The 144,179-nt window shown below is 36.5% G+C and overlaps 1 protein-coding gene across 2 annotated transcripts; it reads right to left on the bottom strand.

Moving 5' to 3' along the window:
- Positions 1 to 38,597: 38,597 nt before the first annotated feature.
- Positions 38,598 to 110,782, bottom strand: ken (zinc finger and BTB domain-containing ken and barbie protein). 2 transcript variants are annotated; one of them, XM_081755898.1, is made up of 3 exons: positions 109,802 to 110,782; positions 52,423 to 53,094; positions 38,598 to 40,296 (listed from the first exon to the last, which is right to left on the bottom strand). In XM_081755898.1, exons 2-3 carry the CDS (start codon positions 53,071 to 53,073, stop codon positions 39,373 to 39,375), a joined length of 1,575 nt encoding a protein of 524 aa, XP_081612024.1. In that variant the 5' UTR covers positions 53,074 to 53,094; positions 109,802 to 110,782; the 3' UTR covers positions 38,598 to 39,372. The 2 variants fall into 2 exon arrangements, with proteins under 2 accessions (XP_081612024.1, XP_081612023.1); XM_081755897.1 differs by lacking the exon at positions 109,802 to 110,782 and adding an exon at positions 105,937 to 105,958.
- Between the last annotated feature and the right edge of the window lie 33,397 nt (positions 110,783 to 144,179).

Below are 144,179 nucleotides of genomic sequence, written 5' to 3'. Positions count from 1 at the left end.
TGGAAGAGCATCGAATAGTGGAAGAAAATATGGCTGTTCCGGAAGCGGACTGGGTAGTATAGTGGTTAACGCATGGGCATGGTACGAAGATCCCAGGTTCGAGTCGAGTCGAGTCATACAACATTCCAACTTACGCTCTAGTTTTCTGCAAATAAATTGAAACTAAAAGCAGATAAAACAAAGCGTTTCTACTACCATTTATCTCACAGAACATCACACCAATTACCTGAAATAACCATGAATCATGTAGTATGTATATTTACTAATACCGTAAAAATTTTAGGTATTTATCTAGATGATAAATTTTCAAGGCAAGAACACGTAGACGACCTAAACAAAAAATTAGCCTAGGTTGTGTACATAATACGAATTCTAGTCCCAATACTGAATCTACAGTCAATTATATCCCTGTATATGCCATATTCTATTCTCATTATTAAATACGGAATTACCTTCTGGGGGTCTTAGCCACAACTTCAGAATATATTCAAAACAACAAAAATGTGTCATAAGAATCATTACAAAATCACTGAAATGCATCAGCTGTAGGAAACTTCGACTCATTGAGTACGATGGCGGTTCCTCCTTTGTACATATTTGAACTACTCAATTCCTTGGGGTCATTTGGATAATATTAAAAGAGATGGTAATACTCACAACTATCTTACAAGTGGAAAATATAACTTATCTATTGTGTATCATAGAACATCTGCATACGGAAAATCACATCTCTATATGGGTGTAAAAGTGTACACACACACACACACACACACACACACACATATATATATATATATATATATATATATATATATATATATATATAAAAGTCCTTTGTGAACTCAGTGCTCAAACTGCTATTAAATAAGACATTTCATACAGTAGATGAATATCTAAGCAAATCATTGTGCAACGTGGAAAAATAATTAAATTTATATTTTATATATCAGCTGGTAAACACAATATACAGTAATTGAAATAGTAATTAAGTCCACATATATCATTATTCTATAGATTGTAGAAATGGTTTATGCATTTTTCATAAGTTCTCGAAACAGGGCATTGTTTTTGTTCTAAATATTGTATCTGTTTTAAGTATTAACGCGTTTTATACCATTCTGTATAAACATACATGTAATATCGTTTACAGAACGATTAATAATCTAATCTAATTTAATCCAATTCGAATATGTTGTGAACTTATACAGCTTATAGCTAATACACACTCCCAAATTAATATGAAACAGAAATATTTCGTGTCATCAATAGATCTACAATGGTATCTGCATCCTTCCCAGGATCCAAAGTTCCTACAAAAGAAAAAAAATTTAACCGAACTACATAAAGCAATTCAAATATACATTATTTTAGTTTTATAAATAATAATTATACGATAAACAAATATAATTTAACTTGTTGTTTATGAAACTTTAAGTAAATACATCCAACAAATGCAAACACTATGAACGGAAAACCAAGCTTTAGCAACTGACAAAATATATATACCGTACCATTGATTCCATTTGTCAATTACAATGAACAAAGGTTTTCAACAGATAAGTATGGCACACTATAATACTATTTAAAGTAAACTTTTACAGGATTCTGATATTGGATTATTTAACAACGTGAAACAATCAAAATGATACAATAATTTGTACAAAGAACACAAGAAATAAGGGAAATTCGATTCACTTTTCCTGCGTTCTTTCCTGATAGCCATTCTGTTTCATTTCAAGACTCTTGTAGTTCACTATAGTGTTGCCAGCTGTAAAGTTATCCCGTTAGCAGTAACATTTGGTGTTTATCTAACGTACCTGATGTTTGCAACTAAAATGTTTCATTGTAAGTACGAGAAATAACGGGTTAAAATAACATGTCCATTGGAATGGACAAAAAAACTAAAAGGGTTAAAGTAATTTTTCAATATGACGTTCTTGTGAACAAAGGATGGAAGAAAAAAATGTCACTGCAGCTGGACTAAAAAGAAAAATTGCAACTAAAGACAGAATGGAATTGCTATTGTTTTTCATTTTCAAAATTATCAACGACATTGTTTTTCAGTGTATTATATCGTATACATTGTTCATACTGTTTTCGATCTGTCTATAATTATGAATAAATAACAAGATCTGACAAATACATTACCTATACTCTAACAATGAATTGTGTTACAACTTCGATAATTTATCATTGCCTTCATCAGATACGGTGAATATTGAGGGTGATAATAAGGCCAGGACACTAACTATTCATCGTAACTATAAAATAAGTTTGGATTGCCATTCGTCCCGGAAAATTAGGGACGGTCACGGAATCGAGATCTTCGTCCTAGCGATCGAAAATATTTCCCGGGATGCTTAATTATCCCTGACTTCAGCGAAGAAGAAAAGAAGGGAATATTATAGTTTGCTCTTTTCAGAGAATTAGGTATATAATTATTCTCTTCAAGTTCTGAGTATGGCAATTCAAAAGTTAAAAAAAAAATATATACTTGAATACATAAAACATGGATTTAAGTAAGTTCACGATTTAACTACTTTGACATGAACGAAGCATTCGTTTCATTGGGTCAGGGACAAAATGTGTTACTGCTCAATCTTATTGTTATCTTTAATACTCTGTTTCAATCTATATCTTGCTTCTGAAATATGTGAATCGTTAATCCCTGACCGATATTTTTGGTTATTTTCCGCTGTCCATTCAAGAAGAAAACTATATTGTTTTAATTAATAAAACTAAACAGAAAATTGGAAAATAATTGGAAAACAATTATACAAATGGAAAATTTTAGACTAAAACACAGCAACACACTGAGCAAGGCTATGTGATAATATGTAAAAAAAAAAAAAAAAAAAAAAACGCAATCACGTAACAGTTTCAACATAAAAACTGTGTCTTCATCAGACTTAATTTCTCATTAAGAACTAGTGGAAATCTGATGAACACACAGTTATTGTGTTGAAACTGTTATGTGATTGCCTTTTTTTTACATATTATCACATAGCCTTGCTCAGTGTGTGGTTGTGTTTTAGTACAAAATGGAAACAAGACCTGATAGAATAGTTAAAATTATAGAGTATTTTTTAACTCATAGAAGCTTATGAGGTGGGGGAAAAGGTATTTTTTGAATTATTTATAGCAGATTTCTTTTTCCTTGTTTTTGCGCAACAATGGTTACGCGTTTCCGTTGACCCTTCTAAGCCACCACTTGAACGAGCCTTGAATAAGCTAAAACAGACTCTGAAAGCCACGAAACATATCAGATCCTAGGAAATTAAAAAAAAAAAAAAAAAAATGCTTACCAGGGGAAGGAGTAAATCATCTGCTAACGTTTCCTTAATTAGGGAGGAAAAGATCTACTAAAATGACTAAAAATGTGATTACGTAGTACTTGAACAACTCTATCTAATGGAAGAAAGTAAATTTGTATATAACATTCTTTTCATTTGAAGCATTTTAAAGATTCTCGTAATTTAGCAGCATCCCGGTTTTTCATTTTTGAAATATGGCAACCCTAAAATAAGTGCTTCTGCACCAATTACTTGACCTATAGGCGTCAATTACGTGGATGCTCCGGGACCCAAGCACTCATTGAATTTTTGAGTTGGAGTTAACTTCGAAATTACACTTTCATGTTGTGAATAATATTAAAAAAGAGACTATAGTGCATGTGATCCTAGTTAGTTTTAGATAGGGGATGCCTATGTGTTGAATAATCGTTTATCAATACCTTCAGGTTTACAGCATATCGAGGATCGAATGATATAATATTACAACGATAATAATCCGTAGGTGTAATTTTGTATAATTATTTCTTTAAAAGAATTTGGTGTTTAATGTCGTTAATTTAGGTTTTTAAAAATGTCAAATACTTTACGTAAATTACAAGCCAGTTGAATCATTTTCTATTTTCAGTCAAATTATCCTATCTCTCTCCTCTAATGTTTGATTGTAATCAATATTATTTTAATAATTTTCTATCTCCTTATTTTGAACAATATTGCTAAACACATTTCAAATTCACAAACAAAATCTTAATTTTGAGAATTTTGTTTAACATAAAGTTTAGGATTTATTTTTTCCTCTGCAAGTTAAAAATAATTTCACGGTTCACTTTACAGTATTTCAGCAGATCTCGATAGTCTTTCTTGTCTCTCAGGAAGAATTTGGGAACCCTATTCTATTGCATCTACTTAAAAAAAAAATAATGGAAAGAATATTTGACATTAGTGCTAACCTGAGCAATCACTGAGAAACTTAAAAGTCGGTGCCTATGCCTTGAATAGAATTATGTGATTGGCTTTTGTTAGCCGAAATCTTTATAAAATGCATATGTGTATGTAGATATTCAAGTATTGTGTCAATAAAAATCCACATTATTTTCAAAAATATTGTATGAGTGTATGTATGAAACTGCTCTCAGAAAACACACAAGTGGCAGAAGTAATATGTTTAGACTTTTGAAGGACATGTCTGCTAGATACAGTACGAAATACAGGACATTATCCTTAACACTTTCTCTATAGAATGAAAATACTCTCGCTAGAGCACAATTCCTCCGAAATATAATTTCGTATAACAACAACGAATGAAACATTGCAGGATATACAGTTCTGAAATTAGAGGTTGATAATATCTGGTTGAATTTACGAAATAAAAATATTTTGTGCAGTTTCTTTTTAAGTTCTCTTACATGCTTATTACATTGCATATTTTATATCCCTAAAAATTTAGCTTCCTTACAGTCTTGAGAAGTAACGTAACGCAAGTAACGCGTTACATCTTTTCCAAAGTAACTGTAACGGTAATGCGTTACAAATTTGTAAGTAACGTACCTAGTATGCGTTACTTTTTTCGCGTTACATTTCGGATGAGTAACTACAATAAATAAATAAATATATATATATATATATATATATATTCGGAAACAAATGTTTCTTTCCTGTATGTGAATTTCTCAGAATGAAACAATCGAGCATGAACTACGTATGTCAGTGGCCGACAGTCACCGATACACAGAGGAACAGATAAGTTCATAGTGTCACTTGCTGTTTTTGGAAGATGAGGACAGCCTTAGGGAAATCAGGTGTACTGATTGCAAGCACCTAGAAGATTTTGTCGTAGATTTTGACAGCTCCAAATCAATACATTCAGTGAGTGAACTAGGAGTGCAATGATACCGGTAGTCTATTTTACTTTGATAAGCCATAAGAAATGTAAGCTAAGCAGTAATATGGTATACTTTTAGTGCTGCTCACGAGAGGGGACACTGCTCGCATCTCGTCTCGTCTCGATAGCGAGACCACAAGAGATTTTTTATAACAAGCTCAGCTCCGCTCGGCTCAACTGAGATGGCTCGAGCCGGCTCGCTTGGGGTGAAACATCGACTCGAGCTGGCTTGGTTGGGATGAGCCATCTACTCGGCTCGGCTCAACTGAGCCGAGAGCTCTAGCCGAGTCGGTTGGGTGAGTTGTCGGCTCGGATCACTTCTTGGTTCGGGTCGATAGTGAATGAGCTGTGAGCCGAGCTGCTCGAGTCGTTGACAATTCTAAACCCGGGCCGAGCAGTTTTGAAGATATTTGGCCAGTGCCCTATAACTTTTAACAGTGTTTGGCTCGAGCTCGAATACTCAACCTAGACCCTCAACCCAAATTCAGAATCTCGTGAACAATGTCCTTGACTCCTAAATTTCACGACTATCGAGGTTGGCAATCAACTAGTTTTTTAGTATTCAAATACAAACCACCTATCTTTTATGTTTATATACAGTGTTGTTAAAATTATTATTATTAATAATAATAATAATCATCATCATAATCATAATAAAAAGTTGTAGTAGTAGTACTGTCATTGATAATAATTATATTGTCTGTGTAATATACTTGACGAGAGTACTCGAAACTACATACCGGATTTGGCTCGACTCGACTCGAATCTCGACCCCAATTCGAGTCGAGCTGGAGGAAATTTTTCTGGCCAAATTCTCAGGTCAAGCTCAAAGATGTATGTTTCTAGTCGAACCGAGTTTCAAAGAAAACTCGCTCGAACTCGCTCGTGCCCATCTCTACGAGTAACGCAGTATGGCATTTTATCAATGTTACATTATATAAAAATGTTCATATAACAAGTAAAAATTTGTCCTTGCATTTACAAAAAGTGATTCAGAAGTGCAATAATAATAATAATAATAATAATAATAATAATAATAATAATAATAATAATAATAATAATAATAATAATAATAATAATAATAGCGGTAGTAATAGTAGTACGGAAAATTGAAGTAATTTTTTCACATTTAAAGTTTCGGACTAACGCGTTACTTTCGAAGTAAAGTAACAGTTACTTTTTGGGGGCAAGTAACGCGTTACTAACGCGTTACATTTCAAGAGAAAGTAAAGTAACTTGTAACGCGTTACATTCTTACAAATAACTTACCCAACACTGCTTCCTTATTAAAATTGTATTCGTTTACCATAATGTGTAAAGAATTATGAGTATCGTAACTCATTATTAGTTTACAGACTAAAATTTATTACATGTTTTAGTTTCATTTATACGTAGCTAATTATTTGCTGTTCACCTACATATTTATTGAACAACTTGTGCGCTAGTTGACATTTTGTATTCTTGCTTTGGGGAATTTAAAAGCGCATTTGAATCGTGGGCATACAATATGTGGAACTCATCACATTGGGGAAGTCATTAATGTATAAAAACGAAAAGATTCGTCCCTAATATTAAGTTCTCTGCAGATAGCAGGGTGTAAGATCGAATTTATTGAGGTTACTTCTACAATTTGCACACTATGTTTTAAGTATGACTGGAACTAGTCAAATGCTAGTTCCCTTAAACAGTAATGACTTAAATTATCCAATAATATACTATGGTTTACAAGGTAAAAAGCTCAAGTCAAATCAGGGGGACAAGACAAAAGATATTTCTTTATTTTCTTTTGCAGTGTAAATATCCAATAAAAATTTAATATAGAATCATTAGTAGACTTTTCTTTCAGAAATCCATATTGGCTTTCTAAGAGTACATTATACTCTCCATACAACGTCCCTTTCTCGTTGTAGCAGTGGAAGTTGCCAGAGGTCTTCCACATGTAGTGATGTGAGGTGGAAAATTTTCCGACAGTGATCAAGTAACAATTCCTCTAATCATTAAATTGATTGAATTAATGTATAGAAATGTTAAAAAGTGAAAGATCGTTTTAAGAATCTGAAAATTTTCATGGCTCAGACAATTTTCAGTACTATGTAGGAACAAAGGAAACAATTTTTCATGAATGGAAATATTTTTTTGTTTTCTATGGAAAAATTGAAGAACTATTTATGAGTCGGAAAATTTTCATCATTTTGAAGCAAAAAGTAAAACAACATCTAAGTTTTATTGCGCTGTAGAAACAAGTGAAAGGAATATTCATAGACCGGAAAATTTTCATTACGATGTAGAAACAAGTGAAAAAACTTTTCATAAGCTAGACAATTTTGGGTATTATATATAGTGATGTTAGGTGGAAAATTTTCCACTATATTTAATTGAACATTGAGCTAGGAAATGAATTTCTGTAGAGGAAAGTTAGTCAGCAAGAAATTATAATTTTCCAATTACCTTTCGGGAACCGGAAAATTTTCTAATATTTCAAGTTGGGAAGTAAAAATTTACATAGTGTTTCTCTCCCCCACCCCCCTGCGAGCTCCTTCGTTGCTAAGCGGTTAGCATATGCGCCTTTGGCATGGGAGATCTGCTTCGATTCCCGGTGGGAGCTCATGTGGTTCGGATTCCACGTTAATCAGTTGGTCCCGTTTCATATAGCCTCGCTGCTGAAGGGGACGTTAAACTCAAAATCAACTCAATTCAACTCTCTCTCTCTCTCTGTATATATATATATATATAGATAAAAGCACCCCGGACAAAAATTAGTCACCCCCCTAAGTACTTACGTTAATTCCGTGTAGCGCCACCCCTGGCCTGGATAACCGCCTGGATGCGGTCGGGAAGGAAGTCCACAAGAGTCTGCAAGGCCGTCACATCCAGTTGAACCTACTCACGGAGGATAAGATCACGCAATTCCACCAAACATCGAGGATGCTGATGTCGACGTTTCATCTGCTGTTCCAACTGGTCCCACAGATGCTCAATTGGGTTGAGATCCGGCGATTTTGCGGGCCATTCGAGGTGTGGTAGGGTACCTGAGTGTTCCTCAAACCAGTTACATATGGGTCCAGCTCTGTGAACCCTGCTGTTTTCGTCTTGAAAAATGGGGGTGTCTATAGCAAAGTCATCGCGAAGAAAGTGACTGAAATGCAACACCTCTCGTCCAGGATGTTTAAATAAACGTGCTGGTTCATGTTCGTGGACACCTCAATGAGTGGGCCCATCCCTTAGTACGAAAAACACCCCCAGAACATGATAGACCCACACCCGGCCTGCACCTGACCTTCCACACACTGCGGGTGAAATGCTTCACGTGGCCGTCGGTGGACGTCATTCGAATACAGGCAAAATCGTGATTTGTCAGACCATATGACACGGCGCCAGTCTGCTACTGTCCATGTTTGATGATTATTGGCCCACAGCAGACGAGCGACTTTATGTACATGTGTGAGCAGTAGAATTTTGCAAGGTACCCGACTCCATATGTTCATTGCATACAGTTCCCGCCGCAATGTTCTCTCGCTGACAGGTTGGACTGGACCTGCATTTACGGACTGCAGTAATACCTGGCGGGTTTGGAAGCTATTTCGATTCACAAGCCTGGCAACCCGTCTTCGGGTCCGATCTGTGAGGATTTTTTTTTCCGACCACAGTTCTGGCGTCGTGTTTCATGCCCACGTATGTTACACCACTGCTTGTAAACACGTTGAACAGTCCGCCGCGAAACACCAACAAATCGGGCAACTTCCATCACTGTGTGGCCATGGGGACGGCCAAACACGATTACCCCTTTTTGCCACTCCGTCACGTCCACGCTCTTCTCCATCTTGCCGTACACACACCGCTTCGATCGGTTCTGTGTCACTCCACAGTAATGCCCTCTGATCTCCTCAAGGCAGTCTAGGAAAGTTTGACCATGTGATTCGACCAATACGCCGTCTGTACCTGTTTGCAAACGCAGCCTTGCTCTCGCGTGGGGGTGATTTTTTTTTTGTCCGGGGTGCTTATATATGTAAAGTGCCGAGAACATACATCGAGTTCGTAAAGTACAAATATCCCATTCTATTATTTAAAATTTAAATTTATTAAAAGTGATGAATATTTTCCGATTCATAAAAACATACATCACTTATTCGTACATCGTTGGTTAGCCGTAAAATTTATTGGTAATAAATATTGTCTTAAAAGTTTCATGAAGTGAAAATCTAACGATTCTTCATTTCTTCAAAAATGTTTCAAAAACTTCAATGCGTTCTTCCCTCAGAATCCACCTTTGATCTCACAAAATTATATTTCGTCAGTTTAATACGCGTAAGACGAAGTTTTCTCATAGCTTTACTACTTTTCTAGATTTACATACTGCAACATTTACAAATAAGTAGAGATAATATAAAGTGCCTATTGTGAATTTTTGACTATCCAAAATTTGAGTTTAAGTAGCTCATGAAAACAAATACTGACCATTTTCTGGAAATAAACATTTATTTATTCATATATTCATTCAGAAAAGAAAATGAAATATAACTAATAAGGAAGCTGATTTGTGTAGTTGTTCTTCCAATAAAATAATAAAAGAAACGTAAAAAGCTGCACTATTAGCGCTGCGTTCTAAAAGCAACAAGTAATTTCATTTTAATTTACAAAATAAAAAGCATATTTCTTTTTATTTATATATATGCATGTACTTGTTTTATCGAATCGTCATTATTTCCAATACATTTTTATACATAATAATGGTAGTTTTACAATACAAATATCTGCTCTAAGATGTTGATTATACAAAATTCCAATATTGAAATTATGATTTACGAGTGTTAAATACAATAAAATCAAAGCATTTCTTCTTATTTTCTGTTACAAAAATAATCTTCATAAGGAACTTTTATATAGTTATTTCATTACATAGGTAGGCCTATATATGAAGAAATAGTGGAATTTTCTGTTTTTCAAATAATTGATAAATTCACAAAGGTTTGTTTTCGATTTCTTGTTCAATTTTAAATATTAGAATGGGATATTTGTTCTCTACAAACTCGATGTATGTTCCCTGCACTTCACACACACACACATACACACACGCACACACACAAAGGGAGAGAGAGAGAGAAACACTGTCTAAATTTTTACTTCCTAACTTGAAATATTAGAAAATTTTCTGGTTCCGAAAGCTAATTGGAAAATTATAATTTGTTGCTGTCTAATTTTCCCCTATAGGAATTGAATTTTATATCTCAATGTGCAGTTAAATATAGTGGAAAATTTTCCACCTAACATCACTATATATAATATCCAAAACTGTCCGGCTTATGAAAGTTTTTCCACTTGTTTCTACATCGTAATGAAAATTTTCCGATCCATGAAAATTCCTTTCACTTGTTTCTACAGAGCAACAAAACTTTCCGATTCACAAAAAGTTGTTTCACTTTTTGCTTCAAAATGATGAACGTTTTTAGTCATAAAAAGTTTTTCAATTTTTCCATAGAAGACAGAAAATATTTCTATTCATGAAAAATTGTTTCCCTTGTTCCTACATAGTACTGAAAATTGTCTGAGCCATGAAAATTTTCAGATTCTTTAAACGATCTTTCACTTTTTAACAATTTGTTTATAACGGAAAATTTTCTGGAAAAATATAGAATAAATTTTTCCACCTCACATCACGGCTAAAGAACGATATAGGAATAAGTGGAGTATGTTTTTATGAATCGGAAAATTTTCATCACTGCCCACATGTGCACACGAAGCAAGATGTTAGATAGCATGACGTTAGCATGGCTGTAGCGCCGAATAAGTCTTCTTCCTCAACACGAAGTAGTTGAATTAAAGAGACGAGACAGTTTATATACAGTCAAAGAGCTGTTAAAGTGCATTGTGGTAGTGTTACAACAACACGGCCCAGAGACAACATTTGGGTGACTTCACCCGGATAAGAATCATAGGGAAACTGGGAGATGGACAAAGAATGATGAGTAAGGCCCAGGAGTTTGGTATCGTTCACAGCATTGTTTTACGTGAATGAGTAATGTTTTGAAATATAGGCGACCCTATGTGAAGGAGAAGTGATGGGTGACCGGGAGATCAAACAGCAGGTACGATTGCAAACACATCTAAGAGGACTGCAAGTCACCCAATCTCTCCCAGTTGCACGTTGACTGCACTGAGTTGGTCTCTTTGCCTAAAGTCATTAAGCTGAATACCACTAACACCCGTAAATCAGCGGTATCATTTGCAGTGCTGCCAAGAACATCAGTACTGGACAAAGAAGAAGTGGAGTCGCGTTCTCTTCTCCGATGAGAGCAGATTTAATCCGAGCAGTGATTCTGGACGTTGTCGAACACGATAGTTTTGGTAGTCCGGTGTTCTACTGTGAAGAAGCATAATGTTGCATGAACATACTAACCTTCCAGTTTTTGAACGCGTGTCGGTCTCACCAGTCAACGTTAGTGTAATACTGTACTTCTTCTCCACATGTGTCTTTTCAGAGATGCAATCGGCCCCGACTTGTTCTTTATGGATAATAATGCGCGACTATATCGAACTGTGTAAATGGTGGAGATTTTGGAACGAGAAAATATTCGGCGAATGGACTGGCCTGCCTGTTCCCCCGAATTGAATCCCATCGAGCATGTTTGGAATGGTATGAGAAGACATGTTGTGGCATGTCGAGATGAACGAAAGACTATCCAGCAGTTGTCAACAGCGCTGGTGGAGAAATGGAATTCCATACCACAATAACTCATTACCAACTTTCTGAGCAGCATGAGAGCACGTTGCAGAGCATGTCACTGTCCGTGGTGGTTACACATCCTTTCAAAGATCATTTCAAGGAGGAGAGAGGGCCATAACTTACATTGAAAGGCATCAGGAGTCGCAGTGCTTTCAATGTAGACCCCCCCCCTAAGTTATTGCCTCTGTTAAGTTTACAGTGCCACTTTTATTCTGTCGGATGCTTCTTTCTGTTGTTTACTGTACAACACTGTAGCACTGCTTTCTATGTGTGATTCAAGTTTCATCAATCTATGTCACTTGGGAAGTGACACAGCATGCGAAACTTTCCTCCTTACGTTCTGTATACCATTGTATCTAGTCGTATTTAGTGATGGACAGTGGGAATATTCCCGGTGGGAAGGAAAATAAAAAAAATGGGAATACTCCTTTCTTTTCCTTGGCATATAAATTCCCGGGAAGGAATTTATTTCTATTTCTTTACTTTATTTTCCAAATTAGAAGAACTACATGACTAATTACTTTATTTTCATTTATTATCATTTATTTCTAGGTTTTAAATGATTTGGAGATTAAAATATAAAATTCGTTGACCGTACTTTATATAACTAATTAATAACATGATTTTTTAAGTCCCATTTCCATTTGCAGTAGAAGGTAGCAAAGTACTAATTTACAAACGATGAAAAGGAACCAGCTTGTAAATTAATGTAGAAATAGAGATGAAATACTATTAATACACCCCGAATCACCGTTAGTAATAGACGTTGGTCTGTCTGCTGTCTGTGACTCGAATTTCTGAATAAGTACTCAGATTTCTCTTACATGTGAATTAACGCATGAAATTTTGAGAAATGGGTAGGAAGAAAGGTCGTGTGTGGCAGTTACGTGCAAAATTCTAAAGATAAGTCAGTCTCATGCAAATATTGTCGACATAAATATGTATGTGCAAATGTTGATAAAATGATGAGACATGTGTTTTCTGGCAGTTACCCAACCTAATTTGTTTATAATATTCAAAAGTTTAATGTGTTTATAATATAAGTAGTAGGATCAAGTTTAGAAAATCCACTTACATATAAATTTAAACTGTTTAGCGGTATAAAAGTATGTGGACTTCCTCTACCAAATGTTTTTTAACATATTTACTCGCATAAAACATATTGTAAGTAAATAAAGGCTACATTTATGCGTACTCTCTAAATATAATAAAATTACACAATACCGTTCAGAATATACATTTTAAAGAATCCTCTGGAGACAACAGTAATAAATATACTGTGATTAAAAAACGAATTTACCTTAAAATCATAATATAGTAATAGAATGTAATTTTCTTTGTGTTTGTATATTAATTCCCGGATTATTCCCATTTTTGAGAATCTTCCCAGGGAATATTCCCAAAAAATATCTTCCCGGGAATTTGCCCATCACTAGTTGTATTTAGTTAGTTTAACTTGTCAGTGATTTCTGTCGAGTTGCCGGGATTGGTTTGTAATGTGTTACAACTGTCTCTAATTAATTCAATTTTTTCACTTGTGTAGAGTTCTCAAGATTTTCTTGCACTGAATTTTATTTATCTCTTGTTCATTTAATTTCTCACTTGTTTACGTTGAGTTCCAAGGATTGTTATGAATTGTATATAGCTAATTTAACCTAACTTCTCAGTTATTTATGTCGAGTTTCCACGATTGTTTCGCGCTGTATTGGGTTTACTTCTTATTAATTTAATTTGTCAGTTGTTTGTGTCGAGTTCCCAGGATTATTTTGCACTGTATTATAATTATCTCTTGTTGATCTAAGTTTCCACCTATATGTGTCAAATTGCCAGGATTGTTTTGCACTGTAAAAACATTTCAATGTCGACATTCGTCCTATAAGCATTTCTATTTTAACAGGAAGTCCAGTTCCACGACATTAATAAGTGGTTTCAATAAAATGAATAATAAATAATTAAAATTAGGAACAAAATTCTCTACTAAAGTAATGTTACCGTAACTGGAATATGAATCTTAATAGGAAATCTAGAATTTCGTGTATGTGTTTCATTTTATTGGATTGAATTGGATTTAAGTTTGGTCCCGTTCAGCAGTGAGGCTACATGAGACGCAGACCTACAGCTTAACGTGGGATTCGAACCACATGAGCTCTCGGTGGGAATGAACCCGGGTCTCCCACCCCAAAGGCACATACGCTATCCACACAGCCACGAAAAAGCTCAGTTCATTTAATTGGCCAAGATTGAAACAACGAAGAATCTGCTACTTGGAACGTTAGAGAAAGGTAAACACTTGATATTTTTTGAGTTGGATACACTAGGAAAGTATAGAACTTCAGAACGTGCAAGAAAACGTGATGATAAAAGAAAGTGGAAGCAAAGCAAAAACGACAATGAATTGATTCCAAAGAATAGAACGAATGACATAAAGAAGAAAGAAAAGCAGTATTGCCAACCAATATTACGAAAAGTATCATGTAATGTATAGAAATATTAGTCATGTTCGAATTACTTACGAAGAATTATGTTACTTTTCTTTTCTGTGTTCCACAGTTTTGTACATCGGGTTGCTTTTAAGTTCGATTCTTCGACCATCTTTTCCCATGTTATTATTATATAATCGTTTTATTTGTAGTGTTAGAAACAAACGATCAGTCAGATTAATAAAGAATACCGATAAGAAAATGTTCACTTTTCGTTCTTGTAGTTTCGTACCAGTCGTAACAGATTTTTTTTTAAACTATATTGCTTATACTATTCTATTGCAAGTGTTCGAAGATACATTTATAATTTACTTCATGTTATTTTTTTCTTTTTTTCCTTTTCCGTAGTTTCTTAATAACCTATCTAGATATAGAACAGATCATTGTTGACCTTCTCTGTCTTGTTCTGAATCTAGAAACCGTTATTAAAATGTTTTGAAACTAGATGTATGCTGGACAATTTGCTGCTTTCGATATATATATATAATATATATATATATATATATATATATATATAATATATATATATAATATATATATATATATATATATATATATATATATATATATATATATATATATATATATATATCAAAAAATTTTCGGTTACACGAGTCCATTTTTCAGTATGTCAACATTTAAAATTATTGCTCACGGTTCGTTTGTAAAAGCAGTAAAAGCATAGAGTTTTAAAACATGACAAGTATTTAATGTTAATTTTAATGCGGATGCCCAAGTATTTAATGATGGTGATGATTATAATTATAATAATAATTAGCATTCTAATCTTGTTTATAGAAGTAGGAAGAGGAGTAATGCCAGGATGCTGTACCTCCAGTGGCGGCTTTTGTGGCAAGTAACGCTGGTGATACATAAGGTTATATCGCTTTAAACTAAGAGAGAAAAACTTATCTAATGTATCATATATATATATATATATATATATATATATATATATATATATATATATATATATATATATATATATATATATATATATATATATATATATATATATATATATATATATATATATATATATATATACAGTGGCGGATCCAGGATATGATTAATGGAGGGGTTAAACCATAGTTTGCCGTTTGCCGTTTTATCCAGTGTAAAGCAGGATTGAAACCCATTTTATCCAGTGTATACCTGAGCGTCAAGGGGGGCTATAGACCCTATAGCCCCGCTTGGATCCGCCACTATATATATATATATATATATATATATATATATATATATATATATATATATATATATAATCACAAGGTAAATTTCCCCTTAGTTTGAAATGATAAAAGTGTAAATTTTACCGGTATGATTTTCTTCAGGAGACGCCACTGTGCACCTCCTTAATCCTGACTATTGTAATGCTTTATTATTTTGGCGCACTAATTATTCCTAATTATAAGTGACAGGTATGAGTTATTTACAGTATACATACCAAAGACTTAAGACAGTTTTAAGGTCAAAATGGTTAATGTGTAATTAAGGGCATTTCATCTAGTTGCAGTATCTATTGTTCTGCTCACAATAGAACTTTGCTCTGATGACTTGTATATAAAGTAAAATACCTTTCCTTCAGATGATTTTTTTAAAACAAAGTCATGGAAACGTTAAGCTTAAAATCAGACATAAGCAAAATTTTACACTACCCTAATAAATATTTCGTCAAAGCTATGTACCAGTGCAGAGAAGGAACCATTCATGCTACTGGAGTTAACATTTAATTAAGCCGCCCTTGGGAACATTCAACCCTACGTAGCATGGCATCCAGTAAATTGTCGATTAGCCTACACTCTTTCGCTGATTGATCGCTGAGTACATATACTTATTCTCTGCTGTCAGGGGTGCAACCATTCGTCACAAATTGCCCAAAGTGACCTATTCGTTTGCGGGTCTGTGAAACCGTTTATGCAATTTTAATTGTAGGAAAGATACCATATACGAGGGCTGCTGAAAAGTTCTGTAGCCCAACTCAGAAAGAGTTCATGTGGAATAATGAAATTTATAGTTATTCTACATACATCCCCGAAGTTAAATACATTTCCTTGCACGGTGTTCCAATTTTTGGAAATCAGCTGAAAAAATCTGAAGACCGTTCCTCGCTCCACTGTTCCGTAGCACTAATCAAATCAGATCCGTATCAGATCCAAAATAGCATCCTTTCAAGTGTTGTTTGAGTTCAGGGAATAAATAATAGTCTGACGGAGCTAGATCTGGGGAATTAAGAGGCAGGGATGAATTCAGGGAATAGCCCGGGCGGAATCTCCCCCCGAAGAAAATGCATTCCCTCCCGGAGAAACTCCCAAAATTTCAGTCACAAAATGTAGAAATTACTTCACCCAATTATTTGCTTTTCTTTTCGTGCACGTGCAGACGAAATCCGATCTCTCAATATACATATAAATGACGCAGGCCCATTCTATATAAATATTAAACATGTAACATCTAAGATAGAATACCAAATAGTCCTTAAAACCTGTATTTCTCAACGCTATGACCGAGTTTGGCAGAACATGAAATTGTCAACTATTGAAGAAAGGTTTGCATTTTAGTAGGTACTATACTCTTGCCCTATATTATATATTAGTAGGTAGCACTAGCACAGATTGAGATAGAAAAGGAAAGATAGGGAAGATCTTTCGATCATTCCATATGATTTCTGATGTCAGCAGACTTCAGTTCTTGAAAATGTACAGTTCTTGCATTATTTGAAATAGAGCGCCTAAATCCCATTTATCGCATCGGAAGTAACAGACGTAAATGTGTTTTACGATTATTAAAGTAAACACGCCTTTCTTTAACTAAAAATAAATCAGTTAAAGGGTGAGATTCAGAGGGCGTCATTTAGAGGGATCAGGGAGGAACAGTTATCCCTCCTGGGTTAGAGATTTATATAGAATTTATCAATATAATAGTAGTATATAAGTGAAAGATCGCTATTGAAGGTTACGAAGATCCTGCTCAGCGCCGTGCCATGGGGGAGGAGCAAGCGGGGCGACGGCTCCGACGCCGAAGTAAGGGGCGCAAAATTCGGGAGGGAAAAAGAAAGGAAGGAAAGAAAAAAGAGAGAAATGAAACACATGTACACATGTGGGCATGTGCACATATATAAAATGAAAGGAAAAAAGTAATAAAAAGTGCTCAAAATCAAGGAAAAGCAGGATTTACTTTTTAAAATTTTCTCACCTTTCGTGGCTGGTCTGTTTACCTCAGTCATATGTACGGGGGTGCCGTCGCATATTCTCGCCCCAAGCGCTGATGGGCAAGGACGCCGATTTCCCTGTAAATTTGAATGGGGGGGTATTCAGATGCAGAAGGCATATATGGTTTTAGGCAGGGGCGGATCCAGGTCCGACTTCTGGAGTGGGTGGTGGGTTGACATATTGCTGCTTTTAAGGGCTCCAAAGTTTGGGATGGGTTTTATTTATATATATATAAAATAAGAAACTTTCCTCTTCTGGGGGGGTGATCGCCCCGATTGCCCCCCTGGATCCGCCCCTGGTTTTACGTATGTATCCCAAAAGGGTAATCGTACTTCAATTTTCAAGATGTCAGTAATCAATACTGTTTGGAAGAATTTGCGAAAATTCTTGACTTTTCACGAACATTTACAATTATATCTGCTACTCGCAAAAGAAAATTTTGATTAAAACGTAGCATATTGATGCGGATATCCGCATCCACGCAAATTTTTCTATCCATACAACTAGCTGCACAGTTTGATTATTATCGCAGTGTTGGCCACACTCGTTGAAGAAAATAGAAAAAAAGAAAAAAACATAGGGAAAAGAGCGCATAGAAAAGTGGGAAATGTTAAAAGAGGGAAATCAAAGGAAATCTCCCTTCCCCTACAAAAATGAAGAAGCGGGGAACTTTTTTTTGGGAGGTGAGGAAGTAGGAAGCAATCGAACCCGCTTTTACTTTTCTTTTCATCCAGTTGAAACTCCCCTTCCATCCGCCCTTGTGGAAAACAATGAATAGAAGCAGGTTAACAGAAGCAGGGGTGGCACTCCACTGGCAGATGAGAACACAAAAAGGAATAAAGATGGTTGAGAAAGAGAATAAGAAAAAAGAAGGGAATTTTGTTACGGTGTCTTGGATTTCATTTTGTCTGGAAAAAGAACTTCGTTCAACAAGCTGTATTTGTGTAGCAGAAGTAACCACATGCTCAAAGAATCATTTCTGATCTAATCGCAAATTTAGGCTGGATGTTAATCGGCAAATTACCTGTACGTAGATAGCGGAACATGGCATTAAGTGTATAGCTAGATTTTATCCTTGAGTAATGGAATGGTATTAATATAATAATAATAATAATAATAATAATAATAATAATAATAATAATAATAATAATAATAATAATAATAATAATAATAATAATAATAATAATAATAATAATAATAATAATAAAAAGAAGAAGAAGAAGAAGAAGAAGAAGAAGAAGAAGAATGGGATTAGTGGTGTACGCAAGCAGAGATGCCCACTGAGCAAAATATACTTTTTATAATGTAAAAATAAACATTTATCACATTAAGATATGTATATTAACAAGGCCGGATTTAGGGGGTGCTTCGATGCATGTGCACCCCCATTCGCTGTAAATATACACTATCTAAAATGAGAAGCTAGCAGCGAAAATAGTAACACTTTCCGAAACTTTCTGCCCTCATGTTTTCCTTTGGGGTTTAAAAGAAACCAGAATTTTACCTAGTTTAAGTCGATTTTCTGAAGGTTGAAGGAAAAGGATTCATCAAGCAAACAATACTTCTTATTCACATCACAGATGCCTAAAGGTAATTAAAATATACGTATTTAATTCAAATGTAGTGGTAGGAATGGGTGCACTCCCTCAGAAAATCCTGAATCCGGCCCTGTATACTAACACCTGACCATGTGTTCTACCGATGCTAGGTTTCATATCTTCTCTTTGATCTCTCTGTGGGGTTTACGATAATACCAGCAGCAAACTGTGACGTCACAGAGCATCCAGTTGGAGATAACTATCTTACACCCTACCTCGCAAGAAAGAGAGGGAAGCCAAGAACAGAAAACAAAGATTGTACAGTAGGAAGCCGAATATCCGAACTAATTGGAACCACAGATAGTTTGGATTTTCGAAAATGGCCAAGAAAATGCCATTTAGGCTTAAATATACTGTACGGTATGCTCTTTCATCGATACAGTGGTTATACAGTACACACAGTAATTACAATACCGGTACCGTACGTAAGGCTACTTACATTTAATGTTTCTGAAGAATCTGCTGGTACACTAAATTACACTGTTCTTGTAACTTTGAGTTTTATGTCCCATGGTTATGTCGTACAGGCTAGAGAAGACTTATGCTTAATGAAAATGAATGATTGTGAGAAAATTGGTGGCATAAGAATGTGGGAGGAAACGGGAGAACACCAAGAAAACTCCTCCAACTCAAACACATATGGCCTTTCATACCAGAAATGAATGCTATAACATTCGGTCACTTAACCCCGTTTAGGTAAGGAGTTCACGCGTTTACGAATAATTAGTGTGCACCTTTGGCGGCCGTAGTCCTTGCTTGGACGTCCGATAGTGAAATAAAATATTTATTGTTGATTGAGTAAAGCGAGGAAATTTACGGAGCTACTACATATTAAGAAGTAGAAACTTTGATCTAGAAAAATATTCGACGCACTGACGACATTACTTAAGTACCCGCCGTCTGCCTGGTTATACACACCTTCACGTTCTGTAGCTCCAGGAAGTTTCGAACAATCTTAGACATATCTTAACTAACTTAGTCATTGCTTTCCTCGACTGTACCACAGCAATTCGATGCAAGACTCTTGTGCGTGGAAGTACAATGAGTTTGAAAGAACTTGAGAGTAGCAAAAAAGAAATCAAGAAAGAAAAGAGCTAAGAAGAGGGGTGAAAAGAATAGTGAGCCAAGTGAGTGATGAGGGGAGCCTGAGAAACTAGAGAAAAGGAAAGAAGACCAAAGAATGGAGACAAAAGAAAGAAAGAAAGAAATGGAATGGGAGAAGAAGAGGGAAGAAAGACAAGAATAGAGACAAGGGGAGAGAGAAAAAGAGAGATCGAGACTGCTTTCTTCATGAAAAGAAATGGAATGTTTTGTTGGGGGAAGTTAAAAGAAAGAAATGGAAAAAAGGAGAGAAGGGTAAGCCTTTGTGAACATCGTCGTCTGAAGATCAACCAGACGCTACAGCATTTTCCATAGCCTTTCACAGCACACAACGTCTCTCGTTCACGTGTTTTTACAATTCACAAAACATGTACATAATCATAATTCCTCCATAAGGAAATATCAATATATAAATTAAGTTTCTCCCTCACTGAAACCGACTCATATTGCTTCTATGAGAAAGGCATTCATATAAAATATCATTAAATCTTGCTCAACTAACCAAACTTGCAACTCTTCTATAAGATATTACAGAAATACGAAGTATTATTAACCTTCCCTTATTCAGTTAATTTCCGCTCAACCAGTCAAATTTGCAACTCTTCCATAAGATATTACAGAAATACGAAGTATTATAAACCTTCCCTTATTCGGCTAATTTCCGCTCAACCAGCCAAAGTTGCAACTCTTCCATAAGATATTACAGAAATACGAAGTATTATTAACCTTCCCTTATTCGGCTAATTTCCGCTCAACCAGCCAAAGTTGCAACTCCTCCATAAGATATTACAGAAATACGAAGTATTATTAACCTTCCCTTATTCAGTTAATTTCCGCTTTACCAGCCAAACTCACAACTCTTCTATAAAAGATATTACAAAAATACAAAATATTATTAACATTCCCTTATTCAGTTAATTTTTCGTTCAACTAGTCAAATTCACAGTTCTTTCATCAGGTACTACAGAAACACGAAACGCTATCTATTACGACTCTGGAACGTATTCCATAAATGATTAATACTTTCTGACTAGAGCTTAATACACTTATTTATTAAAACTGAAATAGAGTGTTACAACTTAACATTGGTGTGAGGCTATTTGCTCCCTTCACGAACGCAATTCTTCTATAAGAATTACAGAAATACAAAATATTATGAACTATAACTTAATCAGTCAATTTTCGTTCAACCAGCCCAACTTTTAAATGTTCTATAATGTATTACAGAAATACGAAATATCATTAACTTTACTTTATTTAATTTTCGCTCAAGTAGCCAATTCTTCTATAAGAATTTGAAGAAATACGAAACCATTAATCCTTTCTTATTCATTTAATCTCCCAGTTCATCTACAAGGAAAGTTGTGAATATAAAATATTGCTTTTACTCAATCAATTTACAATATATATATATATATATATATATATATATATATATATATATATATATATATATATATATATATATATATATATATATATATATATATATATATATATATATATATGTATCTATATAAATAAAACTGAAAGTGACTGTTTGTGACTTAATAACTCTTGAACCACCCGACTAATCTCGATCAAATTTTCAACATAGATGATATTGGGGCCTGGGATGGATTTTATCATTTCACTTTGACGGTGTAACTTAGGAGAGGAGGAGGGAGAAGATATTTTAAAATGATCGAAAATGACCGATATCAGTGTCGAATCCATAGTCTTCGGGGTCGCTGAGATGAACAATGACACTTTTGATGCTATTTAAATCCAAATTCAGCTCCACAACTTAGGGGAGGGGGAAATATATAAAAATAATCGAAAATGACCGATATTAGTGTCGAATTCATAGTTTTCGGGATCACTGAGACGAACAGCGACACTTCCGATGCCCTTTAAATCCAAATTCAGCCCCCCACTAATACTCCTAAGAGGGATGGTGACATGTAAAAATAATTGAAAATAACCCATATTAGTGTCGAATTCATAGCTTTTTGGGGGGTCCCTAAATTGATTGGTGACAGTTTTGGTGCCCTTTATGTCCAAAATGAAACGTATTCTCCCCATGCGAAGAACGGGCATTCTGCTATAGTTTATCTATAAGATGGTATTAATATGAAATATTATTCAACGCGACTCATAATTCCTTACCAATAAGATATCAATATGAAATATCATTTAATTTGTCTTACTGAATCAATCTGACAATTCCTTTATCTGGAAGGCAATTAAAATATGAAGTACGTTTGCTGCGGCAGTGTAAAACTGAGTTTGGATCTCGATTCGTGTAGCACGTGGATGCTAGTAATGTTCAAAATTTGTACCAACAAAAAAAACACAAACGAACAGAGGTAATAGAATGAATACAACGGCACAGCACAGAAATGAAATATCGTAACGCAGCAAACGTGCTAACTTCCCTTGATTACACAAATTATTACAAAGTAACCGGTAATCTCGGAATTACGTATTGATATCCAATAATAGATATTTTGACAGATGTAGACTTAACGTCTTAATATTTTATTCCTTTGCAGAAAATGTTACCGTTAACATCGCGAATCTACTTTTTTTTTTTTAAGTAAACAGAATTATGTTATCTAAAATAACTACCTAGGTAGATACGTATTTTTCATTAACCAAGGGAAGGACGTGGTTGTAAATAGTATCTTTACATGAGGCTAAAATTAGTTAATTTCTATGACTAATCTTTCCTCAGCATGATATGCAGTCTTAAAAACTGTAAATTCTATTTTTATAGTAGCATGATATCCTTACTCAACTATGGAATTTAACTATTAACGTTTAATTGTTCCTTGCGTATCAAAGGCGGGCATAACAGCATATCATCTAGCACACAGAAATTTTAAAATGCTACTTTTCCTTTTATTGTTACTAATAAGAGTGCCTGTATAAACTAAAGTATATTTTGTGCATTATATGTGTTTGTTTATTGTATTTCACATATAGAGCATGTAATATGTCTTTGAGGCCAGAAGATAATGTTATGTGTGTTCACTTGCTTAATGAAGAGAGCAGAGAGAGAGAGAAATTTTACATGAAATGAAATGGTATAAAATACCTGGGGGCCGCAGTGGCTCCATGGTACAGCGTTCACCTCTGTGCGTGGGGTCCCAGGTTCGATCCCAGCTCGCGCCAAGTGAACTTTGTGGTGGACAAACACCGTGTGCGTGGGGTTTCTCGGGATTCTTTCGCTTCCTCCCACTTTCTTCATTCTGCCATTTCATTCATTTCTCATCATCACCGTCTCAGTTTAGCCGGCATTAGAGTGAACAAAATGAAATATTTCATTTCCAAAATATTACTTAGTCTACCTAAATAATCGTTTGAAATCATCACTGACAGCTATCTGAGACAGAGGATTGGCGCTTTTATTTTTCAGGATTGTTTCACTAATAATGCCTTCAGGTGTTGTTATGCGAAATGATTCTGCTTAGCTTTCTTGTTATATTATTGAAGAATGTACCCTCCTATATAAGCTTGCTAGCCACTCTGTAATGGAATATACGTAGGTCAGTCAGAAAGTTAGTTGCACTCCTTCGTAAATATTTTTGGTCAAAGACTATTTTGATGAAACTGTGTGACAACACTGCAGACCTGTAGCTGTATCGTGTGACGTAGCGGTTTTCACGAGGCAAGTAGAGGTTTTCTGATAATCAGTTGTAAACATGTCTCAACAGCCGCAAGTGGCGTCCAAATTGGAAATGCGTGCAGTGATTTGTTTTTTGTGGGCGAAAAGGTGTAACTGCGCTGAAATTTATCGCCAGTTACATAAGTGTATGGTGAAATGCAATGTCACGTCAAACTATCGCGAAGTGGTGCAACATGTTTGAGAACGGACGTACAGATATTGATGATGCTGAGTGCGAAGGAAAAGCATCACCCTACTTATAGCCCAGACCTTTCACTGTGTGACTTCCATCTGTTTGGTCTCATGAAAGACAAACTTGCAAAGCGACGATACCACTCGGATGACGAAGTAAAAGCTGAAGCCGAAGAAAAAGTTATCGGACATTGAATGGGATTTCTTTGCAGAAGTCATAGAAAACCTTGTACCATGCGTCGACAAATGCTTAAATAACGGAGGTAATTACGTTGAAAAGTAGACTGTGAATGGAACTTTACGATACAAATAAAGTTATTATACAATTTCTAACCTATTTTCTTAAGCAGTGCAGCAATGCAATTCATTTTTTGACTGCCCCCGTATATATATATAATCAGTGACGTAGTAAAAATGACTTAGGGGCTTTAACTCCCTTGAGCAAGATACGCAAAAATAGATATTTACCGCACTAAGATATGTATACAAATACCTGACATTATATGAACTTGAACATCCCCCTTGATAAACTTCCGCATACGCCACTGTGTATCTTTCCAACCTCCTTTAGGGTTGAAGCTTTCAATTCTTCTTAGTAAGCACACACAGCCTTGCCAATTTGCAACTTTAATAGGTCAAGCACTCCAGAACACCCAGGGTTTTAACTACGGTATTAACTCAGTTTAATATTTATTATATTTTTACAAAATAAAGGAAATTGCCATGCATTGTAATACAATTTTCAAATTTTAGAAATGTTTCTACCTATAGTGATGCTATTATTACTATATTTTCACCTCGTAATACATTAAATAGGTACAAGATTTCTATTCATCTGTATAGAATTTCAAATATTTTAATACTTTATTCTGTTGTTATTAATATCAACGATATTTTTTTTTTTTTTTTACTGTTACTCAACGATTTTTGCCATCCAGATGATTTATTATTACTATTATTAAACTTCCAAACTATGCCATACGTAAGTGTCGGAAATCTTATAGGATGGTACAAAAATCATGAGAGATATGGAGAAGGAGTTTATTCAATCGATTATGCATCCTAAGAATATTCCATTTCCTTCATTTTAACCGTCTATTCAAACTGGAATTGGTTCGAATTAACCATTTCCAGCTTCAATGTTTATCGCCATAGAATAACAGATCCCGACAAGTTGTTTTCCGCAATCTATTCAGTACCTTAAGAAAACATATCAATACTGATTTCTACTGATTTCTATAGCAAACTAAATATGAAATCTTTCAGTTTAAGAGTCCATATCACTGCGAAATTAAAATACCGCTAATTTTACAATAATTATGTGATATCTTCAAATAGACAAATAATAATCGAAAAGTGGATCAAGACCTCCCTAGACGATGTTATTTTGCATGAGGTACCGTTATCACGAGTCACCTAGTAGCTTTCCGGTTGCAGTTATTTAGAAACGCGAAAATAAATGCCGATTTTCTAAAAGGCTGGAAATCGAAAGCATATAAATGAGTCGTAATAACGGTATCTCACGCAAAATAATATTGTCTAGGGAGGTCTTGTTCCACTTTTCGATTATCTTTTATCTATTTGAAGATATTACATAATTACTGTAAAATTAAAGGTATTTTAATTTCGCAGTGATGAGGCCTCTTAACGTCTTACAATTATGGCATTTAGGCTAAGGGAGACGGATTATTAAAGGTAAGTGAACGATGATGGAGGAATTGGTGGAATGTGAATGTGGGTGGAAACGGGAGTACTTCGAGAAAAGCCACGAACACGATGTGGTCCACCACAAATTTACTTGGCCGGGGGACTGGTTTCCATAGAACAAAAACAGTAAAAGATATCGAGAAGTGCTTTTTTTTTTTTTTTATTTTCAGTCGATTCATCGTTTCAAGAATAGGTTCTATCTTCCTCCGTTAATTCTCTATTCAAACCGGAAATGGTAGAATTTATCAATTCCCGGTTTCAACATTGATCGCTATAGAACACAAACAGTAATATATAGCGATAAGTGAGTTTTCTTGCGATCGATTCAAGGTCATTCCATGTCAAATTACATTAAATTCCATGTCCATTTTTCATACATTAATACCAATGAAATTAGGCTAAATTAATTTTTTCCCGATTTTTTGGATCAGAAATGAGCCGTGGAAAAATTTTTAAAAAATGTAAATTTTGCTTCAATTTCACTTTTTAGCACTCAGCATCATGGAACTAAAATTACCATAACTTCCTTATTTTTGAAGTTATTGGGCTCATCCAGGTGTCAAATGAAAGCTTAATTTTTGTTTCTTTCAGTAGATCTTAAGTAACCTTGCAAAATGTTACACTGTCAAACATTAATGAGCATACAAAGCAAATCTTAGGTTTTTTTTACAAATTGTGCCATTGCTCAAAAGTTACAACTATGAAACTTTTGAAACTTGTTTGTACATTCATCTTAACACGTACATGGTATGGTTAAAAAATAAAGAGGGTGTTTTTTGTATTTTTGTAATAATTATTTTTTTTATGTACGGAAATATACAGTTTTAAGTGTTGTTACAAATTGTGTCATTGCACATAAGTTACAACTATGACCATTTTGAAGCTTCTTTTTATAGAATCATTTTATCACATACATGATATGGTTAAAAAATAAAAAGGGGTCCTTTTGGTATTTTTGCATTATTATTATTATTATTATTATTATTATTATTATTATTATTATTATTATTATTATTATTATTGTTGTTTTAAATGTACAGAAATATACAGATTTACTGTTGTTAACAGATTATGCCTTTCCTCTGAAGTAGTGATGGCCAATTCCGGAATTTTTACTTTCCGGATTCCGGAAAGTAAAATCGGAAAAATTCCCATTTCGGAAAAATTGCGGAAAGTGAAATTTCCGATTTCGGAAAATTTTGACCACTCTTACTCTGAAATGACAACTATTACACTTTAAAACTTTTTCAAACTGTGTATGTCTGTACATTTAAAATATTCGGACCCAAGAGGAACGGGAATGGAGAATGGCGAAAACTTCACAACGAGGAACTACGTTATTTATACGGTTTACCCAGCATTGTTAGGGTCGTCAAGTCTAGAAGGCTTAGGTGGGCAGGTCATGTAGCTAGAATGGAAGAAAGTAGAAACGCTTTCAAAGTCTTGACTGGAAGACCAATCGGAAAACGACCATTAGGAAGACCTAGGCGCAGATGAGAGGACAATATTAAGATGGATCTCGCAGAGATAGGAATACTAAGTAGAAACAGAATCCAATTGGCTAAGGATAGAAGTCAGTGGAGAGCTTTTGTGAACGCGGCATTGAACCTCCGCGTTCCATAGGCCATAGAGTGAGTGAGTTAGTTATATTTCTGTACATGTAAAATACCCCCCCCCCCAAAAAATAATAATAATAATAATAATAAAAATACCAAAAACACCCTTTTTATTTTTAACCATGCTATGTATGTGCTAAGATGATTCTATTTAAAAAGTTTCGAAAGTTTCATAGTTGTAACTTACGAGTAATTATAAAATTTGTAACAAAACTTAAAAGTGTAGCTATATTTCCGTACATGTAAAATACAGTGGCGGCCGGTGGATTAGGTTTCGGGTGTTGCAGTACGAGCGATAAGAGACAGAAGATATAAAGTTGACTCATTGACTACTCAGCATAACTTTAGATGCAAATGCTATGTGACATGTTAAATTAAATAAAATTCTGTTTTTAAAAAATAAAAAATGCAGAACATTTTATCCGATTAATCACCTTAATTAATTAGTAAGTTCATTCTCCTCTCTTTGATTGGAGCAAATCTGTCTAATACATGCTGGTTGAACTCTAGTATTCTTATTGTCAGGTCTTTATCGATGGAAAGCATAGCCAATGGTGATAACCTTTCTTGGGACATTCAATTCCTTTGAAAGTGTCAATTCTTTCTCATGTGGAAAAAAACTGTTCGTCTTTTGCTGACGCCATAGGTACTGTTAATATTAATTTCAAAGCTTTGTAGATTTACTAAATATTTTTTCTAGATTATTGCGAACGATTCATTCTAGCAAACTCAGTCCTTGACAGTGATCCGAATTCCTCTTCAGCGTTGACTAAAGAGAGTTCGTAGCAGAGATTAGTGTTATAAAAAAATGTACATTGAACACACTTTATTCACAGTTTATCCAGAAAAAATTAAAATAAATTGAGGAAATGTATCTGGTGCAAACAACACTACTGCATAAGATATCCTGTAAATTTAAACTGGATTTTTTTTCGAACACTCTCCTGAATTGCCCTTTGCTTGTTTTGTCTAAGCCTTAATTGCAAATTTTTCCTCAGTTGAAAGCTGGTCAATGTTTTTTGTAAGTTATTTACAGAAGTCATGGTATACAATTCATTCAGAATTTGTAGGTTATTTACAGAATTAAAGCACACACAATAAAATTAAACCTAATAATTAAAAATCAAAACAGCCGATACAAAAGAGGTACTGGTATATGAATTCCGAATGTCACATATTCATACATCAACACACACACATGTGCGTAAAAGAAAATCTACATTCCAAATCATCCGTCTTGCTTGTTACGTAATGCACGATGAACACAATATACTTCCACATGAGGCGAAACAATGCCTACCAATGTGATATGTTCTGGAAAGGAAACCTCGAAACCCGCCAGATGAAGGATCAGCATGTAACAGAAGCCAAAAAATCAAAATACATCAAAACAAACAGCACTTCCAGTTCTACACGCAGAAATGTTAACTGGGAGGGGTCCAAAGTATTTGAGGGAGGTCCAATACGTCTACATAATATGGAACCTGTCTTATACTGCACCCGAAAAGACGATAAGTAATTCTTACTTACTGTCACCTATATTTTTAGAAAAAATGATAGAACGATTATTTTTATAAGAAAAGAAGAGTACATGATGAGGCGTAAAATAAAATATTTAGCCTACATCAATCATTTCTGTGTTAGAAAAGTATAGTTTATTAAGAAAGTCTACAAATGTTAGTCAAGATTCGAAATTTTTGGGAGGTCCAGACCCGGTGGACCCCCTCGTGGCTACGCCCCTGAGCATTGCTAATTAGTCCCAAATTCAATGTGGCGTTCTCCATCATACAGTTTTATGTGGAAATTACCAATAGTAGTCTATAAAATATACTTATTTTATAAAAGAAATATGTTTATACTAAAATACTATCCACAGAGGAGGGGGGGGGAGCGATTTTACATACTGACTTATTAATATTTGATTCACAAATTACTGTAGAAGAAGCCTTCATTATCAATATAAGCTAAGAATTAACTTGTAAATGTGGGTCTACTTTCATTTGTTTTCTCCTCTACTAGATATTTTCTTTTTTATTTTGTAATTTTACAATCACTTTTTTTAATTGTCATTATATTGATTTGCTTCAGTATCGTCCCGTAATTTAAAAATATGAATGCATAAAAACAAATTCCATTTGTAAATTGCTAGTGAAAGAAAATTCAGAAATCTTATTTAGCGTGAAAAACCTTCTCGTTCACTGGAAATCGTGCTGTGTTGCAGAAGCACTGCAACGACCAGTCCCTTTAACTTCTGAGATAGGGGAAAGGAGACTTAACATTTGCTCCAATTCCCGCTCTGAAGGAATCTGGTCGTTGCATGCTCGCTGCAACACAATGTAAATTAGAGACTCTGTGACGGATTATTTTTCGCTTTTTAAAATGGATTAACGGAACGGACAGTTACAGAAGTAAAAAAATATGTTATTTAAAGTGTATATATGCAAGTATTAAAAAGTATTTTTTTCTGTTCTTTACTACTATTGATACTATTGATAATTTTTTCTTGAAATACTTTGGTCGTTGCGCAACGCTGCAACACTAACATTAGCCGCCACTGGTAAAATATTTAAAATAATAATAATAATAATTACAAAAATACAGAAAACACCCTCTTTACTTTTAACCATCCATGTACGAGTTACGATGAATGTACTAAAAAAAAAAAAGTTCCAAAATTTCATAGTTGTAACTTTTGAGCAATTTCACAATTTGTAAAAACCCTAAAATTTGCTTTGTATGTCCATTAATGTTTTACAGTGTAACCTTTTCAACGTTACTGAATATCTACTGAAAGAGCAAACATTAAGCTTTCATTTGACACCTGGATGATCCCAATAACTTCAAAAATAAGGAAGTTATGATAATTTAGTTCCATGATGCTGAGTGCCAAAAAGTGAAATTGAAGCAAAATTCACATTTTTCTAAAAAAATTTTCCCCGGCCCATTTCTCATCCAAAAAATCGGAAAAAAATTAATTTAGCGTAATTTCATTAGTATTTATATATGAAAAAATTTTGAAGAGAATCTGAGACATTGAAGCACAGTGCTCTAGGTGATTTGACATGGAATGACCCTTCAGTATCTGAAGAGAACATAATAATCACCACGCGCAACACTCTACCAAAACCGGAAGTGGCTGAAATTTACTAGTACATCCGGTTTCAATACTTATTTCCATAGAACAAAAAACGGAAAGCTGTGTTTGGACTTAGGTTCAGCGTCTCAAGAATGAGTTTTATCTCAAATTTCATCTATCTGTTCAAAACGAGGAGGGTAAACATTTTCGACTTTTCGGTTACAACACTGATCGCATGATGAATAAAAGTAGAAATAGATACCAACAAATAGTTTCTTATGTGGATTCAGTCTGGGAGAGTATCTTTCACCTCTGATTTTCATCCTCTATTGCACCCGAAAGTAATTTACATTAATTAGCACTTGCGGGTTCAATATTAATCTCTATGGAGCAAAAACAACAAGAAATAATGAATAATGGCTTTCTGATGTGGATTCAACGTCCGAGTAACAAGTTTTATCTTTGATCTTATTACTCTATTGAAACCAGTAGTTATACATGTAGCACTTCAAGTTTGAGTATTGAACTCATCACGAGCGTCTCTGGCGGGGGGACGCGTCTCCCCAAATATTTTGAGTACGAGACAAATGAATCAATGCTGAAAGTATTTAGATCTATATGGAAGAAGTAAAAACATAGGCAGAACAAATGAAAGTTATGTCTGTTGTTAAACAGTAGGTTGATGTGATTAAAATGTCCGCCTGATGTGTGTCACTTTCAAAGATTTATTATTATTATTATTATTTAAGTTACACTTCTTGGTTAGTCAAAGTAGTCTCGGCTGCAGGCACACAATTTTTTCATTGCTTAACCAGCAAGAATTGATATCTATGACGAAGGAAGATTAAAGAAGGGAAGGAAAAGAAAGGATGCATCTGCGAATTAAGAAGAGAAATCTGCAAAGACAGGGAAATATACAATAGAAACGAATGTGACAAGAGGACTTAAAAAGATAAGAGAAATTTGAATATTACATATGAGGTTAAATTTTATACAAATACTGTAGAAGGGTAACATGAGAGAACTACTATGACAATATAGAAACTAAAGATAGAAATGAGTATTTAATGAGCGAATTGAGCTTCAAAAAGATGGAAAGAATACATTGAGGAGCTGGATGACAGCAAGAATAAACCGTACATTTTAGACCAGGGTGCGAAATCCCGGGGGTGACGGGAGGGATTTCCCCCCACCAAAATTTTTACACTTGCTTTTCCCCCTCACCAAAATCTGTAAGGGGGGATACCTTAATAGGAAAATATAAGTAGGTCTATAAAGAAAATTTTCAGACAAACAATAATTTTAAATGCATGCTGTTTTAAAAAACGTAGTTTATTTGTAAAAGGATCAGGTGTTTTAACTTTTTCGGTTGTTCGGTTGTTGACGAGATGAAGACCTTTATTCTCTAGCGTACCAGTTGCATGCAAAATTGGTAAAATTTCTCAAACAAACAGATTGTTTTTCAATTTCAGTGAACGAACCTACAAACAGGTTTGCGGATAAGCACTTGCTGTTATATGAACATATGTGGACGAAGAAAATAAACCTTGTTGTCGTTTTTATAAATTAGTCCCTGTAGAAAATGCCGATGCAAAATCCCTTAAAGAGAAAATTATTCAAGCATTTTCCGAAGATGGCATAGATATTTTTAATCTTAAAGAAAAATTGGTTGGATTTAGTTCGGACGGGGATGCAGTGTTTACTGGGAGAAACGAAGGTGTTGCTGCTCAAATTAGAAGAAATGTCAACCCGTGCCTAATTAGCGTATACTGCATGGCATATCGAATTGATTTTGTTTCTGAAAGAGTTTTTGGTGTTGTGAATGCTGTTCATAACTTTGCATGTTTGTTAGGCGAACTTTACCAGGTGTTCAGTAAGTCATCTAAAGCTGCAACACTTAAAAGTATCGCGACAGTCACAGATGCCGCAGGACAAAAATTAGAACGATTACAGTGGTTCGGATTTCACCTTAAACTGTAAGTCTACATTTCATAGCCTCGCTGCTGAAAAGGGTCATTAAACTTAAATCAGCAAATCAATCGTATTATAGTGTTTGTGCTTTTATTTTCTAAAGTTTAACGTCCTATGAATATTCACCACGGCTAAAGAAGACGGTCATGATGAGATGAATTATAATGGTTGATTAGGATAGTGGAAGGAAGCGAGAGGACCCCGAGAAAACCCCCACACAATTGTTTGTATACTACAAGCAGAATTTGGCGCGAGCTAGGATCCAGCCGATGATTCCACGCACCTGAGGTGAGCGCTCTACCATTGAGGCAACACGGCTTTTTGTTGTCTATCAAGTATTTGTATTGAAATCATTATTTATAATAATATATTCTTGCTAATAATATAATATAGATACATAGTATTATTTAGACTTACAAAGGTGACCGTATTTCTGAACGACCAAACAAACACTACGTACGTAGCGAAGAAACGAGAATTTCATAAATAATAATAAAAACTATACTCTGACTCTACAGCTCATGAGGATCTATGGCTTGCCAGGTGGAGAGCTTCAAGTTAGTAGTTCTAATGCTTGGTTAGGACATCGGTTCTCAGGGACTATTATTTCTGACTTATATATCTCTACTGCTATTTTCGCGAATGTAATCTTCAATATAATGGTAAACACAAGGGTACTGTGCTCCCACTAGAGTCTAACCCTGGACCATACGCACCGAAGTGTATATTAACCCTTTCACTGTGGAAGGCGACGGAAAAAAATTTCCCTAACCTGCGAATGTCGATTATAGTCGACATGTTAAAATTTGTCTGTATCTTGGGTTTGTCGATTGTAGTCGCCAAAGGTTTTCTGTGTGATTTCTATTGTTTATCGAAAACAATAGAACACAAACAAAAATGAACGGTACAACTTCGGCGACTACTCTCGACAAAGCCAAGATATGGACAAACAAAGTTTAACACGTCGACTATCGTCGACATTCGCATGTTAAGGAAATTTGGTTCTGTCGACAAAAGTCGACTTCCTCTGTGAAAGGGTTAAATGCAGTAGATAAGTTACCAATTTTGGTTAAATGAATAAATAACATTAAAGTATTTTTAAATAACAATTACGACTAGTTTGAACATTTATTATTATTATTATTATTATTATTATTATTAATAATAATAATCCATTAATATTTCAATTTTTTGGAGGCTCCACGAAACATTAGTGTGGATCGCTGAACTTCTTCCCCCCCACCATTTTCAAATGATTTCGCACCCTGTTTTAGACACTAAAACGGAAAACGAAATGAGTGAGGATGGTTCATTGGACAAGTTCAAAAACATACTGCGAAATGAAGAATAAAAGGGACGATAATATATCTTTTGAGTTTATTAAGAATACAGAAGAAGAAGGAAAATAAAAAAATCGAAATTCACAATCAAATCAAGTGTCTTCTTTCAGAGTTTAGATTTTGTTAGCTAAAAATTCGAAATGTATAAGCACTACAAAACTACACTGGTGCTAATGCGTTTAAGAACACTGAGTAGGGATTCACCGGTAGGAATGTCAAGGTGAAGAAATTATCTAAGAATATATTATATGTATTTTTTTTTTCAACAAGTAGTCTACCGTGATAGAAGAAAATTATGATGAATTGTGTTGGTAAAGGTAGAAAAAAGGGATCCCGTTTGTAAAGTAGATTCCAGTTTACTTATAATTTTGACGTAACTTTAGTTGGGGTCTATTAACATTCTAGTCGTCCTCCCCTTAATTTTAACGTACCAGAGATGTCCATGGAATTCACCATGGTTTCAAATTGTGAAACAAAACTCTATTATTATTATTATTATTATTATTATTATTATTATTATTATTATTATTATTATTATTATTATTATTATTATTATTATTATTATTATTATTATTATTATTATTATTATTATTAATAGCATAGCCATGGATTCAGCTGTAGAAGGGAAGCTTCGAGCACATATACTTAGCACACATGATCAGTTGTCATAGACAAGTAATAATCGAACTTTATTAGTATTATTACCAACGGTGCTTTTCTCTGATGGTACGCAGTACCGACATCTTGTTTTATTTCATTTTGTAAATACAAAAATAAATATTGGCTAGAGAAATTGCAATCAATTAAAAAATGAAACTGAAAGAGGAGCTGTTGGTTACTTCTACTTGAAAATGATGCTGATGATATGACGATCGATATACGGTTCGATCAGATAGACTCTTAGGTAGAACTAAAAAAATGAACTTTAAAGGTCCATAGCTCCAATACTATGGAACTTATCGTAGTCGGGTCAAGACTTCACTTAGGAACTAGTATGTGCCCTATCCAAAAATACATGTTTCAGAATCCTATGGTACTTCCGCAACGATTTTTATAGAGGGATTTTGGCTACGGACATAGAATCTGAAGCACTCACCAACTACCTCTACAAAGATTGTTGCAGCAGTACCACAGGATTCTGAAACATGGATATTTGAATAGGGCACATACTAGTTCTTATGTGAAATCTTGACCCGACTACGGTAGGTTCCATAGTTTTGGAGCTATGGACCTTTACAGTTCATTTTTTCATGTTTTCGGCACCTCATAACTCCGAAAGGAAGCGTTTGTACACCCACGTTGGTCTATACTTTTTGTCTTATCTTGGTATCAGGAATCACCTCACAAACATTGTTGGTGTTGTTTTGAAACACTCTGTATATAATATACACAGAGCACAGCAGGGGGTGCCGATTTAACCACAACTATATATATATATATATCACTACTTTCACTGAATAACCAAACCAAATCTCCAAAAAGAAAATATTATACCGTATTGTTATACATTTTGAGTACTTGCCAAAACGTCTGGAGCTTCACTGACGTAAATTATTAATCCCTGCTATTTTAACACTAAACTTCTGGAAAATTCAAGACCTCAGTTTGCATATTTGCTCCTCATTCCTTTTTCAAACCTCTAAATTCATCATGTTTATCTCAAATGCAAGAAAGGAAACAGTAATCTTAATCATGAAGATATACAGCAGACTCTCGAGTATCCGGCCTAATTTGACAGAAGGGCAGGCTGGATAACAACAACAACAACAACAACAAAAAAAGTCAGATAGGCCTGAGTTCTATACTTACTCATTTCTTACCCCACCCATAAACACAAAAGCTTTATACCAAAACCCGCTCTTATTCATATTTGCTGACTTTGTTAGTAGTACGCTCTAATACTTTATATATGTTTGTTATCTATTGTATTGAACGTTTTAGAGAATTACTAGTGTCAATTATCCGCTTCGATGGGTTAAAATAAGAAAAATTAGCAGTATGTTCCGTTAGTCATGCATATTAAGACTATCATATTAAAATAAAGTATGTTTTAAGCTTTGGTCAGTGTCTCCCTCCCCAAGTTGCGGGGCTGGATTTGGATTTAAACGGCATCGGAAGTGTCACATTTTATCTCAACGACCCCAAAAACTATGGATTCAACAGTAAAATCGGTCACACTTCCTCGCCCTTCCTTAAGTTGCATCGTCAAAGTGAAATGATAAAAAGCATCTCAGGCCCAAACCTCATCTATGTTGAAAATTTAATGGAGATTGGTCGGTTGGTTTAAAAGTTAATATCACAAACATAGTCACTCTCATTTAATTTATATAGATTAGAGAAAAAAGGAGGCCACAAATAAAAATACTGTCCATATTTTAAGATAAATTTTATAATGTCCCACTTAATTCCAGGACACATAAATGATGTACGCTGTACAGTATGAGTACGTACAGTTTTAAAATAAACAAAACAATATTGTAAACAGAAGCCTTTTAAAAAAAGATGTAATGATAAATGATTACAATTAGCAAATATGTGGAAAGGTAATCCTACGATAAAATTAGTTTTTGAAGCCATCCTTGATAGATGACAGTTTCTCCTTAGCAGACTCGCATTTTTATGAAGGCGTTAAAAATAGAGTAGATCGTTAAAAAAATCCTTAATTTTATTACGAAAATTTTTCTATTAACCAGACCGGACAGTCGAAAGTCTACTGTATATAGCTGGAACAAAAGTCTCCTGGAAGTAGAAAATTACTTGTCGGAAAATGGTAAAAGCCAGGCATGTATCATGTACTCCCTCCATTTATCATTCCTTCGCTCAGATGCACTCCTACTGATCACCCATCCAATTAGTTTTATCTTCCTCCACTAAACTCGATCTACTTACAACTGGTAATACCATCATATGACCACGTTACTCTGATTTCCAAAATGGCACCCACTTGAACGAACATGTCTCAGCTGTTTCTGTCCTTCAATCTTTTCTATCCTCCCGATCTGATGAAGCTGTTTTAGCGAAAGTGTTCATAATGTACTTTAGTGCTGATTATGTAATTATTACTTTCTGGTAAGTATTGTGTTTAAATTAGACTAATCTGATTCTTTACAAAAGCAGTCTTATACGAAAACACAGAATATAGAAAACAGAGATTTTCATCTTACGGTGTTTTTATTTACAAGACCTACCTACAATTTTAATCTTATGCTACTTTTTAACATATTTCTCCTAGGTTACTTTTCTGTTTGTTCGTTGAAGTCAACTCTGGCAACTTAAACCGTATATACTTCTATAATAGAGCTCTGAGATTTTGTATAAACACATACACCCAATGACAACAAAATAGTTTCATGTAATTTTGCTCTAGATTAGCGTTTTACTGTAAAATTAATAAAATTATTAATTTAGAAATAACTACCCAGCATGTTGCTTAAACAGGCCTAATAGTTAAAGAAGTTTGACTAGTTTTAGACTACTTGGCGTTCTGTCTACTTCATATCAGTAAGTTCGAGCACTCTTCTTTTCCTTCCCAGTACAATTAAAAATATTGAAGGTAGACTAAAAATTAAAAGCCACAGGAAAAACAAAAATATATATCAGACTAAAAGCATTGGATTCGAGGGAACCATTTGCCTAATATCCACAAAAAATTTAGGTTTTAACCTTAGGAAGAGCGTTTAATGCTCTTAATCTTAGTCCCATTTAATGTTTAATCCATAAAAATTTTAGCTTTTAACCTTAGGAAGAGCACCCAATGCTTTTAGTCTTAGTCCCATTTAATGTTTAATGTATAAAAAATTTAGCTTTTAACCTTAGGAAAAGCGCCCAATGCTTTTAGTCCTAGTCGCATTTAATGTTTAATCCATAAAAATTTTAGCTTTTAACCTTAGGAAGAGCATCCAATGCTTTTAGTCTTAATCCCATTTAATGTTTAATGTATAAAAAATTTAGCTTTCAACCTTAGGAAGAGCGTTTAATGCTTTTAGTCTTAGTCCCATTTAATGTTTAATGTATAAAAAATTTAGCTTTTAAACTTAGGAAGAGCGTTCAATGCTTTTAGTCTTAGTTCCATTTGATGTTTAATGTATAAAAAATTTAGCTTTTAACCTTAGGAAGAGCGTTCAATGCTTTTAGTCTTAGTCCCATTTAATGTTTAATGTATAAAAAATTTAGTTTTTAACCTTAGGAAGAGCGTTCAATGCTTTTAGTCTTAATCCCATTTAATGTTTAATGTATAAAAAATTTAGCTTTCAACCTTAGGAAGAGCGTTTAATGCTTTTAGTCTTAGTCCCATTTAATGTTTAATGTATAAAAAATTTAGCTTTTAAACTTAGGAAGAGCGTTCAATGCTTTTAGTCTTAGTTCCATTTGATGTTTAATGTATAAAAAAATTTAGCTTTTAACCTTAGGAAGAGCGCCCAATGCTTTTAGTCTTAGTCCCATCTAATATTTAATCCATAAAAATTTTAGCTTTTAACCTTAGAAAGAGCTCGCAATGCTTTAAGTCTTACACTTAGTTCAATTTCTTCATTTTTAACTGCCTCTCTCAAGGAAAAAATTTCCTTCTACATATTTTTCTAAAATTTTGTTAATAAGGCAATAATACTAAATTACCCCATCAAATATTTTTTTCAGTACATTTTATAGCAGCACTGTTTATATATATATATATATGAGAGACCACACAAGAGAAACAATGCCACATATGAATAGAACATCGTTCAGTCATTTGGGTACTAAATAAGCAAAGAAAACTACAAAATTTCTTTCCTAATAAAAGTGTATACTTATCTCTGAAAAAAAAAAGTCATACAAAGTGTTAACAAAATTTTTTTCCAAGTTTGTACTCAGTTTCACTGGTAAAAATTACAGCATTCTATATTCAATTTTTTAATTTTTTTTTTGGCAAATATTCACAACAGATCTTATTGTTTCTTGAAAGAGAAAACAAAGCATCAAAAAAATTGTTTTATCAGTTAAATTTCTTATAAATGGAAAAAATGTATTATCCAAATATCAGGACATTCTTTATAAATGGACGGAATATGTTGAGAAAAAGATAATTTAATACTAGCAATTATCCTGAACGGGTTCCAAGTACCACGTCCTGGCATGTTGAGATCTCTAGCAAAACAACGAATTTTCGGTTAAACGAGTGAAACATATTAATTTATTACAATATTATATTAATTGCTAATTACTTCAAACGAAGAAAGAAAAAGAAAATTACAAGATGACTATGTGACTCTGAAAAAAATTCAGAGTAATCAAAATTAAAACATGCTTTTCATACAAAAACATTTTACGTTCTTTTTATATACGTTCATTAACGAACAAATTAATAATCTTACTGCATAAGTCTAGATTAAAAATAAAATAACTTAATAATAAAACTTATAAACTAAAAGATCAAACATGTCTTTTTTGTTTACAAAGTATGTCTTTAAATTAAGACCTGACTTACACTTCTAACGAAGAAAAGAAAGAAAGGAAAAAAAGCAAAGCTCTACAACTTATTTACATGACATTCAAGTAATCTACTCAGAATTCAAATTTTTGCTTAAAAGCAAATTATTATGAGGTCCGGAAAGATGACGAATCAATTCTTGTAATGATTCAAAAGACAATTGACAAAAACAACAATTAAATTTCTTTTGTCCTTCTTCCGAGATGATGTTACGATGCACTGAACACAAATGTTTGAGAAGATGCGCTTTCTGTTTAAACATGGCAACACACAGTCGACATGCAAACGGTTTCTCCCCAGTGTGAACTCGAAGATGTGTCTTTAGATTCCAACTCATCCCGAATTGTTTCCCACAATATTCACATCGGTATTCTCTCACGGGTTGCTTTGAGGTATTGCCCCCGTTATCTCCACCTGCACCCGAACTAGGAGATGTTTCTACTTGTGGAGTTGGATACACAGACCACGGCCACGGTACGTCACCCATAACTTGATACTGATTCGGTGGCGGTGGCAAGCTAGTTCCATCTGCACTGGGAGGACGATATTTAACTAGAACTTCATCGGATGACGGTGTACTGTCGTGTAAAATGGAAGACATTTGACTTGCAACACTTGGAGGCTCTAATGGCGGTCTGGAAGCACCGACGTCGTTTCGAGGCCCGCCACCATCTTCGACAATGTATGATGGACAAGGGACGAAGGGAGGGTTCTGTGCTGGTGGGTTGTGGAAGCCCGGTCGTCGTCTAGGGGTGTAAGGTTCCTGTGGAGGTGAAACAACGCTCCCTCCTTGTAAATCGTCACTACTAACACTCATAGGTGATTTTCGAGGAATAGGAGACTCAGAAGCATATTCAAACTTTCTTTTACTTCGGTGGGCGTCTATTCTGTTTTCGTGAGCTTGTGAACTCCCATACTCCTTCATGTTATGTTGCGCATCTGTACCATCCATATGGTCCGATAGATCTGCAGGAACATGTGTATCCGATGTTAACTGCAAAACAAAATAGAGAGGAAAATATGTCCTTATTAGTTCGAAGTAACTGGACAAACTATAATTATATTCATAGTGTACAGTGCTATACAAAAAGTGTTTCAAACACCGTTCATAGTTCCTATTGAAAGTTCTTTGCTACCATCTGTAAGTACAATGATTTCATAATTAGAATTGAAAGAACGAGATTAATAAAGCATAGCACCAAATATTGTTTAAAACATTCAAAATGGTTACAATGGTTTTAAGTATTTCTAATAAACGAATGTCCAGGATAAGCCATTTTGTTTACTTACTTTAATCTCATTGAAATAAAAGTCATTCATACATTAACTGGGAAGATAAATATGTTGGACTGAGTTGGATCTATTTGTTTAAGGCGTAAAAGGAAGGAAAGTAAAAGAAAAAAAGAGGAATCCATATCTTAAGAACGAGAATACGGATAAATTTGAGAGATCCTGTTCGAAACTGGCCCATAAAAGACATTGTTTCGGCAACAAACAGCCCATCATTGGCACATCATCTTTTATATGAAAGCTGAATGTTTATTTCTTTGTCCTTTATACAAACTCATACTACTGAATCGCCCTACTGAGTGTTTGGCATATTCTTGTAGAATGTCCAGAATACTCAGACCTCAGTTAAGTTTTTGATGGATAACCCTGTTTCCAGCGACCGTATTCTCTGTTTTATTCATACGATTGAAACAGTTAACGCTCTCTGATGGTCATCTTTTAAGCTTTTACTTGTTTCATTTCATTATTATGACTACTCTTTCAGTTAGTTCGCTTCTTAAATGTTATTTATTTCATTTTTCCTTTAGTTCTTTCATGACCTCTGTTTTATTTTTCTATTATATTACTGATCTTACATTTGAAAACACTTCTCTAAAAGTCTTATTCTGACCATTGTTTTTATGAGAATCATTTGGACGTTCGTCTTTTCGTGAAGAGGACAAATAGCCTCGGCGTTAACGTTTCAACTAAATATCTTGATCAATCAATTATCGAGATAGTTTTCGAGTTCTCGACGCCACGAGAATAGAAAAAACGAATGCAAAAGCGGTTTTCCTCTAATTCGGTAAAAATTGCCGACTAATAAAATACATATATACAGTAATACAAAAAGGAATTTTCTTCTGAATGCATTAATTTAAAATACAATTAATTATTGTTTAGAACATAACATTATTGCTTTTAACATTTATATATTAAGATTCAACGTTACGTATTCTGCTGTCATCTGCTGGTGGTAAATCTTGTGAAACATCCTTCTGATAAGGGTAAACAAACATGACCTAAAAACCCAAATACAACTGATTTATTAAGAATGGTCAATATCCAACATTGTTTATTATTCATTCCTAAAGAGATTCTGAATTAAAGTTTTATTTTTATTTATTTATTTTTTAACGTGCCAAAACTCACGAAATTCCTAATTTTTTCTCCCCTGATGTTCGGGTAGTATAGTATTGTTTGAATCTTAAGAGGTTAACCAAAAACGCAATTCTACTTTATAAACACTAAAATTATTCAATATCAGAATACAAACGGAACATGCCAAATGAAATGTGATTTTTACGGTTGTGTAGCATGGTGAATAATTTCTCCCAATAATTTCACCAGCCCGAATGCTGTTTAACTTGTTTTAGTTTTCCTTGTTTCCATGTGTATTTAATTTCCTCTTGTTTCTCTTTTTCTCTCTCTCTCTCTCTCTCTTTTAATTATTTATTATTTCTACGTCAAATTCTATCTATCTTTTTCGTATCGATTTCTTGTACTTCTACCCTTGAAAATGGAAACTAATTAATTGCTGGAATTAGCGAAGGAATTATTTTCCGTAAGATGGGACAGTAAGGATTCACTACAATTAACTTAAAGGTTTGATTAATACGATAAACTGAAATCTTTTGTAGCTATAAAAGATCATGAGCAACCAAGTTCAGCTGGACGTTGCGCGGTAAGCAAACTAATTCTCAAGTTTGAATGGTTAACGCTTCTATCTTTTGACATATGTGGTCCTGAATTCTGCTTCCCGGTAGGAAACACTATCTTGGTATTGATGTGCTTACCAGAAGCACTAGACAGCTACGAAGTCTGACAGTAAAGTAAACAATTTTTACATTTGTATATTGTGTATATGTGAAATTGTAAATCCGAAGCACCGCATCAATTAAAGGGTAATTGCTTTGTACTGGATTTTCGGTTAATTCTGATGTCCTTAGATTATTCTTCGATGATCTGGGAGCGTATACGATTCAGTACAGTGTGCCGTTTTCATATATTGTAAACTGCAACGGAATCTATATTAGATTGTATCCTTACATACATTGTACACTAAACTTTGTTAGCCTGATCACCATAAAGAGATTAATCTACATAGTACTATTTATTATCTTACGCATTGAACTGCATCAAGAAAATGTTCAAATATCTTCATAGCCCTAATCTTCGTTAGGTTCCTGATCCACAAAGGATTATGTCAGACACACACACAGACCACAAAGACCATTACATCTATTTCACTCAAAAACATCTGAATATCTACTCACTTCTATCACGAACAAGATGTGACTTTCTGAGCACCACTTTTAACTTACACCGAAATAATCATATATCTCCAACAGTATTTTAGTAAGTATCACCTGATGATGGTTTCACCGGCTTACACCTCAACTCTGTTATTTCCCGACTGCTTACACGTGAACTTCGTCAGATATATATTATTCTCTGTGTAATATTATTCTCTTCGTAAAATTATAACTCATATGAGTTTCTACAAGTTCATTGCACAATTAATTGTAAAATGATTTTAAAACTCACAGAATTTAGCATTTTTTCTTTTCTTTACATGTTAATAGGTGCACCTACATACTACTCAAATTGAAATCTCTCTTTACTAACGTTGTTCTTTCTAGTTTTACAGCGACCTATCTCAATGTTCTCTCTTTAAATTAAATTTATGCAATAGCTTATTGTATTCTCAAAATGAAACCTGTGTGTAGTCTTTATTATATATTCTGTTATTACTGACTTATCTAGGAGGTCAAAAGTAAAGGACTTCTGCAATTTCTCGCACTAGGACTTGGTAACACTGCTAGTATCCAGCGCTGAATTAGTGTCGTCTGCGACACTTTTGTGCAACGTGTCACTCTTAGTTCCCGCGTTAATCGCTCGAGTGTAGCAGACTGTTAAACATGGCAGCTCCATTGTCGATCTGCACCAAGGAGGAAATGAGGGCAGTAATTAGCTTTTTGTTTGCGGAAGGCATTAAACCTGCGGAAATTATTCTTCGAATGCAAGCGCAGTATGGTGACAGCTGTTTATCGCGAAGCATAACGCACAAAAGTTGGACACTTCTCGTAAACATTTGGCCCGTTATCGTCGCGAGGGAGATGGATTTTTACAGCAACTCGTTACTGTAGATGAAACTTGGGTACATCGTCACAAACCGGAAAGTAAAGCTGCGAGCATGGTTTGGAAGCATTCATCATCACCAGAAGTTAAGAAAAAATTTAAACGTCAACCATCAGCTAGTCATTGGTGCGGTGCAAAATTGGTTACAGGTGCAACCAAAAAACTTCTTTTTTTCTCTCTCTCTCCGACGGAATCAAAAAAATTGTGAAATGTTGGGAAAAGTGCGTTGAAGTGCAGGGAGATTATGTAGAAAAATAATGTATGTTTCAGTTTTCTATCATTAGAATAAATGTACCTTTTGTCAAGTCCCTTTACTTTTTGACTCCTCCTCGTATATAATTGTACTTTAGTATTCTAAATATGTTTCTTTAACTTCTGCTTTACAGTTACATATGTAACTACATTTACAATCAACTTTATACATTCCTAGATATTTTCATTACGATTTATCTTTTTGGTTCTTATTCACTTATTTATTGAACAATTTGCTTTATATAAAGTAAAAAGATCTACAAAAATAGATTATTTGTAATGATCTCGTTGTGAAAGCTTAAATACAAGAGTAAGAAGTATGCTTTACCATCTCGCAGGGCAGCAATTGCAATAGTATTATTTTAATTACACTTCTAATGGCGCTAACAAAATTTCCATTTGTGTTATACACAAGGATTACATATATATATATATACATGATACTTATGCAACTACTACCTTACTTTAAAATGATTTAGTTCGAAATAAATTGGAATATACGTCTACAATATGAGCCTTATTATACTAGTCATATAGTAATCAAATACAAATTGTACAAAAAAGAAGTTACAAGATTATCATCAATCAGAATATAAAGACAAGACACCTTATTGATTTCTTTTTTTTTAAATTTACAATTTCTTAATAAACAGACAAAGAAGATTTCCTTATAAAATAAATAAGGGAAACCTAGAGAATGGTATATACTTAATTATCTAGGATTAGTACATGTAATCTAGTAATATGTAAAATACCAAAACTATTGGGTACAATAATTCATATAATACAGAACAAAAATATATACAAAGAACATCTGAAATTCGAAATCTTGCGATAACTTTACATTAAAAATTCACATCTTCCAATGTAGACTGATATCTAGTATGATTTTGAATTGCTTATGGATCTCGAATTTCCTTTTCGGTTTTGAAATTTTACGTATTTGTATTATTATTTATTATTATTATTATTATTATTATTATTATTATTATTATTATTATTATTATTATTATTATTATTATTATTATCTTCAATTTCTTCTTTGTATTCGTATGTAATCCGAAGTACGGAGAAACCATCCATCCCACATGTTCTTCTGCCAATAGTTTCGAAAATACCTGATCGATTTTAGTACGGATTTGAGTTATATATACAGTAATTAATGAAGGAAAATCATACTCAAATTAACTAATTCATTTCAAAGCTACTGAAAACTTGTGCAGCTGACTGTACATAGATTAAATATATGGATGTAAAAAAAACTACTAAACGTCGTTGAATTGGTTGGTTTGCATTCCCTTTAAGAATTGACGCTATATGAAACGTGGATCTAGAATTTGAAATGGAACTCGAACCCAGGTCTTCCAGACCAAAAGCGCGTACGCTAATTATATAGGCATGAGGGAGCTCTATTATCTGGAGATGAATAAAATAATTATCCTGTATTTCATACCTATGGAGACATTAGTTCTGACAAGAATTTTATGCATGTGGACACATCAATTATGACAATAATTATTTTTTTAAAAACACACACACACACACTCTTTAAATAAAATTTACTGTAACTCTGATTTATGAAAGTAAAATAATCCTTTAAGGAATAGAGTGAATTGAAGAACACCTACACTGTTCAGCACTTCACCTAACAATAACTTCTTTCTGCAAAATAAGATCCCCCCCGGATTTTCAAATTTGTCTACTGAGGTTACAAATATCATATAGTTTTACTGCTTTTAGATATATTTGTACACTTTCACCATAGAAATTACGTCCTCATTATTGAAATTACGTTTACAAGTAAGTACAGTACATCATCACAAATTAAAAGTATAAAATGAAAACTATTCGTTAAAAATATCTCTCAATACATACGTATCGAATTTATGCCAAGTAAAGACACGTTGAATGAAATTTCTAGTATAGCTGCTAAAACTAAAATATTTTATACTAACATTCAAAAAATTTAATATTTATTCAAATAACGGATAATTATTCAAATAAACGAATGAACATTTACATAACGAACAATTGAAGGGTATAGTGAGAGAGGGAGCTATGCCACAAATTTTGAAAATTTTAGTTTTTGCCATTTCTAGTCTTCTACTGCCATATGTCATGCATCATGCGACATAACTCCTGCGTTTTCTGCACCAGATATTCTGAGTTCATGAATATGTCCTCAGCAACATTTTGAGTGAGAGAGCTATGCCACTTACCAATGGTGTCTGGCATGGCAGTAGAGGAGATATCAATAGTTGAACAGTAAAACAGTACAGAGTGGTGTTGCAATATCCTATGTTAGCTTTCATATCTCGAAAATAACTGCTGTGAAATTTAATACAACACTACCAGGTACACTCTTCTTCAAATACACCTATTTTGACACGGAAGTCTTCAAGAAAATGCATTTCGTCGCTCCAAACCCAAAAGAGATCTCGTGGTTTATTATCCTTATGTGAGTACACTTCCTGAAGAAATACTACCGGTACTACTCTACTTATATGAACGACCCGTATCAGCTCTGAACTCAAAAAGATCTCATAGCAATAATTTCATATATTCGTCCAGTTTTTCGTGGTGTTTACCAAAAACTAATACACAAACATTTATATCATGCATTTCACAATAAATGCTATTTACATTGAAATTCATACCTTTCCTTTTGCATAATTTACATAACAAAGAAATTAAGAAGTAAAAAATTAACCCTTTTTTATACAAACTATGACGAAAAACGATGCTTTAGGAAACTTAATTTATTTCCATTTCTTGTCGAAGTGGCATAGCTCCCTCTCTCTCTCTCTCTCTCTCTAGATCCCTTAATTGTTCGAATAATAATTCACGTAACGAATAATTTAAAAACCGTTCAAACACTGAACAATACTTGAGTTAATAATCGAATAATAAAAAAATAACTAATACAAGCACGGACAATTGTTTTTTAAAAATTTTTACAGTACCAATTTTTAATGTACGACATATCCTCAATAATAACATTAGAACAATAAATTACTAATTTTTACCAAGTAATGTGAGATATCTCAGATTAATTAATTGATCGGCAATTACAGCCATCATTTTCTGCAACACACTTATTTCATGATATTAAAAAAAAAATAAAAAAAAAATGAGTTTTTGATCTTGTTTGAAAATATGCCTGTATTTTCAGCGGCAGCAACAAAATATTTTGTAAATTCAATGCAAACAGACAAGCAAGTTCATTACTGTAATTCATAAAATTCATAATCTAATACGTCTTTGGTTTACTTAGCTATACCGCACTAAACCGCACTAAGTTTCTATAGTCACTTAGTTTTCACTTAGTATAGTCAGTTATAGTTTGTTTGCTCAAATAGCAGCTACAAAAAATGCTCATTCTTCGAAATATTGTTTATCTAAACAAACTTCTAAAACCCTCCTTTTTATTAATTACTAGAGTGCATACATTTTAGCTGTAATTATCAGATTTGTTCCAGAAAAACTGATAAATACAGGATTTTCAAGGTCTTAAGAATTTTCCATTCTTATTACGCTCTGAAAAGATATCTGAATATTTTTTAAATAACTTACTCCAAGAATAACTTTGACAGAATATTCAACGAAACTTAGGAACTGCAGTTTAATCAATGTTACTATAGCAATGTTAACAATGATAAGTGGAAACAATTAATTCCGTTGATTACGTCTCTAAGATTTTTACTGAATAGTTTCGGCCATTTAAGCTGCAACCTTGTTTGTAAGAAAAGTTACTCACAGTCCCCGATGGCAGAACTTTCTTTGTCTTTCTGCAATGAGCTTTTTTTAAGTCAAAAGTTTTCTGCAGGAATTCTGCAAAAATTTTCTGCTGAAGAAACACTTGTGTCTTAAAAATACGCTTTACGCGACATAAAAACAGTTCAAACTATATTTATGCGAGTAGTCCGTCCATTTAAGACATCTACACATAGCAGGCATGTTTTTATATTTTTCTGTTGGCTATTTTTTTTTTTTCTCTGGCAATTTTTCTGCACAGGCGCGGCAAATTTTCTGCGATCACATCGCAGATCGAGGTGTTCTGCTATGGGGCTCACAGTAAAATCGAATCACTTTATATGAACATTGCACGGTGTTTTGCACTTTTAGTGCGAGGGTTCATGTTTGGAAAGAGACCTCTGGTTAAACTAATTGTTTATTTACAAAAAAAAAAAAAATCTGTACAACGGCAATTTCTTTGTGTAACGCTAATACTACGAGAAACCTGTAGGTCACTAACAAAATATGAGCATCTCTCTCTTAGGCTATGCTTCTTCTTTCCTTCATGTGATTATTTCATTTCATATTACGCTTGTCAACTCGACAAACATTTACAAGTAGAAACAAGAAGTATAAGAATACTGAGATTTGTTTCAATTTTTTCTTCTCTTTTCCTTGGGAGGTGACACCAAGCTAAGACAACAAATATAGACCAACCTGGGTGCACAAATGCTTCCTTTCGGATTTATAGGCAGCCGAAAATATGACAAAAATGAGGTTTGAAGGTCCATAGCTCCAATACTATGGGACCTACCGTAGTCGGGTCAAGACTTCACTTAGGAACTAATATGTGCTCTATTCGAAAATTCATGTTTCAGAATCCTAAGGTTATCACGCAACAATTTTTATTGAAGGAGTTTGCCTATGGGCATATAATTTGAAGTACTCACCAACTACCTCTATAAAAATTGTTGCGGAAGTACCACAGGATTGTGAAACTTGGATATATGGATAGGGTACATATTAAGTGAAGTCTCGACCCGACTATGGTACGTCCCATAGTTTTGGAGCTATAGACCTTTAAAGTTCATTTTTTTATGCTTTCGGCAGCTTGTAATTCCGAAAGGAAGCATTTGTGCACCCAAGTTAGTCTATACTTTTTGTTTTCTCTTGATATCAGAAATCACTTCCCAAACGTTGTCGGTGTTGTTTTGAAACACCCTGTATATTTGCATTAAGTTTAGATGCTCCTGTCGAATATAGAGTTACTTTGACGGATGCTATCTTTCAAATATACACTGTTTCTTTCTTAGATCTCTGAGAGGTTATACTCCTGCTTTAAATTAACAATACTATAACATCGTGTTCTGAAACTGATTACCTGCAGGTCTCAAACCATTTTGTCATACTAATGGCTATACTGTTTATTATAATTAAACTATTTCAAAAACTGCCTATCTTGGAGCCCAAATCATCTTATCAACCATTATTGGCTATACTGTTTATTATAATTAAACTATTTCAAAAGCTGCCTATCTTGGAGCCCAAATCATCTTATCAACCATTATTGGCTATACTGTTTATTGTAATTAAACTATTTCAAAAGCTGCCTATCTTAGAGCCCAAATCATCTTATCAACCATTATTGGCTATACTGTTTATTATAATTAAACTATTTCAAAAGCTGCCTATCTTAAAGCCCAAATCATCTTATCAACCATTATTGGCTATACTGTTTATTATAATTAAACTATTTCAAAAGCTGCCTATCTTAAAGCCCAAATCATCTTATCAACCATTATTGGCTATACTGTTTATTATAATTAAACTATTTCAAAAGCTGCCTATCTTAAAGCCCAAATCATCTTATCAACCATTATTGGCTATACTGTTTATTATAATTAAACTATTTCAAAAGCTGCCTATCTTAAAGCCCAAATCATCTTATCAACCATTATTGGCTATACTGTTTATTATAATTAAACTATTTCAAAAGCTGCCTATCTTAAAGCCCAAATCATCTTATCAACCATTATTGGCTATACTGTTTATTATAATTAAACTATTTCAAAAACTGCTTATCTTAAAGCCCAAATCATCTTATCAACCATTATTGGCTATACTGTTTATTATAATTAAACTATTTCAAAAGCTGCCTATCTTAAAGCCCAAATCATCTTATCAACCATTATTGGCTATACTGTTTATTATAATTAAACTATTTCAAAAGCTGCCTATCTTAAAGCCCAAATCATCTTATCAACCATTATTGGCTATACTGTTTATTATAATTAAACTATTTCAAAAGCTGCCTATCTTAAAGCCCAAATCATCTTATCAACCATTATTGGCTATACTGTTTATTATAATTAAACTATTTCAAAAGCTGCCTATCTTAAAGCCCAAATCATCTTATCAACCATTATTGGCTATACTGTTTATTATAATTAAACTATTTCAAAAGCTGCCTATCTTGGAGCCCAAATCATCTTATCAACCATTATTGGCTATACTGTTTATTATAATTAAACTATTTCAAAAGCTGCCTATCTTAAAGCCCAAATCATCTTATCAACCATTATTGGCTATACTGTTTATTATAATTAAACTATTTCAAAAGCTGCCTATCTTAAAGCCCAAATCATCTTATCAACCATTATTGGCTATACTGTTTATTATAATTAAACTATTTCAAAAGCTGCCTATCTTAAAGCCCAAATCATCTTATCAACCATTATTGGCTATACTGTTTATTATAATTAAACTATTTCAAAAACTGCTTATCTTGGAGCCCAAATAATCTTATCAGCCATTAGTGGATATACTGTTTAATATAAAGAAAATATGGGCATGGGCGGCGATTAGGGGGGCAAGAGGGGGCAGTTGCCCCCTCCCCGTTTTTTTTTAAGTGACTACTTAACTCTTTTAAATTATATCATCTATTTTTCGGTGATAGGCTAGAATCTTCATTATTCGATTTTAAAATGTACCAAAAAAGCTTTTTACTTCTGTTTTTTCTCAAGCCTGCAGGCATTGTAGAACACGTTTCATATGCTTTCACGCCTTTCTGCGTCAAGACGTAGAGTGTGATGACGTCATAACTAAAAATATTTTTTGTTATGACTTTTTTATTACTTTTTGCAGGACTTACTTTTGCACCAAGAAGATTGAAATTTTGCACACACATTCACCGCACCCCTTAATATTTTCCAGATTCTTTTCAGATTTCTGCGATAAAACAGGAGAGTCCAGAGGGGCAACAAGGTATTAGGGGAAACGATATCTTTCAAACAAATATCCCTTTTTTGCGATTTTCCCTCCTCAGTTACATGATGGAGACATGTAAATGGTACCGTTTGAAAGGCTGTTCTGTTCTAAAAAGAATGATGTACGAACCATGATCCTAGTATAAATAGGGATGTCTCCGGGAATTTTTATCTGAGATTCTTTTTTATAGGAGAATCTGGAGTATTGTAGAGATATTATTTTTGGCGGGCTTACTTTTGCACCTAGAAGCTTGAAATTTTTTATACACATTTAGTACACCCCTTCGTATTTTTCAGTTGATTTTGAGATCTGTGTGTTAACACAGGGGGTCCAGAGGAGATCAAAGTTTGAAAAGATCAGAAAAAATTCAGATTTCCCTCAAAATTTCCCGCCTTAGGAACATGATAGGAAAACGTAAATGGAACCGTTTGAAAGGTGGTTCTATTCTGAAGAGAATGAGGTACTAACCATGATTCTAGGATAAATAGGGATGTTGCTGTAGTTGATTGACTGAAATTCAATAATTTACCTTTAAAAAGCCATAATTTAAAATGGTTAATGTGTATAGTTTCATTTGGAAATCTAAAGTTTTTGCATATATTACTGGTTCATAGAAAAAAATGATACCACATATTTGTCGTTGCGTAAGTATGTATTGGTTATTTGTATTCCCGTGGAGTTAAGACAGCTACAGGAATTGCGTTTTAATTGCATTTCAAAGGAATTAATATTACAATTGCGTCGTAGCATATGCTTGTAGTATTTACTGTCTTTCATTTTCTAAGAGTAATAACATACATTTAATGGCAAGTGTGGAATTAAAAATGTACGTTGTTCATTAATCCCCAGTTTCAATATAAATTCTACAAAACAAGCCTCTATTCGTTAGTATGATTAATAATATCCTTTCTATTTATTTGTTTTGCAAATATGTTACTAAATAATCTGATCACACAATTTTCCAGACAGAATTTTAAGATGTTTATGAGCAAGGAATCAAGGATCCTATTAGTTATACAACCTTTCGTCAAACAAAATGTTAGAAACAACCAGGAAAACTAACATTGATATACATTGGATACGAAAATATTTAGATCATATCTTGTCCCCCCCACTTTTAACGTCCAATCGCCGCCACTGAATATGGGTATCAATACTGACTCTTTCGAGTCCCAAATCATCTTGTCAAACACATTAACTAGCTATGTTTATAACGGAAGATATATCAAAACCGACTTCCTCCACATCCTAATTATGTTTTCAATACATTAGTGGCTACACTGTTTAATGTCATGAAATTATATGTAATTTTGGTGCCGGTTCTATACTTACAAACACGAGAGGAATCAAACCAACCTAATATTTCAGCTTTTGATCTTTCTATAGTTCCGAAACTGTCATTAGATTCTTTCCCTGATCTTAAATTCAAACTATAACCTCGCTAAGAAATACAAACCTTCATTGCAGTGTCTTTATCCAAACTATTTTCACACGATGAATGCACTTCACTTGCCGCCACTTCAGATCTTTCATCTGTATCAGCGTGAGAACGCCTATCAGAAGACAAACACAAATTCACTGGGTTTAACGAATTCCTCCGAGAATCGGACAGTTTACCACAATGTTTTGGTTCGTCTGACATAGGACTACCATTGGTTTCCACTTTAATTGACATAAAATCCTCCTTTGACTTATGACTTGGACCATTATTTACACGTTCACTATCTGCAATTAAACCAGGCCACTTGTCCCAAAAATCAGACTTAATTTGAAGAAGATTTATAAGATCGCGTAATGTGTCCACTTCATGGGTATGCAGATACGCCTCTCCCATGTAGAGGAAGTGTAATAAATATTTTAAGTCTGATAACTTGACTCCGGGGAAATGAACCGTCACTGGATTTTCCACCATTGGTGTAGTTTCCAACAGGTCTCGAATGAGTGGACTAGCTGATGCTAGGACGAGTCGGTGGGCTTTTAACGTTCCTCCATCACACACCAGTAACATATCGGCAAAGCACTCGAGTTGAAACCAGGACTGAATTTCGTTGACTAGGGACGTATGATGCTTCCCGTAATGCAAGGTCAAGTGGCCACTGTCACACATGGCTGGTTGGAAGTCATATACCTGAAAACACAAACACAAAATTGCGTTAGAAATTGTCCAAGATACACAAAGAATTTAATGAAGCTTAAAATTACTTCTTTATGAGAGAAAGGATCAGACATAGGCTATCCAAGTGATTCCCAATCTTATATGATTGACGACACATTTTACAACAATACCCACGACACCGTGGCACACTTGTTTGATTTTATTATAATATAAATTCTAATAGTGCAAAAGTAGTGACTTTTAGTGCTCCCCACGAGACGAGAAAACTCTTTGACAAACTTTTCTAGATGAGAATGCACTTTGACAACAATTTTTCTAGATGAGAATGCACTTTGATAACTACTTTTCTAGATGAGAATGCACTTTGACAACAATTCTTCTAGATGAGAATGCACTTTGACAGCAATTTTTCTAGATGAGAATGCACTTTGACAACAATTTTTTTAGATGAGAATGCAATTTGACAACAATTTTTCGAGACGAGAACGCACTTCAACAACGCCTTTTCGAGACGAGAAAAATACTTTGAGAACAACTTTTCAAGACGAGAAAACATTTTTGACAACACCCTTTTTGAGACGAGACTGACTCATATCAACGTCTCATAGGCAGCACTAATCACTATGTAGCCCTGAGCATTGTTGCTTCAGATGGTGTTGGCTAGTTAACAGTCTGTCTTAAAATAGTTTCAACTAATTACTAAATGCTTTTATATGAGTTTTAAATTCCAATATTCAGCGACACACCGGTTGGGAACCACTGGTTTATTCTATTGCCTAAGTCCAAACAGAACTAACACATAAATGTACACAGAAGTTACATATGAACATAAAAAATGCTTTAATACTCATAGCACTAGTACAAATATTTGGCACCCCTGCAAAAAAGAAAAAAAGAAAACGTTATTTAAGTTAAATTTCTCTCCAGGTCTCTCGTTATGAAACAAAAATGCTTCAAACAATTTTCTATAGAAAAGTGCATGCTCTAAACATTGTAAGAATGAACAAAACAGTTTCTCTTTTAAAAAATAAAAACCGGAAAAGGCTGTTTTCTCCAACAATTGGTTCAGTTTGAGAGAGTAAGTAACGTATTCTACTTTTGGCATAAATTTTAATCAAGTGATCTAATAAAACTCAGCTGCAGGTACGTAATTAACCATGTTTCAAGTCATTTTAAAAAGGTTGGCCGTTTTCCCATGATCCCCCTAAATAATGGACTTGACACTAATCTCGATCATTTCGACATGGTTCACTCCTTTTCACTCCCACGCAATTGGGGTTGAATTTGGATTTAAAGAGCATCTGGAGTGTCACTATTCACCTCAGGCACACCGAAAACTATAGATTCGACATTACGGTCGTCGTTTTCGATTTTTACACGCCACCCTTTTACCCCCTCATTCCCAGCGGTGCTAGGGATGTCTCATTTTTGATGTGGTTGAAATTGTTCTACACGTTCCAGAGTTATGCTAGAACATACATTTATATCAGCATTTTTTGAAACGTAGTATCATATCATTATATATATATATATATATATATATATATATATATATATATATATATATATATATATATATATATATACAGTGGCGTATTTACGATTTTGTTTCGGGGGGGGCTTTGCTAACTTTCGGGGGGGGGCTTTGCCTGAAAATGTGAAAATTATGCAAAATATTTTATATACTTTACTATAGTAAGTAAGATTTCGGGGGGGGGCTTAAGCCCGGAAGCCCCCCCTAAATACGCCACTGTATATATATATATATATATATATATATATATATATATATATATATATATATATATATATATATATATATCAGAAATGCTATGCAAGCGAAATATTACAACGCAAAATGCGATACTTACCCTATATGATCATAATTTATTATCAAAGTGAGCTACTTTTGGAAGAAAGAAAAAGAAAACCGTTTATTGCTCTCCTTCCTTCAAGACAGAATGATTAATTTTCATGTAACATATACTGGAAAACATCCAGTGATAAATATCCTCTCGCTCGAATAGGCTACCCTACCTTTCTACTTTTGATTCTCAATAATGCAAACCAATCTACGAGGGATAACCGAAAAATATTTACATTAGTAACACTTTTGTCTTGTTGCAGGTTTGAGGACTTTGGATTCTGAGAAGTGGGTATTTTAAATGGTAACTCGTCTAGAAAATTGGTCAAGAGCAGAAGCAAGATCAGTGGTACAGTTCCTGTGAGCAGGGACGTACGGAAGGGGGGGGACACGGGGGTCCGGACCCCCCCCCCGAAATTTCGACTTTTTAAAAATTTAGCCTAATTTTAGGGGCAATTTTAGCAATTTTAATATAAAATAGCTTCATATTTAGTTTGAACCCCCCCCCCGAAATAAATTCCTGGGTACGCTACTGCCTCTGGGTATGCTGACATTCAAAGGCAGATTGTGGTGGTGTATAGGGAAGGCTCAATTTCAAGGCAACATATCGTGAAGTGATGTCATGCCTTCAAAGAACGGGCTAATATTGTTAATGACAATCCTGGACACAGAGGTAGACTCAGTGCTTCAACCATTGATGTGGACTGTGTTCGTGTGGACAGAAGAACGTTACGCTTAATATCAGTTGAGCTGGGACTACCATATGATGTTGTGCAGAACATTGTGGTTAATGCCCTTAAGAGGCCTCATCCCGGCGAAATTAAAATACCGCTAATTTTACAGTAAGTATGTGATATCTTCAAATAGATAAAAGATAATCGAAATGTGGAACAAGAGCGTCCTAGACAATATCATTTTACATGAGATATCGTTATCACGACTCACTTATCTGCTTTCGATTTCGAGCCATTTTGAAAATCGTCATTTATTTTCGCGTTTCTAAACGGCTGAAAACGGAAAGCCACTAGGTGACTTGTGATAGCGGAACCTCACGCAATATAATATTGTCTAGGGCGCTCTGGTTCCACATTTCAATTATCTCTTATCTATTTGAAGATATCACATAATTACTGTAAAATTAGCGGTATTTTGATTTTGCCGGAATGAGGACTCTTAAGTACAGGAAAGTCACGAAATGGGTGCAACGGGCAATATCTGAGAATCAGAAGACAACCACGGTGGCGATGTCGCTGAATAGCTTTCAGCGTTACGCAGCGGAGGGAAACGATTTTCTTCACCGAGTAGTGGCTAATGATGAAACAACATAGCACCTTTTCACTCCATCACGGAAATAGTCTTCCCTGGAAAGGAAGCACGCATCTTCTCCACGGAAGAAGAAATTCAAGGTGGTCGTTTCGTCCAGGAAAGGTTTCTGTACTCTATTCTGGGACTATCAGGTATGCTACTGATCGGTAAACAGGAAGAAGTCATGAAAAATGCTGAAAGGTACTGCAGGGTATTTCTGAAGTTCCGGGATGCCATCAGATGAAAACATCCTGCTCTCCACCGCTGTGCTATAATGATAATGCGAGACATCACTTAGCACAAAACGCATTCTGAGCGTGAAGGATTTGAAATACCTTGAAGAAGTGTTCCTCAACATGTCAAATGAAGCTAGTGATTTCCCTACAATGTTTCAACAGAACGACGACTCTCCCCATTACTTGCTAATTGTCCGTAATTAGTTGGATGTCCTACTTCCTGGCGTATGGATCGGTCGCCGTGGCCCCGTTGATTGGCCACCACGCTCTATAGATCTAATACCAACGTATTTTCTGCTTGGGACGGTGATCTACTGAGTTAAGATTCAGAATGTCCAGCATTTAAGTAATTGTACTGTACAATGCATGAAGATGGTTGCACCAGACATTCTGTTAAATGTTCTGGAGAGCGTTCCGCACACATATACGCTCATGTTGAATGTGTACACATTGACCATATACTGTATTTGTTTAGTCATTCTTCTAAGAAGGTTGTAATGCTAGGGAATGGGGTTTAATTTATTGTTACTGTAAGAGTTTTTAAAAATACACACTTAATTTGATGCACACTACACATCAATTATTACCAACTTGTTGACGTATGACGTAGGATGGGACCTTTTATTCAAAGCCAAGAGAGATAGAGAACACGATGAGCAAAGAAGGGGAGGGTACTACAATGGAATGGAATAAAATAAGCGTTGGAAATGTTCGATTAATCATGAATTCATGAGTACTGCATCTGGAAAACCAAGACTAAGAAATGTTTGCCTGTTACCGATGTCTTCTATCGGTGCTAGGTTTGTTTCCTTCTCCTTGCTCCCTCTGTGTGGTTTACCGAGAATCCGAGCAACAAACTGTGACGTCACAGATCATCCATAGGAAATGACTGTCACGGATCGTAATATAATAAAAGATACGCAGGATTTCTGGTTGATCCAAGTTTGTGGTGAACAATATAGTGCCCATGAGTTTTCTTACTCCCATCAGTTGTTTGCTGAAGTTTACTTCCCTTTACAGCACTAAGGCTATATGAGACAGGACCAGAAAAAATGACATCTTTGAGTTTTACGTCCCACGGTTATGCCGATTAGGCTAAAGGAGACGGTGATGATGAGAAATGAGTGAAATGGTGGAATGAAGAAAGTGGGAGGAAACGGGAGAACCCCGAGAAAACCCACGCACACGGTGTTTGTCCACCACAAAGTTCACTTGGCGGGGGCTGGGATCGAACCCGGGACGAGACAGGACCAGAAAGCTCCTGATGCGCCTGTTACAAGATAGAGGGATGCAACGCACTGACCACGCGTTCGCCGCTAGGTTGAATTAATTCAGCCGCTCGCTAACAGATGGCGTTGGAGAGGTTTAGTTCCACAAAGGTCTGTCACGCCAGTGGTTATTTTTTAAAGTTTAAGAGCTATATGAGAAGTGGACCTATCGTTTAGGATGGAATCCGAACCACCAAAGCGTTTAGGGCTCTTCCACCGAGAATCGAACCTGGAGCTACGTCTACTTGAGGTGTGCACTGGTGACGAGACTAGGGATGGCCACATTTTCCGGAAAAACGAAAAATTTTCCGGAAAAGAGGAAGAAGGAATTTTTTCCGGAAAATCGGGAAACGGAAACTTTTTCGGAAAAACGGAAAAAATGACTTCCGGAAACCGGAAAACTTTTTCCGGAAACGGCCATCACTAGACGAGACTAGCTGGTAGGGCTGTTTCATGAATTCTCTGAAGGTCATTCACTTGCATTTATCATCTGTCTCCTCTGTTTCATTTCATTCTTCAGGATTTCTGACATGCACATAAAAAGTAAACAATTTCGATGACTTGAGTGTATGCTCTGAACACCATTCACTTACAAATTGTTATACAGTTTATATTTTTCAGATTCTAAGAAAATCATGAGCAGGGTATATGGCAGGAATACCCTTTCACTTAAATCTTTCTCTGCAACTCATATGTTGCAAAAATTCGTCCCTAAAATTACTACGTATTACGAAGATAGTAGTAGATTTGCCAGATTTTTGAAGATCCACACCGAAACATTATTACTGCCAATATTTTATCAAAAATTCTCGCGATAAATTTCCAACATAAAAAGGCAGTGAAAATTTATAATGTACGTTTTCCAAAATTGTAATATAATATTTGTTCTTATAGGTCTCTCAGAATTTAAAAAACTTACACTACATAAACACTAGTATGCACAAGGATAATAATAATAATAATAATAATAATAATAATAATAATAATAATAATAATAATAATAATAATAATATAAAGGTAACCAAGAAAGTTTTGTCGCTTTTTTCACCCACCACATTCGAACATCGATGAAACGTAAGACGTACCTGGAAGATCAAAAATAGTCCCCATCAGCATCGACGACCTTCTGCCAACGTTCTGGAAGGCCATTGATTCCATCGCGATAGAACTTCGTGGGCTGTATAGCGAAGATATTAAGTGCATTTTGCCTGTACTAGGGATTTGAACTGGTGTTCTTTAAGGTGATTGTCCAAGGAATGGAGCAGGTGATAATCGGACAATGCAATGTCCGGGGAGTATGGCGGATGCAATAGTGTTTTCCATACAAGGCGCAGAATGGTGTTCCGGGTCATTCTAGCCTCGCGAGGCTTAGCGTTGTCCTGTAGCAGCAGGACCCCTTTACGATTCTGAAGTGTTGGCTCCAGAGTTTTGAGTTTTTCTTGAACACAGCTGAGCTGCTTACAGTACACAGTTTTATTGATGCTCTCACATGCTAGTAGCAGTTCCCGATGCACCATGCCGCGAGCAATTCACCAAACACACAGGAGAACCTTCTTCAGGTGCAGTGGTGGTTTCGGCTGTTTTGGAACCGGTTCATGGAATACTAACCAATGATGACGGCACAATGGAGCTTCGTACAGGACTCACTTCTCATCAGATGTCAACTCTCTCCAGAAATGGCTCCTTCCTCAGACGAGACAGCAAAGAAACACTGATGTCTGTTCCCGTTGCCTTCTGGCCCAGAGTCAAATCATGTGGAGCCCATCGACCCAACTTGTAGTGCTTCCCAAATTGATGGAGGTGCTGCCGAATGGTCTCTTTACTTACACTGAATTGTAGTCCCAGTTTCTCACATATTTGGTCTCTGTTCGTCTCAATTGCTGCCTGAAGATCTCATTTTGTACATGTGTTGGTCTTCCGGCACGTGGTGCGTCTTCGAGGGTTTCGTCACCATCCTTAAACTTGCTAAACCACCGCTGCACTATCCGCGTAGTCATGATACTCTCACCAAAGGACTGACATATCTTCCGCCCCGCTGCAGCAGCGTTTGACCCCAGTTTGAACTCTTACAGCATCCACGCGCTTATGACGCTCTGTGGAGGCCTGATGTTCACTCTGTCCTTACGCAAGTTCACGGTGTAACTGAACTGCCACAACCAGGTAAACCCACACCTGCAACTGACCTTCGCCTTATCTCCATTTGCCTGCAACTCACAGTGTGAGGGCCAATGGAACACAGACCTCAAGATAAAGCGATACAACTTTCTTTGTTACCTTTATAATAATAATAATAATAATAATAATAATAATAATAATAATAATAATAATAATAATAATAATAATAATGCAGAAATCAGTCTAAGGTATTTTAGTCCCAAAATTTGCTGTTCGGTAGGTCAAGCTTGGTGTTCTAATTTCTCAAGCAGTTTAATTTCTCTCAAGATTGGTTTTGGAGCTGCAACATATAGATGTAAGAAAAAAATAGTAACACAAAATTTAAGAACTCACTACTTTAACATGTTTATTAGGTTTTAAAATGTCTTTTATGACTGAATGTCCACCATGAGCAATAGAAAATTCTGATCCGCACTTGAAACATTTCACTCTATCGGCTCCTTCAGTAAAACTTTCTTCAAAAATGGAAATTTGTTCTTCAGCTCATCGTTAAACGTAGACCCAAATGAAACACACGTCAACTATTAGTAATACTCTGTTACATACACTACAACACAATGACTGGATGTACAATCACACATACCAACTCGTAAAACTTAAAAGGTTGTCAAGATCGTAGATCTAAAATGTCACTGGACCACAATGGAAAAAGTGCTAGGAGTTGTTAAATAACTTGGCGACTAGAACTAAATTTCGCCGTTTGACAGGGACTAAACACGAAATCGACCGGGACGCCGGGATGACTTCTCGGAACCAGGTCTCTGTTCCGGTCAAATCGACAAGCCTACGTCTGCCAAGCCTAATAGTACTGTATGCCCAAGGAAAGGTGGCTTCTGACAGTTGAGTAGAGCACGTGAAGTACTGGAGGCGCTGTTGCCAGAGGCTCCGCAACAGAGACAGCAGCTCTGGCGACAAACTTAAGACATTTAACAAGTCGTCTCAACTACCGACAACAGCGCGATCAGTGACCTTCGTTGCCTAGCAACAGCGTGAAAGAATATTGCTGTGTGATTGGCGAACAATCGTCTCTCTCGTTTTGTTTAAAACATGTGCAGCTATCTGTCAGAGGCCATCTTTCAGTAACTCGATAATAGTATTATCCATTGCAGTCAGATGATCATGATAAATAACCAGCTATTTTATTCATTTCAAAGTTTCTCCAGGTGTTTTATAAGTAGTATATCTGTCACCGTTGTTATTATTATCTACACATACTGTAAATAAATAGAGGAACAACTTGTTCCAGCAGGAGAATAAAAAAAATCAACTATTACTGGAAACAAACGAATTCATTTCAGCGCCTAACAACTTTTTTTCCTCGATTTTCTCGAAAACTACGTTTGGGAATTTATTTTCAAGCATTTTACATTGTTCGTTTAAGTAACCTATTAACGGATATAATTTATCTCTGGCCAATAATAAAGGTAAACTAAAATTATAAGTTTGAAAATAAATAATATATTTGGAAATGAAATGAAATCTTTCAGTTTTACGTCCCACGTTATGCCGGCTAGGCTAAAGGAGACGGTGATGATGAGAAATGAATGAAATGGTGGGAGGAAACGGGAGAACCCTAGCAAACCCACGCACACGGTGTTTGTTCACCACAAAGTTCACTTGGTGGGGGCTGGCTATAAATCACTAATCATAGCTGTATTGCTGTGTTGCTAATGAATGTCATGATCAAAATTTTGATTAGTCTAGACTTCAGTGTTGTATGTTAATAGATGGCGTGATTCTCATCTATAGCATTAATTTTTAGGTTTACAAAAAAAAAAAAAAAAAAAAAATAGTTTCTCGACAACTATGCATCTGGACAAGCAAATCACTTTGTTCATCTCAGTAACATCTACAGATTGGTATATTCTTACCTTTGGACACTTTTTTTTTTTTTTCATTAAACTAATATTATATAATTTTTCTGTGATGTCTATCTTTCTGGATAGTACAATACTCCAACGACACATTTCATTAATCTCTCTTAATGATTCCTTATTTAAAAGATTTATAAAATAAAGCTTTTCTTCTTCCCAAAGGCTTCTTTTTACATTTCTAACCTTATTTCACGTTCACATTTTTAGGATTTTACGAATAATATCGGTCTCTCTCGCGTGGATACGGATATGGTTAGTATACGCGTCTTTAGGGTGGGAGACCCGGGTTCGATTCCTGATGAGAGATCATCTTCGGATTCCCATATTAAGGCGTAGATCCACGTCTCAAATATAGCCTCGCTGCTCAAAAGAGATGTTAGACTCAAATCAAACCAGAAACTGAACATTATCCAGTATAGAAAACTAAAGCTGTTCCACTACAAGTTTAAGTCAACCTTTTCAACATTATGTTAATTTTCAACTTACATTCTGTAAGTGAAACTAACCAATTCTATAAGTGAAACTAATTCTGCAAGTGGAACTAATTATATTTCTATAGGTGAAATTAACAAATTCTATTTCTATAGCTGAAATTAATCACTTCTATAAGTGAATCTAACAAATTCTAGGTGAAAATAACCAATTTTGTAAGTGAAACCAGGGGCGGATCCAGGACCGACTTCTGGGGGGGCGGTGAGTTGTCATACTGCTACTTTTAAGAGCTCCAAACTTTGGGATGGGTTTTATTTATATAGCTAGGTAAAATAAGAAAGTTTCCTCTTCTGGGGGGAGCGATCGCCCCGATCACCCCCCCTGGATCCTCCCCTGAGTGAAACTAGCCAATTCTGTAAGTGAAATTAACCAATTCTATTTCTATAAGTGAAACTAACCACTTCTAATCACAATTAAAAGTGAACGTCTCTCTGTGAGTCAAGCTGATTCCTAATAGTAATAGTCTCGCTAATACTGTCGCTACCTGCGCTATTGCTTATTACTCAATTGTTTAAACGCACACAATTTTGGTAGGACGATATCTTTGACTAATTGGATAAATATGGTGTGCCCCTACACAGTTGAGGATGGTTGATGACCGAACTCAAAGTAATAATAATAATAATAATAATAATAATAATAATAATAATAATAATAATAATAATAATAATAATAATAATAATAATAATAATAATAATAATAATAAAGTACGATTGTAACCTATAGCGTACGACCCACCCAAGGCCTAGGGTAACTACTTCTCCTAGTTAGTACTAAAAAGGGATACAAAAATCACCAAATATAATTGATGAATAACGCAATTAAAACATTAAAGCTTACATTACAAGCACTACATATTTTCATGCAAGCGTAACAATCCGTCCCCCTTCCCCTCACCTGAATTGTGTTGTGTGTCATCTTTGACCTTCCTCACATATTGAGATTCTAACATAAATCTGGCAAACGTGCAGAACTGAAAGCCATTTCTCATGCAAGTGACCTTGAACTGAAAGTAAAAATGACATTGTACAGTGATGCCAAACATCTCTGTGGTTTTTCGTGTCGTCTGCTTCTTCGCCATCGCAATCATAACCTACATTGTTACCAACAACAAACTTGTTGGGTCTGCAAACATAATGATTTTTTCTTTCTTTTTTTGTTAACTCCGATCATGAAGTCCGCGATGAAGTGCCAAAAAGGTTCGCCACAATTTTCTAATTACATATTCGGGCTGGAGTCCTTCATTTTGTTTTGCTTCTTTTTATGGAGCCGTGGTGCTATCAACTTGTTATATATAAAATTTTACAATATACAGGGTGTTTCAAAACAACACCGACATTTGGGAGATGATTCCTGACACCAAAATAAGACAAAAAAATATATATATAAACCAACCTGGGTGCAAAGATGCTTCCTTTCGGAGTTATAGGCTGCCGAAAACCTGAAAAAATGAACTTTAAAGGTCCATAGCTCCAATACTATGGGACCTACCGTAGTCGGGTCAAGACTATTTAGGAACTACTATGTGCCCTATCCAAATATCCATGTTTCAGAATCCTGTGGTACTTCCGCAACAATTTTATGGAGGTAGTTGGTGAGTACTTCAAATTATATGCCCGTAGTCAAACTAGCCTACCACTAAAAATTGTTGCGTGAGTACATTAGAATTCCACAACATATATTTTTGGATAGTGCACATATTAGTTCCTAAGTGAAGTCTTGACCTGACTATGGTAGGTCCTATAGTTTTGGAGCTATGGACTTTTAAAGTTCATTATTTCATGTTTTCGGCAGCCTATAACTCCGAAAGGAAGCATTTGTGCACTCAGGTTGGTTTATACTTTTCGTCTTATCTTGGTGTCAGGAATCACCTCCCAAACGTTGTCGGTTTTGTTTTGAAACACCCTGTATATAGTCCCACTATGAATGTTATTTTTATTACGTCTACGCTAGTGTAGTAAGATAACAAATTGTAAAATTAACAACCGGTAATCTCTTGATCACTGGTTACGATATGCGGTACTCGATTTTCTGTCTCTTGTGGGCACTCGAATCCTGTCGAAGGCATAGAAGTTAGGTATTGTTCTTTCATTTAAGAGTCTTCATCCCGGCGAAATTAAAATACCGCTAATTTTACAGTAATTATGTGATATCTTCAAATAGATGAAAGATAATCGAAATGTGGAACAAGAGCGCCCTAGACAATATTATTTTACATGAGAAACCGTTATCACGACTCACTTACCTGCTTTCGATTTCGAGCCATTTTGAAAATTGGCATTTATTTTCGCGTTTCTAAACACCTGAAAACGGAAAGCCACTAGGTGACTTGTGATAACGGTACCTCACGCAAAATAATATTGTCTATGGCGCTCTTGTTCCATACTCTTAATTCATACGGTCTGGTCTCCTTTAGCCTAGGGACACAATCGTGGGGCATTGAAACTCAAAAACATCTGATGATTATAAATACAGTACTGTGTTTATTAATGATTATACGATGGCTCATTGCGGCTTTCTCCAGAAAATAGAGGGCATGGTGGCTCAGTAGTAGAGCGCTTAAATTTGGTGCGTGAAATCCCTGGTTCGATATCCGACTAAGTAAGTTTGTGGTTAACACCCTGTCCGTGGGTATTCTTGGGGTACTTTTGTTTTTTCCCATTTCCTCATTCCACCGACTCTTCCATCATCATTCACTTGCCTTAAAGAGTCTTCATCCCGGCGAAATTAAAATACCGCGAATTTTACAGTAATTATGTAATATCTTCAAATAGATAAAAGATAATTGAAATGTGGAACAAGAGCGCCCTAGACAATATTATTTTGCGTGAGGTACCGTTATCACAAGTCACCTAGTGGCTTTCAGTTTTCAGCTGTTTAGAAACGCGAAAATAAATGCCGATTTTCAAAATGGCTCGAAATCCAAAGCAGATAAGTGAGTCGTGATAACGGTTTCTCATGTAAAATAATATTGTCTAGGGCGCTCTTGTTTCACATTTCGATTATTTTTTTTTATCTATTTGAAGATATCACATAAGTACTGTAAAATTAGCGGTATTTTAATTTCGTCGGGATGAAGACTTAATCATCCGTCTCACTTAGCCTAACCGGCATAATTGTGGGACGTTAAACTGAAAGATTTCATTTTAATTTTCTCCAGAAAATGGCGTGTTCTTGCTATTTTTTTTTTTTACATTTTTTTAAATAAAATAGTTGCGCTAATCTGAAATATACACACTTTAATTCTTATTCTTTAATATTTTATATCTTAGTGAAACTAGTTGCATTCCCCAGCCTTAGGCTCGCTGTACACTATAGGTTAACATTCATTTTTTTTCTTCCTTTACAGCTTAACCACTAAACTTGCGGTTATGCAAATAATAATGCTCAAAATCCAAATAAGCTTACGATTCTGGTGTTAACAATAAACAACAAAGTGCGTTGATATTTTTATAGATTGAAATGCAACGAACTGTTTGATAACTAAGTAAATAAATGGGAAAAGACTGAAGTTGTTAATTATATAGTCAAGCAAAAGCTTGATTATTTGTTACTACATTCGTTTACAGTCCAAAGTGTACCGGTACCTACAAAATACGGAGATTTTTTTTTATATATTTTTTTTGCCCTCCGGATAAAGAATTTTTGCCCTCCGGATAAAAATATCCGTTACGGAACTGAACCCACACTTTTACAACACAGATAGTCTTCTTCGTTTCCTCAATGTTTTTATGAACTTTTTCATAAAGGAGAGAAATTATTCCTAATTCTTAGGCATCTATACAGGAACCAGCAAGAGGTCTCTGACAGCTCGCAGCGAGGTTACCACTACTCATATCTGAAGGCTTAATCGGCGCATCTATAATGGGCGTTTTCTTAATGGTGTAAAACAGAATCACTGTAGTTGATAACACTACCACTAAAGTAAGGACTACGTTTTCACTCCGCGCGTGGTAAGAAACTTTAAGGTTGGTGTAAAGGGATAAGTTTTGCCAATAGATGTCACTACAGTCTTCGTATCTCTCTCATGCATTTTTTTTTTTATTTATTTTTTTTTTTTTTACGTTTCACGAAAATTTACAATTTCTCTTACAAATTTCAACCTAGAGACTTCAAAATTTTTGGGAGAAGGAAGTTCATAAAATACCTAAGGCAATAATCCCTGCCGATTTCTTATTTAGAATTTTCTTCATTGTTGAAGTTAAATTGTTAAAGGTTTGGATATCCCTTTCAACAATAAAGAAAATTCTAAATAAAAAATCGGCACGGATTGTTGTCTTCGATAGGTTATCAGGTTCCTTCTCTAAGAATTTGAAATCTCTAGGTTGAAATTTGTAAGAGAAATCCTGAATTTGCGTGAAAGATAAAATATACACGAGAGAGATACGAAGACTGAGTGACATCTATCGGCAAAACTTGTCCCTTTAAACCTTAAGGGCCATTTCATGATGGCTCCTCTTTAGCACCGGCAATGTTTTTTTTTTTTTCAATTTGGAAATAAATCTGCGATACATTACAAAAAACTGAAACTGAAAATCTTTGGTAGAGCACTCATTTCTGCTGTATAGAGTCCCTGGTTCAATCCCAGTTCGCGTCAAGTGGATTTTCTAATGGATAAATTATGTCAGAGAGTTTTCTCGGGGTTCTCTCATTTCCTCCCACTTTTCTTCATTCATCAACATAATCATCACCTTATCTCTTAGTCTCGGTGCATAATAGTGAGACGTTAAACTTTTTTAAAAAATCCAGGTTAGAAAATGAAATCTTTCAGTTTAACGTCCCGCGATTGTGCCCTTTAGGCTATGGGAAACGATGATTATTAACGCAAATGAATGATGATGAAAGAATTGGTGGAATGAGAAAGTGGGAAAAACGGGAGTACCACACGTGGTCGGGGATCGAACCAGGGACCCCACGCACCAAAGGTAAGCGCTCTACCACTGAGCCACCGTGCCCACAAAATCCATGTTCGAATCTCTTAGTTGATCACCTTACTGAGATAAGTGCATCTTTTTTTTTTTTTTTTTTTTTTTTTTTTTTTTTTTTTTAATCCTATCAGTTGAATAGTACGTTTTTAATATATACACGTACTGACGTTCTTCCAAAATTCGTTCCAAAGAGACATTCAGTCTAGTCATTTTATTTTTAAAATAACCATAAAACAAAATTAAAGACAAACAAAAGCTTGTAGGGAAAGCAGCTTAGAACACACAGAATGCACTGTGAAATAGTTAAAAAAAAAAAAAAAGTTTGTGCATCTTATTTTTAACAGGAAAATAAGGAGTCAATCAGTGGTTATCCGCCCTTCTTTCATAATCGGGAGGTCTTGGATTCGAATCTGGTGACCAATACGTTAATTTCACGACACGAGACGAGACAGAATTTTCGTGCGAGACACTTTCACTTCACCTTTCGAGACGAGACAGCGTCTCGCAGGCAATCCTTGGTTTCTCACAGAGCAAATGTTGCAACACATCTTTCAATAATCTTAACTTCCGTCCACATCCTTGTCCATAGTAGTTCTGAATTATTAACTAGGAAGTGGCGGATCTAGGCCGGGGCCGGGGGGCTAGGCCCCCGTATTTTGGGTGACAAAATAATTTAAGCTATTATGTATATATTTTTGAAAGTTTATAGTAAACTCATTATATACCTATCATAGTCTAGAGAGTCTGACTGCCCCCCTTAGTTTTTATCTTCTAGACCCGCCTCTGTAACTAGGTACGCAATAACTGCAAATTTCGAGGGAAGCAATCGACCTTTATTAATTATTATCAGAATTTTTGTAGTGCATTAATTGTCTTCGTGAACGAACACGACATGCAAAAAGTTGAATTTGGCAGACCAGCGAAAAGCGTACTGGCTTTCAAAAAATTATGTTCGCAGAACAAAACGAAGAGACTTCGCCCTATTCCTAATGGTGAAAATTATATTTTTCGTTGTTTAAAATGAGAATTCGCGGGCAAAATGCTTTTCCAAGGTTAAGTCTATAGGCACCGTTTTTCGGTGATTATTTCTCAACAGTACGTCCGATCGGGACATGTGACCCGTTACGTCATTCAGCGCGCGCTTTCGAATTACGATGTTAAATTTGGTTAAGAACGGTTCTGAGCCATGTCTTTTTTTTTTTTTTTTTTACAATAAATGAAGGATGATTTTTTAAAGCGAAAAAGAGAGTGGTAACATGTAAATATAAACGAAAGCGACCGATACGAATGTCCAATCTATACATTTCGGGACTGCTGAGATGAATAGTGATACACCAGATGCTGTTTAAATCCCAACTCATTTCTCATCCGCACGGAGTAAGACGTGGGAATGGAAAAGGGTGACACAAAAATAATCTAAAATTACCGATATTAGTATTTAATCTACAGTTTTCGGGGGTCGCTGAAATGAATAGTGACATACTTGATACCGTTCAAATCCAAATTCAGTCCCAACGGCATAGGTGTGAGGGGTGGGGCTCGGGAGTACAATGTAAAAATAGTGGGAAACAATTTTGATTAGTGTTCCTAATCCATAGTTTTCAGGGTTGCTAAACTGATTCATGAGACAAGAAGGAGCAAGTCAGATATGCCTGCCATATTTTTTTTTTCATGAGAATATGGGACATCTTTAATCTCTCCCCCTCCCTCCAACTTTCCAGCACGGAAACATTTTTACTGCATTATTTGAAATGAATACAAAGAAGTAGCGAATAATTCGTTTTCAGGAAACTTATGTTTCTCGAGAACTCCTATGAATGGTTTGCATTTACACATGAGATTTTTTTCATCTGAATATGCTATATTACATGTAGCAGACGAATGAAAATCATGCACTTAAATAAACACAATAATATGGCATATAATGTGCTATATCTATAAGCATTATTTTAAAGTTGTAGATGTAAAATAAACAATATATTTTCACATCTTCGTAAACAGGATGTAACCGATCCTTGAATTCAGGGACCATTTCAGATCGCTTCGGATACTTTTGTTCATATTTTGGAGTCAAAATAGTTCTGGCACAGTTGAACGTAACATCATATTATTTTTATGACCTTTGATGTGTAACCCAATGAACTGTAGCTCTGGTTATAATCACTTATCTTCCCTGTGCTTGTTGATGTAGAAGCACTTAAAATCATCTTATGTTTGCTTGTTTCCTGAAGTTGAAGAATGTCCGAGTTTCTACCACGTGCAGCGAAAAAAGTAAGCATTGCTAATTTTACAGTCAACTTCATAGTTCAACTTCGTTACTTACAGAAAAGAGTATTTCTCCTTCAAATTGAAAAAGAAAAAAAAAGTGCACGTCCATTTAGGCTTTTTTGTTGACACAAGACTGGAACATTTCACTTGTACTATTAACTAGTTGAATATACCCATGCTTCGCACGGGGGCTGTATTTGGAAGTCAACGCCTGTGGGAGTATCACCATTGATCTCAGTAACCGCGAAAACTATGGATTTGATACTAATATCGGTCATTTTGGGCTATTTTTTTTACATGTCTCGGATACCCCCCCCCCCCCTCCACGGTCACTCCAGGCCCGAATACAATTGTAACTAAATTTGCAAGTCATCGCTAATGGAAGTGTCACCAATGATTTTAGCGACCGCGAAAACTATGAATTCGGCACTAATATTGGTCATTTTTTACTACTTTTACGTGTCCCGGTAAACGCCCCACTGAAACCCCTCTGGTTCGAATTTTGACAAAAACGTTTAACTCTGGTCTGGAGCCTGGACCAAGGTATTCGTGACTAAAATTTGGTATCTCTCGGTCAATTTGTCTGGTTCCCAAGCCAGTTCCGGTAAACGCCCCAGTCAGATGACCCAGGAATTGACAGTGGCAAAACTGAAGGCAATGATTATCGTTATTTTTTTCACTTATTCCCTCACTTGCAAATATTTTGCATAATTTTTTTTTTTTCATGTGAAAACCGAGCATTTAAAAATAGTACCGAATACATCCTTTGTATGAAAGGTCTTGGAAACTACTAAATACATAATTCTTTCCTTGTAAGAGTTACGTCACTTAAAAATCCTATGTAGAATGCTAATGCTGCAAGCTTACAAGGAAACTGCTGCCACCTATTGATGAATGCTCAAACGTCGTTTACTATGTCTAACTCACGACAAAAATGATTGTAGTGACTCCTTTTTTTAAGTACCTCAAATCATTATAGTTAACAGTAAGTATTCTAATGCAACTAGCATACAAATTTCTAGTGACTTCATTTTCCCATAACAATACCGTACTTACTATATCTTTAACCTTTTCAAGACTAACGGCTCACGGGCTGAGCTCGCAGTTTAAACCTCCGTAGTTCGACTCCTAATTAACGTAGAGAGATGACTTAGGTGTTTGCCTCTTCAGGAAGGATGAAACTTGCCAACAGTATGCATTTCGTCTACATCGGGGGTACGGCACCGGAAGGATGGGGGACAATTTGGATGTTTTTAGTTTTCCCTAATTTCAGCATTTGGGGAGGGGAATTTGTCCCTAATTACCACAGAGATACAAGCCATACGTCGTTGGAAAGCTTATGGGACACAGATTCCAACGAGGTAACTTTTGTGCCCCCGTGCCCAAAACCTAAAAGAAGAAGTAGTCCAAAAAGTCGGGAAAACACACTTTTTCGAAGTTTGTGGAGCTATGACAACACTGTTATTTGTCGTACGCAAGGGGACACAGAAGTTATCGTGTTGAAATTGTGTTCCTTGAGCTTTCCAATGAGGTCTGGCTTATATCTCTGTGACAATTAGGGACGTCGCAAGGGCTGCCAACGTCACGGTAAATGACAATCCATCGAAAAATATATAGGATGGTTCACAAATTTTTGCGTACCATGTTCCGAATTTTTTCTCCGTTGTTATACGCCCTTTATTTTTTATTTTTATTTTTATTTTTATTTATTTTATTTTATTTTATTATTATTATTATTATTGTTATTATTATTATTATTATTATTATTATTATTATTATTATTATTATTATTATTATTATTATTATTATTATTATTGTACAGTGGTCACCAATGTCTGGCATATGTGTGAGAACTATTTTCCTTGCGTACGATAAATATCGGTGTTGCTATAGGCCCACAAACTTCGAAAAAATGTATTTTTTTTTTAATTTTTAATTTTCTTCTTCTTTTACAGATTGGGCACGGGGGGAGCATAAACGTTACCTCGTTGGAATCTCTGCCCCATAAGATTTCCAACGAGGTATGGCTTATATCTCTGTGACAACTAGGGGCGTTGCTAGTGCTGCCAACATCAGGGCAGACAAAATATATTTCGAAAAATATGTATAGGGTGATCCTTGTAGGAAACATGTTCGGAATTTGGTATTGAACTTTCATCCTTCATTTTTATTTTATTTTATTTATTTTATTATTTTTTTTTTTTTTACATAATTACACCCAATGTCTGACGTACACGTGAAAATATTTTTTTCCTGCGTACGACACGCAACAGTGTTGCCAGCCTCTCAAAAGAAATCTGTTTTAAAAAAGCTTCTTTTTCTTCTTCTACGAGTTGAGCACGGGGGTACAAAAGCTAGCTCGTTAGAATCTGTGTTCCATAAGCTTTACAACGAGGTAAAGTTCTTGTCCCTGTGACAATTAAAAGAGGTACTCTGACCGCGAACGTACAGATCTACCTTTTTGGGAGGGGCAGGGCTGCTGGTACATTTGTGTGCCGAAAAGGATAGTTTTAGGGGGAAGGCTGTCGTGGAGCAGGCGTAGAGTCCAGAGGCGCTGACCCCTTGCAAACTCTTTGGTTTTGCCATTGGTGTAGTGATCATGGAAGGTGTAAAGTGCTGCTTACCCTAAACAGTACAATGCTTTAACATAAATACTGCATTAATGTTTTAAGAGTAACGCAGGCTCCTATACAGTATAGCTACGTCAGGAATATAGCTTCCATGTAGTTTTGTCCATGAAATGAGAAACAAACATTCTAATCTCGTTTTAGAGACGAGAAATTTGAAGCCTTACGAGCAACATTAGTTCATCCAAAGTCTTGGATCTCTAACACTGTTTTAACTAGGGATGGGCAAAACAGGTTTTTATAAAAAACGAAAACCGGTTCATAGAAAAACCGAAATTCGAAAAAAGGCATTTCGGTTTTCTCCAAAACCGGTTTCGTTTTTTTCAAAACCGGTTCGGTTTTCACTTGTGGAAAACCCATAGAACTATTTCTACGGAAACGGATTCGGTTTTCGGAGAACAACAAAACACTATTCTAGTCAGAAATACCTGGTATAGTACTGCGGATTAGCTAACTTATTGTGCACTTTGTGATAAAAGCACCAAATTTGGCACAGAGGTAGACAGATATAATATGAACAAATTTAGATGTGGAGCCATAGGCCAACTGACCCCTGGAGGCCGTGGTGGCCATTTTCCAAAATGGCCGCCAGTGGACACCCGAAAGACAACAGAAATTGCCGAATGTTTTAGTGAATGTTTATTGAATGTTTTGAATAAAAACATACCGTCTTGTAAGATATATATATATATATATATATATATATATATATATATATATATATATATATATATATATATATATATATATATATATATATATATAAAAGCGCAACATCTACAACAGTAATACCTAACCGTTTCATTCCCATTGCATAACTATAGATACAACCACAATTTTGAAAAAAAATATATAAAAAAAAACTTTCCCGGAGTTTCACTTGAGATACGATATTACTGGAGTGTAAATTTTGGTGCTTTTATCAGAAAGTGCCTAATATGTTGAAATATCCAGCTAAAGTGCCGGACTATTATAAACAATCAGTAATTCGAGCTAGCTTTGAAATTTCGAAAGATGCTGCTTTTTAATACTAATTTACATATTTACTCATTCTTCCTTCTCTGTTTCAAGAACAATGTCGAAGGTCTTCAAACTCGTGAAGCCTCGTGCTGAAGAAGCAGAAACAGTACAGTCTACCTCCGGCCGAACAGCAAGAACAGAGACAGACTGGTCATTATGCTTCATATGTCAAGAAGTGGCATGTCGGTAACATGTCCATCCAGGAATACACATAAAGACAAGGGGAGCAGCTACAGCATTCTCGCAGGATATCTGAAAAGGTTCAATGACCTTGAGCTACTCCCCAAATCATTTTTTTAGCCGACTAGATGAAGGAATTGGCGTTGAAACAGCATTGTTTACAAACAATGCACGAAACCATAAAACCTGCATGCTGAGGTATAACAAAACGAAGTTAGAGAGAGCAGAAAAATGCAGCTGAAAATAGGCGAAGATGACGAAGTACAGAAAGCTGTTGACCACAAGTGAAAATGTAGTCTGTCACGACAATCACGTACTGAGCCTAAACAACGAGAAGCGAAATGTTTCTTTTCCAGAGAAACTGCTGGTCGTGCCCCACTTCATGAAGCTGCGACATTCCAACTGGGCTCGCGTGTCAAGTCGTGTGCAACGATTCTGGGCGATATGGACCTACAGTCGAAATTCAACGCTGGGGACATGATTGCACAGGATGAGAAGTACCACCGGAATTGTCTCGTGAATTTGTACAACCGCGTTCGAAGGATTAAGGAAATGTCTCGTAAAATTCAAATGACGAACAAGCAATAGAAGGGCTTGCCTTTGCACAACTGGTCGTGTTTATTGAAGAAGTTTTAGCGGAAGGCGAGACGGCTCTGGTTTTCAAACTTGCAGACCTAGCCCAGTTATATGTTTTGCGGATGGAACAAATGTTGGGAATCAAGTATGAAGGCAGAGTGCACACGACCCGTCTTAAACAGAGTCTGCTTGCTTACTTTCCTAACATGTGTGTACAGCATCAGGGGCGCGATATCCTGCTTGCATTTAATGAAGACCTCGGCGATGCCTTGGGAAAGGCTTGTGAACTTGATACAGATACTGATGCTGTCCATCTGGCGCGCGCTGCCCAAATTGTGCGACGCCCCATCTTCGGAGATGACAATGTGTTCAACGAACTTCCTCCAGAATGTCAACAGGATTCCGTACCATCCGTGTTGCTTGCCCTAGTCACTATGATCTTGGAAGGATCAAGTATCAAAGACCTTAGAGAAAGCACTACACAAGCGACACTGTCTATCAGCCAACTTCTCAAATTCAATTGTGTGAAGCACCGTAGAGTCGACAAAGGCAGTACATCTCGACCAGTGGGCACGCCACCACGCAGGAGACGCCACTTCCCATTTATATCGGACTCATGCTATATGTACACACTCGCAAAAGGAAGCTAGTCGCATGCTGTCACACATGGGAATTTCTATTTCCTACGACCGAGTCCTGTCCCTCTCCGCACAGTTGAGGAACAGGGCCTGCCGCCACTACATCAGAAGCAAGTAGTCTGCCCTCCCAAGATGAGAGGCAAAGTCTTCACCACAGCCACAGTAGACAACATCGACCATAATCCAAGTTCTACGACCTATAAAAAGTCAACAGTCATGCTCTTTCGCTGGTACAACATCCTGCCTTCCATGGAGCCGGTGTTGACCGCTGCATCAGTATCCTCGGAGGGTCGAACGAAAGAGGCCTCAAATCAGTTGACCGTTTGCCACAATACTATACAGACGTTCCATCCGTCAACAGCAGCATCAAGAACATGCAGGTACCGGTTACCAACGTGACATCCCTCATAGGCAGCAGCGGCCTCAAGCAACATATTGAAACAGAGTATATTTGGCAACAACACAGCCAATTAGCCGTAAAAGGAAGTTTTCCATTAGAAAACACTTCATGGGCTGCATACCACGCAAGTCTACAGTCCAGAAACACAAGTCGGGCTATCTGCCCCACCTCACTACTCCCACTCTTCCTGGAGAGTGCCCATACTGTTATGATCAAGCACTCCATGGATGTTGTCAGGAACGCAGTAGAACATCTTAACCCTGGCCAGATTCCAGTGCTCACATTCGACCAACCGCTTTTTGCACTGGTAAAAAAATCCAATGGAAGTGACCACAGGTGTACGGTGAAGAGAAGTTCGTCATCCTCTTCGGAGGTCTTCATATCGAGATGGCAGTGCGGAAGACCGTTGGTGAGTTGTTGCGAGGGAGCGGATGGGTGCAAGCACTGGTTGAGGCAGAGATCACCAGTGCCGGGACTGCAGATTCCTTCTTGCGGGCATCACATGTCACTCGAACCAGGAGAGCGCATCAAGTAACAGCAGCAGCCCTCCTCACCCTCCACAGAACGCATACAACCACTACGTTGACCAGTTGCGTGACACCAGCACCAAGCTGCTTGATTTCGCAGAGTGGTGCCAACAAAAGGCGGAGACTTGCCCCCAGTTCCACTACTGGGCAACTGTACTGAAATTGGTACGTGAGCTCTCTGCGCCAAGCATAGTTTGCTATGTACGTCGATGTCCTCAAAGAACTAGCAGTGTGGTTCCATGCCTTGGATCACACCAACTACGCGCTCTGGATTCCTGTGCATCTGCGAGGCATGGTGGAACTGCCGACTAAACACTCTGAAATGATTTCTTCGCAGGGAATTTCACAGTCTACTAAACGATTAAGCCGTTTTCCGCCATCCCTATCGATCAGGCCCACGAACAGAACATTGCAGCAATAAAAGGAGACGGAGGTGCAATAGGTCTGACTGACAATCCCAGCGCAATGCGACGGTGGATGGTGGCAAGACCAAAGGTTGCCAGGCTCATCGAAGAGTTCCAGGACTCTAACCAAGAACGATCAAAAGACACAAAGCATTGACACCAAGGAGATCGCGCCATGTCGAACTGTAGACGACCTCCATCGTGCATATAAAGTGGGACAGGTGCAGTTTGAAAAATTTGTCAGAGAACGCATGGTGGAGAGAACGAAACACATACATGATCCTATCAAAAGAAACAATATCAAAATATTTGGTCAGCCTACAACAAAACCTCAAGCAAAGAGCAAGCAGCAAATGAAATCCCTCAGAAACGACGTGAACCTCTTCTCTAGTCTGTATATCGGATGCCAGAACCGGGATGGAAATCTAGGCGAATTCTTCAAACATGAAAACCAAGCTTTCCCTCCTGCACTATCTTACGGCGGTGGCATCCGGTTTGGTGTAAAGTGGGATCTTCTCAGTTGTCTAGAAGATTTCAATCAGCCTACGTCTGAGGTTCCTCCAACGAGCTGCATTGTCCTAGATGGAGCAGTCATCATCCAGTTGTTGAAGCCTGCTACGGCAAAAGAATATGCCCAACAAGTTTTTGTGCCTCACATACTCTCAAAATTTCATCAAGCCACGTGACTGGACCTGGTGTGGGACCGCTACATAAGAAACTCGTTGAAAGGTGCAGCAAGAGCCAAGCGGGCAAAAGGGGTGAGAAAACAAGTGGTGGGTAATTCAATTATACCCGGGAACTGGGCCAGCTTCCTCAGAGTCGACGAAAACAAGACAGAGCTGTTCATCTTCCTCACTGACATCCTCTACGACTCATTCCAGCTTGAAGATAAGGAGTTGCTCATCACTAAAGGAGATGATGTCTTGAGAAAGCCAGCGCTTTTGGATATTTCAGCCCTGGCACCTTGTAACCACGAGGAGGCCGATACTCGTATTATGTTGCATGCCGCCCACGCTGCTCACAATGGTCACAAGAAGATCCTCATCTGCACAGTAGACACTGATATTATTGTCCTGGCGGTGGCTCTGGCACGCACCTTGAATGAGGAAACTGAAGTGTGGGTATCCTTCGGCTTGGAGAAGACGTTCCGCTGTTTGGCAGTCCATGAAATTGCTCAGGCTCTGGGTCCTGATAAAGCTCAGGCACTACAGATGTTTCATGCTTTGACGGGCTACGACATGGTCTCCTGCTTCGCTGGACGTGGAAAGAGGATAGCATGGGCAGTGTGGACAGTGCTACCTGAGCTCACGCAGACGCTCACTCTTCTCTCCACTGCAGCAGATCGTATTAATGAAGACGCCATGCATATAATTGAAAGGTTCATCATACTGCTTTATGACAGAACAAGCACAGAAACGGACATTGACAAGGCACGTCGCAAACTCTTTGCAAAGAAAAACAACGTCCAGCTGATCCCACCGACAAGAGCAGCCCTGGAGCAGCACGTCCGAAGAGCAGTATATCAGGACGGACATGTCTGGGGTCAGGCCATGGTTCCTACACCAACACTGCCATCACCAACCGACTGGGGTTGGATCAAGCCAGCGGAGTGCCCCGAAGCATCCAAGATCTGCTGGGGAGCTCGTCTATTGTAAATGCAAAGACTGCATGAAAAAGTGCAAGTGCAAGAAGGCCAGTCTGGAATGCACACCACTGTGTGCTTGCGACGGTTAATACTCTGAAATGTAAGATTATGAACTAAATATACACCGTATAACTTACAAATTATCTGGCCTACTTTTCTTCAAAGCATCTATTAAAACCTTCAGCAACAAACTTTATCTAACTTCTGTTGTTTTTCGGATGTCCAATGGCGGCCATTTTGGAAAATGGACACCACAGCCGCCAGGGGTCAGTTGGCCGATGGCTCCACATCCAAATTTGTTCATCTTACATCTGTATAGCTCTGTGGCAAATTTGGTGCTTTTATCAAAAAGTGCACAATATGTTGAAATATCCTACCTAAACCGCCGCACTAGTATAACCAATTTTAGACAAACACCGGAACCGATTTTGAAGACAACCGAAACCGGATCCGGTGAAAAACCAAACCAGTTTTGGACAAAAACCGATAACCGTTTTCGGTGAAAACTGAACCGGTTTTGAAGAAAACCGAAACCAGTTTCAGTGAAAACCGATATCGGTGAAAAACAGTTTTTTTTTAAATTTTCAAAAACCGTTTTCGGTTTTCCTAAAAACCGAAAATCGAAAAACCAGTTTTTGTACCCACCACTAGTTTTAACATTACATTATTTACAGAACATAAAACTATAAATTGATAAAGTGATTGTACGAACATAATGGAGAGCATTTATCAACGTTCAAAGATACGCATATCATCATAAAATATACTCCAATAATAAATATGGTTTAAATGTTGTTATAACATTCATTCGTCAATCTCTTGTTTTGCAAAATTCTGAAAACTTCCAAGATAAAATGAAGAAAAAGAGGCATAAATTTTGAACAAAAATTTGCAAAATGAAAAAAAAAAAACACGGTTATGCCAGCTAGGCTAAGGGAGATGGTGGTGATAAATGAATGAGAATAGTGGAATGGAAAAAGTGGGAGGAAACAGAAAAAAACCGAGAAAAGCAACGCACACTGTGTTTATCCACCACACCGTGGTGAGAGAGAGAACCAGGTTTATTCCAAATGCTAAAGGCAAAGGTCTCTTCTTTCAGAATATCAAAGCACTTGTAACTCATCATACAAATACACAAATATACACACATTATTATATTTTCAGTTTGCTACCTTATCGAAAAATAGATTTTGGCTAGAATTTCCAGATTTTCAGATTAACAGAACGGAATACTCTATGGGAATTTACGGTATAATGATATATATTTATGCATTTGCTTCTTGCTTGAAATATTACAATTAACTGCATAATACAGGTAAGACGACATTCACCGCAAGTAAATGACAGAGGGTATATTATTTCTATTACTCATTATCGATGACTAATACAAGCGATAATTTTTAAATATCATATGAATGACACTAACTTGCATTTTGCAGAAACACCGAAACATCTTGGAGTTTTGAGGGTGGGGACAGTGTAAACCCGCGAGTGCCCGGCTAAGCCGGGGCGCCTGGAAGTTCTATCTAGTCTTGATAGCGTTGAAATTACAATTACAGGTTGTAGGAAATATCAATTAACTATTCATAGCAGTTCCGGGTTCGATTCCCGGTGAAAAACTCGGTCGAAAAGGTGTCATTGTTTTTTCAGGGCTAACCATCCTGAGTAAGGCTTTTCCTGGGTTTTCCTCATTCACACCAGGCAAATGCCGGGATGGCACATATCAGGCCACTTCCTTCTTTCTCCAGACCTGTCTCCCTACTAGGGATGGCCACAAAGATCCGGTTCCAGCGGAACCGGTTCTCGGAGATCCGGTTTTCAGAACCGGCTCCGGAACTGGATCCGAAAAACCTGTTCCGGAACCGGATCCGTTCAGACCCGAAAACCGGTTCCATCAGGAACCGGTTCTGGCCATCCCTACTCCCTACCCTTTCCTTAGACAATGCGATCGCTGAGTGACGTCATTCTTCGTATGTGGGATAGGCTGACGGCAATGGATGTCGAAAGTTAAGAAATCTAAATCCTAATAAACTACACATACGGAAAAGCTATTTATAGGAAGTCCATTTGTTTGACAGACTTTATATGAGTATAAACGGCATTTAAAAAAGGGGCAAGGAAAAAATATCAAACTCTCATACTTCTATGCAATACTGTAAGAATAAATTCCAGACTGTTTAATATGTACAGCAAATGACAGTAACGAAATGTATAGTTAATTTGTTCTTGTATTATTTTAACGCAATGGTTCCCAACTGGTATGTCGCGCAGTCTCAAAGGGTGTGTCGCGAATTTTTCGAATTTGAAAATTATGAAGCATTAATAATAATTAGTTAATATTAATTTTGGGACAGCCTGTATCAGTCAACGACCCAAGTGGCAGCAACAAGAGTCATTACTTTATAGAAAATTACAGGCGTACAGGCGTAAAATTACAGACGTATTATAATTTAAATTAATAAAAGAACTCAAAGAAATATGATGCGGTGTGTGGGTATTCAGCAAAGTGTGTTGCCAATATAAAATGTTTGGAATCAGCGTATTGACATGTTACCGCGATTACAATTTATATATACAGGGTGTTTCAAAACAACACCGACAATGTTTGGGAGGTGATTCCTCACACCAAGATAAAACAAAAGGTATAGTCCAACCTGGGTGCACAAATGCGTCACGTCGGAGTTATAGGCTGCCGAAAAGATTTTAAAAAGAAAAGAACTTTAAAAGTCCATAGCTCCAATAATATTCAACCTACCATAGTCGGGACAAGACTTAGGAACTAGCACGTGCCCTATCTAAATATCTGAATTTCAGAATCCTGTGGTACTTCCGCAACAATTTTTGTGGAGGTACTTGTTAAATACTTCAATTTATATGCCCGTAGCCCAACTCCCTCTATAAAAATTGTTGCGTGAGTAACTTAGGATTTTGAAACGTGTATTTTTGGATAGCGCACGTATTAGTTCATAAGTGAAGTCTTGATCTGACCCCGGTAGGTCCCATAGTTTTGGAGCTATGGACATTTAAAGTTCATTTTTTTTTTGTTATGTTTTCGGCAGCCTATAACTCCGAAAGGAAGCATTTGTGCACCTAGGTTGGTCTATACTTTTTATCTTATCTTGGTGTCAGGAATCACCTCCCAAACGTTGTCGGTGTTGTTTTGAAACAGCCTGTACATATCTATTTAATATTTTATTTCATATACTTCTACAAATACTATTTATTTGCTGTCACTATTAAACAAGTTTAATAAACACATAGGGTGTCTCAAAGAATTTCGACTTTTGAAATGCCCGCGATTTCTGTTCTAGTAAGTTGGCAGCACTGAACGCTACACGTTTTTCATTTCTTGTCTTTGTGGTTAGTAGTCACGGAGCACAGAACAGCGCATGATTGTGATCTGTTTTACGTACGGGTATGAATGGAGTGCTTCACGTGTCTTAACCCTCTATTCAAACCGGAAATTGCGGAAATCAAGCACTTCCGGTTTATACGTTGATCGATACAGATTAGAAACGATAAAAATAGCGAGAAGCTGCTTTCTGCAATCATTTAACTGTACCAAGAATATACTCCATCCCCACTCTTAATTTCACTTCTAAAACCGGAAGTTTTGGTTTCAATATTGAGAAAATACCACGCCATACAAACCACTCCTTTACTGGTATGCACGTGAAACTGCAAATTGTTAATCGATATAGATAAAAGTTTAACTACCACCACGTGACAAAATAACTCACAATCGCGAACTCGTGTAACTAATACAGCTATGTTCGGATGCACGATGCCGCGAGCAGTCCACCACACACACACACACACACAATGATCCGGTGCAGTCCTGGTTTCGGCTGTTTTGAAACCGGTTCATGGGATACTAACCAATGATGACGGCGCCGTGGAGCTTCGTACATGACATACTTCTCATCAGATGTCAACACCCTGTCCAGAAATGGCTCCTTCCTCAAACGAGACAGCAAAGAAACACGTGTCTGCTCGCGTTGATTTCCGACCCGGAGTCAAATCATGTGAAATCAATCAACCCAATTTTTTAGTGCTTCCCAAGTTGATGAAGGTGCTGCCAAATGGTTTCTTCACTCACACTGAACTGTAGTCTCAATTCCTCACATGTCTGGCCACAGTTCGTCTTAACTGCTGCCTGAAAATCTTCATTTTGTACATGTGTTGGGTCTTCGGGCACAATGTATGTCTTCGAGTGTTCACCATCCTTGAACTTGTTAAACCATCGGTGCACTGTCCGCATAGTGACGACATTCTCACCAAAGGCCTGGCATAACTTCTACTTCGCTTCAGCGGCGTTTGACCCATTTCAACTCGTACAGTATACACGCTCTTATGACGCTCTGTGGAGGTCCCATGTTTACTCCGTCCTTACGCAAGTTTACGGTGTAACTGAGCTGTCACAACCAGGTAGTATGTTGGCTATATCCACACCAACTGACCTTTGCCTTATATCCATTCGCATTCAACTCACGGTGTGAGAGACCATTGAACACATACTAGAGACCTGCACGGGCCGAGCCTGGCCCAAGGCCCAAAGCCCGGCCCGCGGGCCGGGCTTGGGCGGCCCGACTCTACTATTTCTTTGGGCCGGGCCGGGCTTGGGCGGGCCAACACTGTTATTTCTTTGGGCCGGGCCGGGCTTGGGCGGGCCAACACTGTTATTTCTTTGGGCCGGGCCGGGCTTGGGCTGGCCGACACTGATTTCTCTTCAGGTCGGGCCGGGCTGGGGCCGATCAATTGCAATTCTTTAATAATTATTGACTTTCGTTAAACGATAATTGGAATAAAGCCAAACGTTGAAGAAGTGTGTCCGTGAAAAATGTTACAAAGGATGGAATAACTATTTACAGTTTGTGTTGCTTAGCGGCTCCACTTTCACTATAGACGATTGCAGCCATTATGCGGTAAATTGAGCTCTGACCTTGACCTTCACTGAACTCAAAATATAATAAGAAGGGGTGGGAATGTTTTGCCTGTCGCTAAACAATATTGTCATCTTCACTTTATGCTAAAAATCAATTAAGTTAGATTTTTGTTACAGGGAATGGAGTTTTTGTTCTCTCGATGACAGGCAAAGTTCTAGGAGGCAATGGTACCATTCGGGGGGCAAGCGTTAGGTTGTGAACCAGAGTTTAGAAAATGTTTCTGAGGGTTAGGTCAAATTTAGTACTAAATTTTGAGAAAGATTGGGGTTCGAGCTATTTTTTTAAAAAAATTATCGGGCCGGGGTAGGGCCAAAAACTTTTAAAATTTATCGGGCCCGGGCCGGGCTTGGGCCAAGAATTTTAAAAAACTTATCGGGCCGGGCTGGGCTTGGGCCGAAAAATCTCCAAAACTTTTCGGGCCCGGGCTGGGCCGGGCCTAGGTACGTTCGGGCCGGATTGGGCTCAGGCCAAAACATTCTCTAACACATACTTCCAGAAAAAGCGACAAAACTTTCTTAGTTACCTTTATAGAAGAGCTGCTCTAAGACAAATGTGAACTCAAATGGCAATATGAATGATTGTTACAATGATCCTCAAACAGTGAGTCCGACGAGTTTCACGCCTCGTCAAAAGAAAATAGATTACAAATTCGACAGGAATATCAGTATTCGGTAAACATAGGAATCCATCCCAACTAGGATTCCACTTTCCGGATTTCGGAAAAATTTCAGAATTCGAAATTTTCTAAATTCCGGATTTTTTCCGAATTCCGGAATATTTCTAAATTCCGGATTTTTTCGAATTTCAGGTTTTCCTAAATCCGGAATTGGTCATCCCTAATCCCAAACTATCTCCTAATACTGAAAAGGACCTTTACTCAATGAACATTTTGCGGGGAGTACTACGAAAAAGGTATTTTAACAGCTACTCAAGATACCACACATCTTCAATGGTCTCAAGTACTACTGTTGTCGACGATATGAGACGAGAAATAACGTCGTTTCGTCTCGTGAACTCTGTAGAAATCTCTCCTAGTCTTGATTCTCGAAGAATTCTTTCTTGTCTCTCGTTTTCTAAATTTATGTATAAAATTTTTACCCTATTTGTTTCTTAATTAATACCATTTGCGTTACGAGAAGTTGTGAATGTTTAAGAGTTTTCATCCCGGCGAAATTAAAATGCCGCTAATTTTACAGTAATTATGTGATATCTTCAAATAGATAAAAGATCATTGAAACGTGGAACATGAGCGCCCTAAACAATATTATTTTGCGTGAGGTACCGTTATCACAAGTCACCTAGTGGCTTTCCGTTTTCAGCTGTTTAGAAACGCGAAAATAAATGCCGATTTTCAAAATGGCTCGAAATCGAAAAAAGCAGATAAGTGAGTTGTGATAACGGTTTATCATGTAAAATAATATTGTCTAGGGCGCTCTTGTTCCACATTTCGATTATCTTTTGTCTATTTGAAGATATCACATAATTACTATAAAATAAGCGGTATTTTAATTTCGTCGGGATGAAGATTCTTAAGCGTTGATATACGCTTTTTACTATGTTCGTACAATCTCTTTTTCAATTTACAGTTTTTATACTATAAGTCACATTTTCAGTGAATGTTTAATGAAAGAAGCATTAATGGGAATTGGAGATTTCAAGATCGGAGGGCAGATCATGAACACGATTAGGTATCAGAGGAAACGGTTATGATAGCTAAAACTATACCAGGTGATTGACAAAAGAGTTGACACTGGAAAACTATATGGAATGGAAATCAACATCGAAAAGTGGAAAGTCACGAGAATATCACGTGGAAATGCGCAATTACGGATCAGAGTAGAACAAAGAGAACTACAACAGGTCGATAATCTATTTATTTATTTTTATTTATTTATTTAACAATCACCAGATACAGCTCAGAGGCCATTTTACACTGGATATCCAACAACAACAATAACAATGGAAAGGATTTCGGAAGCTATCGGCCAGGGCCTGTTTAGTAGATACCATCCCGGCATTTGCCTGGTAGGACTGAGGGAAACCCTGGAAAACCTCAGTCAGGATGGTCGGCAGCGGGATTCGAACCCACGACCTCCCGAATACGAAGCCAACGCTCTACCACTTGAGCTACTTCGCTCGGTAAAGTATTTAGGAAGTATTTTGACGACAGACCCTCACTACGCCAAACAGATCAGGCCAAGAATTGCCATAGCTAAAGAAGCATTCAACAAGAAAAGATTACTCTTAACTAGCAGCCTTAATATTGGACTAAGGAAGAAATTAGTCAAGTGCTATATATGGAGTATTGTATCTTATGGTTCAGAGACAGACATTACCGAAGATAGAGAAGAAATAGAGAGCTTCGAAATGTGGTGTTGGAGGAAGATGGAGAAGATAAAATGGACAGAAAAAGTAACAAACGAAGATGTTTTCAAACAAATAGTAAAGAAGAGGACACTTCTGGAAGTTCAATTGGATTGGGCATATCTTGCGAAGAAATTGTCTTTTTCACACACCGCCATAGAAGGAAAAATGGAATGGAAGCAAGAAACAAAAAGAAGAATACAGCTGATCGATGATTTGAGAAATGAAAGAAAATATATTGGTAGTTAAAAGAGGAAGCTAAAGATCGAGAAACGTCGAAGAAACATTTCCAGGACCAAATCTAAAATTGAAAAAAAAAATCCTCATTAGTCCCAGGACTTGCTGGGAGGCAGAATACTTAATAATAATAATAATAATAATAATAATAATAATAATAATAATAATAATAATAATAATAATAATAATAATACTATGAATCATGTAGCACTAAAACAGTGAGTGAGTGAACTAGTTCAGTCCACAAGAATTGATAAATTTCTCGTCTCGTCTTGATAACGAGACTAGAATTGTCGTCTTGTCTCGAATTTGGAAGTATACGAGAATTTTTGTCTCGTCTCGTGGCGAACATTATGAAGAATATAGACATGGGGCTATCGCGGACTTCAAACTAGGGATGGCCAGAACCGGCTCCTGGTGGAACCGGTTTTCGGATCTGAAAGGATCCGGTTCTAGAAGATCCGGTTCCGGAACCGGTTTTTCGGATCCAGGTCTGGAACCGGTTCTTCGGATCCAAGTCTAGAACCGGTTCTTCGGGTCCAGGTCTGGAAACAGAACCGGTTCCTCGCGGAACCGGTTCCGCTGGATCCGAAACTTTGTGACCATCCCTACGCTAAACCCGAGCTGCTGGCAAGCTGTGAACAGTATGCTAGATGAAATGGTGGAAGCGACAGGCAGGCGCCCACGCGGCGGCAGCTTGTCTCATTTGGCTAAATAAACTGGGTAACTGGCAAACTCATTGGTTAAACAGGCAAACTGGCCAACTCATTTGGCTAAATACCCACTGGTGGACCAATTTTTTTTTTTCTGGGGGCACAAGCGGGTCTGGGCGGGGAAGGCACAAGCGCATGGTCCTCTTTGCATTATTTTTGAAGGTGAACTTTATGCCTCCTTTACGAGTCTTTGGGGCTTTCGGATCAAGGTCTGGAACCGGTTCCTAAGATCTGGTTCTGGAACCGGGTTTTCGTATCCAGGTCCGGAACCGGTTCCATAACCTGTTCTGAAAACCGGATCTCCGAGAACCGGTTCCTCGCGGAACCGGAACTTTGTGGCCATCCCTACTTCAAACGTGGTCGACAGGTCGTCTCTTCGTTTGTGTCTCAATGATCCATGGTGTAAAGCAGGGTGGAAAAAAATCATGATTTTCTTCAAAAAAATCATTTTTGTTGATTTTTTTGATTTAAATCGATTTTTTTGATTTAAATCAAACCCTTTTCTTCGTATAATACAAGTCGTGAACTGAAGAAAAAACATTAGGAATTAGTATTAAATGTTAATTATGCCATTTAAGTGAAAGTATGGCGTTTTAATTTTGAAGTAATTCCCAATCGTTAACCTATTTCAATCCCAAACAATGTTTCTTAAGCATTAAGGAAAAAGTACAGCAATGTATATCAAATGACACTTTTCTTTTCACGAAAGTTACTGATATTTGGCAGGGGCATATTTTTAAGCAATTGGAACTAGCTAGCGGCACGAAATACATATAAAGTATATAATTTTCGCCTAAAATTAATTAACTCACTCTATGACCTATGGGAGGTTCAATGCCATGTTCACAAAAGCTCTCCTGACTTTTATCCTTAGTCAACTGAATCCAGTTTCTACTTTGTATTCTTATCTCTGCGAGATCCATCTTAATATTGTCCTCCCATTTGCGCCTAGGTCTTCCTAATGGTCGTTTTCCGATTGGACTTCCAGTTAAACCTGAAAGCGTTCCTACTTTCTTCCATTCTCGCTACATGCCCTGGCCACCTGAGCCTCCAAGATTTGATGACCCTAACAATGTTTTGGTTAACGGTATAAATTATGCAGTTCCTCATCATGAAGTTTTCGCCATTCCTCATTACCGTTCCTTTTGGTTCCGAATATTCGTTTCAGGATTTTATTCTCAAATACTTTCAGTCTGCGTTCTTCCCTCAGCGTAAGCGACCATGTTTCACAACCATACAGCATAACAGGCATAATTATCATTTTATATATTTTAAAGCTTGAAATTCCTCGACAGAATTCGCGACGATAAGAGATTTTGAACTGAATAATAACACGAATTTCCTGCTTTTAGTCGATATTTAATTTCTTCGTGAATATAGTTTTCTGATCCTATATATTAGCCGATGGCAGAACTTTCTTTGTCTTTATGCGATGAGATTTTGTAAGTCAAAAATTTTCTGCAGGAATTCCAAAATAAAAAATCAAGATGATCAGTTCCAGAAGAAGAAACACTTGTGATAGTTAAAAATATGCTTTATGTGACGTGAAAAACAGTTCAAATGCGAGTTGTCCGTGCATTTAAGACATCTATACACAGGAGGCACGTTTTTATACTTTTCTGTTAGCTATTTTATTTCCTCTGACAATTTTTCCTGCACGGGCACGACAAATTTTCTGCGATCACATCGCAGATCGCAGCATGCTCTGCAATGGGGTCAAATATCCACTTTATCAAAAGTATTATTCGATATTTTAATGCATCCAAAATTTGTCGTATTACGATCCCGAGGAACTTCTATGTATTTAGTACATAAATTTCGCCCAAAATTTTAAAATCTTTTTTTTTTTTTTTTTTTGTTTCGGAGAGGGGATCGGACCCCTCTAAATACGTCCCTATTATCTGGAAACAAACAAATAGACGTGGACACAAAAGAGTTTTCATCTTAAATGTCCATGGTTATTTCCCCTTTGGAATAGAAATTTTAAAACCCTGTGTAAAAAAAAGAAGAAAGTAGGGTTCACCCGTTACCCGTTCAAACGGGATTTTCCCTGATCGTTCTCTACATGATACTCGTTTTCATACTGTACTTACATACATTTGAGTCTCATTGTATTATGATTATTATCTTCCATAATCGAAATAACAGGACAGAAATGGGATTTTACTTACTTTCACTTCAAATTAATTCATTTCGGAATTTGATTTAAATCAACGATTTTTATTGAAAAAATCAAGTGATTTAAATCTTGATTAAAATCGTGATTTAAATCAGACTGATTTAAATCAATCCACCCTGGTGTAAAGCGCACCGAAAAACCAAATGAAGCATTTCACACAGTCTGTGAAGAATGTAGATCAAGCCAGCCATCTTGAGAGAGGTTTCCCTGGGTTTTCCTCATTCACACCAAGCAAATGCCGGGATGGTACCTAACACACATGTCCCAGGCCGCTTCCTTGCTTCCCCAATACTTTCTGCCTTCACTTTTTCTTCGGATAGTGTGGTCGGCGAGGGACGTCATCCCCTCATACGTGATCGGCTAACATGACCACAGATACCGAAAGTCTAGAAACCTAATCCTAAACTGGAGGAAGTTCTTTGTTGGTGTTTCTATATGGCTCGAGTCCACTTATACAGCTAAATGTAAAAAACAATGTTCATTGAGACAATTTCAGTAACTAGATTTTGGCATTTGTACAAGATTTTTTATGATGAATATGAAGTAGTTATTCCTATCTTCCAAAAAATATGACAGAAAATACTCCCATTGTTCAATGTTCACAGGACTCGGAGAATTTGTACGATGGTTTGAGAAGTCGGCATATTCAAAACCAACTGAAACGCACAAATAGGTATCTTTGTATTTTGTTTGAACTAGGCCTATAAGATTTGCTAAAGAATGACTAGTTCCCATCGAGCTGCAATACCTCGCGGAGTCACTTCCAAATATAATTAAGACGGTTAAACCAGCGGTTCTCAACCTTTTTGACTGATGACATTTTACTGAACATCCAGGGCATCTATTAGTTTTTTATAATAAGTCTATATAGCACTGAGTATTATTGCTACCGCTGGAAGTGTTGATTGGTACAGTCTGTCTCGATTTTAACTAATTATTATTAAAATTTTTCACGATTTTTAAATTCTAAAATTTCACGACACACCTTAAGGGATTGTGTGATACGCCAGTGTGTCGCGACACATCGGTTGACAACCACTGGATTAAACAACCTAGAGCGGACGGATCCCAGTATTTGGTAAATTCTACGTAAGTAACTAACGTTTTGTTCAGTATGCACATAATACTACAGTGCATATATAAACTAGAGCTCTGGGATCGCATACATTGCAGCACAAAAACAATATTCTTTTCCAATATGAATGAGTTTTCTAAATTTGACAAAAACTTGAATAAAAATTACGAAAAAATTAAGTGTATCCATTTTGCTGTTTTATCAACTAATGTAGAGGCGCCGGAACCGGGGGGGCAAGGGGGGCAGTTGCCCCTCCTGAAATTTTCAAAGGGGGCAAGATACTCGTTTTGCCCCCTCACTTTCAGACTTTAAAAACATCACACAACACTGATTATATGAAGTAAATTTTGCTTTTTATAGTAATGTGAAAAAATTCTCTATTCCAGATTCATCTTTCTCTTTGAAAGAAGGGACCGGGCGCTTTTTCTGCCCCCATGTTAGACAGAAAGAGTTAGGAAAAAGAATTAAAAACTCTCTTTATTTCCATTGGTGTACATTCTCAAAACACTGTAAATTCTTTTAAAATTGTTGTTTAAGTAATCGTAAGTCTGCAATATGAAATGAGTCGTTGAGCGAGATTTTAAAGTTTGAAAAATATAACAGTTTAAATGAGTAACAGGATGTTTAGGGCCTAAATACATTTTCCATAAAGTTAAATTAATGTTCTTACAAACTATATTCAGAGTGCAGTAAGTTTTATAGGAAGAGGAAAAATGTATAAGGTAGCATTAATAATTCAGAGCATATGAAAAATGCGAACTCTATTGTCGTTCCGTTCGTTTAATCCTTTCACTACCATTTTTTTTTTTTTCGGAGTGAGAAACATTAATCTATGGCTATTTTAAGTTGTTTTCAAACGTATAAATATATTAAAAAAAAAAAAAAAAAAAAACATTTTCCACCGTTTCGTTTTTCGACATGGGAAGGGTGGGACATTATGTATCCCTGTGATATTTTTACGTGGGACCTATATGTTCCAGTGGTATTGACATGAACGATCATCTTGTATTTTCAATTATGAAATTTATATTGTCAGAAAAACAATTGGGTCGTATTTATGATTACAAATATTTTACATTTCGGCATCCTTTTCCAAATTACAGTACATGCAACCACTGCTTTATCACTAGCACATTGTTCCTCACTTTCATCTAATCCATTATCACTTTCATTGTTCACGTTCACTTCCACTACTGTCTATTTGATAATGTTAATAAGAATTCTGTGAAGTATTAGCAGGCTTCTCTTTACTAGTGGAACATCGATTCATATCAATAAAATGTGGTAAATTACCAAAGGTCCTCTGAGAATGTATCGTGGGACACACATGTCCCAGTGGTAGTGAAAGGGTTAAGATATGAGTGCAGAAACAGAACATGTATTTCAGCTCACCTTTCAGACCAAGTTTGTAAACAAGAATAAGGAAGACAGTCACTGCTTATAGTAACTAGTAGTGTTAGATATTTAGCTCGCAGGGGTCAAGCAATCAGTGGACATTTGCATAGTACGGGTAATTTGATGTCGCTCCTGGCTGAAAGAAAAATGGATGTGCTTGTTCTCAATCAATGGATTAATCGACGGGATATCTGGCTTAGTGCTGATTGAAAGAATGAAATTTTAAAGATTATGGGACATGCAATATAGAGAGACTTGGTAGCAGAAGCTAAAGAGTCTCCATTTTATGCAATCATAGTTGACTCCACGACTGATATTTCAAAGTAAAAACAGTTGTCTCTGTGTGCACTGTATTGACTCTGATTCATCAAACCCAACAAAATATTTATGGAAATGATCACCCCACATGGCACAAAATCGGAAACAGAATTCACGATCAAAGATATTCTAACGAAGCTAACCTGAATGCAGAAAATATACACGAACAGTGTCATGATGGTGCAGCTATCATGTCAGGACTAGTGAATGGTGTGCAGAAGATAACTTCGACTCAACATCCGAAAGATGTATACATTCATTGCAATAATCAGCGTTAGATCTTCTATTGCAGGAAGTAGCACGAAAATGCGAATATTTGTGTAACGTGCGGGCCATAGTGAAAGACGTTTGAAGCATCAACCTGGATTCTGCAAAACGATAGACAACATACGCACGCCAACATTGTTCTTGAACCCTGTAAAAATATCAACGAAAGTAACGTTAATCCTAAACTTTTGTTGCCTGTTTGTCCTACTCGCTGGTGTGTTAGGCGAAAATCTCTAATCAGATTTCAATCTGCTATAAACGAATTCAAATCACGTTGAAAAAAATAATCAGGAATACAAGAGGTCCAGATGATGATCAAAAAGTAATTCTAAAAAGGTATTTGAAAAGAATGAACAAATCCGGAATATTTTTTTCTGATAGTCAGCATACGTGCTTTTGTATCTTGCGGACAACGCGAAAGTGCTTCAAAATTCTGAGGCTTCTGCTTCTGGAGCTAAAAGAGCAGCAGCGATTCTATCTAGAGGATACTCTGAGAAACCCACGAACAGACAGTGCATTTGAAAACATCTATAAGGAAGCAAAGGAAAATGCAGACAGACTACACTTAAAATTGCCCACTTTATCAAGATCAAACAGAACACCAATTAGGTTGGAGAAGACTGATAATCCTTCTATAGCACCTACCCTAGAACCTGTATCAGATCTTCCAAAATTGTACTTTGAAATCACTGATTATTTCTTGAATGAAGTGCAGCGTCGTTTCAATCAGCCAGGCCTCAAACAACTCATAAAACTCTAGAAGATACTTTCTGAAGAAGCTATATGTGCTGGTGGGCCTCTCTCAAGAGAATATTTGAAGCAGGAATTAGTTCACCCGTCGGATTTTAACCTGGATAGATTATGAGCTCAACTCAGGCTGCTTCCACCTACTTTGATGACGACTTAGTCGCTGACGACCATCAGAATATTAAAAACTATTAGTGCTGAAACCCCAATTGCTCGCAGCCTTCTCGACCAAGTTGTTCGTCTAGGGACTTTCGTTCTCACTATGCCAGCTTTTTGAGCATTCGCGAAAGATCATTCAGCTATTTGCGTCGTCTAAAGACATATTTGATTACGTTCATGACGCAGAAATGATTGGCTTATTTGCTGTTGTTGCATATGTGTAGCGACCAGACTTAAACACCATTGCAAGAGAATTCATATCAAAGACAAGCGAAAGAAAAAATACTATTGGTCAATTTTGAAAAGAAATAAATGTAGAATTACGTAAGTGAAAATATTATGCGTATTATAACCAATTATTTAAATTACAAAATAGCACTTAAAATTCTATATAAACTTGAATTATTTCTTATTAATTGTGTCGTACTTGATTAATGTGAAGTGAAGTGAATAAAATGAGATTAGGAAGAGAGGTGAATGTAATAACAAACTAGATATACTGACGTAAGTGTAGTAAAAAATACAAATAACTCTGGATAATTAGTGTAATTGAATTTTCTATATAAATTTTATGAAGTCTTTAGTCAAAATTCCATTTTTCCATTTCTGGTTCGAAGTCAAGTACGTAGAAAAAAATATAGTTTCTTATATTTTACTTAATTATGTAGCCTGCCTTATAATGTACAAGTTACTTTCTACTACAAAGTGCTACAAATAGTTCTAAATAGCAATTTCTAATATTACAGTGTACTGCAACACCAGAATTGGATTTTTAAAAATATTTTAAGTTCCTCGTTTCCAAACGATTTAAGTCGCTTTAAGATTCTTTAATAGTGTCCGTGTGACCATGTCCCAATACAGTTCAAAATATGTACCAGTATATAAAATGGTAAAATTTGTATTTACAAACAGTCATTGTGAGCAGTACAAATTTTACAATTTTATGTTTTTAATTCTGATTTCAGTGGTTGTAAATTTCTGCACCACACCAAAATCCAGCACAAACTGACACGGAATTAATTAATCTAAAGATGTAAACTAAGATGCCTCTAATAGATGGAAATTTCACTCTCACGAAACTGTTTACCGCTTCATTATATTATTATTATTATTATTATTATTAACCAATCAAATTAAATTATTGTTACATTACAAGCATATATTCGTATTATCTTATCCATGTTACATTCCCGTGTCTATTTTCAAGACAGCAGTTTGCCCCCCCCCCAGCTGAAAAATACTTCCGACGCCACTGAACTAATGGAAACGAACCTACCCAGTTGCTACAGACTGTTCCAGTATTTTAATATTTCAACACGAAAAAAGAAAGAAAAAAAGGAAAGTTTCAATTTAGCAAGTTATGTAACTGTTATAAAGTAACTTTAGTGTAACAGATTTACAATGGCAGTCATGCAAAAAGACTGAAAAGAAAAAAAAAGAATATATATATACTATATCGCATTTTTTCTTCTTAACTGAGAGATTCTCACGAGGCTTTCTCCACGTTGCTTCCCACTTTCTCTGGAAAAACAGGAAATCGAAGGTATTTCCCGAGAATCTCAGCGTTACTTATTGGTATGATACGATCTTTCATTTAATTTATAGCAATATAAATTTCTCATTTAAGAACTTTTACCTACTCCCTCCCTCCCATAATGACTATTAAATATTTGTAGCCTAAGTGAATAACTGCTACGCACAGACTAATGTTCGAATCTTGGTGTTGACTCAACATTGTGAAGCAATTTAAGAGCTACTTATATGAAAAGATAGCAAGCAATCTAGGAGCTACATGCATCAAAATATAGCAAGCAATCTTTGAGCTACTTGAAAGGATAGCAAGCGATCTAGGAGCTACTCATATCAAAAGATAGAAGCAATCTAGGAGCAACTTAGATGTACAGATAGCAAGCAATCTAGAAGCTACTAGCATGAAAGGATAGCAAGTAATCTAGGAGCTACTTGCATGAAAGGATAGCAAGTAATCTAGGAGCTACTTGCAAGAAAGGATAGAAAGCGAGATCTAGGAGCTACTCGCATCAAAAGATAGCAGGCAATCTAGGAGCTATTTGCATGAAAAATCTAGCAATCGATCTAGGACCTATTCGCATCAAAAGATAGCAAGCAATCTAGGAGTTGCATCGAAAGATAGCAATCAATCTAGGAGCAATTTGCATGAAAAGGCAGCAAACTCAAGTTTACAAAACCAGAAACAACAGAGATGGAATACACTATTTCCCTCAGAGTCCCTCCCCCCCCCCCATTTGCGAGGATAATCAATTTCATAATTTGACACTTAAAATTGGTATAAATTGCTAAACAAAAGTGTAGAGAACTTCCAAATTTTTAAGTATTAACAATTACAAATTTTGACTCAAAGAAATTCTAAAATTGGGAGTCGAAGACCTCAATTCTTTAGGAAAATAGAAAAAAAAAAATAACTGATTATGGCTTCTACTTGAAATGAAATAAACTAAGCATTTTAAACCATATTCAAGAAGAACCTGTATTACTGAATTTGGTTACATGTGTACGTACACAGGGTGGCCCAAAAATAGGTATACAGTACCGTACTGATCAGCTCATTGCATTTTATATAATTTCTTATTGCTATTCCTCAGATAGACTTAGTTTTTTTTAATTATTATTTGTTCTTAATGTGTTTTACGTATATTTTAGACGCGAAAGAGCTCGGAAGAGCAGAAGCAAATAAACCCATTAACTAGAATGTTATACTCGATCAATCCAGGGGTGCATACCTACTTTTGGGCCACCCTGTACTTTTTAACGTGGTAAAGTGTAAAAGCTTTTTCAGATCAGACATTCCGAGTAAGGTTTTCCTGAGTTTCCTTCATTCGCACCAGATAAATGCCGGGATGGTATCAAACAGAATGGTCCTAAACCTCTTCCTTCTTCACTCCTCTGTACCTTTCCAATTTTCTGGGTAGTGTGATCACCGAGAGACATCATTCCTCATACGGGCGGGCTAACATGGCCACAGATGCCGAAAGCCCAGAAATCTAATTTCTAATCCTAATCCTAGTGACGGGCTAACATGGCCATAGATGCCGAAAGCCCAGAAATCTAATTCCTAATCCTAATCCTAGTGACGGGCTAACATGGCCATAGATGCCGAAAGCCCAGAAATCTAATTTCTAATCCTAATCCTAGTGACGGGCTAACCTGGCCATAGATGCCGAAAGCCCAGAAATCTAATTTCTAATCCTAATCCTAGTGACGGGCTAATATGGCAATAGATGCCGAAAGCCCAGAAATCTAATTTCTAATCCTAATCCTAGTGATGGGTTAATATGGCCATAGATGCCGAAAGCCCAGAAATCTAATTCCTAATCCTAGTGACGGGCTAACATGGCCATAGATGCCGAAAGCCCAGAAATCTAATTCCTAATCCTAATCCTAGTGACGGGCTAATATGGCCATAGATGCCGAAAGCCCAGAAATCTCATTTCTAATCCTAATCCTAGTGATGGGTTAATACGGCCATAGATGCCGAAAGCCCAGAAATCTAATTCCTAATCCTAATTCTAGTGACGGGCTAACATGGCCATAGATGCCGAAAGCCCAGACATCTAATTCCTAATCCTTATCCTTTATTTTGTATGACCCCTTCGACTTGGGCAAAGTTTTAACTAATGTTCAAAAACATGCTACTTTTCTTTCGCATCTTTTCTATAATCAATAGTTTTCAGTTTAATTACCTTCAATACCCCAACCTGCTTCTAAACCAACATACAATCTGAGTCTCGATGCGGGAGATTTGAGTACTATATTCATGCTTGTATTAGTAATAATAATAGCACAAGGTGAATCAAACTCAAAGGCACTGGTCTGCAAAGCTATGCAATACAGCCTCTGTTGTCAAGCTGAGCCTGTCCCTAACCGAGATCGGCTAACAAATACAGTGATCTTTATTACTCAAACGATGCACTACTTGGCAAAGTTCGTTCAGATCAGACCAGTAACTACTGAGGAATAAAGTACCATATAGTAATGTATGGTACAGACAGTACAAGGGGTTATTTCTTTTTCTTCACTTTTATTACAAAAGTTTTATACCAGTATTTTTTATTTTTTATTTACACTATGCTACAAATAAGCAGTTTTATCTACGTAATAGTCCTTTTTCCATGAGACTATAGCTTTTGCCCGTAGCAGCGCGGAAGTCTTTGAGGTTGAAGGTTAGGAGGTGGGATGGTATCTCCTGTCAAGTGCAGCGCAAAGACGAAGGAAGCTCCTCCCTGTAGCAGTGCAAAGGTGCGTTGCTATTTCCTGTCCAGTGCAGCGCGGAGGTAGGTAATATCTCTTGCCCAAAGCAGCGCGAAAATGAAGTCTTTTGCCTAGAGCAGCGTAGAGGTAAGATTAGGAAGTCTTTCCTGCCCAGAGCAGTACAAAGAGAAAAGTAGGGATGATCAGCTGGAGCTATCTTCTTGGTTTTGACTTGTTTTATAGACGTATTTTAAAGGCGGAATCTACCGAGGGGTTGTAGGGTCCTTCGTGGTTCTCTGTGTCCTTCTTCGTACTTTTTGGTACAAAGTACTTGCGCGAAGATTTCTGAATGTTTTAGAATTCACCGGTACTAGCGACACGAATGCACCATTAGTAGGAGGATGATAAAAAATGGATATGTAGATAGAGCACATACTAGTTCCTCTGTAATTCCTTACACCGCTTGGGATAGGTCCTATAGCTTCTAAGCGGTTCATAACTGTGGAAGGAGACGTTTTTTTTCGACCCATGTTTATTAGACTTTTTTCTTTCATTTCATATAGGGAATCATCTTCCAAAGTTTTTTGGAGGAGTTACCTACCACCCGAAATATATATATAGATAGATATGGTCAGGTTGTCTCAAAAGTCTCCTTCATTGGGTAACTCTGTTATCAAAATTACAACAAAATGTAAGAGGGAAAACCGTCTCCAAATATGTTTTCAATCTTAAAGTGAGAGGTTTTTTTTTTTTTTTTTTTTTTTTTTTTTTTTTTTTTTTTTTAATCGAGCGAGCCATTTGGGCTGTATGTACACTCTTTATGCACCCAATGTCTTAAGTGAATGCAACGTTGCCATTTACCGGGAGTAGATAAATTTTGTAGGAGTATGATGAATGGGGGCATGTTTGAAATGAGGGCTTGCCATCTACACGTTAGCGCGTCAGTGTAAAAGACAGAAACTTCATCCACTTATGTCGTAGGTCCCAGTAAATGACAACATTGCATTTTCATTTGACATTGGGCGCATAAAGAGTGTACAACCCAAACGGCTCGTCCGATTTAAAAAAAAAAAAAAATCTTCACTTTCGATTGAAAACATCATATTTGAAGACGATTTCCTCTCTTACATTTTGTTGTGACTCTGCTGATCATAACAGTGTTACCCTATGTCAGGGGACTTTTGAAACACCCTATATATCAACCCTTGTCTCGTGTGCATCGCTAAGTGCTACTTTTTCTAGTATTACTTTGCACAAGATGGAAGAGGTCTGCACGGGCCGGAATTTTTAGCCCAAGTCCGGCCTGGCCCGTGAGTTTATAATGTGAGACCAGACTCGAGTCCGAAATATGTTTTAGCATTTAGACCCGAGCTCATGTGATAATCAAATGAGCCCGAAATAGGACCGAATTGCGGAAACTTAATACTTAACGCAAAATTATATTTTTATTTGCAGCACTTAGCGGTTTAATTTTGCAGTTATGTTTAAAAGTTCTCTAGAAAGAACGGTGATGTATCGTTGTACAGTATATTTATAAAGTTAAGCCCGAAAAGGCCCGAGAAGTAGGGTTGTATATTTAAAAATTTACGACCCGAGCCCGAAGTGATATATGCTTTGTAGGTCCGAGACTGCGCAGACCTCTACAAGACGGGACGCAATAGTACCTCGCCCCTAGATGATATGTCTTGGTACGAGCAGTATTATCACAACGAAGCTGACAATACAAATAAAGATAGCACTTCCATCTCGTAGGCTAATATCTTTAGCAACAAGATCTGCGGTTGATGAGTTCTTGTTGAACTCTATTGGTTGAGAAAATCAAGACGCAAGGAGTTAAATGAAGCTGGGTTCTACATAAGGCCATATATGAATTTAAAAGATACAGAAGTTAAGATTCTTAGGTTCCTTCGAAGTTACGCCACTGATCTCTGATATCTAATGCATTTTCTTTAATTGCAACCGTTTGAATATTTCTTAATATCTGACAAAAAAAAAAAAAAGTTCAGGACTAGAAATGAACATTGCCACTATACAGCACACATTTCAAACCTGACATACTTAGGAAAACCAAGTCCTGATTTCCTAACTACCAATCAACCTGACAAGTATTAATAAAACTCGTAATCTTTGTTGCAAAAGCCTGTTAAGTCACCTACACACCGGTTTTAATTCCAGAACGTAACTTGGTAAGATACTAAAAGACTACTTATCAAAATTAGAGATAAACGACAAAACAAGTAAACAAAACGCATATTGAGAGAAATAATAAATTAAAATTGTTATCACGTTCGAGATCTCCTCACTGTCATTTTTAGTATATAGGGTACCTCGCAGTAGCGAAACGTGGCTTGTGATAGCAGTGGTTGCAATATAAAATGTGTGTATATTAACGCAGGCGCGCTCCCTGATTGCGTCTGTTACTTCAATATTTAGAAAATAGGGCAGAAAAATATCTTCTGTGTTTTAACGTTGATTTAAGTTCAAATATCCTATTCAGTTATTATGCGCTTGCAAGCGTAGTGAACAATTACTGCTCAACCTTAAATGTAACAGTAACTCCAAACTTCTACATCGGTCATATTAAAACACTGGCTAAATAAATATAATATACAACAAGGCACGAAACATCGGGTAGCCATTGTGTCCAAATATTTTAGTTTGGCGATAGGCATTTCGCCTCTACTTTGCGTTTGAATCACCAAAAGGAAAAAAAATGGTGACCAAACTCTCTTATCTGCTACTGGATTCTGACCTAAAATTCCTTGCTCTGGCATATATAATGTTATTTATGAAGTATATTTTAGTAGTTACATTTACGTATGTTCCATTTAATAGAGGAACTAAAAACAAAAAGACTTATTCTTCTTGCTTATTTGCACATTTGCTTCTTGCAATAAACATAAAATAACAATGCATACTTCAGTTTTAATACGAGGATTAAAATTAGGTTCAGAACACTTTAAACAATTGTTCCTCTGCTATCGTAAAAATAATTCGAATTCAATTTTATGCATTACAAGGTTTGCACTGATCTGGAGAAACCTATTTCCCTGACTTGCCCTGACCTTTGGCAGGAAATTCTCTGACTTTGACGACAGGTGTTGGATGACGTTGACATAAAAATACGGAATAAAGTTGTATATTTATATAGGAGAGCATTTATGCTATAGTAATCAACTGCTCATATGTACATTCTTCTTACCTCTCATAAAAATCTAAGCAACGCCCCATATAATGGTTGACTAAGCTGAAATTGGTGTATAATTAATATTAGAAAGAATATATTTTATAAAATTTTCCTGATTTCTCTGAGCTGCACCATTTTCCCTGACTTTTACTGAACAGTAGGAACCCTGTACTACAACTACACTCATATTTGTTTCTTAAGTGCCTCTTCCTTTCACTGCAACGTCACTTGCCCACGAGGAATTAAAAAAAAAAAAAAAAAAATAGTTTAGTCAAGCTCTCTTAAGTGGAGAAATTCCTAACTACTATCAAAGTAGGCTGCTGGTGGTTGTTACGTGACAGCAACCACTTGACAGTACGTGATAATCGAACAATGATGGTATAAATGTTCTTTTCCATGTTAAGAAATAGGAGCTCCCATATGCACATGTTCTACATGTATTTCGATGTAGGTGGCTCATGCAAGCAAATACTGAAAACGTTCTTTTATCTGTCAGCTTTTTTGCATGGATTTTTAACATACCCATCAATAGTGTTGCACTGAAAAGTGAAGTTACATGTTTACTCAAGCACTTCAAAAACATTTTTCAGTTAAAGAAAATCGATGACTACACAACCCTGCAACCTATAAGGGCAACCGCGCCTGTTATCTATGTTTCAAAAACAAAATGCATTAAACGAACAGTGTATGTACAGTCCGCAGCAAAAAACCTGCAACATGAGCATGTAAGTTTATTGTGAAACGACGAATTCTTTTGCTCCAAAATAAGTGTGCAGGGGAGGACACTGAGGTTTCGCCTGGCATGATTCGTGCCACTTAGACGTTATGTTGATTCCCTGCGTTGTTAGGTGTAGTTTCACTATAAATTTACATGCTCACAGTGGCGTAGCAGCTGCCCCCGCAACCCCCGCAGTGCGGGGGACCCCGAGGTATAGGGGGCCCCTAAGTCTTGCGATGAATAAAGTTTTAAAAAAGTAGAACTTCAACCTTACTTCTGTCGGCTTTACAAGTAGGGCCCCCCTTACTTTGCGGGGAAGGGGGCGCAAAAGTGTGCTACGCCACTGCATGCTCATGTTGCAGGTTTTTTTGCTGCAGACTGTACCTCTATAAGGAAAGAACACAGAAAGCAAAGAGAAATAATAAAATGAAAAATTCTCAATACCGTCCTTAAGATCCAGTTCCTATAGGTACTAAACTTTTGTTACAGTATAGGTAGGTATCGTATAGATATAATTATTTAATCGAATAATTTAAAACCGTTGTTTTCATATCACGAAAGAAAAAAATAAAGTAATTAGTGGAATAAAAATGGGGGGAAACGAAAGAACCACACCGCTGACCACTATAAACACATAATAAACCTGGAATCTAACCATGGAACCCTTGCATCAGAAGTAAGTACTCTACAACTTCGCCACTGTGTCACCACAGAAGAAGAAAGTAAAATTCGTACACAAAAGAAAAATATTTCTGTAAAAGTTTGAAAGGCTCTAGAAGTGGTGAAGTTTTCCGTTTTTGTACCTGATTAAAATAAAGAAGATGCTGCACAGTATTTAAATTGGATTCATGCTATAAACCAATGTCAACGAAGTTCTCTATAAGCAAATTTTAAAATACGTGACACTGATAGCCGCCTCCGCTGGTGTAGTGGCTAGCGTAGTGTCTTTGGTGCACACGGTCTCACTTCGCACACTCACTTCTATCAAAATATTACAGAAATCAAATGATAACACTAACATTTTGCATTTGTCTTCACTACAGTACTCTCTAGTTATTTGAACTTTCACTATCAGTACTCTCTAGCTATTTAAACCTTCACTATCAGTACTCTCGAGCTATTAAACCTTCACTATCAGTACTTTCTAGCTATTTAAACTTTCACTACAGTACCCTCTAGCTATTTGAACTTTCACTATTAGTACTCTCTAGCTATTTAAACCTTCACTATCAGTACTCTCTAGCTATTTGAACTTTCACCATCAGTACTCTCTAGCTATTTAAACTTTCACTACAGTACCCTCTATCTATTTGAATTCTCACCATCAGTACTCTCTAGCCATTTAAATCTTCACTATCAGTACCCTCTAGCTATTTAAACCTTCACTACAGTACCCTCTAGCTATTTGAACTTTCACTATTAGTACTCTCTAGCTATTTAAACCTTCACTATCAGTGCCCTCTAGCTATTTGAACTTTCACTATTAGTACTCTCGAGCTATTAAACCTTCACTATCAGTACTTTCTAGCTATTTAAACTTTCACTACAGTACCCTCTAGCTATTTGAACTTTCACTATCAGTACTCTCTAGCTATTTAAACCTTCACTATCAGTACTCTCGAGCTATTAAACCTTCACTATCAGTACTTTCTAGCTATTTAAACTTTCACTACAGTACCCTCTAGCTATTTGAACTTTCACTATTAGTACTCTCTAGCTATTTAAACCTTCACTATCAGTACTCTCTAGCTATTTGAACTTTCACCATCAGTACTCTCTAGCTATTTAAACTTTCACTACAGTACCCTCTATCTATTTGAATTCTCACCATCAGTACTCTCTAGCCATTTAAATCTTCACTATCAGTACCCTCTAGCTATTTAAACCTTCACTACAGTACCCTCTAGCTATTTGAACTTTCACTATCAGTATTCTCTAGCTATTTAAACCTTCACTATCAGTACTCTCTAGCTATTAAACCTTCACTATCAGTGCCCTCTAGCTATTTAAACCTTCACTATCAGTACTCTGTAGCTTCAAACTCTTATTTTATTTCTTCCCTTTTAACTTTTGTCGCTGCTATATCTCCTCCTCCTTTTTGTCATTTTAGTATTTACCTTCACTCAATATTCTTCGTCTTTTCCTCAAATTTTCTAATTTTATGTTCATTTTTAATGTAGATTCCACAATAAGACTCATATACCCTCACATATTTAATCCATCTACCGAAATAAGCACATCTAATAAAAAAAAGTGACACCCCCTCCAGAAGTAACAGTCATCCCTCTATATCGCTCTGTGATAATACGTGGTAATACTTCACTCTTCCACACATAAGCATTACCGTTAACTGAAATAAGTATGACACTCGGTTGTATGTAAACAACTAGTGAAGATAGCTCCAATTAAAGATATGAAAGAATGATTTTTAAAAAACAATGTGTAATGAAAAATGTTAGAAGTAATTGGAGAACCCCGAGAAAACTCACATACATGGTGCTTGTCCACCACTAAGTCTACTTGGCACGACCTTGGACAGAACTAGGGATCTCACGTGCCAGAGGTAGAGGCGAATATTCAAATAATTTTAACACCGCTAAATTAAACACTGAACAAAATACAATAAATAAAAAGTCGCGCAAATTATCCTACGAACACATATTCAAGTTGGTCTTTGGACAAAATTTGAATAATAACTTCTTGCGCTTGATTGAATTATTGTGAATATTATCACCTCTTACTAAATACATTGGAAAGATAGGAATATGTGCTGCCACCTATTGATTTTTATCGTTCCTTCAAAATCACTTTAAAGTAAATTCTTTTAGCCTCTTGATATATACCTTTCTACAATCTTCGGCTAAGTCCTAGCCATGTACTACTCTCAGGAGGTTCATAGCTAGAACACTAAGACTGGCAAAATTAGATTTAGTTTACCTTAAAGGCTTATTTTATGAACATACTAGCTGAACCTGCGCTCTCTACACAGCGCATTATTCGCATATGAGCATAAATCTCCTTATCATTCCTTACAACATCTATACATGTCCCTTTACAGACACAAGTGAAAGAAGTATTGATTTAAAAAAAAGCCAATGAGTATCATAAAGGGGAGACTTTTTTCGATTATTTTTCTCAATATTTCGCACCGTTTGCAAGATTTGAGCCTGCTTCCGGTTGGAGTTTCTAATTCATGTGTGACCAGTGTTTTCTTTCTTCTTGCATGCAGTATGTAATAAGCAAATACATTACATACACAATTAATTATTTATACAATGTCAGTTATATATGGTGTTCATTGGGCAAAACACTCCCCCCAAAAAAAGTTCATCTTACACTTGAGAAATGGTTATCCTTCCTTTTCCATTAATATTTGGCCATGAAACAAACGCCTGAGACATACACAACCCCTATATACAACAGTGTGATGTTGGAATGTATAATGCTTAGGATGTGATGCTTTAGTTTTTTTTATTTTCAAAACTTCCAATGTGCCCGTAAAAATGTAATAAAGAAATAGTGGCCGTGTTTTTTAAATATTCAATTAAAACTGGACAATCTACATGAAATTTGCAATCGATCAGTGAAAACGTCATCTTTCTAGAGCCTGTAGTTTCCGAGATCTCATTGTCAAAAGGATTGGACACAAACATATAAACGTAGTTTAAAAGAACTCCAAAGATGGCAGCACAATTCATTTGCATTTATTTCGGAGAAGGCTTATTAAGGGCAAAGGCCTTTGAACAATAATTTAAAGGGATAACATTTTTTAAAAAAATATTTCTTTAGGTAATTTATTTAAAGTACACTCTTTTAAAAATATTTGTCTTTGTTATAAACGTGAAATCACAAATAACCGTAAATCAAAGGTTTGAAAGCTAAGGTTATCGGTTAGAGCTCGGTCGCTCTTAATTGTTACTAAGAAGAAAAAAATTCACTAAAATTATAAATTTCTGATCGAAAATATAAAATAAGCCACACTAATTTTACAATAGTATCATGCCAGTATCTTGAAATGAACAGACACACTATTGTGATCCTGCGAAGAGAATATATGTCACAACGTATGTATGTATGTAGTACTTTCGTAATGAAATGGTTAAGCAATGTAAACATCGGTCGGCAGGCAATTTCGCAAATATTGCATGTCTCCCAAATTTTCCCTTTCTCTAATGTCACTTTAATGGTGAGGTTGAATTCTCTAGACATTTGTGTGCACCGGCTACTACCCAAATTATACGGGAGTTGTAGCTTGAGCTGCTGCACTAGAGAAAGTCCAAAAATGAGTTACTTATTATTAGTACAATCTAGCATCCCACGAATATGGTCCGTGGCTAAGGGGCACTGTGATGATGATAATGAACGAATTGGTGGAATGAAAGTGGAAACGGAAGAACCTCCCTGAGAAAACCTCCCCGTATGGTATTTATCCACCACCAGGGGCGGATCGCCCCCCCCCCAGAAGAGGAAACTTTCTTATTTTATATATATAAATAAAACCCATCCCAAAGTTTGGAGCCCTTAAAAGTAGCAGTATGACAACCTACCGCCCCCCCAGAAGTCGGTCCTGGATTCGCCCCTGTCCACCACAAAGCCCACTTGGCGCAAACTGTTGTCGAACTAGAAATCCACACACTTGTCCATTAATTACTGAGCTACCGTATTTCCGTTGTGGTCCGGTGAGAATTTTTCGGTCTTTTGATTTCAGTTTTGTTGACACACTAAATTGCAACTTATGCAGGCTAAAAGGTAAAACAAATAATAATAATAATAATAATAATAATAATAATAATAATAATAATAATAATAATAATAATAATAATAATAATAATGGGATCAAAGTTTCCCCACCCCCAAAAATACAGGGACCTTAACACCTATTCTTGGGTAAGGGTTCTCCTCTGGGTCTTGCCTAGAAGGAGTTCAAGCGATTGGAACGAAACTTGCAGAATTCATAGCTCTCCAGCCTACGAGCTGTTATTTTTTCTGTGTTTCAATCGTAGGCCGAAGAGTTATCAATCCTGCAAGTTTCGTTCCAATCGCTTAACTCCTTCTAGGCTATACCCAAAAGCCGAACCTTTACTCTATTGGGGGCGGGGTGTTGATGTCTTAACTAGTCTGCACATCAAATTTCAACTTGCGCAAACTAAGAGGTCAATGTCAAAGCTTAACCAAAAAATAAATCAAAAGAGAATTCAATCAAAACGCCTAAGGGCCTCTATAAGAGTACTTTTTTGGGCAAAACTTTCACCTCATAATTTGCCCAAGTAGAAAGATGGTGTGTAGACAAATTACAACGTACGTATACAATTTAATGACAACAAATTTGAACGATAAAAAAGAGGCCTAAATATTGTTATTTCTTAACAGCAAAACTTTGGCTCCGTAACCTTCGATTCCTTAGCTTGCGCAATTTAAAATTTGATATATGGATTAAATGAAACGTGTAAAATCGAATGACATCAAAACGAACTTCAAAATGTCGAAAGGCCTAAAAAGCTGTCACCGACGGTATTTCTAATAATTTGTTAATAACAAAATACTCAAAAATCAAGTTCTGTTACCAATAATTTTATAAATCAAATTTAAATTACCAAATATAGGCCTATTGCCAATACAGTATGACTTCTGTTCCCGAAAATGTGTATCGGAAACGTAACGTAGCGACAAAATAGGGCCTATATATAAAATTACAAAACTTCCAGAATTTGTTTTTTTAATGCCTATAATCTAATGGTGTTATTTATTGTCGCGGATAGTCTAATAGTGTTATTTAAATCCATGTCAACAGGAAAAATGTATCAAAATACATTGTATTAAATTGTTATTTAGGTGACTGATAATTTCCATATGCACTACACATATTTCAAAGAATATTTAACATCAACAACTAACCATGTTCCAAAAGGTATCAAAAATCAGAAAGAGTTCAAAACTGTAACTGATCAAATCGCCATTTTCTCGTCCATTCTTCCCGAATTTCACCTACTTTACGTAAACCGTCAAAATAATTTCTATAAGAAATATCATCACAGAATATAACCTACAGTATGCGAATCATAATGAAACAACTTCTGCCCAAATATAATATCTCTTTGGTGTAACCTCCTAACAGAGGTTATCCAATAAAATGAGAAACGCGCCAATAGTCCGGCACTGTGCAGAGGCGATTGTAATATTACCGCAATTTTAACAAAATCACAAATTCGAACGAAATTTTCCACTATTAAACTCCAGAAGGGCATGACATGTTAGTTATTTTTTAGAGGTGGACGATATAATATGATCAGCACAACGGTTGTCGCTACGTCTGACTTAACAGATAACCGAGAATTAAATAGGACAACCGAGAATTGAATATTTGCATTATATAATTAAAATATAATACAGGTGAGTAGCACACGAGAACGATAGCAAACACGCCTTTCTGAAATTAACTGAAAGAAAACTACTTTCAAATCAACAGTACGGAAGAATTTTAACGCAAACCTGGGACAGCTCCTTTTTTCAACCACTGTCCCGGTATTTTAATCATTTTCACATGGGACACCTAAACGTCCCGTTTTTTAAGTAAAACAGTTTTTAATGAACAGCGTCCCCTAAGTATTATTCAAAATATGAATGATCAACATAAATTCTTCAGTCTTTCGTTAAAATAATAGTAAATAAAGCTATTTTTGGTACCACTGGCAATTTTTAAGCCGTGTCTGCAACTTTTGAATTTTCCACTGGCGCAAATCCCAGGAAGATGAGGGGGACATGTCCCCTCCAACCTTGGAACTATGGGGGACTGTCCCCTCCAATAATCCAATTTGAAATGTGTTTTTGGGAAGAAATTTGATTTTTGTCCGATTGCTACAAAGGAACGTGAGATGTAATTGATGTCCGCCAGAATAAATCTCAAACCTGACAGCCTCCCAACGTTCAAGACAACTCTGCTACCATGATCCTCTACAACATTGTTTTCCCGGGTTCGATTCCCGGAGGGAGCTCATGTGGTTCGGATTCCACGTTAATCAGTAGGTCCACGTCTCATATAGCCTCGCTGCTGAAAAGGGACGTTAAACTCAAAATCAACTCAACTCAACATTGTTTTTCCAACTTCATAAATATTTTGGACATCGCAAAAAAAAAAAAAAAAAAAGGAACGGCTTTACCTGCCCCCCCCCCCCCATGTTGAAGCCAGATTTGCGCCGCTGAAATTTTCCTGAGTGCGTCCCGTTCTTGCAAATTTTCTGGCTACATTTAACCGAATTTGCTACGAAAATATGTATATAATTTTACCTCTACAGGTTTGATTTCTCTATTCGCAAAAGCAGAATACGTAAGCACAGCTCACAAACTTATGTGTAACGCATGAGAACCAAACATTGGCTAAAGAGCGACCAAATCTATGAATTAAAATAATGTGTACAAAATGTTTCCGTGCAGACTGGCCAAACCTCACAATGAGCCCCGTGAGGCAAATAGTAGTCCGCACGTGACAAGCTTGAAGTAACCCATACACCTACTGGCCTTTTAATTCATACACTGCTTCCTCCCACTCTCTCTTCTCTGCCAATATTTGTCAGACTAACCCAGCCATTTTGTACAAAATGTTTATTGCTTTTACAATAAAACAAAAATACAGCTATCCTTCCTACTGGTCTATGGTTAGCACGCACGCCTTTGATGCACTTCGTTTCCCGGTGAGAAAGTATACGCATTACAAAGGGTCTGATTCCAGTTTAAAAAAATACAGTTACAATTTTTCGTATAGCATCGGTAATAAATAGGGACACTAGCTAAGCTTCAACAACAATCCAATCATAATGTAGTCATGTTGCCCAGTGGTGGATCTAGAAGAAAAAAAGTGGGAGTGCCAGCCAGTACCCAGACTTATGATAGGTTTATCATGAGTTTACTATAAACTTTCAAAAATGCATAAATAATAGCTTCAATTATTTGGCACTCAAAAAACAGGGGGGGCTAGATCCGCATTGATGTCACCATAATTTAAAAAGGAGAGCAAAAACCATAGGCCTGTGTAAAATTCATAAAAGAATATTTAATAGGCGTACTTGATATGCTAATCTGTAATAATCCCACATCAGTGTTCTCATTCTGATGGTTGAAAACGAAAGAAAAAATTAAAATCAACAATTCCCGATTAGGTCGTATTAAAATTTTAAGTCGTATATTTTCCAAGAGAGAAGAGTCCCTCCCGAATATACTAACATTGTGTTATCACACACTTGTTTTTAACTCCCTGACTTTATTCGTCCGCAAAGTCATTAACAAAATAGGCCTATTGTCATTGCTGCTATTTAAATTGTCATTGTTGGCTGTTATTATTGATATTTTAATTGATATTGGCTGTAATTATTGTCATTCATATGATGGTTGCAGTTAATTCAGAACTAACCACTTAGTACTGTTGTTTGTTTATATTAGTCACTGATTGTTACAAACCTATTGAAAAATAGCTTTTACTATATTTAGTTCATTAAGTTCCATAAAAATGTAAATACAATATATAAAGTTAGTCCCTTAACCATGAAAGCTTGCTTTTCTAAGTTATGCTAACGTAGAAATGCGTATCTACCAAATCATGTTTTACATACATTCGTAGCTAGAAAAGAAAATGTATAGCTATAGAACCAAAAATTACAATGCATTGTCTTTAAATATAGGCTAGATAACTTTCAAAATACATGTAAGAATCGCATTAAATTCAAATTTCCTCTTCGATCGACGTCACAAGAAATTGTAAACTTTTCAGGCTTAGCGGTCGGCTGGTCACTGTTTCAGATTTTCCACGGCGCGGCGGGGATCTCCAAATACTGGGATTATAAAGTGGTACTGCGAAACTGCTGATAATCTACATTGAATAGGATAGAAAATACGGTATCGGGAGAAATCCCCGAGAAGCCCTCTGAAATCATCACTTCAATGCACTTTATCCACGTTTGTGTGCAGTGACGTATGTAAAGGGGGCTTCCGGGCTTAGCCCCCTCCCGCGAAATTTTACTTACTTTGGAAGTAAATGAAATATCTTGCAGAATTTTCACATTTCAAGGAATAAAGTTAGCAAAGCTTCCCCAGAAACGAAATCGTAAATACGCCACTAGCTCGAGACATGACTTGAGACGCAACTTAATGAAAACTGCAACTACATTTCATGATTACTTATTTACATAAGAGATGAATATTTAGGCTTGGAGATGATGATGATAATGATATGACTGAATAAGACGGTAGTATCAAGAAAGTTGAAGGAAACGGGATAACCCTAAGAAAACTCACGCATACGGCCTTTGTCTATCACAATATTCTTTATCTATTTATTGGGAAAAAAATATACTAAATGTGGACCCATTTACAGGAATGGGGAGCACACATGGTCCACGGTTGTGATTTCTGTCTTCACTAAGGAGTACATTAAAAAAGAAAAAAAAGTGGCGCCGCTATAACCTTTTACGAAGTCCACTAAAGCTTTTCCTATATTGTTTTATGTAATTACAGTACTCGTTCACTTTCAGATTAGAAAAAGTACTGGCATCTTTAGAAAAACTGAGAAACTTTTCTTTTTATTACAGTTTCCGTTAATGAACTACAACACTGAAAACAATCATTCCGGTTACGAAATATATCATTAACAAGAAAAATAAAATGGGAGAGACATTCCATTAGCTGTTAATTAATTTTGCGTAGCCCTACTTCATTTAAAAACACAAAATCGTCACTGAAACAATTAAATAATAAGATAAAAATATCTTACCACGCAATATCAAAGTATTCCAAAGTTTGCCATTCCGAATATCTTGTTTTTTTACGTTTTGTATTGAGAAATCATATTTCGTTGAAAATCACATTTCACACTGAAATCATTCATTTCTTCCGAAAGTTGTTTGCCAAACTGTTACACCCGTAAAACAAAATGTAGTACAAAACAGAACGATATCACACAGACACTTTTATTTTTTCCTTATGTATTTACTCGTAAACAATTCACACCGATCTCATACTGCACTGTTTTGAAAGCGAAAGTAACAAACCAGCCTCAACGCAAACAAAATTCACTTTTTCCTCGCTGCACACCACACTACTAAAAGCGCGTTTTTGGAACAGAAACTACCCCAAGTTCCAAGGTCGTCTTGAAGACAAACGCGTCTGCGCTTTACACTTTTTTTTTCTTTCTTTCTTCATCCACTCATTGTCCAGTAGGCTTTCTCCACACTTGTTTTGGAGCAAAACTTTTCTTACATGTTCTTCACACGCAAAATAACAAAACTGATGAAGAAAAGAAAACAAAAGTTAACTTATTTTAATTGCCGTTGTTATATCACACTTTTTATGCAAGAGTATCCAATTCTTTTGCTGATCACTCACAAACCTGCGCTGTTCTGGTTGCTTTCACTGCGAGGCACAGCACACACACATACACACACACACAACAAGCTGTGGGGCACTTTCACAATACCTCATGCTCTATGCGAGAATGGGCGACTTCCCCCCGTCTTTCACTTCAACGCGCTGTTGCCAAATTTTCAGTCTCTCGTTTTATAACTACGACATTTTTCGGGATCTACTGTCAAAGCAATGAGGAAGTTGTCAATTTGGCAGCTCCGACTTCTGTTTCTTCTCTCATCCAGACCTCCTTGCTTTCTTTTGTTGCCTCCTCGACTGGAGTAGTGAAAATTATTTTTTTTTTCTTCTCGTAGTGACAAAAATGCATCATCCAGTGGAAAGGAAGGATTTCCCATCAACCCATCTTGTCTAGCTAGCGTCGTCTCGCAGTAGCCGCCTGCCTGCCCTTCCCCCCCCCCCACCAATTTCCTGTTCTTCCTTCCCCCCTGTTCCTTATTCTACTGTTAAGTAATTGAAGCACAATACCGGTCGGTTGGTTAGGCTTCGCATAGAAGTATACTGTATATATAATTGTTTAATGTTCTTTTTTTTTTTCTTTTTCATAATTTCAGAGGCCGTATTACGAAACGCATCGTCTCGCTTTATAAAATATTCATCGCTTATAGTGTATGTATTTATACAGACACCACACGTTGAAAATGAAAGTGAAACTGTTTCTTTTTTTTCCTTTCGTTAATGACAAGTCGGTATTTTCTCTTCGCACCCACACAAGGAAGCTAGCACGATCGCTGTTGCCTTTTCTACAGTTCTATTTTGACCACTCCTACAATCATCGGACAAGGAGGCACAATAGACATTTAGCTCCCTAAAGTCCCCCTTGCCCTGTAAAACTGTGATGATCGTATGGTATCTGCAAGATTCTCCTGGATCAGGGAACAAAGAGTCAAGTGCAGAAATGATTTCAAGGATTGGTTCGGACAATGAATAAATCTTCCTAAAATATCACCGTATTTTCGTTGTGGTTCAAATGAAAATGAAAATGAAATCTCTCTGTATAACGTTCCACCATTATACCCTTTAGGCTAAGGGGGACGGATGATTAAGGCAAATGAATGATGGTGGGATGAAAGTCTGGGAGGAAACGGGAGCACCCTGAGAAAACCCACGGACACGATGTTGCTCAGCACAAACTTACTTGGTTGGAGATCGAATCAGGGATCCCAGGAACTAGAAGAATCCGCCCTACCACTGAGCCACCGACCCCCCATGTTTCAAGTGGGGACCTATATATTTCACTCCTACTTTTGACTCCTTATGTTTTAAAACTTTCCTCTCTGAATTCACCACTGGCCATAATATAGATATTAGTGCTGTCGAAATCGGTTTTAGAAAAAAAAAAAAACGAAAATTGGTTTTTGAAAAAAGTGAAATTTTATAAAACCAAAATGTCGGTTTTGAAAACCGCTTTTGCAGTTTCGGTTTCGAAAACCGCATTTGCGGTTTCGGTTTTGAAAACCGCATTTGCAGTTTTCGGTTTCCAGTAAACCGGTTTTCTCAAAAACCGCAAATGCCACAAAAATTCGACAGCACTAATATTAAGTAACGACGAGAAAACAGCAAAGAATCTTTCCCCACTTCGGCTCACAGTTGCCAGATGGAGGAAAATTTTCTCTCGGCGTAGGGGAAAAAATGCTCGAAATTTGCAGAGGGGAAAGAAGGTATTTTTTTTCTTAAAATGTCTTAAAGTGTAGGGAAATTCTTGTTGAGTATACTTTTATAATTGGCAGAATAAAAAATAAGTTGCAATTTCCCACAAAGAGGTACGGCTATCGTCAAGGGCGCCGATTTTTCTGTAAATTTGGGGAGGGCCCATTCAGATGCAAAAGGTATATATATAAAGATTTTAAGACAAATTGCACTCAAATTATGCCAAATATTGTATATTTACAAATATAGTAGGGGGCCCACATGAGCTTTGAGAGGGCCAGGGTCCCCTCGGCACTCCCAGGATCGATGCCCTTGGCTATCGTTATTGTGAAGTAAAAGATACAGAATAAAACATAATCGGTGTTTCCTTCACGTATAAACTATTGCAGGTGTCTGGGACTTGCGATAAGAAACCAGTCAACACATGCAAAACCACAACATTCACATTTATCGGAGTGGCAAAATCAACAATAAAATTGTGTATTGCGATCTAGATTTACTTTCTTTCTTTTCTTTTATTTTATTTTTAAGAAAGGGAAGTGGTGCTTTTTTGTTAACAAAAGAAAGAGTGGCAGTGCTATTTTTAAAAACAAGGGGAAAGAGTAATATTAATATGAAAGATCCCAGTTTAAGTGGATGAGATTTAAAATTGAATTTCATGAGTTGCATGTGTAGTGACCTTATTTTCTATTTAGCTTAGTGTTGTCATATTACCCGATTTTAGCGGTACCACCCGATTTTCAGGTTATATATCGTTTCCTGCTTAAACATATCTTAATCACAAAAAAAAAAACACCCGCTTTTTGGGATTGGAGAAAAATCTAAGACGACTTAGTTGATCAAGTGTTGGTATATTCAGCATAAACCGCAACACTTCTGACAATCGCAATCGCGATTGAGTTAAATTTGGACTCCCCCTCACGCTCAGGATGTGGGCTATCTGAGCATTGCGCGTTTGCAGGGCCATTTGCTAATAAGAGATCTGCTCTAGTGCACAATGGTTTTCTTGGTGTAGTTCATGTGTTTTTAATGTAATGAATTGGAGGTTCTATACGATTCATCTATTCGTTTGTAGATCTTGTGACAAACATGCCTGAATTATTCATGCCTTCATAAGCTACAAGAATGCCGAACCACAATTTCAAGTGTAACTTTAAAGACTCTTAGAGAAGCGAATTTACGTTTGTTAGCCATAGCAGAAATCAGTTTGAAGCAAAATGCACACTCTGAGTTTCGTTTGAAAAGTACGTTGTAGGGAAGCAAACTGGACCCCACCTGATTTTTATATATTTTGTAAACTAGATCACGAGGAACACGCATTTGAAGGAGTTTTGAGGACTTCCGGAACTTGAGATATTAAAATTTAAAGTTTAATATAGACAATAAACGCTATGTATCTATATGAAAAAATACAATATTCTCTATACGAAACACATTATACCCTGTGAGATATATAAAGGTAACCAAGAAAGTTCTGTCACTTTTTGTGGTGATCTGTGTTCAAGTGGCCCTCACACCGTGAGTTACATGCGAATGGAGATAAGGCGAGGGTCAGTTGTTGGTGTGAGTATATCCAACATTCTACCTGGTTGTGGCAGTTCAATTGCAACGTGAACTTGTGTAAGGACAGAGAGAATATGGAACCCCCACAGAGCGTCACAAGGGCGTGTATGTTGTACGAGTTCAAACTTGGGTCAAATGCCACTGCAGCGGGGCGGAAGATATTTCAGGCCTTTCGTGAGGGTATCGTGATTATGCAGACAGTGCAAGGGTGAGTGTCGGAAGACAAACACATGTACAAAATGAAGATACTCAGGTAGCAATTGAGGCGAACAGTGGACAGATATGTGAGGAACTGGGACTAACATTCAATGTGAGTGGAGAAAACATTCGGCAGCACCTCCATCAACTTGGGAAGCACTACAAGTTGGGTCTATGGGTCACATATGCTTTGACCCCGGTCCAGAAGGCTACGCAAGTAGACATCTGTGTTTCTTTGCTGTCTCGTCTGAGGAAGGAGCCATTTCTGGACAGGGTATTGAGATGTGATGAGAAGTGGGTCCTGTACGAAGCTCCACGGCGTCGTCATCATTGGTTAAAATCCCATGAACTGGTTTCAAAACAGCCGAAACCAGTAATGCAGCAGAAAGTCCTCCTGTGCTTTTGGTGGACTGCTCGCGACATCGTGCATCGGGAACTGCTACCGGCTGGTCAGAGCATAACATCAATGCTACTGTCTACTGTCAGTAGTTGAGCCGTGTTCAAGAGAAACTCAAAACCCTGGAGCCAGCACTTCTCAATCGCTAAGAGATTCTCCCGTACGGGACAATGCTACGCCCCACATGGCTAGAATAACCCGGGACACCATCCTACGCCTAGGATGGGAAACACTGTTGCATCGTCCATATTCCCCGGACATTACACCGTCCGATTATCACCTGTTCCACCTTAGAGGACTCCAGTTCAATTCCGTAGTAGAGGTGCAAAATGCACTTGATACCTTCTTCGCTTCACGGCAAACCAAGTTCTACCACGAAGGAATCTATGCCCATGTAGAACGTTGGCAGAAGGTCGTTGATACTGATGGGTACTATTTTTGATCTTCCAGGTACGTCTTAGGTGACATATCGATGCTCTAAGGTGATAGGTCAAATAGCGACAGAACTTTCTTCGTTACTTTTATTCATACTACATAAAACTACTGTATAAGTTCTAGTATCTCGAGTTTGAAAAGTCGGAATGTCAAAATTCCTTGAGATTATTGCTCATTTTGGTCTAGTTTACAAAATACATAAAAATCAGGTGGGGTCCAGTTTGCTTCCGAGGTCACTTTATGCTCGAATATCTCGAGTTCCAAAATTTGGAATGCCAACATTCCTTCAGATTCGTGTTCCTCGTGGTCTACTTTAAAAATTTTTGAAAATCAGGTGGGGTCCAGTTTGCTTCCCTGCAGCCAAGTACATTGGAAGTGTCATCAAAGAAATAACTTTAAAAAAAAAAAAAAAATGCGAAGGATCCCAGGTCAGTATTTGTAACACACAAGTTCACATCAGTACTTGCTGTTTAGAACCCTGAGCCATTCTGATTTTAAAATATTGCAACCCTAATTCAGCTGAAACTTGTACAGTCCGCAGCAAAAAACCTGCAACATAAGCATGTAAGTTTATTGTGAAACGACGAAGTCTCTTGCTCCAAAATAAGTGTGCAGAGGAGGATGCCGGGGTTTCTCCTGTGTAACGAATGTTGTTACGTTAAGGTAAAGACCGGTCTCAGAGATCAGTTCTTGTTATTTTAGGTTTGTTTGCTACAGTTGTAGGTTTAACTCTGTTTAAACTCCAAGATAGACATAACAACAACGTTTTATAAACAGAAGGAAAGTTTTATTCCGTTTATAAGTTTAAATACATAAACTTTAAAATTATTTGTCACATAAACCTACGCAAATTAAAGAAAGATCATAAAAATGTTTTTAAAGTAAAAATATATGCTTTAGTCTTCAAAATACTGATGTTTATTAGATATGGGATATACTCACATGTCCTAGCTCTCTTTTGCATCTGTATCATCTTTAGACGCACTCGGGAGCACAATCAATGCACACTTTTCGGCTGCACTCGAGACATATTGGTTTGCAGCACCTTGTGCACTTGTATGCAGTCTTTCTTTCCTTCACATAAGGACATTTGCTGCACGTCTTCCATTTTGGCAGTTTATCGTCAGGAATTCCAGGATGCACACTTTCTTCTTGTTCTTCACGAAGCACTTTTATGATAAACTCCTTGATGTCACATGGAAGTTGTGGGATTTTCAGACGTAATCGCATTTGAGGTATTATCAGATCCAAAGCCAAACTCTTCAAAAACTCGAACTTGTTCCACAGAGGTGAGTCCTTATAGCTTAAAAACAAAATGAAGGAATTCACGCTGCTCAAGTTCAACAATCGATAAAAAAAATGGCTGAAGGCCACCTCCTGGTTCTTCTGTTTGAGCTATAAATGGCACATTTCATATCGAGCAAATCAGCTCCACATTTCGTCTCATTATAAAAGCATATGATTTTAGGCTTGCCGTTATTTGGATTTAACTCTGCAGTCTGATGCTGCGATGATATCAACACAACAGCCCTATTTTTCTTCGGGACAAAAGATACAAGACTCGTCTGACCATTGAAGGGACGAATAGAAGAACCTACAGGCCTTTTACTATCTGGAAGAAATTCTTTTGGAATCACCGACTTGTCCTTTTTCATTGTGCCTACATAAGTCAGCCCTCTCTTGTTTAGTTCATCTACAGTCTCTATTGATCTGAAGTATGCGTGAACAGTATCACCAAAACATAAACGTAAAGAGAGGTCAGTGAGACCAGGAGACTTTAAAATATCCACTCGACGCAAACAAACCACAAAAGCGAACTGACAGAAAACATGTTTCGGATAGTGGGCGCTAGGAGGCAGGAAGGTACTGTGAGTTTGAGCTCTCTTGCGCGCATCAGTGTTACCAACCCTAATACTGAGGGTAGGGGTGCTGGTCTCAGAGCCCGGTCTTTACGTGAAAGTGTTAATAGAAAATCATTCCTACTTCTGTTCTTCATGGTGAATGCAACCGGGAAACAAAATGGAAGGGTTCAATATCAAATGGAAATTGATACAAAATTGTATACACGGAGAACAACAACAGAAAGAATGGCGTTGAATTGATGGACATGAAGAGAATAAGTGATAGAATTATTATAGTCAAGCTCATGCTAGGAGAAAGAGAAACCTTGAATAAAATCAGTGTCTATGCCCCACAAGTTGAATGTGATGAAGAGACAAAGCATTTTGGATGGAGCTAGATAGTGCTCTGTAGAGTTATAAGCTTAGCCTAGCAGGAGATTTAAAAGGGTAGGCTATGTAGGACGATCAAGATCAGGATGTGAAAGAATGCATGGTGGATATGGATTGGAAGGCAGAAATATAGAAGGCAAGAACATTTTACAAGTGGTGGAAGCATACCATCTTGCTATCCTGAATACGTTCTACACGAAGAAAGAAGAACATCTTATTACATATAACAATGGCAGCTCAAGGTCCCAGATCGACTTTATCCCACGGAGGAGACAAAACCTACGCGACACAAAGAGCTGAAAGGTGATATCAGGTGAGAGTCTTACGGAGCAACACCACCTCGTCATAGCCGGTGTCTGCATCAAGGAAAAAACTAGAAAGAAAACTACAAAATGTTTCTGTTCGAACGAAGTGGTGGAAGCTAGATGGGACAAGTGGTGAAAGGATTTGGAATAAACTTACCACATCACATGGACGATGGAAGAAGAGATGCGCGTGAAACAGCAAGAAAAGTTGTGAGACAAACAAAAGGAAGAGGCCTCATTGATAAGAAAACATGGTGATGGAATAAGAAATTTCAAGCAACTCTGAAGGAGTAAAAGGAACGATTCAAAAAAAAAAAAAAAAAAAAAAATAGCAGAACTCTGACAATCAACAAAACCTGAAAGATTACAAGGAAGCGAAGAAGAACACCCAGAAGGCAATTAGTGTAACAAAAGGCCAAGGTTATGCTGAGTTGTACAACAACCTGAAAACAAAAGAGAGAGAAAAGATGATTACAAGTTCTCGAAGGTAAGGGAGGCAACAGAAAAATATTTCGCATGTGTGCTGCATCAAAGATGAAAATCATGAAGTTCTGACAAATAAAGAGAAGAAAGAAGAGGTGAAAAGAGTATTTCCATAAACTTCTCAATGAAGAAAACCCGATGGAAACTTGCGAAAGTCTACCCACGAATCAGACTGGTTCGATCTGTAACCGTGGTAAAGCCCCAGGACATGATAATATCCGTATGGAAGCATGTAAAAGTTTAGATAAAGATAGAGTTCAGTGGTTTACTCGATTTTTAATAGGATATTTTAAACGGGAAATATACCAAACGAATCGAGAAGCAACTACATTGTACCAGTTCTTGAAAACAAAGGAGATGTGCAAGAACATGGGCAACTACAGAGGAATAAAACTTATGAGCCATGCAATGAAGTTCTGAGAGAGAGTGATAGAAGCCGAAATATCAAAGAACCAATTTGATTTCATGCCAGGTGGATCGACAACGGATGCAATATTTGAGGTTAGAAAGCTAATGGAAAAGTACAGAAAATACCAGAAAGACTTTCATATGATTTTCATCGATTTAGAGAAAGCGTATGATAGAGTGCCACGGGATCTTATTTGGTTGGCACTGAAGATGAAATGTGTTCCGAACACATCGAACACATATATCTGTATAATTTAAGATATATATATATATATATATATATATATATATATATATATATATATATATATAATGAATGTAGGACATGAGTGAAGTGCGTGCAGAATGACAGAAGAATTCGCAGTTAAAGTAAGACTTCATCAGACATCTACGTTTAGCACATTCCTTTTTGTAATTGTGATGGATAAAGTTACAAAGTATATCCAAGAGTTAGCACTGTGGAATATGCTATTTGCGGATGACATCGTGGTGATGAGTGAGACCAAGGCAGCTCTGCAAGAGAAATTAGATGCTTTGAGGGGAGCATTGGAGAGCAAAGGGAATTAGCAGAACTAAGGCAGAATATTTACATTGTCCTTTCAAAAAAAATGTAATCGAGAATTCAAGAACACGATTGAACGAATAAGAGGTGGTAATGGTGAAGAAATTCAAGTACTTGGAATCAATTCTGCAGATAAATGCAGGAATAGAATATGTAAACAGCAGAATTAGCAGCAACCCCCAAAGCGGCAGGCGGCAGCCCTCCCGGTTGGACGAAATGGAGAGAAGAGACCGGATTGTTGTGTGACCGTAGAGTACCAATCATCTTAAAGGAAAAGTTTACGAAACGGTAGCGAGACCTGCCTTATTATACGAAGCGGAATTTTGGACGATGAGGAAGAAAGAGGAACAGAATTTGCATGTTGTGAATATGAAGATACTGCAGTAGATGTGTGAACAAAATTAAGAATGAAGTGATCCGGGAATCAATAAAAGTGAGACCGGTAGTAGAAAAACTTCAAGAAAGTAGACTGAGATGGTTTGGACATGTAAGAAGAAGGCCTTTGGAATACGTAGGTGTTATAGAAGTGAGTGGGGAACAAGTGGGAAACGAGGCCGAGGCCAGCCAAACAAGAAGTGCGAAGATTGTGTTAACCCATTAACTGGAATTTTTTTCGAAACATTCTTGCTTTATTTCTATTTATTTACGTCAAAATAGTAAGAAAAACACTTTTCCAAGTACAGCAACAACACTTTCCAAAAATTTCCAATTTTAGTCCGATTTCCAATTTGGGACCATGCAATACACCATTTACTTTTGATGCCACTCTTCAAAGCACTTCATGTGTAGTCCCACATCGCATTTGCAGCATTGTTTCCTTGTACTTCTCTTACATACTGCATACTTCCTCTGTTTGCCATTTCCGTGCGTTCGATGTTGTGTTTTCCAGATGTTCCAATGTCAATAGGAACACGATTGCCTGATGATTTAGCGTAAGATTTTGTCTCAGTGTTCTTTGGATCGGACAGTGATGAAGGCAGAGCAAGATACGTCCTCGAAATCATCCTTCTGTAGTAATCCAACAAGGAAATTTTACTGTTTGCGATACATAAGAATATGTGCAAGTTCAGCAGTGCTACGTCAATGACGTTGGTGAGCAAAGGGAAGTACCACTTTTTACCTCTTATTTTGATTATGTGTTTTTGGAAGTCCCATTCCACCTTGTCCACTCCTCTCATATACTTATTATACTTCGTGACCACTTTAGATTGGGGGATGTGAATTATAGTCTGTTAGAGTTAGAATTAGAGTTAGAGAATTTGTGGGTGCACCAACGGCGAGGTCGTTTTGCACCCTTGCAGGAACATGCTTTCAACAGGAAAACAAAACTAAGACAAAATCAACAATAATAAAACTAGGAATAAGTTAATTAAAATACATTTAAAACATCCACACAGGAGCTAAAAATCAAATTACATGCAAAAGCTCAAGGTCTCATAAAAGCAGCAGCAGTCCAAAGATAAAACGAGTGTCATTGCCAAGCAGCAAGTGCAGGTCGACTAATAGGTTGTAATGCTGTCGATGCCGAGCCAGAGTGGGGCAATCAATAAGATGACGAATAGACAAATATCACCACAAAATACACATTCTGGAGAGTAAAATATATGCATGCGTCAAATGACTGTGTCCAATAGGTAGTCGAGTTAAAAGTATTTCTTCTCGACGAGACTGTCGGGAACTATACTAAACGCAATGTTAACTTGAGAGCCGCATCACAAGCGCATTAATACATGTCGGCGCGCGAACCTTTTCAAAGGGAAGCGTTTGTATGTGTGTGTGTTTGTTTTTTGGTTTGGCTCTCAATCGCCAGGGTTTCAACTGGCGCTGTTCTGAGTTTCAGCTGATATGCGCGGAGCGATGATTTCTCGTCCTTTTCCTGGCACTTACGAAAAATATGTTTCTTGGTGTATTTGTTTTAATAATTCATGAAGACACGACAATAGTAATAAATGTATTGGAAATTCGCACGTCATGTATTTGCAATCCTCACAATTAAAACCCGAGAGCATGAAAACTATTTTGCTTATTCATTTCAATTGATTAAGGTAAGAAAAGATAAGAAATGAAGTTATTCTCATATATCTACCTGGAAAATGTCAATCATAAACAGAAACATACGAGCAGCCACCCTCCCACACAATAAATTAAAAATACGATTTTTTTTTCTAAAAGCACAGCAACTCTACATTGACACTGAGTAAACCACAGCGAACCGGCAACAATCATATTAACAATTTCTTCAATAGTTGTGTCTGCATATTTTTCTCTTAGTCGAGCGTACAAATTGTTGGCAATTTACTTTGCTTGACTTTAAAGAGGTTTCCCTTCCTCGTGTTTGCGATAATACTGAGAAGATGATAATTCGGATTCATTCATATTTTCAACTTCGCGCTTAACACTTTTCATGGTTTCAGTTTCAGTACACCCACGTACTCACTCTAACGCACGCGCGAAGACGATATTTGGCAGAGCAGTGTTACTCTCTGCACAAAAATTGCAGAAGTTACATGTGAGTTCCGTTATTTGTTTTGTTTCATTTATCAGCAGGCAATGAAGTTTCTTATGGGGTAGTTACTCTATTTAATTTATATATCATATAAAAATATTAAGCCATTTCCTATCCATTGTGGACGGTTTCTAACATTGACCAATTAAGTAATTTTACTGGTCCTCTACTTTTGTTATAAGGTTTTTCAAGTTTATAATCTTGCAACACTTGCAAGAGACTCGCATCTTAGCTGCTGGCTTTTCACTCCTTTCTTTCCTTCTCTCTTTCCGATTCTGAGTCGTGACGTCATTTTCATAACCCTTTACTAATAAATGTAGTATCATTTATTTTAAATATTGTTTCTGTATTGACATTTTTATATACTTGAACTCAATTAGCTCTTTGAATTGATCTCCTAAGTAATGTTTTACTTGTGTGACGGGAGGAACTATGTAATGTGCGCGGAGTCGCCTGAATTGAAGCTGCGTATCTCGGCTATCAGGATAAGGTCGCGGCAAGTATAGAGGTTCAGACTCCTAAGCGGGGTTTAATGGCATGCAATTTGTTGTCATGTCCGAGATCCCATTCCGACTGCCATTGTTGTAGAAGATGAGATGTGAAGACTGGGTAAAGATCAGTGCAAGAGAGGGGCGCCAGGAGTGCGACACCATGAAAAGTTGCATATTTTGCCACAGAATCCGCTTGTTCATTGTTAGGAATGCCAACATGGCTAGGAACCCCCAAAAAGTGAACAACTGAGCCGCCATCAAGAGAAAATAACATTTCAGAAAAATATGTTGAGCCAGAGAATGCCTAGTGTAAACATTACTAAGGCTGGTAAGAACACTGTTGGAATCAGACACGATCAGAATACGGGCAATGATATGGGACGGAATATGAAGCTTAGTCTAAGGCTTCAAGAATAGCCAGTAGCTTAGCACTCAAGATGGATGCGAACAAAGGGGGTCGGTCGGCAACCATAGCGGACAGGGCCAAAGACAAATCCAAAGCCAATAGAAGCGTCTCCTTTCGAGCCATCTTCATAAAATGGTGAGAAATCAGTACAGTCTTGTAACAGAGAGCGGAACCTCTGCTGATATTGGTGATCAATCGTGGTAGACTTACTATAGAACTCGCCAACTGAAATGATATAGGAAGACAATGAAGCTGCCAGGGTGGAACGGGAAGAAAACTCAATGTATATAAATCTGGTAGAGCAAGTGATAATTCATCTAAAAGTTGTAACGCACGAATCCCAAAAAGGTCGGCTGACATGAGGTCACGCCACATAGCGACGATAGCCATCACCCGTTTCAAGAATGAAAGAAGAATGGTGACTAGGAAGTGCTTTAAGATGTGCAAAATAACGGTAGATCAAACAACTCCTGCGATGATGAAGAGAAGGTATAGGGTTACTACGGAAAGCTCCTATACACAAGCGAATACCAAGATGATGGACTGTACCCAGCTGATGAAGAACAGATGCCGAGCCGAGGAGAAAACAACGCAACCATGTAGAGGTACTGTACGATCAGCACCCCAAGAACGCTGCGAAAGGACTCGCAAAATGTTGATCACCTCTCAAGCAAGTATATTTCAGATGACGCACATGTTCACACCAAGCAAGTTTACGGTCGAATTATACGCCAAGAAATTGACCACTATTAGTAAACGAAAGGCGTGTTCCAAGAAAATAAAGGCCAGGATCTGAAACACAGGTAAGTAACCTACAAAAATGAACACACTTGGTTTTCTCAACGGAAAAACGAAACCCAGTCTGTATTGTCCAGGTGTATAAACAGTGTTGAACTAAATAACGCCACACTCAGAACACTATCTTGAGAGATACCATTCTCTTGGATGAAGCGATCAGAAAGAGTAGAGCCAACCCGTACCCTGAAATATCGCTCACCTAAAAACTGTTCTAAAAACAAGGCCATAGGGCCATTCAGTCCCCAAGAGTGAAGCTTTGCAAAATTCCAAAGCGTCAAGTAATGTCATGCGCTTTTTCAAAGTCGAAAAAGACACTCACCAAATGTTCCCCATGACGAAAAGCATGTTGAACAGCAGTTTCCAGATGGACAAGATGGTCGGTGGTCGAACGAAATTGACGGAATCTACATTGAAAGCTTCAGAGTAAGGAATTCCGTTCCAAGAACCACACCAACCAAAGATTTACCAGCTTTTCAAAAATTTTGGAGACACAGCTAGTAAGGGCAATAGGTCGATAGTTGGAACTGCAAGTTGAAATCTTACCTGGTTTTAAAATAGGAAGGATATGAGCTTCTCACCAAACTACTGGAAAGTGACCAGCAAGCCAGAGATAAATCTCAATCAAGCTCAAACTTAGACCTCAAACAAGCCGCGATTTTGCAAACATACCAGTTCTTGTTGAGTAAAAGTTTAGGTATTACAAGTTACAAAAGTTACAACGTAATTTTAAATAGCTTAATTCTTTTAATGATGATTATGATGTGTTCTGCCCGAAGGTAGGTATTTGACCCGAAGATCCCTGGACAATGTGAACTCATGGTAGTTTGCCATTGCCTTCCCATAGAACCATACTAGATAGAAACATGAAATTTTCATATGTTTTAAAGTTCTCAGAGAAATGATCTAAATGACCTGTTGCAGGTCCTTTGGTCACACTTGAGCTGAGATATGGGGGTGCAAGATTCCCATAAGAATAACATGGGGGTATTTTAAAAATGATCGAAAACGACTAATATTAGAGTCGAATTAATAGTTTTTGAGGTCACTGAGATGAATAGTGATAATTTTAATCCATTTAAATTTTAAGGTCATACCGTACTCTACTTCCCAGGGAGAGGGCGAGATTTTAAAAGTAATAGAAACCGACAGATATTAATATTCATAGTTTGCGAGGTCGCTGAGTTTAACAGTATCAGTTTTCATAATGTTCAAGTCCATCTTCACCCCTTGGGGAGAGGGGAGTGGAAGATGACTTTTTAAAAATAATCAGATAACCTAGCTAAACTACTGTAATTAGAGCGAATTAAACACATTAACATATTTTCTCGCACTTGCGCGGGACTCTGCTGGTTGCTAGTTTAAAATATTACTTTGTGAATCTTTAAAAGTCCAAAATGTTGGCGCTCCCTAAATTCCACCGCTTTGTACTCGAGCACAGAATAGCACTGACATAAATACGGATCTGGATATAGATAAACATAGGGACACTCAAATGCGTGTACTATCGAACGGTGGAAGCTCACTTACGCTGGTTTCAGTTATTGAGTTTTTGTTTATCTTGAACTTTTCCTCCATAATTTACAGGGGCAAGAAAATTTAGGATTTATTCATTTATTGAAGTTTAGCGATGGGATCACTGTGGTTCAGTGGTAGCCAGTGAATGTAGCTGAGGCGTTAGACTGACGATCGTCAGGTGAAGTCCACTGGGAGTTCAAGAAGCTCTGTAGGTGGAATTTTAATTGTCCTCGATATTTCTGTGTTCGTATCCCTGACGACTCTAGTACTCCTGAGCAGTGATAGAATGATATCATTAGTCAGGAAGTTTTAAATTTAAAAAGTCAGAGCGTTCACTTTTAGTGTCTGGGTCTCTGGTTCGATCCCAGCTCGTGCCAAGTAGATATTGTGGTAGACAAGTACTCTGGATTTTCTCGGGATTTTCTGACTTTCTTTTCTCCACCATTTCATTGATTCTCATAACCACCGCCTCCTTTAGCCTACACGATATAATCATAGGATGTAAATCAGAAATTGTATTTCATTTAAAATTTGAAGTTTAGTGTGACATTTTCGAGGCTATATGAGACATGGGCCTACAGTTTTTAGATGGAATTTAAAGCACTACTATGCGTTCAAACTTCAATATTCTCGTACCAGGAATTTAATTGAGGAAATGAAATCTTTGAGGTTAACGTCCCACGGTTATGCCCGTTTAGGTTAAGAGAGACGAAGATAAAGGCAAGTGAATGATGATGAAATAATTAGTGGAATGAGAGAGTAGAAGGAAACGAGAGTACCCCAAAGAAAACCCACGAACACAATGTTGTGCACCACAAACTTACTTGGTCGGGACCGAACCAGGGATCTCATGTACTAGAAGTAAACGCTCTATCACTGAGCCACCGTGTTTTCTAGTTGAATTTAAAACCACGTGCACCAAAGGCGTGCTAGCCATTAGACCAGTTGAGAGATGTGAGAAAATTTAAGAAATACACCCAAGGGCGCCCATGTTGTGGTTTCCAAGAGCGGGCAAGTATAAGCGACATTTCAAATGTAGTCTCAAATTTTACGGTAATTATTCTTAAAAACCTATTGGGTTTTCGATCTTTCGAAGCACAATTTCCTCTAAAGGGGGAGCAAGCGCCCCACCTTGCCTCCCCCTGATGTGCGCCCTTGTACACACCCCTTTAAGCTCATCAGTTACTCAGGAGTTCCATTGAGTAATAAATATTTTATGATTCTACGTATTTTAAATGTACTCAGTATCTCACAAAAATCTATTAAATATCTTTGTAAACGATGTTATCTATTACCACTTAAAAAGAAATAATTTCTTTCCTTGTAGAAATTTGTTCGAGTGAAATTCCTACACTTTCATAAATGGGGAAGTTTCATTGTTTTTTTTTTTTTTTTTTTTTTTCATAGGCTATGCAGAGAATTTCTTCCTTTTAGTACTGTATATCAGAACGGAAGAGCTGTACCGTACATTAAACAACTGAAGCTTAGCAACAGAAATCTATCCATTGAAAAAAAAAAATGAAGTGGATAGAGATGTTTCTGTTTTCAGTCCAATGAAAACGTCACTGAATCTTTAACAAGGAAACGAGGAAGTAACATTGTAGATGATGAAGAAGAGAAAAGCAGAAAGAGACATTCTGTTTTTAAGAGTGAAAGTGTTCGCAACACTTGAAAAACTTTCCAGCACATACTACAACTACACACACACACACACACACACACACACACACATATATATATATATATATATATATATATATATATATATATATATATATATATATATATGTATGTATGTATATATATATATATAATATATATATATATATATATATATATATATATATATATATATATATATATATATATATATATATATATATATATATATATATATATAACACTAACCCACATATATATCCCACGTGGTTACCTGTTTCCTTAATGGGACTGTAAAGATGATTTATGTTGTTTTTTTTTTCCTTTGGCGATGGGAAGATTTTATTAAAAGTGTAAATGTTTAGTTATGTGATCCAAATGTTTTTGTTTTTAGCTTTCAGGTACAGATGATGTAGGAAACGTAGTAAATAAAAATTGTATTATTATTATTATTATTATTATTATTATTATTATTATTATTATTATTATTATTATTATTATTATTATTATTATTATTATTATTATTATTGGTTTATTTGAAATTAAGTCCCTAACAGCACCGATACCATATGACGTGTAGATCTGTAGTGTAACATTGGGTCCGAACTACATAATCTTTCATCCGGAATCGAACCTTGGTCTCTCGAATTGAAGACACACACTAATTATACAGCTACGGGAGAGTTCTACTACTACTACTAATAGTAGTAGTACTAGTAGTAATAGTAGTAGTCATATTAAACATGTTCAGGTACAGAGATTTCAATATCTCGTATAGGAAGTAAGTGTGTTTAAATCACTTATACTTTAGCCCAGCGTTTCCCAACCGGTGTGCCGCGAGGAAATCCAAGTAAAATTATTAATCCATGGCAATCAAATTGCAAAACATAGGGGAAAATGTATATTTGTATTTCACATTACTATGAACCTGTACTATGGATCTACAACTTTCAGTTTCATACTCGGTTACTTTCCTGTACATTTTTCATGTTGAAAAAAGTATTTGTTATCATTGTATGACCAATATTGCTTCTTTATCGTTGCAGATTGTAATATCATTAAATCTTTTCGACAAATCAGACATGCATAGAAATGTGTTTTAAAAGTAAAAGAGACTTGTTTGTTCGTTCGTTATTTAGTGATCTTCCTTCTTAGTGAAAGGTTGGATACAATTTTCGAAAAAGAAAGTGTATTTTTAAAAACCTGAATCTTATATCTCATTGCAAATTGTTTTCTATTTTTAAAATTAGAATGAAAAATAAGCATAATAATTTATCGAAAACCAGTCATCGAGCTTTCTTCTCTGTGAGGAGATCAGTAATCACAGAAATAAATTACCACGGTATTTTATATTTACAAATAACAATAATTATATGTACATGAGTGTGCCCCGAGAATTTAAGTTACACCTGTAGTGTGCCGCAAGTTGAAAAAGGTTGCGGAACGATGCTTTAGCCCTTTCTTTATTGGACAAAAATATAATGAAACTCTCGAAGTGACTGTTACATTTTCCCTAAAAAAAAAAATCAAGGACACAATATACCGTGATCCTGCATACCGTAGTCGCTAGTGCTATGGTCTTTTGTGCGAGTCGTCCTCGGTTCGATTCCCGGTGGGGACATTCGGTCGAAAAAGTGTAAAAAGCTTTTTCAAGCCAGTCATCCTGAGTAAGGTTTTCCTTAATTTCCCTCATTCGCATCAGGCAAATGCCGGGATGGTACCTAACACACAGGTCCCAGGCCGTTTCCTTTCTTCTCTTTCCTCGGATAATGTGTTCGCCGAACAACGTCAACCCTCATACCTGAAGGGTTAACGTGGCCATAGACGCCGAAAGCCAAGAAATCTAATTCCTAATCCTAATCCTAGTGACGGGCTAACATGGCCATAGACGTCGAAAACCCAGAAATCTGATTCCTAATCCTAAACCTAGTGACGGGCTAACATGGCCATAGACGCCGAAAGCCAAGAAATCTAATTCCTAATCCTAATCATAGTGACGGGCTAATATGGCCATAGATGCCGAAAGCCCAGAAATCTAATTCCTAATCCTAATCCTAGTGACGGGCTAATATGGCCATAGATGCCGAAAGCCCAGAAATCTAATTCCTAATCCTAATCCTAGTGACGGGCTAACATGGCCATAAACGCCGAAAGCCCAGAAATCTAATTCCTAATCTTAACCTTGATATATCGTACTCGTTAAACCGAAGCTATCGAATCGGGATCAAGCTTGCCATTACCGTAATCCTGATTACGTTCTAACAGTTGCTAACAATACTAAAACCGGAAGAAGTAGAAACAAGTAAAACATCTGGTTTCAATATAGATTTCTGTGTAGTAATAATCGAAAAAAAAGACAGTGAGAAACTGCTTATGGTATGGATTCAGCACCCGAAAAACATATTCCGTTCCTGACCTTATCACGCTGTTGGAATCGGAAGTTGTATATACCTATTACTTCCGGTTTCAATACTGAATCTGCATAGTTAGGAAGCCTACAGTGTGAAATGGAACTCATTTTTTGTCAAAAAAAAAAAGAAGAAGAAATAAATTGATTGTACGTAAATCATTGAAGTCCACATTATGTTATTCTTAAATATCAAAATGCGAGTTGTCACGGTGGCTCAGCGATAGCCGGTGGATGTAACCGAGCGGTCTGAGGCATTAGGCTGACAATCGTGGGGTGAAACCCGTTTCTTCAGTGTATAGGGGCCAAAGTTGCTTAGTGGTAGCCGGTAGATGTAGCCGAACGGTCTGAGACATTAGGCTGACGATCGTGGGGTGAAACCCATTTCTTAAATTTATAGGAGCCACGGTAGCTCAGTGGTAGCCAGTGGCTGTAATCAAGCGGCCTGAGGCATTAGACTGACGATCGTGGGGATGAATCCTATTTCTTCAGTGTATAGGGGCAACGGTGGCTCAGCGATAGCCGGTGGATGTAACCGAGCGGTCTGAGGCATTAGGCTGACAATCGTGGGGTGAAACCCGTTTCTTCAGTGTATAGGGGCCAAAGTTGCTTAGTGGTAGCCGGTAGATGTAGCCGAACGGTCTGAGACATTAGGCTGACGATCGTGGGGTGAAACCCATTTCTTAAATTTATAGGAGCCACGGTAGCTCAGTGGTAGCCAGTGGGTGTAATCAAGAGGTCTGAGGCATTAGGCTGACGATCGTGGGGATGAAACCCATTTCTTCAGTGTATAGGGGCCACTGTGGCTCAGTGATAGCCGGTAGATGTAGCCGAGCGGTTTGAGGCGTTAGGCTGACGATCGTAATGTGAAACTCATTGATGGTTCGTGTTCCTCTGTAGTAGCAAGGGTGGAATTTTAATTGTCCTCGATATTTCTGTGTTCGTGTCTCAGTCGATTCTAAAAAATGAAATTAAAAAAAGGATAGAATGCTTACCTCTGGTGTGCTGGATTCCTGGTTCGAATCCCGGCCAAGTAAGGTTATGATGCCTTAGTCTAAGGGACATAATCGTAGGGAGTCAGATTAGAAGATTTTAGCACATTTCCACTTTTAATTATCAACATAATACTGTATATACATACTAACAACACAGCAAACACTAATTACTGCAATGTTTAAAAAATCTGTACAACATAAAGTACCGTATAGTAATAGTTTTTAAGTTGTTTCATTGTAGTAATTGTTTGATGGGAAGTAAATTATAATTTTACACGTATTGTAAATATATTTTCAGTCTTTCTAATAAATCATCGTTCTTCGTCTCCTTTAGCCTAAAGGGAATAATCGTGTGACGTTAAACTAAAAAAATATTCATTTCAAATCATTTTTTAAAAAATTAAAGTTGATAATAACTCAGTAAAAAAAAAAAAAAAAAAAAAAAAAAAAGATCCGAAATTACAATGGTGGAAAAAACAGGATTCTTCCGTGTTTGTCTAGGATTAGTTTCAAATACAGTACTTTCGTTAATTCGAACTTGGGTAATTCGACATATTGGATAATTTGAACGAAAGTTTATTTATTCTCTTTTGAAAACTGTATTGAAATCAATAATTAAAAAAATCGTAGGTAAATCGAACTTTTGAACCTTCTGTTTGAAAAATTCAACGTAACACAATACAAGAATAATTTGGTATTGGATAGATTACAAACATTAGAATCAGTGACGTATTTACGATTTTGTTTCGGAGGGAGGGGTCTTTGCCTGAAAATGTGAAAATTCAGCAAGATATTTCATATACTTTACTATAGTAAGTAAGATTTGGGGGGCTTAAGCCCAGAAGCCCCCTAAATACGCTACTGATTAGAATATAGTTTAAACTGGTTTCCAGGTATTTAAAGGCAACCGTAGCGAAGAGTAACACAAAAACATAACTCCTCTAATGATAATAAAGTCAAGAAGCTGATTACAAGATAGGCAATGAAATAAAATGAAATGAGATCTTTCAATTTAACGTCCCACGAGTATGCCCTTTAGGTTCAAGGAGATGGATGATTAAGGGAAGTAAATGATTACGGAAGAATTCGTGGGATGAGTATGTAGGAGAAAACGGCAATACCCCGACCAACACGATGTTGACCACCACAAATTTACTTGGGCCGAGATCGAACTCGGGACCTCAAGCACCGGAGGTAAACGCTTTACCACTTTTTTTTTTAAAGTTAACTGATGTACCGAACGTGCCTCAATAACTTAAGTACCTAATTACTACGTTTTACTTCATTTAACTCGTTTTTACTTCGTTGAACTCGTTTATCCAGTAACGACAGGATCACGGACTAGGGATGACCAGAACCGGTTCTTAGCGGAACCAGTTTTCGGCTCTGAACGGATACGGTTCTAGAAGATCCGGTTCTGGAATCGGTTTTTCGGATCCAGGTCTGGATCCGGTTCTTGAACCGAGTTTTCGGATCCAGGTGTGGAACCGGATCCTAATATCCGGTTCTGTAACCGGGTTTTCGGATCTAGCTCTGGAACCGGTTCCAGAACTTTGTGGCCAACCTAAACCGAGCTGCTGGCAGGCAGTGAAGAGTGTGCTAGATGAAATGGTGGAAGCGACAGGCAGGCGGCCGCTTGTCTCATTTGCCTAAACAAACTGTGTAACTGTCAAACTCATTGACTAAACAGGTAAATTGGCAAACTCATTCGGCTAAACACCCACTGGTGAATCAAAATTTTTTTCTGAGGGGCACAAGGGGGTCTGGGCGGGGAGGGCACAAGAGCATGGTCCCCTTTGCAGTGTTTTGAAGGTGAACTTTGTGTCTCTTTTACGGGTCTTTGGTAGCTTTCGGATCCAGGTATGGAACCGGTTCCTAAGATTTGGTTCTGGAACCGGGTTTTCGGATCCAGGACTGGAACCGGTTCTGAAAACCGGATCTCCAAGAGGTTCCGCCGGAACTGAAACTGTGTGGCCATCCCTAGCACGGACACACACACACACACACACAAAATCATCGAGGACAGTTAAAATTCCAAAGACTCTCCCACCGGGTATCGAACCCGACCTCATACACCAAAGGTGCACGTGCTAGCCTCTAGACCAGCTGGGAAGGCATCACTGAGGCACAATGGAGTAAAGAATATAGTATACCTAACTCATCTCAAGCTTCCGAAATGGTTGAAAATTTAAGCAGATATCAGCCAAGTGTTACAAAGACGTATTTCACTCAACAAATGAAGCTGAAAATTTTGTTGACATTGTAAAAGCAATCAAATCAAAACGAACTAATATCACGAACATATTTAAATCAAGACAGATGATTGAGGTTGTTACACATGTATGTAGTGTTATTTGATAATTAGGAGTATGTGTTACTGTACCTTAGTGGTTTTTCAATGTATGGTAAGTGTGGTTTATTTTGTGTGTGAGGAAATCTTGTTTGTTTGTTTTATTGTACGCAAGCGATATGCTGCTTTAAAGGTAATATCTACGGTATATTAATTCTTTTCTTCTATATGTACACTTCGCATTAATGAAATTGCGACATTAAAAGCTGTGCAGCTAGGCCACCCAAATGACATCTCATCCCATAATCCTGTCTGGTAAAGAGACATCCTCTCTGTCCTCCCTTCGTCTTTCCCATACTAACATCACAAAGCAACATAAAAACAATTTTAATTTCTAAATATACATGTGTTAGTATTGATAAAATGAAAAAAGAAAAGGGCGACAAAACGAAATTCATAAGTTGATGTAAGGAGAAATTTAAACACACAATGAAGAATTAAAATCGATGGATATCTGTTTAGACAGAGGTACAGAAGTGAGGCAGAGAGCGAAGATGAGAGAGAACAAGAGGAGGAAGAAAAGAAAAGGAAGCACAGATAAACTACGAATGAGAGTTTACATTCACTCAAAGCATTATATTCAGCTGAATGAGCTCAATCAATTGGTGTATTTCTGGTCTTTAGACAACACTGTTTCAGTTTAATGCTAATGATATTGTAGCATTTATTATTAAAAGAGATTATTAAAATTTATAAATATACTAGCTTCACAAAAGTAAATAGGCAGCGGAAAAAATAAACCTGTATCTAATGCTACGCATCACTATTCCGAAGGTGACATTCCTGACAATAGTGTTTGTACTTGTGAACTCTCTTTTAGCTCAGTGATGCCATTCTGGAACCTTATTAAATCACATCTCGAAAGATAGAAATTCTCATTTTACTCTTAGATATCCCACGTGTTATACAAAATTTTCAAAATGTATAAAAGATGAAAATTGAAACTGCCGTATGTTACTTAATTTCTTCAATATTTAAGAGAATTATTCATTAATTCCCATCTTCTAAACTCATAAAAAGTAGTTTCCTCAATTAACAGAGATCATTGAAATTGTTGATGAAAACATGTACATTTTGTTATTAGAATTTAATATTTCCCTCACATTTTTGTGTCTCACTCTTATACTGAATGTAATGAAATTAGATGAACTTTATTCTTCAGTTATTTCTTGTGATAGTTTTTAGAACAGGGCGCAAAATTTCCGGTCGCTAGATCGCCATTGGCAACTAGAAATTTAGAGCTGGCGACCAGTATTCAGTAAGAATGGTTTCTGCGTAAACGCACAGGGCCGCGCAATTTCTGTTTCGCACGAAAATAATACGTGACTGAATGAGAAAATAATTGTCACTGATATGAATTGTCCAATTCAAAATTGATTATCCTAAATCTAATTGTCTAGTTTTGAAATTTTATGCCCTGATGTAATCTCGTACTTTATTAAACCAAAGGCTGGGGTGGTGGACCTCTCATAATTTGTACGTGAGAGATACTGGCGATCATCTTTTTTGGATTGGCGAGTGCGTCTGATTTTGAAAATTTGCACTCTGTTTTAGAAATTGGCTGTTTGTCGTCTGGTAATTTACTTTCCTTCGTCCATGCTTTATTCATAATTTCCAGAGTACAATTTACGTTTCTTGATGCTTTTTTTTTTTTTTTTTTTTTGAGAGTCACAAGATCCTGCATAAATTACTTTCGCAACAAAATTTGATAATTAGCACTGATTTCATGTTTATTTAGGCGTCATTAGCCTACTTCCCACTCATAGAGACCTTTTTTTTGCGTCGATAAAATAAAAAATATTTAATAGTCCCCTATATGATGCCAATTTTCATGAAAATTCAATTTATCCCTATTCGAAAAATTGATGTTACAAAATCCCACAAAATGGGATATTCCCCACGAGTTGGTATTACTGCTTTAACAGCACGTAAACTTCAACTAGAGCCGCCTTGTGAAAGAAGTCACATTGGTAGAAATTAAGAGAAGAAAAGTGATCTAATTTTTTCATTCTTGTATACATTTTGAACATCAAGTTAACTTTCCTTCCTCTAATTTCAACCGATACAACTGTAAGTTTTACCAGTATGACTTCCGTCACGAGCCGTGCCTGGTTTCGACCCTACGTGACATGGTATCCAGTAAAAAAAATGAAATGAAATATTTCAGTTTTACGTCCCACAGTTATGCTGGTTAGGCTAAAGGAGACGGTGATGATGAGCAATGAATGAAATGGTGGAATAAAGAAAGTGGGAGGAAACGGGAGAAACGGGAGAAAAAATAGTAACAAAATCAAAGTAAGTCATTATGTAGAAATGAAGTTTTGTGCTGACAATACGACCCCTAATAATATTTTAAAAAAATGGTTTAGAAAAGTGTATGTCGAATTTATTCATAAAAGGAACATTTTATTCATTACAAAACAATGAAAAGAAAGAAAAAAAAAGATTATAAGAGGTGATAAAACATCAGAAAACATTCATTTGTTTTTGTAACAAGACCAAGAGCGCCGATCCTGCCCCCCCCCCCCAAAGCTTATGTGGGCCCCCTATTGTATTTATAAATATACAATATTTGTCATAATTTGAATGAAATTTGTCTTTAAATCCTCATATATATACCTTCTGCATCTAAATGCCCCCCCCCCCCCCAATTTACAGAGAAATCGGCGCCCTTGAACAAGACCATTGAAAAGTCATTACCAGTGAATGCAAAAGGCCATTACAAATAACCTGAAAGGATCATCAAGAAACTATTCAAAACAGTTTGTGAAATTTCCTGTGTAATGTCTGTTTGCAAAAACTACAAAGTACATCCTCCGTGCATCCTGCGCAGTCGTTGTGTGTCCACATTCCGCGGATAGCACATTGCATCCACAGTTCTACTCAGTTATCTGCTGAAAATAGACCCTCGTAGAACAGACAAACTATTTCGTTATCGGGATTTCCCTCTCCTATTGTTGTTTCTAAGATGTATTCCTCAGAACGGATATCTGATTCACATGATTCCTCATCTGAATCTTCATTAAGCTTCCTTTTCACTGACTGCTTTCTTTTAGTGGGCTATTAATAATTTTTCTTTAATTCTTCAACTTCTTTTCTCTTCAGCTGGGTCTAACCTCTTTGTTTTTTCCTTCAGCATCCTAAAAACTCAAAGATTTTATTTTAATTAGTACATTCATAACGAATCTTTGTAACTTGTGAAATTACGTGATACGAGAGAGAACCCAAAAGAAACCGGACTTTCGTTCTAAAAAAATAATTTATTACATTTTTACAAACTTCTTTCAGTCTCCTTTAAAGTACTCTTCATTAAATGCGATTCATTTCTCCCATCTTCTTTCCCACTGTTTGAAGCACCTCTGGAACTCTGGAACTTTTATACCATCTAATGCGCTCTGCGAAGTTTTTTTTTTTTTTACAGCCTCTACACCATCAAAACATTTTCCTTTTAGATTTTGTTTAATTCTCGGAACATGTCTCATGTTGGTCAAAAGTTTGAATCGCTTTCAATCTGATTTTTCAAGTCTTGACTCAAATTCGGACGAATGATTTGATCCTGTGTGAGCAGGCGAGAAACAAACTTAGCGGCAACATGTCTCATTTGCAAAACCTCACGCCGGCACCAGCTCCAACTCACTCCTACTTGTTTTGAAATATCATCGATCATGAAACGACGATCCTCGCTGATTTTGGGGCAGATTTGTTCGATGTTTTCGTCGTTTCGAAACGATGAAGAGCACCCAGAGCGAGCATGATCTTCAACACGCACCTCACCACACTTAAAGCGCCCAAACCACTCAAAAAATTGTGTGCGGTTCATAGTATTCTTCTTGAAAGTCTGTTGAAGTATTTGGTAAGTTTTCGTTTACGATTTTCCAAGTAGGAAGCAAACGCACTCCTTGTTCCTTTGAATCTGCCATAACGATTTCGCAGGCGGCAAACGAAAACAGTTGAGAAAAACAATAATACGATCAAACGTTAACCTCCTACGCAGAAGCCGCTTGGCCAATTGATCTGGAAAGGTCTCTACTATACCCACCTATCAGGAGAACTCTCTACTACGCCTAGGAACGGCAGCGCTCTTTCAATCCGATTTCTTTTGCCCCCCCCCCCTCGTATCTACACAAAAAACAACCCTTTAAACAAGCTTTATCCATTGTAATTATATAATAGAATAAATTAAAATGAATAAGCAATGTAATTAAAAGTAAAACATTAAGCCTTTCAAAATTTGCTTCAGATCGAGAAAACAAAAACTTTATATTCACTCACGGAAGAGTTCACAATACTACCGTACCTTTACCTCTACAAAATGTCCAAAAATTCGACTTAATTCCCATGTGCACTGAACGCGCTGTTTTATGTTTTAAAAGGTAGCACTGTAAAAATGGTTAAAGTTGCCATTGCTGATAAAATATAAAAGTACTTTAAAATAATATTGCAAGTTTCTAATCTTGCATCTGAAAATGAAATTGTAATTAAGGCTACACTGTTAAAAATACTTTCTTAAATCTGGGAAACCGTTTCTTATCTGTGCACCGAGAGTATCTTTTCTTAGAAACAAGAGTTTGAAACTCTCATTAATGAGAAATGAGGAAAAGTAGATGAGGTTGTATAAAGCGAAACGAGAAAATACACTGATACTTTCCTTATGAATGAGAATTGCCAAATCTCATTTCTAAGAAAATATTGTCTCGGTGCACAGATAAGAAACGGTTTCTTAAATTTAAGAAATTATTTTTAACAGTGTAAAGTCTCATCATTACATAATATCTAGGTAATCTTTTATTTGTTTTCGGTATATGTGGCTTTAAATTTTCTCATAGTAGTTCGTTACGGTATATTTCACGTTTTTCTCACCTATAAGCGTGAAACAAAACGTCACAGCACACGTTATTCTGACCACTAGAAACCGTGCTGCTGGCGCTCCCTAACACTTCGGATATCTCTCCGAAGCAATCCGTGCTCAATGCTCTCAAGGGTTATACTTTGCCTACTTTAGACCCACCTTAAAATCAGAGCACATCTGAAAATTTTGTTGAGAGAATCTCTAGGAATTATGTCTTGTAAAGAATTCCCTACAAACTGATTGCACGTTGATGAAATATATTTTTCTGGATTACATATGTATGGCTTGCTTTATGCTGATATGGACCGCCACTTTACATTTTCTCTAATTCGAAATAGCATGCATTGAAATTTAGCTTTTCCATGGTTTTGGACAACCCTATCTCGGAAATTATACATTTTATCCCGCAAGCCCATGTGACATTTTTCTCTTATTTTGATGTGCGGAATCAACTCTTAACAGCATGTCAGTATAGTTCATAACACCCTGTACATAGGTACAAGAACTGGTCCACACAGATTATTTAGGTATTACAACTCACAGTCCGAACATCTCACATGGATATGGGCTACATTATATCTCGAATGTCCAGATTATGCATAGTGGCGTTTTATCGATTTCACCCTTACTATCAGGAACGCCGTGGCCCTAGTAGCGTAGTCGCTAACTTTCTTGTCCTTGATACGAGCCGTCCCAGGTTCGATTCCCGGTGGGGAAAAGCTTTTTCAGGCCAGCCACCCTGAGTGAGGTTTTCTGAATTTTTTCTCATTCATACTAGGCAAATGCCGGGATGCTACCTAACATATAGGTAGCAGGCTGCTTCCTTCCTTTCCTCGGTAGTGTAATCCCTCATACGTGACGGGCTAACATAGCCATAGATGCTGAAAACCCAGAAATCTAATTCCTAATCCTAATCCTAGTGACAGGCTAACATGGCCATAGATTCCTAAAACCCAGAAATCTAATTTCTAATCCTAATCCTAGTGACGGGCTAACATGGCCATAGATGCCGAAAACCCAGAAATCTAATTCCTAATCCTAATCCTAGTGACGGGCTAACATGGCCATAGATGCCAAAAGCCCAGAAATCCAATTCCTAATCCTAATCCTAGTGACAGGCCAACATGGCCATAGATGCCGAATATCCAGAAATCTAATTCCTAATCCTAATCCTAGTGATAGGCTAACATGACCATAAATGCCGAAAGCCCAGAAATCTAATTCCTAATCCTAGTGACGGGCTAACATGACCATAGATGCCGAAAACCCAGAAATCTAATTCCTAATCCTAATCCTAGTGACAGGCTAACATGGCCATAGATGCCGAAAGCCCAGAAATCTAATTTCTAATTCTAATCCTAGTGACAGGCTAATATGGCCATAGATGCCAAAAGCCAAGAAATCTAATTCGTAATCTTCCTAATCCCTAGCCGGGACGCCTCATTTCTTATTCAGAATCATAATAGAGAAACGTTTTAAAACATGCATTCTAATTGTGGGTATTGCTTATTTTAACTTCTCAAATAAATAGAGAGTGGTTCAGAGGCTTGGTGAAACATGGTCCAAAGCAGAAGGAATTGTCAATAATCCTTCAGATTAATAAGTGAAAGCCCTTTCTCAAAGGACCAGGAAGCAGCACATTTCACTTGCCAACATACACAAGAGAGACCTTCTACAATACGCAGTGAAAGTAAACAACACTTTATTTAGGAACTCCTTTACTCGTTATGCAAAGTGAGTGTGCTAACATTTTCATAAACACAATTGCAAATTCAAGTGTGCAATTATAACAGTAAGATTTCAAGGATTTTCTTTTTTCCCCTTCCTTGTTATCTATCTTATGTTCTTTATGGCTTATGATGTAAATAACTTAATATGCGTTGAGTTGGAATATGTTTATTTGCCTGCTTTAACGTTGTACTATAGAGATAGGTAAGCAAGGTAGTTAAATTAGCACTTGAAAACGATTTTAATAAATAGATATGTTAAAAGCAAAAATATATAATTATGATAAGTTCTAATAGCGTCAGTATCAGGCAATAGGCTCGATCAAATATTAGCTTGACGTGAGTGCGCTGATCGGGCTTCAGTCAGGTAGTTAGTATCTCAGTAATGGACCTTAACGAATTAAATATTACATACAGACAGTAAGGAGGAAAATATGACATGTACATGTATGGGATAGATTATGATTATTATTAAGTGTTCTGTCTGTTGGCATATTCTGGGAGTAATGAGATTTTTTATTTTACTTTATTTTATATTTATTATTATTATTATTATTATTATTATTATTATTATTATTATTATTATTATTATTATTATTATTATTGTTAAGGGGCCTGGAAATGTTAATTCACATTTCTCGATCTTCAGCTTCCTCTTTTAACTCCCAATATTTTCTTCTGTTTCTCAAATCATCGATCAATTGTATTCTTCTTCCTATTCCTCGCTTTCCTTCCATCTTTCCTTCTATGGCGGTATGCAGGCAATTTCTTTGCAAAATGTGTCCAATCCAACTAGCCTTCCTACGAAGGATGCTGGCTAGAAGTGTCCTCTTCTCTCCTATCCATTTTAAAACATCTTCGTTCGTTGCTTTCTCTGTTCATTTTATTTTCTTCAATTTACTCCAACACCACATTTCGAAGCTATCCAAATATTTGTTTCATAACTTGCGTAATGATCAAGTCTCTGAACCATACAGTCCAAAATTTCATACATAGGACTTGAGCAACTTCTTTATTAGCCCAATATTAAGGCTGTTAGTTGAGAGTAATCTTTTCTTATTGAATGCTTTCTTGGCTATGGCAATTCTTGACCTGATCTCTTTGATGCAGTAAGCGTTTCTCGTCAAATACTTCCCTCTGCAAGTTCTCTTTGTTCTACTTTGACCCGTAAGAGCACTTTCCACGGGATATTCTCATGACTTTCGATTTTTCAATGGGATAAATATCTACCATTAAAATCACCGTTACTCACTGAAATATACGAACTGGTTTTGAGTTTAACGTCCTTTTCAGCAGCGAGGCTATATGAGACGAGACCTAACTGATTAATGTGGAATCTGAACCACATGAACTCCCACCAAGAATCGAACCCGTGAAATATACGAGCTAAGTAGCTCAAGTGGTAGAGCATTTGGCTTCGCATTCGCGAGGTCATAGGTTCAATTCCCGCTGCCGACTATCCTGACGGGTTTTCCAGGGTTTTCCTCAGTCCTACCAGGTAAAAATGCTGGAATGGTACCAACTAAAACAAGCCCTGGCCGATACCTTTCTAAATCCTTTCTATTCTTGTTGTTGTTGTTAGATATCCAGTACAAAATTTTCTCTGAGCTGTATCTGGTGATAGTTAAATAAATTTTTAAAAAATAAATATTAAATAGATTGACTTCCTTAACGAACTTGGTCGAAATAATCTCTCTAGCTACCTACCTCTAAAAAAAATTGAATTCAAAATTTCACCTTCATTCAAGAGTTATCTTTCGGAGTAACGGACGGGTTAAAATCACCGTTTCATATCATTCGTATAAGTCCCATATCCGTAATTAGAATGAACACTGTGAATATGTAGAGCTTTTGGATGGGAACAAACAGAAGTAAGTAGCTACGAATAAAGTGACTCATATCTCCTAAGCAAGGACGTACGCAGGGGGTGGGTCCTGGGGGTCCGGACCCCCTCCGAAATTTCTACTTTTGTGTAAATTTAGTCTAATTTTAGGGGCAATTTTAGTAATTTTAATATAAAATACCCTCATATTTAGTTTGGATCCCTCCCGAAATAAATTCCTGCGTACACTACTGATCCTAAGTGTATTATTTTAAAAATATTACCCTCAAAATACCTATATACGGGGTGGACCATATATTTTGATACAGCCTTGAAACTTTTAAGCTAGTAGACACAAATCCTCAAATTCCGTACAATGAAAATATCCAGAAGGGTGACCTTAATTGATATACTCTGCAATACAACCAAATATAAACAGTGTTGCTATCACCAGTGGTGGATCCAGGGGGCGATCGAGGCAATCGCCCCCCCCCCCTCAGAATAGAAAACTTTTTTTTAATTTTATATATGAATAAAACTTAGAGCTACTTCTAAGAGTTTGAAGCTCTTAGAAGTAGCTCTAAGTAGCAGTACACTACTCACCGCCCCCCTCCCCCCAGAAGTCCGTCCTGGATCCGCTCCTGGCTATCACTACATAAAATTGATCTTTTTGTCTTTTCAAATTTCACAACATTGGGTTATAACATATTTTAAATCTACATGTAACACGAAAGCTTACAATATCAAACTTATTTTGCAGTATTCCAAACTGGAAATGCTACAGCATCACAAATATATATTAACAAAAAAAAAAAAAAAAAAAAAAAAAAACGAATTTTGAAGGGTTCTATAATAATAATAACATAAGTGACAAGGGCGAGGTAGTGCACATCCAAATTACCTTAATCTCGAATGCCACGGTCATCATATGACGTATTTCGGATAAGTAGGAAGAAAGTTACAAAGAATTGAAAATTTGACTTCTTTTCAAAATACTTTATTTCGAAAAAGTGTTTAAATAAATACCACCCCCAATTAGATAGATGTGTTTCAATAAAAATAAAGATAATAATGGAGTTTACGGTAATTTGATATCTTACATCATTCCAGAGATATGAAAAAAAAAATGTTAAATTTGGCATATTGCTTAAAATGGTGTATAAGCGGGAACTTTTAAAAACAATTATTGTTTTAATCGGCCGAGATAATCATTTCGGCTATTTCAGAAAACAAAGCTCAAAAATTCACTTTCCATCAAGAGTTATCATGTGGATTAATGGATTGACGTAAGTGATCATTACCCATTAAAATGTTAGCGAATTGATTCCATTAACGAACTCAATCGAAACAATCAGTCTAGCTATCTATTTCAGAAAACAGGCTAAAAAAAATCACTTTCCTTCAAGAGTTATCATGTGGATTAATGGATTGATGTATGTCATTATTACCCATTAAAATGTTAGCGAATTGATTCCATTAACGAACTCAATCGAAACAATCAGTCTAGCTATCTATTTCAGAAAACAGGCTAAAAAAAATCACTTTCCTTCAAGAGTTATCATGTGTATTAACGGATATACGTAAGTCATCGTTACCCCTTAAAATATTAACGATCGACTCCATTAATGAACTAAATCGAGACAATCACTCTAGCTATCTATTTCAGAAAACAAATTTCAAAAATTTACTTTCCTTCAAGAGTTATTATGTGGATTAATGGATTGATGTACGTAATCATTACCCATTAAAATATTAACGAATAGGATTGGCTCAGAATATGATTTAATAGAGCCCTTTCTTTTCTTTTGTGAAAGACTATCAGATCCTTAAAGCAATAGAGTTGGTTACATGGAAACTTATGATAATTACACTTTAAAAGACTACCTAGATTTAATTTGAAATTTGTAATATGGAAATTTAAACAATAAACTTCAGACATTAAATATCATTAAAATAAAAGATCATTCTCGGGCTGATTGATTTAAGAACTATGTAAACGAGTTTCTTAATAACCTGATATTTCACCGCTGTCCCTTCTCTTCAGAACTGGCAACACGGTTCTATGTTTAAAGCTGCCATTGTGAAAAGCGCCTTAGGCATCAGTGAAAGTAATCCTATAGCCAAAACACGCTCCACTTCATTCTGGATCTCGGTCATGGAATATGAGATTATAACTATGTATATGTTCTATTTTTACTTTTATATACCTCAAAGTATTACAAATCGTTTCAATTGAAAACCTTTTTTTTAAAAAAAAAAATAAAGAAACAAATATAAACGAATACATAAAGTAACAACATTAATATCAATTTCATTAGAGAACTGTGTGAAAATTTTTGTAGTAAAACATGTCTCTTAATGATTATTTATTTTTTTATAATTTAGGATGAAGATTTATGAAATTTATAATAAACAGCACCAGAATCACTAGTGTATATTAGGTATTTTACCAAATCAGAATCACCAATATTAGATAATTTATCAGATTCTAAATCTGTTGAACGTATTCGTTTATTTATCGTTTTCAGAATTGCTAGAATTAGCTATTTAAAGCGTTCAGAATCACTAGTGTCTATTAGATATTTTATCAATTCACAATCAAAAATATTAGATAATTTATCAGATTCTAAATCTGTTGGATGTAATCGTTTATTTATCGTCTTCAGAATTGCTAGAATTAGCTATTTAAAGCGTTCAGAATCACTAGTGTCTATTAGATATTTTATCAATTCACAATCAAAAATATTAGATAATTTATCAGATTCTAAATCTGTTGGATGTAATCGTTTATTTATCGTCTTCAGAATTGCTAGAATTAGCTATTTAAAGCGTTCAGAATCAATAGTGTCTATTAGATATTTTATCAATTCACAATCAAAAATATTAGATAATTTATCAGATTCTAAATCTGTTGGATGTAATCGTTTATTTATCGTCTTCAGAATTGCTAGAATTAGCTATTTAAAGCGTTCAGAATCACTAGTGTCTATTAGATATTTTATCAATTCACAATCAAAAATATTAGATAATTTATCAGATTCTAAATCTGTTGGATGTATTCGTTTATTTATCGCCTTCAGAATTGCTAGAATTAGCTATTTAAAGCGTTCAGAATCAATAGTGTCTATTAGATATTTTATCAATTCACAATCAAAAATATTAGATAATTTATCAGATTCTAAATCTGTTGGATGTATTTGTTTATTTATCGTGTTCAGAATTGCTAGAATTAGCTATTTAAAGCGTTCAGAATCACAAAGATCTATTAGATAAGTTGTTACACTGAGAATCAATAATATTAGATATTTTATCATGTTTAGAATCACATGTATCCAGTATACGTAACTTATTAGGTTCAGAATTACTAGTATTAGACACTTTATCTAGTTCAGAATCACTCGGTTCTATTAGAGAGATAATCAGGTTCAGAATCACTAGCATTAGATATTTTGTCAAGTCCAGAACGAATAGGACCTATAATTTATGATAATCAGAATCACAAGTTATAGATATTTTATCAAGTTCAAAATCACTAGCATCTATAAGATATTTTATCAGATTAGAATCAGTACCATTACATATTTTTATCAGATTCAAAACACTAGAATCTAGTAGGTAAATTCAAAATCACTGATGTTTCATCATATTCAGAATGGCAAGGGACTATTTATAAATTGTCAATTCAGAATCACCAGCATTAATTAGGTTGATTTCAAAATCACTGGAACATGTTACGAGGGATGATCAGAAAGTAAGGTTACAAAGCCTACAGTGAAACATGTGTATATTATTTCACACAACCAATACAGCCAATAGATAGTACATACATTAGGTTATTTTTCAACATGGTCTCCGTATCGGTTGAGGCACTTGTCGCATCGTGGGATGAGTTTGAAGATTCCCTTCTGGTAAAAATCCTGTCCTTGCGTGTCCAGCCACGTTGCAGGTACTGCAGGTAATGCAGAATATCGTGC

The sequence above is a fragment of the Thermobia domestica genome, chromosome 4 (assembly GCF_964235325.1).
Source record: "Thermobia domestica chromosome 4, izTheDome1.hap1.1, whole genome shotgun sequence".
Lineage (NCBI taxonomy): Eukaryota > Metazoa > Arthropoda > Insecta > Zygentoma > Lepismatidae > Thermobia > Thermobia domestica.
This window is presented reverse-complemented; position numbering and strand designations above follow the sequence as displayed.

Excerpts from the sequence above, each read along its gene's own strand:
- ken (XM_081755897.1), bottom strand. Across the intron at positions 40,297-52,422 it reads ATAAAGACACTGCAATGAAG|TTAACATCGGATACACATGT; the intron begins GTTTGTATTTCT and ends TTTGTTTTGCAG.